Source organism: Bombina bombina, chromosome 5 (genome assembly GCF_027579735.1).
Source record: "Bombina bombina isolate aBomBom1 chromosome 5, aBomBom1.pri, whole genome shotgun sequence".
In the NCBI taxonomy this organism is placed as follows: Eukaryota; Metazoa; Chordata; class Amphibia; order Anura; family Bombinatoridae; genus Bombina; species Bombina bombina.
In genome coordinates, this window is record NC_069503.1 from 542,441,060 (window position 1) to 542,585,238 (window position 144,179).

Sequence of the window (144,179 nt, forward strand, 5' to 3'; positions counted from 1 at the left end):
CACAAATACCAACTCTAAATGAGCATGCGCAAATTCACACACTTAATACACATTGCAATAATATTAATTGCTAATAAAGCACACCTGAACACTATTTACAACGGAAATTGGGACATCATTAAACATTTACACAGGGTATATAAGCACCACACAAGCATGGCTTCTTTGACTGTGTTGCTGTTGGGTCTTTGGAGATTGGAGGTTTAAGAATAGAGAGTTTGAGAATTTTTGAGAGTGAGTTAGTGTTAGCGTGAGAGAGTGAGTGAGTTAGTGGGAGTTAGTGGGAGTGGGAGAGAGTCTGTTAGTGGGAGCGTGAGTGAGTTAGTGGGAGTTATTAGTGAGAGTTGTTAGTGGGAGCGTAAGTTACTGGTAGTTAGTGAGAGTTAGTGGGAGTGTTTGTTAGTGAGAATTAGTAGTAGTGTGAGTTAGCGAGCGAGTGATTTTTCTGTACACGTAACACATTTACACGCAAACACATTCAATACATACATACACTTATCAATAACACTACATACACTCCATACCCCCTACCCCCTCATACTACACTCCATACCCCATTCCTTGTAGTCCCATTCCCTTTCATCCCATTTACTCTTATCCCATACCCCATACCCATCCCATACCCATCCCCTAGTTACATTTAGTTTACATATCCTCCTTTTAGTCTTATTCTTTTCGTTTATTTAAATACTCCTTACCCTCTTTGTTTTTTACATCCCTCTCACACTTTAAGCACCTTTTTTGTCTTTTTAGTTCTTTATTTTGCCCCCCTTTAATTTCATCACACTCACTTTTTGTTTGATTATTTGGGGTTTAGTTTAGGGAAGAGATGGAGGCCAGGCAGGGGACAGGTAGAGGGGGGAGTAGAGGGAGGGGGAGAGGAACAGGGCAGGAAGGGGGGCAGGAAGCAGGGGTGGAAGCGGTGGGTGGACCCAGCCACTTGGTTCAAGATGACCAAGTGGCTGGGCCCAGTGGCGGTCAGAGTAGGGCTTCACAGTCCGGGAAACAGAGGGCATCGTCACAGGGGAAGGCCAAGGCGACTAGGGAGGCGAGGTTTACGATGGAGGAGAAGGAGGCCCTCGTAGAGGCCTATATGGCCAGGCATAGGATGCTGCAGCACCAAAAGACCACCCCGACTGACAAGAGGAGGCTCTGGAATGAGATCAGGAATGCAGTCAATGCAGTGGGTGGCCGGAACCGAGATATGGATTCGATCAAACATCGCTACCGGGACTGTAAACTGGAACTGAAAAAAAAGTTAGGTCTGGAGGCACGACATGCCGCAGGAACCGGTGGCGGACCTGCCATTGAAATCGAGTACTGCCGATGGGAGGAAATGTTGCGGCCCAGCATCTCCGAGGTGGAAGTAGTCGGTATCGGAGGAATCGATACCGGGAACCTGCCACTCTCATCTGACGGTAAGCTCATTGAACAATAATTTCACATACGAATGTATTTCAATGGACACTATACGCAAACATTTACTTTCATGATTGAGGTAGCGAATACAATTTGACAAAATATTCAAATGTACTTAAATTACCTAATTTGAATCATTCTTGAGATATATTTTAATGAAGAAATAGCCATGCACACGGTGAAACAATCACAGGAGGCAGCTATATTCAGCTAACAATCAGCATCTTATAAGCATATTTAGATATGCTTTTCAGCAAAGAATATCCAGAGAATTAAGCGAATTAGATAAGAAAAGTACATTCGAAAGTTGATACAAAATGTATGCTTCTAAATCATGAAAGATAAAACATTGGGTTTCATGTGTTAAGGATCAGATTAATGCTATAACGTTGTTTACACGCATTCAATTACTTTGCGGTTACATCAGTATCTAGGCTATAGGTTAGGTGTGCATTTAAACAGACTGAAAACAAACGCAAAAACATTCACATTGACCACAGATATCACAAACACGGTTTATAAAAAGCGGAAATCGTATTGATTGTTTGTTAGATTTCAAAGTGGATTAATGATTCTGCATTTGTAATTGTATCGTAAGCTAAGTCATTTAAACCTTTATTTGCAAATATGCTAATATATACATTTCTTTTTTTCTTTTTTTTTTAATATACAGAGTCTGGGGACGAGGCAGCACAGCCTCCTGCATCTCCCTGGGATGAGAGTGGTGGTGAGGAATTTCCACTTCGGAGGGAAGAGGCCCCCCGTGACGAACAGCGCACGGGAGATGATGAAGAGGCCCCCGGAAGCACAGGAGGATCCCGCGGAACCCGAGGCCCCTCAAAGACCCGCACTCCGCCGTGCACGGGCACCCCGCCGTGCACGGGTACAACAAGCACAACAAGAGGAAATAGCGGAGGTGCGGGTTCTACTGGACTACATAGACCAGATGCGTACCTCCCGGATAGAAAATATAGAAGGACGCAACAGAATACTTGATGGCCAAAATCAAATTATTCAAGGACAAAATGAAATCATCAACATACTGAATCGAATAGAAGAAGGACAAACCAGAATATTTCAGCTTCACCAAGAAATGTTCACTTTTTTCCGGGAGGCGCATGCTGGTCTACCTCCTGGTCCGCCTCTTGTTGCTGGGCCTCTTGTTGCTGGGCCTCTTGCTGCTGGGCCATCTCCTCCTGCCGGCCCATCTCATCCTCCTCCGCCATCTACTCCTCCTCAGCCATCTACTCCTCCTCAGCCATCTACTCCTCCTCAGCCATCTACTCCTCCTCAGCCATCTACTCCTCCTCGCCCATATAGTCCTCCTCATCCATCTTCTCCTCCTCATCCATCTTCTCCTCACCTTGGTCGTCCCAGTACTCTTCCTTCCACTCTTCCCACAACAGCTCCAAGGAGGACTCTTCGGAGTCGGCAGTTGCCTCTCCCAGAGCCTCAGCCCCGTGGGAAGAGGGGAAGGAAGAGGAAGTAAGTATTTTTTTTCATCTTTACTGGTTTTTTTAATTTAATGTGTAATGGATAGGTATGTGATGATGTGGTTTTCATACACTTGTGGACCACACTCTGTATATAATCGACTTCTATGGGACCGGGTCCATGGAGACAGATTGTTTGCAGAGTGTGGGTTATAAGTGTGTGAAAACCACATCATCACATACCTATCCTTGTTCATGATATTGATTGGTTTCTGTGATGTGATGTCCAAACTGTTTCCCGAATCGCTAACTAAATTACCATAACAATTATCCATGATGGCATATTACTGTTTGAATGCCAATAACACAGCTTAAAGGGACAGTCAGAAAATTATTGATTACAAAGAAAACACTGTATTATGCATTATAAAGTTGGAAACAACAAAACATGGAGAAATACGTGTGACTTATGTGCTTACCCTTGTATCTCTGACTATGAAAAATGACCACTTATTTGTTGTTCATACATAACAACATTTTAGATATCAATGATCAATACATGGTCAATAATATGCTGTATGAGCACAAGGTTTTACATATACAAATGCTATCCAAATGCCCTCTAGTGCTCAAATTGTATAATGATTACAAGCACTCTTCAAAATCGAAGAAATGAGCACACCAACCTCATAGGTTTAGATAGCAAATTTAAATAAACCCAGACAAATGTTCAATTGTTGAGAAACATTTGATATCCTTGATATTACATAATTGACTTTTAGAATAATGAAAAACATTATTTTTTTCTAAACTGTCCCTTTAACAACATTACATATGCTAACACATATTTGAAGCTTGTTGGTACATGTACTTTGTTAAAAAATAAATATTGAAATCACATTTATATTGACGTGTTAAATAAAGTCTATTTTCTTTAAGAGACATTATTGTGTTAATATTTTATTGTAAATACATTTTTTTTTAACAATGAATATGGTTTAAAGTCCTTTTCGGAGTGGGGGGGTGAAAATATGCTAACAATAATATATTTGAAGATTAAACTATGTGGATCTCATACATGATACAAAAAACAACATTTGCATTCAAGGGACAGTATCCTATATTTTTAACAGAACTGTATGTAATAGACACTACTACAAACAACAAGATTAACATATACTGATATCAATATTAAAAAGCTTCAAACACTTGAAAATAAAATAGGGTTAGCTATATTGAAAATATAGATGAACCCCCATTACAACCGTAAAACAACACAATACCCCATCATTAACATATGAAAAGATCCTTTACACAAACTGGAGAAAGCTGGAGATGGTACTCACATGAAACTCAGAGGCTTTGCGAGGAGTCAGAAAATTACTTACATTTTCTTAGAACAGAAGAAAAAATAAACTTATTGGTTAAACAATGGACTATCTAACTAGAGACAAAATCAAAGCTTTTGATTTATAATGTGAGTGTCTAATGAACCTTTAATAAAATATACAACGAAATTACATTTAGAAGAAGTCGGCATCATATATTTAGCATATGATAAAGCTAAATGCATATTGATTACTTTATTCAAACACAATAGCGCATATTTATTAATTAGATATATTCAACATTAAACACAACATTAATTTTTCAGAAAAAGGAACATTGTTGACAAACATATTAAACATGGACTATAGAGATTTGCACTTGCCTAGAAATATCATATGCATGAAAACATTTTGCTTTCGTTCGTTGATTCAACCATTATTAATAAAATTATATGTCCTTGTTCATGTAAAAAGGACAAAAACGCTTTAGAAATGGAAATACATTCATTAACAATTGTGATCAACATCACTTAAAGGGACATTATTTTGTTTTTAAAAAGAGCATACACAGACAATACTATTTCAATAAAATTAACACTTTACAGGGATTATATCATTGTATCAATACTCAGATCATTTGGTAAAGGTGCATCAATTCATGCAGAGTTTCTAAATACACACATGGATCTGAACATTGAAATATACATATATACACAAATATCAATCTATATATACATATATAAAACAATTACTATGCTAATCATAATCAGGCAATGATAAAGCTAAGAGAAAAAAATATAAAGACAAATAATAAGATTACATTGGAGATGTTAATCTTAAAGTCATTTACTATTGTCTTACATATATGATTTTATTATAACAAATATATTTGGTAGGTCCCTTTAAGGATCAACAACATAAACTAGAGCTTTCAAAAAATAACATGAAGAATGAGGACAAAGATTCGTGAAATAAAATGTATTTTATTAGTATGTGAGAAAACATACACAACGTTTATAAATAATCTTGTAAAAATAAGGAATATATGAGCCATATGACAAGGTAACACAGTGCATCACAGTCCATGAAGAGAGTTGCCAAGGGCCAGCATAGCCCCATTGGAGACACATGACAAGGTAACACAGTGCATCACAGTCCATGAAGAGAGTTGCCAAGGGCCAGCATAGCCCCATTGGAGACACATGACAAGGTAACACAGTGCATCACAGTCCATGAAGAGAGTTTCCAAGGGCCAGCATAGCCCCATTGGAGACATATGACAAGGTAACACAGTGCATCACAGTCCATGAAGAGAGTTGCCAAGGGCCAGCATAGCCCCATTGGAGACATATGACAAGGTAACACAGTGCATCACAGTCCATGAAGAGAGTTGCCAAGGGCCAGCATAGCCCCATTGGAGACATATGACAAGGTAACACAGTGCATCACAGTCCATGAAGAGAGTTGCCAAGGGCCAGCATAGCCCCATTGGAGACATATGACAAGGTAACACAGTGCATCACAGTCCATGAAGAGAGTTGCCAAGGGCCAGCATAGCCCCATTGGAGACATATGACAAGGTAAAAGAGTGCAACAGGCACAACAATAAACTTTTAAAAAGGCCAAATGGCAACAATAAAAATACAAATTCAACATGTGGACGGAGGATTCTTATCTGTCACCATGGAGCATATCCAGATCCTCCAATAACTGGTGATCCTCTTCATTGTCCTGTGCATGTCCAGCTCCAGATTCAGGCCTTGAACTTAATTGCATAATTGCACGCAGAGTCAAGTCCTGAACCCGGAGCTGGGCCTGCATGGTGTCGTTCATCCCTCTCAGGACAGCTGCGTTCCTCAACACGGCCTGCTCTACTCTTGCTATACCTTCTAGCATGAGCCATGCTGAGTCACAGCCTAAAATAAAAAAAAATTAAATATTAAGGATAATTACACAACAGACGAAAAATTTTTACTACATACATTGTCATCATAAAGACAAATAATTCTTTACATCAATTAGTTTACATTTATTCTTTACACATGAATTAGGTTATTCAGACAGACAGAAATCATTAAAGGGACATGTTACTCAAACATGTTGTCCCCTTTAATTGGTTTTAGATGATCCACTTATACAGCTTTAGTGTATCAAATCTTGTTAAAGGATTTACATTGTACTTACATTAGCAATTTAAAAATTAAATTTAGACTGTGGTAGGCACACCTATCCTTAAACATTTTGGCATTGAGGACAAGCTGTGTAAACATAGCAACCTGAAGAAATTACATTCCCACTGGGTTAGACAAGAGATAATGTATCAACATTTGTACATAAATTGTTGGATCCAAGTAGTGGTGATTGGTATATGTAGTGATATCCAATTAAAGGGACACTGAACCTAAATATTTAATGGACTGATTCAGATAGAGCATGACATGACAAATCTTTATAAATTACACATATTCATTATATTTTTTAATTCTCAAGCTATATTTTGAATGCAAGAATGTTGCTTTTTATGGAAGCCAATATTTGTTTATCAACTTTGTTTGTGCCTGCTGGTTGATGGATACATTCATCCAACAATAAAGAAATGATGGCCAGATTTATTTTATTGTTTAAACTAATTATAGGAATTACTTTGTTTCCAAAAATATATCAAGAGAATGACGAATAATTCATAAGAGTATTAAATAATAAATTTGATTAACATTGCATGCTGGATTGGAATCACAATTTAAAAAATTTAACTTCACTGAACCTTTAAGTATTTTATAACGTGTATTTTGAATGATACTTACAGCTGTGCCTGGGAAGGACAATCCGACACCCAGGACAATGAAGGTTGAGACAGGGGGGAGGGATGGGAGTGGCTTGGGGAGGGATGTTAATGGCTTGGGGAGTGGTGAGCTGCCGCTCCGGGGTAGGCCGTACAGCTGGGGAGTGGGGAGTTTGGGTCTGGGCAGCTGTACGGGCCAGAATACGGGGAGAGCGGCGAAGGGGGGTGTATGTGCGTTTTTTGGGAGGGACAGGATATGAACTATGGGAAGGGCTGGCAGTGGTCTGGGCATGGTCAGGAGTTTGGTCATGGGAAGGGGTCTGGGTCTGTGCAGGGGTCTGGCCATGGTCAGGGGTGTGTGCATGGGGAGGGGTCTGTGACTGGGCAGGGGCGGAAACCAGATGACCAGAAGTGGTGGATCCATCTGAAAATGTAAAGAAAATATATTAACATCTCATACATCCTGACATCAAATCAACGCATTTCAAATTGATTATGTTTTCAATATACTTCGAAGTGTGTTTGAATTTGTAAACAATTCTGAAATGAGGATATGGTATGTATATAGGCACTCAGATGAATATCAATGACTGTCTGTACAATTTTAACCTTATTATTGTGTTTTGGCCTTGAATATGCATGTGACATAATGATGGCATGAATTATAAAAAAAAATTTAAAAAAATCCAAGCAGATTTTCATGCTGCCTGATATAGAAAGGGGGCAGTAGTGTATTTGAACAGACAAATAATATTCCTTTTTAAAGGGCAAAAGCTGTAGACTTTGAATGTCTTCAATAAAATGATTTCCAAAAAAGAAACATGTTGGAAACATGATAGATATATTTCACATACCATCAGACTCCAAGGCAGCCTCTTCCTCCTCCGTCCCACATGTTACATCAATCTCTGTAAAACATAACATGTTGTGTACACGTTAAGATCAGATATTATAACATATGTTACTGTTGCTCAAATACGCACATCAATGTTGCATTAAAGATATACACACACAAAGTTATGATTTACATCATTTTGATGGAGCATACAAATGACAATAGATTTGTTATTGTCAATGATTCTGATTTTAAATGTATTGTTTGTATTAATGTTAAAATCATAAAAGCATAGTACATAGAACATTTAAGATTTCTCATGTGTGTATCACTTGATGACTGTTGTCAAAAAATAACATGGAAACAAACATATGTTATACATCTTATGAATAACAAATGTGTAGACTAATAAAGTTGAAATTATTAATCGTTCAATATTAAAAGAAAATTAATATATAATCAGAAGAGAAATAATTTTAATTTTTATAATGTTATGCTTCATCAGAATCATGATCATAATATTGATTAGCAATACACCTTCAATTACATATAAATGAGTCAATGGACTTACCAGGAGACCGCAAAGGCGGCTCTATGTCACTGCTGGATTCCTGTGGGCTCACCACACCAACTCTATGAATGATATAGATATATATTATTAAACACATTTGGGATATCACTAAATCACATCTGTCTCGAATTTTAACATTAATCAACTTTAAAATGTGAAGAATAGAGCAGTCATTACACCAGAAAATGCTTGATTGAATCAAGGGGATTCTGTTAAAATTTCTGTATTGAACATATGTTTAATGTCAGACTATATTAGACATCAAATTCATCTCAGATGCTGCTATTGCATATCTAAATATACCCATTGATCAATGTTCTTAACCCTTTAAGGACACAGCTTTCACTTTGCTCAATTGTTTTATGACGGAATAATTCCGTCATATGTCCTTAAGAAGTTAAAAGAATACACACAAACCACATATTGAAGAGCATCTGTTGACAAATCTAAACAAACACATGTGTCACATCGAGCCATTTGTGCAATGTACAGTAATCTTGTTTAGGACACAACACATATTTATCACAATACAAAACAAAATTGATTATTACAAATATGTAATCATGGTGCTGTTAGAGTATGCAGATATCTATAAAGTAACTCCAACAGAGAATGTGAATTATATATCAATAGTTTTTAATAAAAAGAATGTAAAGATGAATGAATCTATTTTGTCTTAAAGGGACACTGACATGATTAATTTAAATAATTGATTTCTATGTTCAAACTGTTCAAAATGATTTAACATTGACTCCTATTATAATTAGAATGTTGCTCGATTTTAATCTTAAAGGCAGATAAGCAATATTGGATTCAATAAATATTGTTTGTTGAAGGTATCCACCAATCATCAATAAAAACCCAGGTTGGTCAACCAAAATTTAGATGCACATAAACGTACTTTCTTGATTTTAAAATACATTTAGCAATAGAATATGTCACATATGATGATAGTATTATATTTTTATGTTTATTAATATTGCATACTGTATCTGAATGACAATATTAATAATTGTAGCTCAGTATCCCTTTAATCTAAAATTAAATTGATTCCACAATGTTGTTGTTAATGAATTATCTACTCCATATGTTGATGTAATGAATGGTATTGAGCATGCAATTCAAATCTAATATGTTATTTAAGGATATCCGAAGAATTATTTAATTTTCATCTATTAAAGAGACATTACATATAAATATTGAACAATGTGTATTTAGTATGTAATGTTCAGTCCATGTTTCTAAGACAAATGTCAATTAAAAAGAGACATACCATACTGTGACAAGCCCTGGCTTGAGGATCCAGCAGCCACATCCATATCTGTAATATATTAAATGAGGATTGCATATCATTAATACTAATCATGCCATGTTTAAAAACTTTACATTATTAACAAATCAATTGAAAAATATTAATCCTTTGGTAGTCCCATGAGTTAATTGTTTCCTCAATTAAATTAATTATAAATATATCCTGGACTCTTATTTTCAATCAGTTGTGTTGTTTACTGTATCTTTAATAATATCTGCTTGTTATTTCATAATCATCAATTGATGGCCATATGTTATAATTTATTTGTATTCTTCGTTTTTTATTAGCTATAATATTGAAAATAAGAATACTGTATTCTTCACTAATCTAAGAATTCCCATTTAATTTTGAACAACATGTATAAAGCAATGCCACTTACAGCAAAGCCATGTTAACGTGGATGAGAAATGCCATTTTCGCGATCATTGCGCAATGATTCCAAGCGGAATTACGCATCCGTCATTTGACCAACATGTATAAAGCAATGCCACTTTCCGCAAACCCATGTTAACGTGGATGAGAAATGCCATTTTCGCGATCATTGCGCAATGATTCCAAGCGGAATTACGCATCCGTCATTTGACCAACATGTATAAAGCAATGCCACTTTCCGCAAACCCATGTTAACGTGGATGAGAAATTACATTTCCGCTCTGTGACGCATATTCTGTAGAGCGCAAGAAACATCATTCCTATTTCATGTGTCAATAATCTAAAATCAGATATCTAAACATCATATGTAGTGTATGTTGTGAGATCTGTATAGGTTTAGTATCTGACTATATACACATTTTTTGATTAAAAAAAATATATATATATATTATATGAAGTTGGATAATTACCTGGTTCAGATTCTCTATCTCCTCCCAGGCCACCGGACGGAGAAGCATCTGCCCTGGCCCCCGCGTCAGGACTTTCAGATCCCGCAGCTGGGAGGGAAGAAGAGGAGGCCGAGGATGGCGAGGATCTAAATCTTTTGGGGACCCGGAGATTGAGGAACTCGCATAAAGTCACCTCATAAGGGAGTAGGTACAGTTTCCGCTGGGCCTTTCTTTGGCCCCCTCTTTTACGGGCTTGTACCCAGTCCCTTATGAGGTTGACTTTTTTCGATAAACGCAACCTCATATCTCCGAATCTCCTCATGATCTGATCCTGGGTCCTCTGGACGTCACACACCAATCTAACCGCATTGGTGATAGACTCCCAGAGGGCCTTCTTAACAGGCGCATCTGTCGAGCTCCTCTTGTTCCCAAACAGCTGGGGATAAAAGTCCTTGACGGCGTGGACCAGTGCAGCGCTCTCCTCCTTGGTGAACCTGGGAACTGACATGCCTGCTGGGTTGTATAATATATGTATGTATATAATATATACTGGCTGCAGGCATTAGAGAACTGACAAAGATGCCAACGTGTAATGGACTTTTATATGGTGAAGTAAACATGAGATGCACCATGGGACAATTTATCTGTACATCTGATTGGATAAAAGTTTGAAATATTGTTAGAATGTCTGTGAGACCATCCTGACTCAAGTTGTGTTTGTGTGATGAACTCTGATTGGCCGTTCCTTAATGTTTCATATCTTAGTAACTTCCTTACACATACCGCTTGGTGGTGCTGTTACTTCATTTTTCATGTAGACTTATTTGTAACTCATGGGCCTGTCATGCGGATATGTGTGACGCAGATTTAATATCCGTGATCCGTTAAATATTAATGATTAAATACTCTTTAAAATCTAATACTGTCACATTATTAAATGTTGTCGACATTTCTCGGTTTAATAACGGTCTGTTTCTTTAATACAAATACACATTTAATATTGTATGTCTTTATTGTTCTTTAAATAAATTTATTGTGAAGTATTGACATTGCTCTATTAAATGTCTTTATAATGCACATTGATTGTGTGCTATTGCGTGACATTAGACTCTAATGTTTAAAGATGCTAATCTGGTGTTTCAAGATGCGTTTCCCACGCAATATTTCTTAATGTTAAAATTCAGGTTAGAATGTCAGTAACTTGGATAATCTGTTTATAAATATTAAACTACAGCTTTGTTATTAGCAAATAAACCTTGAGCTTGTATTTGTCTGAAGTGCTCATATATGTTATTGTGCAATGGCGTCTTTAGTTTTAAAGAGACATTAAAAACAAACAATTGTATCAAATGATCTGTAGAGATAGAAGATTGTTTAGACTTTAAAATGTAAATCATTTTCTCTTAGTATTTATATATCCTCAACAGAAGAAATTTAAATGCACATGGTTGAGACAATCACATAAGGCATCTCTGTGCATCCACCAATCTTCATCTACTGAGCCGATCTCGATATGCTTTTCAAGCAAAGTATGTCAAGATAGGAAGATAAGTAAATACACTCTTTAAATCTCTTAAAGGGACACTGTCCAAACAAATTTAGCATTGGTGATTGAGCATGAAATGTTAATCAACTTTATTATTTAATCCGATTATCAAATGTTAACAGTTATCTTGTTATGTTTCAAATCAATAATGATATTTTATATTACGGACAATTGTTTAATAAAAACCTGGGTTGTCCTTGACGATTGTTGTATCAATTATTCCAAACAATCAAGTTCTGTCCAGAGTACTGAAGCAAATAAATTAGCTATTTACTCCCTTATTTTTAAAGTAATGATAGCAACATCACAATGAGCATTCATAATATGAGACAAGTTTTAAAGTTGATTAAAATAGTATACTCATTCAGAATGTATAAATCATTATTTTTTTAACTGTCTACCTTTAAGTATATTTTGAGTTCATGCCCCTTTAAAGAAACATTTCACAATAATGCTTAAAATATCATAAACCTAGGCACCTTCCTTTTGCTAAATTAGTCTAACATATGAGTAAAGCAAATTTAGATTAACTTCTAGATTGTTTTACACACTGACTGAAATATATTTATTAAAGGAGGTCTTTTTGAGCCTTCAGCTTAGAGGGACATTAAGCTATATGTAATGTATGCATTTTGTATAATATTCTTATATTTGACCAACTTAATATGTTTTGTTATTCAATCATTATATTGTAATTATATATATATATTCTTGGATTAAATACATCTCTACATAGGCTATTTTGATGCTGATTGTTGTTTGCATATAGATGCCTTATGTAATTGACTAAGATATGTGCATTGTTTTTTTTTTTTAACAAGTATATTTAAAGACTGAATGTAATTCTATAGTACTTTCTAAATATGTTGAAATTCTTGTATGATATTTTTAAAAATCTATACACAATATACTTTGTGAATGTCCCTTTAAGGACCCAAACATTTTGTATTTTGATTTAACATTGACAAAATAAACAAAAGGGGAATTTACATTCTATATAGATATTTGATGTCTAACCCAAGAGGTAAGATTGTAATAAATACATAATATTACTAAGTATAGTTAAATGACTCCACTAGAAAATTACATAGATTAACCTGGCATCCAATAACTAGCTTTGGAAAAATATCAAGTTAAATGACCTACCATTTATAAATGTAATAATTTAAAGAATTTTTCAAATAATGTTTTGAGATACCTAAGGAAGATACAAGATCTTATACAATTATTTTTACATTCAACAACACTGTCACTTTCATGTAATTGAACCACTTCACCTTCTTAAAAGTTAAAATAAAAAACATTTGACTACATATCCAAAATAATTTTAATATCTACATTTTCAAAAGAAAAGAATTGAAGAATCTCACTCCCCAATTAATGTTATAAAATATATTTTAATTTAATATTCTCGGAAGCATTTGATTTTCTAATATTAATGCATTATTTGATCTTATGCATGTGCTTGTCAAATAGCCAACTACCAGTCATGGGAGTCCAAGTTTTATTTATTTACAGATTATATTGATATTTAGTAGAATCTGTTCAAAAGAATGTATTTAATAATAAAATGTTTAGTATTAACATGTAAAAATAAATTTAATAGAAAATAATTAAATATTCCTGGAAGTCATCAGATGCCAATCTGAAATGACAAATAATAAAAATGGAACAAAGTTAATACACACGTTGTCAAATATTCATAAAATACATTTAAAATCATATGGTGTCTATGCTCTAACTTTGATCAACATTTTTTAAAGATAATTATTAAATTGATTTAAAAGAAATGAAATACATACACCATTATATTGTTGATTCAAAATTCTATTTAAATATCCAAAATTCAAATTATACATAATAATGTATATCACATTTCAACAATATATGTATGCTGAACATAAATGTAATATTTCATGTCCATTCAAATACCTCTATATCAACTATAATATGTATTCCTTTTTCGGATTGTGATCCCTAAATATCTAATGATGAAATAAGTATGACTAATGTATGTAAGCTAACAATAATCGACATTCTTCATGTGATTCTTAACTAGCATGCACCAACCTGGATAATGCATGGTCTTTGAAAGTCAATTCAGGGGTAAACAGTTGATCTTCAATAGGTGTCTTATTCATCAGTTCATTAAATAGAGGACTGGGAAATACCATCTAAAAAAGTACAATCATCTAAGTGTCTGATTGTGATCCCTAAATATCTAATTAAGAACTAAATATGACTAATGTATGTAAGCTACTAATATTCAACAGTCTTCACTAGCATGCATTGGTACACCAACCTGGACAATGCATGGTCTTTGAAAGTCAATTCAGGGGTAAACAGTTGATCTTCAATAGGTGTCTTATTCATCAGTTCATTAAATAGAGGACTGGGAAATACCATCTAAAAAAAGTACAATCATCTAAGTGTCTGATTGTGATCCCTAAATATCTAATTAAAAACTAAATATGACTAATGTATGTAAGCTACTAATATTCAACAGTCTTCACTAGCATGCATTGGTACACCAACCTGGACAATGCATGGTCTTTGAAAGTCAATTCAGGGGTAAACAGTTGATCTTCAATAGGTGTCTTATTCATCAGTTCATTAAATAGAGGACTGGGAAATACCATCTACAAAATAGAAAATCATCTAAGTGTCTCCAATAGGATGTCTCCACAGCCTTATTCTATCAAATAGTTTGCACTTACCATGTGAACATGTCTTTGTATGGTTTTCAAGGTCAGCAGAATTGAAAGATAATGCCAGACATGATCCCATTGGTATACTTCAATTTCAATCTTGGCTTTTTCCCCACTGTCAGTCTGGGCAATCTTCACTGTCAGGCTTCAAATTGTTCCCTTTCAGTCTTTAGATTAAGTCATCTCCCTAATGTAAGAAATATTTTCAAAAGAATTCATACAAGTGTGTGAATCAGTTCTGTACCCCTCTCCCACCCCCCATTTCATAATAAATTTATGTCACTAGCTTACTAAGCCTGTGTATGAACCTGTGTTATTTTCTATCAAGTGTGAAGATGAGTCATATTGAGCAGAACAAACCTCTGTGTGACATTGAACCATAGTCATTCTAGAGTATCCCTTTCTGATTATGTACATTTTAAGTAATGTGTAAACAAAATTATATTTTTTAAAATGTATGCCATATGATGTATTTGTGTACAATTCATGCCAGCAACAGTCCATACATTTCTACTTACCATCTGATGTCCTCTTTAAAAACCAGGTGGCAAAGACTCGCTATAGGACCCAATGCCCAGAGCATCACCTATATGAATAAATTAAACAATTATTCTAACATTTGATCAATCCTAACATGTTTGCACAATTCTCTACTTGTCATTTCCCTAGAGTTCACATCTATTGAAAATACTCCAGTGTAACTTCTATTCTTTACCGTCTAAAGTGGCGGTTGATGACGTCTGCTCTGACATCAAGTCCCTCGTCCTGGAATTCCCCCTCTAGAACAGGATCATCCTCCTCATCTCTGAGGAGGTCTCTGTCCACCGGGACGGCCTGCAGCATCCCAGCCCGCTGTGCAATATTATGCAGGACGCTACAGGCTACAACGATCTTAGCCACCTTCTTTGGGTTGTACTGGAGTGCTCCTCCAGAACGGTCCAGGCACCTGAATCTCATCTTCAGGAGCCCGAACATCCTTTCAACCACCGCCCTGGTTCTCTTATGAGCCCTATTGTAGCGCTCCTCAGACACATCAGTCGGGCTACGCAAGGGGGTAATGAGCCAAGGCCGGCTCATGTACCCAGAATCACCTATAAATTTTGAACAGAACATAATTCAAACAGAATCCTTAAACTAGTATATTCTTTTATAAATATTTTTTTGTACACGATAATCCATATTAAAAGTTGTCAGAAACATCCAAAAAATAACTTTCTATATTATTCTGTATCTTCCCATTTCAGCTAAGACATGCTACATATGCGTATTTCTCATAAAACAAACCTTGTGTAAAATGCTAACTACATGGTTACATTGCATTCTCTATCTGAGCACTTAAGGTAAGACATGCTACATATCTGCATTTAAATAAAACTAGACATTAGCGGAAAGAGACAATGACAGGGTTAAATTGCATGAGATAATATCTTCCCATTTCAGCTAAGACATGCTACATATGCGTATTTCTCAGAAAACAAACCTTGTGTAAAATGCTAACTACATGGTTACATTGCATTCTCTATCTGAGCACTTAAGGTAAGACATGCTACATATCTGCATTTAAATAAAACTAGACATTAGCGGAAAGAGACAATGACAGGGTTAAATTGCATGAGATAATATCTTCCCATTTCAGCTAAGACATGCTACATATGCGTATTTCTCAGAAAACAAACCTTGTGTAAAATGCTAACTACATGGTTACATTGCATTCTCTATCTGAGCACTTAAGGTAAGACATGCTACATATCTGCATTTAAATAAAACTAGACATTAGCGGAAAGAGACAATGACAGGGTTAAATTGCATGAGATAATATCTTCCCATTTCAGCTAAGACATGCTACATATGCGTATTTCTCAGAAAACAAACCTTGTGTAAAATGCTAACTACATGGTTACATTGCATTCTCTATCTGAGCACTTAAGGTAAGACATGCTACATATCTGCATTTAAATAAAACTAGACATTAGCGGAAAGAGACAATGACAGGGTTAAATTGCATGAGATAATATCTTCCCATTTCAGCTAAGACATGCTGCATATGCGTATTTCTCAGAAAACAAACCTTGTGTAAAATGCTAACTACATGGTTACATTGCATTCTCTATCTGAGCACTTAAGGTAAGACATGCTACATATCTGCATTTAAATAAAACTAGACATTAGCGGAAAGAGACAATGACAGGGTTAAATTGCATGAGATAATATCTTCCCATTTCAGCTAAGACATGCTACATATGCGTATTTCTCAGAAAACAAACCTTGTGTAAAATGCTAACTACATGGTTACATTGCATTCTCTATCTGAGCACTTAAGGTAAGACATGCTACATATCTGCATTTAAATAAAAGTAAACATTAGCGTCGGTAAATAACAAATGGTTAAATTGCATCCTATAGCTGAACATGACGCTAACATTTACAAACTACAGGGGCAATTGTCAAACTAATTAACCATGTTGTGCACAAATACTCACTAACGAGATAACCAGGGGGCATTTGTCTTTCCTCAAACTGTCTCCACAGGGACGACAGAGAGAGGATGCGGGCATCATGACAAGCCCCTCCAAAATTCGCATACACATGCATAATCCTCATCCGTGCGTCACAAACATACTGCACGTTGAGGCTATGAAAATGTTTGCGATTTCTGAAGGGCAAGTCATCAATTGGAGCACGCAGCGCAATGTGGGTACAATCTATGGCTCCCAAGACATTGGGCAATTGAGCAATATCAAAGAATTCCCGCTTCAGGCGCCTCCAATCACCATCATTCTGTGGGAATCCTATGTATTGCTTACTGATACGTACCATGGCGTCCAGAAAGTTATCAAACACCACAGAGAATGTACCTTGAGCCAGGCCATGCATGTACAGTTCTCCGGATTGAAAACTCCCGGAGGCCAGGACGTATAGACAGCTTAGCATCTTACTCATGGGGGGAACAGCAGTCCTTATTTGTATACGTGGCTCCAAATGAGGTTTAAGAAGCTCGTAAAGGCCAATGAGCTGTTCGCGATCGAGCCGATACTTATCAAAAACCTCAAAGTCGCTCATGTTTTCCAAGGTGGGTCTCACGCTGTAGACAGGAGGACCTCGAACCAGACGACCCCTTCGTCTCGGTCTGAGCCGCCGAGGCTGCCTGATTCGACCAACAGCTAGTTCGCCAATAGCAGCACCAGCAGTGTCTACCATGTCATCGTCATCCATCTTTCAAAACAGCGTAACAAGGTAAGCACTTGATCTGATGTGGATCACAAGTGATGCTTTGGCCATGTTGTTTGGGGGATTTATAGTACGATTAGTCCAATGGTAGTGAGTTTGTAATGATTGCTGATTGTATTCACCTGTTTGTATGTGAGCGGCGCGAATGCTTTCACAGTGGGCGTTTTTTTGTTGTTTGCTGAAATGTTGTTTTCCAACAATGAATCTCAATGTGAAAGTGTCAAATATCACACATACAGTACATGTTTGTAATGTTTGTTCATATGCGTAATCAATATTTCTTAAACGCGATCTTATAGTAACAAGCACACGTCCAGGCTAACATGAATGAAAGTGCATAGTTGTGTATAATGTGCATCGAATGTGATCGATCAATGTTGCTGCAATATTGTTTGTAAACGATAAAGTAACATCTGCCATCTGTAGTATTGTATATATAAGTGATTGCCAAGCAGTAAATATTGTACGCGTCCCTTTAAAATCGCAATAATAATTCCGAACTTCCCGTCTGCCATCTGTAGTATTGTATATATAAGTGATTGCCGAGATGTGAATATTGTATGCGTCCCTTTAAAATCGCAATAATAATTCAGAACTTCCCGTATGCCATCTGTAGTATTGTATATATAAGTGATTGCCGAGATGTCAATATTGTATGCGTCCCATTCAAATGGCACTAATACTGAATAACTTCCGGCTGTCATCTGTAGTATTGTATATATAAGTGATTGCCGAGCAGTCAATATTGTATGCGTCCCTTTAAAATCGCAATAATAATTCAGAACTTCCCGTATGCCATCTGTAGTATTGTATATATAAGTGATTGCCGAGCAGTCAATATTGTATGCGTCCCTTTAAAATCGCAATAATAATTCCGAACTTCCCGTCTGCCATCTGTAGTATTGTATATATAAGTGATTGCCGAGATGTGAATATTGTATGCGTCCCTTTAAAATCGCAATAATAATTCAGAACTTCCCGTCTGTCATCTGTAGTATTGTATATATAAGTGATTGCCGAGCTGTCAATATTGTATGCGTCCCATTCAAATGGCACTAATGCTGAATAACTTCCGGCTGTCATCTGTAGTATTGTGTATATATAAGTGATTGCCGAGCAGTCAATATTGTATGCGTCCCTTTCAAATCGCACTAATACTGAATAACTTCCGGCTGTCATCTGTAGTATTGTATATATAAGTGATTGCCGAGATGTCAATATTGTATGCGTCCCTTTCAAATCGCAATAATAATTCCGAACTTCCGGCTGTCATCTGTAGTATTATATATATAAGTGATTGCCGAGCTGTCAATATTGTATGCGTCCCATTCAAATCTCAATAATACTGAATAACTTCCGGCTGTCATCTGTAGTATTGTATATATAAGTGATTTCCGAGCTGTCAATATTGTATGCGTCCCTTTCAAATCGCAATAATAATTCCGAACTTCACGTCTGCCATCTGTAGTATTGTATATATAAGTGATTTTAGATCTGACAATATTGTATGCGTCCCATAAAAATTGCACTAATACTGAAAAACTTCCTGCTGCCATCTGTAGTATTATATATATAATTGATTTGCGATCTGACAATATTTCTTAATTGTCCCATTGAAATCTCCATAATAATGCTGTTCAAAAGTGTGGTTTACATATATGTTGTATTGTAGTATTGAGTGTTAAAGTTCCTAAAGTTCCTAAAGGGGCGGTACAGTGGTGAATCTGTGATGTGTATGGTTGAATCTTCTAATGACGTCATGATATTCTTAACCTGCCTATGTAGTTCTTAAATCCTCATTGTGTTGTTGTATTGTGCTACATTGTTATTGTGTGCTGAATAAAATATAAATGTGTGCTTTTTGGTTGCGTCATGGGTGATACGTGTTATGTACATGTACGTATATATTGTGATTGTGTCCCACATATGCTGACTTCTATATAGCGGTCTGGCATTGTTGTTCCTTCCCATAAAGTGACATCTGTAATCTGGTGTAATGATGTTTTTGTTGTAGGTAATTCCTAATGGTTTATTGTGATGGAATCATGATGTTAAAAGTACAGTCAAATCCATATGTTGTGTTTTGTGATTCCTGTAGAGAATGTAATGTGTTTGTCCCCCATCATTTGAATGCACATGTATGAGTGAATGTTAAAAGTAATATATGTGCATCCATGAGTGATTATGTGTTAAGCCTATGTAAATATGCAGTTGCTGCAAGCATATGAGTTGAATAACTGAAATGCAATAATAAAGGTAAATGAGAGGTGTTTCCCATTGTGTACTGTTTGTGAATCCAGAAATGTTTAGTGAATTTTATTTTAATTTTAAATGTAATTTTATTGAAATAATAATGTGTTACTAGTGATGTGGATTTGTAGTTGATGTAATCTAAAAGTGTGAAACAATTTTATGGTGTTGTGAATATTCAATAATTAAAAACCATAAGTCCACCATAGGGAAATAGTCATTTCTTAATCTATTTATCATAGCTGGGTCTAACGCATGAAATCATGTATTTTCTAGCGCTGGTATTTGGAGTTTTTCAGTCTACGCTATTTGCGTGCGTTAGGGAAATGAGGGTTTCGCGTGCACGAGCACGTCTTCCCAATAGAAGTCAATGGAGGCTCTAAAGATTTCTAATTTTTTTTTCTAAGACTGGTTTTCCTCGTAAAGTGAGTGACGTCATGAGCTTGTGTGAAAAAGTAACTAAATCGTGTTCTTTTTGTAATAAATAAATATTTTGTGTATGTCAAGTGGTGTATATTGTTTGTATGCATCGATGAGTGTATGTTTGTGATAATGTTATTAGTTAGATGTAGGTATATGAGGGTCTTTTCCCGTATGTCCATGTAAGTCAATGGGAAAATGGATTTGTGTGGATTTTTTTCAAACACCCGAGATCTCGCAACTTTAATACTTTGTATTTTGCTGAAAAAATATTAAATATGAAAAATAAATATAGTGTAGTGTTTGTATGAGTGTAAGTGTACTTTGTGTAATATTTTTTTTGGGATTCGTGGATGTTTTTTTTGTCGGTATATGTTTACTACTGGGTCTGAGGTGGCGGTAGAAATGTGAGCGTTAGGTGTATTTTGAGTGGCGGTAAATAAACTCGAAATACCGGAGTGCGTAAGAAACCCGCGTTAGGAGCCTCTAACGCTGGTTTTCACGGCTAACGCCGAACTCCAAATCTAGGCCCTAGCCTTTTATAATATAGGATATATATATATATATATATATATATATATATACACAGTATACTATTAGTTTAATATTAAGATCTCAAAGCTTCTTAGTCTACACCTTTGTGCTTCAGAACATGGCTACTATATGTTGATATTTTGTATAACAATCGTCAAGCGATACACACATGATAACTATTAAATGTTCTGTGTACTATGCTTTTTTCCGGATTTTCAAAATACAGACAATCACATTTAATTATTAATCATCGATAATTATAAATTTTATTTCAATTGCATACTCCATCGAAATTATGAAAAGCCTAACTTTGGTTCAGTATCTCTTTAATGCAACATTGATGTGTGTCCTTGAGCACCAGTAACACGTTATAATATTTGATTTTAACGTGTACACAACATATTATGTTTTACAGAGATTGATGTAACGTGAGATGGAGGAGGATGTGGCTCCCTTGGAATCTGATAGTACGTCAAATATATATAACATGTATATAACGAGTATTGTTTCAAAATCATAATATTGAAGAAAACTAAAGTCTCCAGCTTGGTCCCTTTAAAATATATTAGTCCATTATTTTTCAAATACATTACTAACCCCCTTTCTATATCATGCAGCATGAACATAGGAATTATGGATTTATTTGCTTATTTATGTATAAATTGTCATGAATGACATCATGATGTCACATGCATATTACATCCAAACACCCAATAATCATCTTATGATAGTACAGTCATTGCTATTCATCTGAGTGCCTAGGTGCAGACCATCTCATTATGTCCTCATTGTTTTGAGCTTCTCAGCCACTTCTAAGTATACATAAAACATAATCATGTTTAAATTAATTGATTTAATTTTATGATGTATGATATGTAAAGGGATTTGAAAATGATTTATATGTAGACTGTCCATTTCACTCAAACAAACATTAATATTCCTCTAACCTAAAAAGTTCAATTCTGAATGTGTCTATTAATATTGGGATGACATACATTTAATCCTAATGTAAAAGAGATTTTCACAAAACATACTCTGTAATGTCAGATAGATAACATTCTATTCTTAATTAGTGATGTCCCAAACTGTTCGCCGGAGAACAGTTCCCGGCGAACATTGCTTGTTCGCGTTCGCCGCCGCGGGCTAACATATGCGATGTTCGATCCGCCCCCTATTCATCATCATTGAGTAAACTTTGACCCTGTATCTCACAGTCTGCAGACACATTACAGCCAATCAGCAGCAGACACTCCCTTCCAGACCCTCCCAGGTCCTGGGCAGCAGCCATTTTAGAATCATTGTGATGCAGCTTTTGAAGAGAGAGGAGGTTTAGTGTTGCAGCTCCTGATTTTATAGGGAAATTGATAGCTAGGCTAGTGTATTTAGTCTCCACTACAGTCCTGAAGGACTCATCTGATCTCTGCTGTAAGGACAGCACCCCAAAAAGCCCTTTTTAGGGCTACATCTGGCTTTTTTTTTTTTTTTTTTTTTTTGCATAGGGCTAGAACTCAAGTCGTTTTTTTTTTTTTGCATTTGCCTGCCTGCCACCAGCCTGTGTGTGAGCCTCACAGCATATATTGTGCCAACTTGCTCACTGCCACCACTCATATCTGGTGGTGTAACATTATTTTAAATTAAAAAAAAAAAACTTTTACATTAGTTTGCTAATTGCAAGTTTAATCTAATTTCATTTTCCATCAGGCCTGGGTCTCTCAGGCACACAGCATATACTGTTATTAATTGCTCTGTGCCACCACTCATATCTGGTGGTCTAATATTAGTGTAAATTAAAAAAAAACAAAAAAAAAACTTTTACATTAGTTTGCTAATTGCAAGTTTAATCTAATTTCATTTTCCATCAGGCCTGGGTCTCTCAGGCACACAGCATATACTGTTATTAATTGCTCTGTGCCACCACTCATATCTGGTGGTGTAACATTATTTTAAATTTTAAAAAAAAAAAACTTTTACATTAGTTTGCTAATTGCAAGTTTAATCTAATTTCATTTCCCATCAGGCCTGTGTGCTAGGCCCACAGCAAGCATATACTGTGATTAATTGCTCTGTGCCACCACTCATATCTGGTGGTGTAACGTAACATTATTGTAAATTTAAAAAAAAAACTAATTTACATTAGTTTGTTAGTGTAATCTAATTTAATTTTCCATCAGGCCTAGGTCTCTCAGGCACACAGCATATACTGTTATTAATTGCTCTGTGCCACCACTCATATCTGGTGTAACATTATTTTAAATTTAAAAAACAAAACTTTTACATTAGTTTGCTAATTGCAAGTTTAATCTAATTTCATTTTCCATCAGGCCTGTGTGCCAGTCCCACAGCAAGCATATACTGTGATTAATTCCTCTGTGCCACCAATCATATCTGGTGGTGTAACGTAACATTATTGTAAATTTAAAGAAAAACAAATTTACATTAGTTTGTTAGTGTAATCTAATTTCATTTTCCATCAGGCCTGGGTCTCTCAGGAACACAGCATATACTGTTATTAATTGCTCTGTACCACCACTCATATCTGGTGTAACATTATTTTAAATTTTAAAAATAAAAAACTTTTACATTAGTTTGCTAATTGCAAGTTTAATCTAATTTCATTTTCCATCAGGCCTGTGTGCCAGGCCCACAGCAAGCATATACTGTGAGTAATTCCTCTGTGCCACCACTCATATCTGGTAGTGTAACGTAACATTATTGTAAATTTAAAAAAAAAATAATTTACATTAGTTTGTTAGTGTAATCTAATTTCATTTTCCATCAGGCCTGGTTCTCTCAGGCACACAGCATATACTGTTATTAATTGCTCTGTGCCACCACTCATATCTGGTGTAACATTATTTTAAATTTAAAAACAAAACTTTTACATTAGTTTGCTAATTGCAAGTTTAATCTAATTTCATTTTCCATCAGGCCTGTGTGCCAGGCCCACAGCAAGCATATACTGCGATTAATTCCTCTGTGCCACCACTCATATCTGGTGGTGTAACATTATTGTCAATTTAAAAAAAAAAAATTACATTAGTTTGTTAGTGTAATCTAATTTCATTTTCCATCAGGCCTGGGTCTCTCAGGCACACAGCATATACTGTGATTAATTGCTCTGTGCCACCACTCATATCTGTTGTAACATTAGTGTAAATGTTTTAAAAAAAATTTTTTACATCAGTCTGCTAGTGTTATTTAATTTTAGTTGCCAGGCCAGCCTGCAACTAGTGCTAGCCTGTGTGTCAGGCTCCCAGCATATACTGTGCCTACTTCCATCCCCAGTGCCACCACTTATATCTGTTGTAACATTAGTGTAACTTTTAAAAAAAAAACTTTTACATCAGTCTGCTAGTGTTTTTTTAATTTTAGTTTCCAGGCCAGCCTGCCACTACAGGGAGTGCAGAATTATTAGGCAAATGAGTATTTTGACCACATCATCCTCTTTATGCATGTTGTCTTACTCCAAGCTGTATAGGCTTGAAAGCCTACTACCAATTAAGCATATTAGGTGATGTGCATCTCTGTAATGAGAAGGGGTGTGATCTAATGACAACACCCTATATCAGGTGTGCATAATTATTAGGCAACTTCCTTTCCTTTGGCAAAATGGGTCAAAAGAAGGACTTGACAGGCTCAGAAAAGTCAAAAAAGTGAGATATCTTGCAGAGGGATGCAGCACTCTTAAAATTGCAAAGCTTCTGAAGCGTGATCATTCAAAATAGTCAACAGGGTCGCAAGAAGCGTGTGGAAAAACCAAGGCGCAAAATAACTGCCCATGAACTGAGAAAAGTCAAGCGTGCAGCTGTCAAGATGCCACTTGCCACCAGTTTGGCCATATTTCAGAGCTGCAACATCACTGGAGTGCCCAAAAGCACAAGGTGTGCAATACTCAGAGACATGGCCAAGGTAAGAAAGGCTGAAAGACGACCACCACTGAACAAGACACACAAGCTGAAACGTCAAGACTGGGCCAAGAAATATCTCAAGACTGATTTTTCTAAGGTTTTATGGATTGATGAAATGAGAGTGAGTCTTGATGGGCCAGATGGATGGGCCCGTGGCTGGATTGGTAAAGGGCAGAGAGCTCCAGTCCGACTCAGACGCCAGCAAGGTGGAGGTGGAGTACTGGTTTGGGCTGGTATCATCAAAGATGAGCTTGTTGGGCCTTTTCGGGTTGAGGATGGAGTCAAGCTCAACTCCCAGTCCTACTGCCAGTTTCTGGAAGACACCTTCTTCAAGCAGTGGTACAGGAAGAAGTCTGCATCCTTCAAGAAAAACATGATTTTCATGCAGGACAATGCTCCATCACACGCGTCCAAGTACTCCACAGCGTGGCTGGCAAGAAAGGGTATAAAAGAAGAAAATCTAATGACATGGCCTCCTTGTTCACCTGATATGAACCCCATTGAGAACCTGTGGTCCATCATCAAATGTGAGATTTACAAGGAGGGAAAACAGTACACCTCTCTGAACAGTGTCTGGGAGGCTGTGGTTGCTGCTGCACGCAATGTTGATGGTGAACAGATCAAAACACTGACAGAATCCATGGATGGCAGGCTTTTGAGTGTCCTTGCAAAGTAAGGTGGCTATATTGGTCACTGATTTGTTTTTGTTTTGTTTTTGAATGTCAGAAATGTATATTTGTGAATGTTGAGATGTTATATTGGTTTCACTGGTAAAAATAAATAATTGAAATGGGTATATATTTGTTTTTTGTTAAGTTGCCTAATAATTATGCACAGTAATAGTCACCTGCACACACAGATATCCCCCTAAAATAGCTAAAACTAAAAACAAACTAAAAACTACTTCCAAAAATATTCAGCTTTGATATTAATGAGTTTTTTGGGTTCATTGAGAACATGGTTGTTGTTCAATAATAAAATTAATCCTCAAAAATGCAACTTGCCTAATAATTCTGCACTCCCTGTAGTGTCAGCCTGTGTGTCAGGCTCCCATCATATACTGTGCCTACTTCCATCCTCAGTGCCACCACTCATATCTTCTTCTTTAATAGTAGTGTAAGTTTACATTTAAAAAAAATTAAACTTTTTGGATTGTGAAACATCAGTCTGCTTTTTTGTTTCAGGCTCACAGCGTATACTGTGCCCACTTGCCCAGTGCCAACACACCTATCTTTTTTAATAGTAGTGTAAGTGTAAATTAAAAAAAAATTAACTTTTTGGATTGTGAAACATCAGTCTGCTTTTTTGTGTCAGGCTACCAGTGTATACTGTGCCCACTTGCCCAGTGGCACCACTCATATTTTGTTTAATAGTAGTGTAAGTCTACATAAAAAAAAAATGACAGGCAGAGGCAGGCCACCCCGCAGGGGCCGTCGTGGTCGTGGTGCTGTTATTTCCTTTGGCCATAGAATAATGCCCAGTGTTAGGGCACGTACCATGAACCCGAAAAGTTCTGATGAAATAGTTAACTTTATAACACAGGACACCCAATCTGCTACAGCTTCCGCTCATAACCTTGACGCACCATCCACCTCCAGCATAGCTTCGGGCACCTCTCAACTTGTGACCAGTGCCACTCGCACGCCTGCCGCCACCATCAAAACTAGCACCACAGCCGCTTCACTTGATCTGTCAGAGGAGTTATTGACAAATCAGTTGGAAGAAATGAGTGATGCGCAACCATCATTGACAGAGGATGTAGATAACAGTGATATGTCTCAGTCAGGCAGCATTACAGGCATGGACGTATGGTGTGATGATGATGATGTTGTACCCGCTGCTGCTTCCTTTCTTGATGTGTCAGATACAAGTGAAGCGGTTGATGATGTGTCCGTGGATGTCACGTGGGTGCCCGCTAGAAGAGAAGAAGAAGAGGGGGAAAGTTCAGATAGGGAGACAGAGAGGAGGAGGAGGAGACGAGTTGGAAGCAGGCGGAGGTCGTCGCAAGGAGATAGTGGCACAGTCAGACAGCATGCATTGGCCCCCGGGGTCAGCCAGACAGCACGCCAATCAACGCATGCTGTTGCCACCACCAGAATGCCGTCATCGCAGAGCTCAGCAGTGTGGAATTTTTTTTGTGTGTCTGCCTCTGACAACAGCGATGCCATTTGCAACCTGTGCCAAAAGAAACGGAGTCATGGGAAGTCCAACACCCACCTAGGTACAACTGCTTTGCGAAGGCACATGGTCTCACATCACAAACGCCGATGGGATGAACACATGAGTAGAAGCAGCACCCAAACTCAAAGCAGCCATCCTCCTCCTGCTCCAGCATCTTCATCCACATCAACCACTGCTGTCCTCCTTGCCCCCTCTCAACCTTCCGCCACTCAGTCTCTCTTATGTAGCAGTTCCTGCTCATCTGCCCACAGTCAGGTGTCTGTCAAGGAAATGTTTGAGCGTCAGAAGCCAATGTCCCAAAGCCACCCCCTTGCCCGGCGACTGACAGCTTTTACCATACAAGCTGGTGGAGTCTGAGGCGTTCAAAAAATTTGTATCTATTGGGACACCGCAGTGGAAGGTACCCGGCTGAAAAAAAAATTCTCAAAAGGCAATCCCCAACCTGTACTCGATTGTGCGAAAGGAAGTAATGTCATGTCTGGCACACACCGTTGGGGCAAGGGTCCATATGACCACAGATAGCTGGTCTGCAAAGCATGGTCAGGGCAGGTATATCACCTACACTGCTCATTGGGTAAACCTGCTTACGGCTGGCAAGCATGGAATGCGTGGCTCTGCAGAGGAGTTGGTGACACCGCCAGGACTTGCAGGCAGGTCTGCTGCTACCTCCTCTACTCCTCCTACTCCATCCTCTTCCATAACCTCTTCCTCGGCTGATTGCTCTTCTGCTGCGGCATCTTTCTCCACATCAACGGCACCTCCCTCCCAGCTCCCCAGGTACTATTCAACATCCCGGGTACGGCAGTGTCACGCCGTCTGGGGGTTGACTTGCCTCAAAGCAGAGAGTCACATGGCACCGGCACTCCTGTCCGCCCTGAACGCACAGGTGGATCAGTGGCAGACTCCGCACCAACTGGAGATTTGCAAGGTTGTTTCTGACAATGGAAGTAATTTGGTGGCAGCATTGAAATTGGGCATGCATGGCACTTGTGTGTAATCTGATTGTACAACGCTTTGTGCTTAAGTACCCAGGCTTACAGGATGTCCTGAAGCAGGCCAGGAAGGTGTGTGGCCATTTCAGGCATTCCTACATGGCCATGGCGCACTTGTCCGATATCCAGCGTGGAAACAACCTGCCAGTGAGGCGCTTAATTTGCGACAGCCCGACACGTTGGAATTCAACACTCCTAATGTTCGATCGCCTGCTCCAACAAGAAAGAGCTGTTAACGAGTATTTGTATGACCGGGGTGCTAGGACAGCCTCTGGGGAGCTGGGGATTTTTTTCCACGTTACTGGATGCTCATGCGCAATGCCTGTAGGCTCATGCGTCCTTTTGAGGAGGTGACAAACCTTGTCAGTCGCACCGAAGGCACCATTTGCGACATCATACCATTTGTTTTCTTCCTGGAGCATGCCCTGTGAAGAGTGCTGGATCAGGCCGTAGATGAGCGTGAAGAGGAAGAGGAAGAGTTGTGGTCTCCATCACCACAAGAATCAGCCTTATCAGCATTGCTTAATGGAACAGCGGCAACGCAGGAAGAGGATCGTGAGGAAGAGGAGTCAGAGGAGGAATGTGGCTTTGAGAAGGAAGACCAAGCACAACAGGCATCCCAGGGTGCTCGTTGTTGTCACCTATCTGGTACCCGTGGTGTTGTACATGGCTGGGGGGAAGAAGATACCTTCAGTGAGATCAGTGAGGAAGAGGAACGGGACATGATTAGCTCGGCATCCAACCTTGTGCAAATGGGGTCTTTCATGCTGTCATGCCTGCTGAGGGACCCTCGTATAAAAAAGCTTAAGGAGAACGACCTGTACTGGGTGTCCACGCTACTAGACCCCCAGTATAAGCATAAAGTAACTGAAATGTTACCAGTTTCCCGCAAGTCGGAAAGGATGGAGCAGTTCAAAAATAAATTAAAAACTATGCTTTACACAGCGTATAAGGGTGATGTCACAGCAGCACAAACGGGAATCGAACAGGGGAAGAGATGAAATTAATACTCCTCCCACGACCATGCCGGCAAGGACAGCGCGCTTTCCAGACGTGTTGTTGATGGAGGACACATTTGTTAACTTAGTGGAGAATGAAATTAAGCAATTACAGATTACAACTAAGAACAAGGCTAATGCTAGGATAAAAAAAGCAACAACGGATAATTTTTCTAAAAATTATAAACTAGCATTAAAACCATTAAAATCCAATAAAAATGTAATACTGAAGGGGGCGGATAAAGGTGGAGCCACTGTAGTAATGGACAAGGCTTACTACATACAAGAGATTAGGACACAATTGGGGGACCCAGACACATACAATCAAATATCCACTAATCCAGTGTATAAAATACAAAAAGAGATAAGATACATCTTGGATCAGGCTGTGAAGGCCGAAATCATATATAAAAAATTAGCGGAATATTTGTATGTTCTTCAAACCTAGGACACCGGTATTCTACACGGTACCTAAAGTCCATAAGGACTTAAAAAGACCACCTGGGAGGCCCATAGTGTCCAGTGTGGAGTCTATCATTACGAACATATCAAAATTTCAGGACAGATTACTTCAACCTGAAGTTACCAAAATGGCTAGTTTTGTGAAGGACACAGGTCACTTTCTTGAGAAGGCAAAAATGTTGGAATTACCAACAAGCCGGTATCTGCTGTTCACCATGGATTTCAGGAGTTTATATACATCCATTAATCATGAGACTGGAATATCCATTATTAGAAAGACACTCATGGTGAGCGGCAGATACACGGCTGACCAATGTGAGTTTGTAGAGAGACTGTTATGCCTAGTCTTATATTGGAACTATTTTCTTTTCCAGGATGATTGGTTTATCCAGGTCAAGGGCACGGCAATGGGCTCCAACGTCGCCCCATCAAACGCAAATTTGTTTATGAATGAATTCGAAGAGAGGAGAGTCTATGAAAATCACCTCTATAAGAAATATGGAGCAGTGTGGTGGAGGTACATAGACGACATATTCGGCATGTGGTGGGGCGACGTTGGAACCCTAGAGAGGTTTGTCAGAGAGCTCAATGTAGAGGTAAGAGGATTATATTTCACTATTACACACAGCGAGGAGTCCGTCACCTTCCTGGATACAAAGATAAGCAAAACTGTTGAAGGATTAAAATTTGATCTCTATGTTAAAGAGACTGATAAGAATACTCTGCTAAAATATGATAGCTTTCATCCCAGCAGATTGGTGGATTCCTTGCCCAAGAGCCAGCTGCTCAGGGTACAGAGAATAGTCAGTGATGAGAAGGAAAGAACAACTAGACTAGAACAGATGAAGAACAAGTTTCTAACTAGAGGGTATCCTTCCAAACTAATTGACAACAAGCTAGAAGAGGTAAGACATCCTAGACCCAAGAAAGATAAAAAAGATACAAAGGATAGGATAGTATTCGTGTCCCAACATAACCCGTACAGTAATAAGGTGAGCAAAATTATCAGAAAGAATTGTCACATACTAAAAAATTGCAACCCAGATATACCACAATTACAAGACCCTCCGCTTATGGCCTATAGGCGGGTGAGGAACATAGGGGACCATTTGGTAAGATCAGATGTGGGCCCTAGTAGAGTATGCAGACAAACATATATAGGCAGCAAAAAGAAAGGGAGCTACCCATGTTTGGGGTGCATGTCCTGTAGTTCTATCATTAAGGGTCCTTATTTTTTTCACCCACAAAGTGGCAAAAAATTTACAATTGAAGGTTTTTATACATGTGATAGTACACATGTTATTTACCTCATTAAATGTCCGTGTTCCCTTATCTATTTGGGGGAAACTACCCAAAAGATCAGGGACCGCCTTACACAACATCGTAGCAACATCAGGAAAAAAAAATGTTGAGGCCCCCCTAGCTAAACACTTTATAGAGAAGGGACTTGGGATTAGCCAATTACGGTGGCAAGTGATAGAACAGGTACAGACACCTAGGAATGGATCAGACCGTGAGCAGTTGCTCAAACAAAGAGAAATGTGGTGGATCCATAAAATGGAATCTATGATACCAAAAGGGTTAAATAGAGATTTTGATCTGTCATGTTTTTTGTAAATCCTTAACAACAATTCTGTAATGGATCATTGCAATTACAGTAGCATATATTTTAGTTTATAAAATGTGATTATACATTGATAAGTACCATGGATCCATAACAGAACATATGTAGCTGCAAATGAATCTTCCTATAGTGACACTTGTTTTTAATAATTGTTACATATGCATCCTATTGAAAAGAAAAAATGTGCAGAGGTGTAATATGAAAATACAACAGCAGATGGCGCTAGAATATTGTTTGCAGCAATTTGGCGCGAGAAACTGAATGTCTAAAAAGGAATTTTGTTATTATGTAACAAAGAGCATGATTAAGTGACAGAAGGTCACAAAACGTTGCTTATTTTAACTTGGTCCTTCAATAAAAGATGAAAGTTTTATACCCATAAAGTGCTGGTGGACTATATGAATTGTTGATGGAGGACATGCGGACCTTTTTAACTCCTATGCATCGCCACAGCCCTTCGGGATCCAGCCTCAGAGAAAGACTCAACCGACAGGTATCAGACTACCTAGCATTAACTGCGGATCTCGACACTCTTAGGAGCGATGGACCCCTTGACTACTGGGTGTGCAGGCTTGACCTGTGGCCTGAGCTCTCCCAATTTGCAATCGAACTTCTGGCCTGCCCCGCTTCAAGTGTCCTTTCATAAAGGACCTTCAGTGCAGCAGGAGTTTGTCACTGAGAAGAGAAGTCGCCTAGGTCAAAAAAGTCTTGATTATCTCACCTTTATTAAAATGAATGAGTGATGGATCCCGAAGGGACTGACATTGGGCGATACATTTGAGTAAAAAAGGCCTGATGAGATGAGCTGCCTTGGGCTACAAATGGTACACACGCTGCTGTATTTTATCTTCGAATGGCGGATGACTTGCGTGACTTATCCGCCAACAACTAGTGTTCAAGCCTCAAGGTTTTAGTGCACTTTAGAACTGTTCCACAAACATCAATTTTTCTTTCCGCTGCTAAAGCTTACGGCTGCAACAATACCTTATTTTTCAGGCATTTGAACATGCCTAATTTTTCTGGCCTCTGGTGATGCACTGTGGCTACAAAAACAAAACCAAAGAAAAAGGCACATAACAGTGTTTAAACTGTTAAGAATAGTAGTCATTAACACACCACTCATATCTGGTGGCACATTAGATTGCACGCGCAGTGCCCCAAATTTGAAGTAGGAGGACCGAACAAGCATCTTTTTCCATCTCCAGGTTCCTAAAATTTATCTCCAGGTTCCTAAAAACAATGCCATACCTGTAAAAGCAAGTGATGGCATATGGGGTCTTTCATGCTGTTGTGCCTGTTGAGGGTCCTTGACCCTCGTATAAAAAGGCTGAAGGAAAACGGGGTGTCCAAGCATCTTTTCCATCTCCCGGTTCCTAAAAATTATCTCCGGGTTCCTAAAATCGATGCCATACCTGTACTCGATTGTTCAAAAGGATGGCATATATGTGGTGTTTCCTGCTGTTGTTTCTGTTGAGGGTCCTGGACTCTCGTCTAAAAAGGCTGAAGGAGAACGAGCTGTACTGGGTGTCCAAGCATCTTTTTCCATCTCCCGGTTCCTAAAAATTATCTCCGGGTTCCTAAAATCGATGCCATACCTGTACTGGATTGTTCAAAAGGATGGCATATGTGGTGTTTCCTGCTGTTTCTGTTGAGGGTCCAGGACCCTCTTATAAAAAGGCTGAAGGAGAAAGAAGTGTACAGGTTGTCCAAGCATCTTTTTCCATCTCCCGGTTCCTAAAAATTATCTCCGGGTTCCTAAAATCGATGCCATACCTGTACTCTATTGTGCAAAAGGATGGCATAGGTGGTGTTTCATGCTGTTGTGTCTGCTGAGGGTCCTGGACCCTCGTATAAAAAGGTGGAAGAACGACCTGTACTGGATGTCAAAGCATCTTTTTCCATCTCCCGGTTCCTAAAAATTATCCCCGGGTTCCAATAATCAATGTCATACCTGTACTCTATTGTGCTAAAGGATGGCATATGTGGTGTTTCATTCTGTTGTTTCTGTTGAGGGTCCGGGACACTCATATAAAAAGGCTGAAGGAGAACGACCTGTACTGGATGTCAAAGCATCTTTTTCCATCTCCCGGTTCCTAAAAATTATCTTCGGGTTCCTAAAATCGATGCTCCTTTCAGGCAGGCCAGCTCTTTGCATACCAGCCCACAGATTCTGTAACAGATCTCTCTTGCAGGTAGAGTTGCAGAAAGGTCAGAACCACTGCAACTTGTATACCTGAAAGAATCAGACGGTCCCAGACCACATGTATGTCCTATTGTTGTATTTTGTTAGTATAATTATAGATCATGATGGCCATATAGACCTCCCCCGATAGGTGGGAGTAACAGGGATGAAAGTGCTAAGCATAGCACTACTTAACACAACCTTACCATGGGTCCCAGAACGCATGTTTTATTATTATATTTTGTAAGGGTAATCATGCAGGCCATATAGACCTCCCCGATAGGGGGAGTAAGAGGGATTAAACTGCTAAGAATAGTACTACTTAACACAACCTTGTTATCGTAGGTCCCAGACCACATGTCAGATTGTTGTACTTTGTTAGGCTAATTATATATCATGCCGGCCATATACACCTCCCCCGATAGGGGGAGTAACTGGTATTAAACTGCTAAGAATAGTACTACTTAACACAACATTACCATGGGTCCCAGACCACGTCTTATTGTTATACTTTGTAAGGGTAATTATATATCATGCTGGCCATATAGACCTCCACCAATAGGGGGAGTAACAGGGATGGAAGTGCTAAGAATAGTACTACTTAACACAACCTAGTTACCATGGGTCCCAGACCACGTGTTTTATTTTTATACTTTGTCAGGGTAATTATATATCTATCAAATCTATCTATTTATCTTCTATCGATTCTATCTAACTATCACTCTATGTATATCTATCTATCTATCTATCAAATCTATCTATCTCGTGTCCGGACTGTTTTGAGACAGCCACTTGTGTTTAGGCCAAATTTGAAGTAGTAGGACAGACCAATCACAGGGATGAAAGTGCTAAGAATAGTACTACTTAACACAACCTAGTTACCCATGGGTCCCAGTCCCAGACCGCATGTCTTGTTGTTTTATTTGGTTAGGGTAATCATGCAGGCCATATAGACCTCCCCCGATAGGGGTAGTAACAGGTATTAAACTAATAAGAACAGTACTACTGAAATAAACCTAGTTACCATGGGTCCCAGACCGCATGTTTTATTGTTGTACTTTGTTAGGCTAATCATGATGGCCATATAGACTTCCCCCGATAGGTGGGAGTAACAGGGATGAAAGTGCTAAAAAATAGTATTACTTAACACAACCTAGTTACCCATGGGTCCCAGTCCCAGACCGCATGTCTTGTTGTTTTATTTGGTCAAGGTAATCATGCAGGCCATATAGACCTCCCCCGATAGGGGTAGTAACAGGTATTAAACTAATAAGAACAGTACTACTAAAATAAACCTAGTTACCATGGGTCCCAGACTGCATGTTTTATTGTTGTACTTTGTTAGGCTAATCATGCAGGCCATATAGACCTCTCCCGATAGGTGGGAGTAACAGGGATGAAAGTGCTAAGAATAGTACTACTTAACACAACCTAGTTACCCATGGGTCCCAGTCCCAGACCGCATGTCTTGTTGTTTTATTTGGTCAAGGTAATCATGCAGGCCATATAGACCTCCCCCGATAGGGGTAGTAACAGGTATTAAACTAATAAGAACAGTACTACTGAAATAAACCTAGTTACCATGGGTCCCAGACCACATGTTTTATTGTTGTACTTTGTTAGGCTAATCATGATGCCCATATAGACCTCCCCCGATAGGGTGAGTAACAGGTATTAAAATGCTAAGAACATACTACTTAACACAACCTTACCATGGGTCCCAGAGCGCATGTTTTAATATTATATTTTGTAAGGGTAATCATGCAGGCCATATAGACCTCCCCCGATAGGGTGAGTAACAAGTATTAAAATGCTAAGAACAGTACTACTTAACACAACCTTACCATGGGTCCCAGAGCGCATGTTTTATTATTATATTTTGTAAGGGTAATCATGCAGGCCATATAGACCTCCCCCGATAGGGGGAATAACAGGGATTAAAATGCTAAGAACAGTACTACTTAATACAACCTTACAATGGGTCTCAGAACGCATGTTTTATTATTATATTTTGTCAGGGCAATCATGCAGGCCATATAGACCTCCCCCGATAGGGGGAGTAACAGGGATGAAAGTGCTAAGAATAGTACTACTTAACACAACTTAGTTACCATGGGTCCCAGCCCGCATGTCTTGTTATTATACTTTGTAAGGGTAATCATGCAGGCCATATAGACCTCCCCCGATAGGGGGAGCAACAGGGATTAAAGTGCTAAGAATAGTACTACTTAACACAACCTAGTTACCATGGGTCCCAGACTGCATGTTTAATTATTATACTTTGTCAGGGTAATTATATATCTAACAAATCTATCTATTTATCTTCTATCGATTCTATTTAACTATCAATCTATGTATATCTATCTATCAAATCTATCTATCTCGTGTCCGGACTGTTTTGAGACAGCCACTTGTGTTTTTGCCAAATTTGAAGTAGGAGGACAGACCAATCACAGGGATTAAACTGCTAAGAAGACACAAGCACCGCCATGGACACCCGGAGCACAAGGAGCAGGAGAGGCAGAGGAAACATGAGGAATCAACGGAGCCAAAGGAACAGACGGTTCTAAACATTTCCTCCATTGAGCTCACGGACAATGAGTACAAACTGCTCAACAAAGGACTGTCCTTTTGCCCTATTGGTAATGTAAATGTATTTGAAATTGAAAAAAATTTTGCAATTATTTTACAGATCTTTAAGGTTGCAAATAATGTTTAATAAAGGAGATGTAGTAACACCTAGTGCACAAAATGCTTTAGATACCAGCAAATGTTTTAGGGCTAAGGAGATGGGTCTTAGAAACAAATCTACATTTGTGCCCAATTTTAGTAACAACAGTGTGGAAACATTTATCAAAATGGTAAACAATGATTGGTGTAACTTAAAAGAAAAAATCTCCAAACAAGGTGGTAAAAATAAGAGAAATGACAATCTGACTTTAGAGGAAAAACAGGCTTTTAAATCTTTAAAAGAAAAACAGAAAGATATTTTAGTGAGGGCAGCAGATAAGGGTGGTGCCACCATTGTTCTTGATAAACAATATTATGTAGAGGAAATACTGTCACAATTACAAGATAATACTACATATCATCCACTTGCAGGGGATCCAGTATTTAAAATACAAAAGGAAATTAAACACATACTTGCCAAGGCAGTTAAGAATGATATTATTGATACTAAATTATCTGATTATTTGTACAAAGAACATCCTAGGACACCCATATTCTATACTGTGCCAAAAGTGCATAAAAATGCTAAATGCCCCCCAGGGAGGCCCATAGTCTCCAGTGTAGATTCTATCTTCACTAACATAGCCATTTTCCTTGATAAAATTTTACAACATGAAGTAATTAAAATGTCGGCCTACATCAAAGATACTAGTGATTTCCTTGATAAATTATACAGTTTACATCTACCCAGTAAGAAATATATACTCTTCACACTTGATGTAAAAAGTCTTTATACTGCCATTAAGCATGAGACAGGTATAGGAGTTATTAGGAAACTTTTAAGTGGTACTGGTACATATAATTCTCCTCAAATAGAATTTATTTGTGATTTATTAACTCTTATCCTGTACTGGAACTATTTTTTATTTCGAGACAACTGGTATGTACAGGTCAGGGGGACTGCAATGGGATCCAACGTTGCCCCAGCATACGCCAACCTGTTCATGAACAGCTTTGAAGAGAATTTTGTATATACTAATAAGATGTTCTTGGAATATGGTGCAGCCTGGTGGCGTTTTATAGATGACGTGTTTGGCGTGTGGTGGGGTGACGTTGGATCCCTAGAATCCTTTGTATGTGACTTAAACTCCGCTATCCCAGGGATAGAATTTACCCTTATACATAGTGAGGTTTCAGTGGAATTCTTAGACACTAGGGTTTATAAAGATAATGGGACCCTTAAAACAGATCTTTTTAGAAAATCCACTGATAGGAATACTATGCTTGCCTATGATAGTTTCCATCCAACTAGGTTAAAAGACTCACTCCCTAGGAGTCAACTCCTTAGGGTCTGTAGAATAGTGAAGGATGAAGAAATATTATCTACCAGAATGATGGAAATGGGCAACAGATTTGTTAGCAGAGGTTATCCTGAAAACCTCATTAAGGAAGAGATCTCAAGGCTTCAGAGAGAGAAGAAAATGTACAGGGATAATAATGCCCCTAAAGATAATAATAAAAATGGTAAAAATAAAAGTAGGAGGATGGTATTTACTTCACAATATAATTCATACAGTACTGAAGTTACTAAAATCATAAGAAAGCATTGGAATATTATTAAAAATTGTAATAGAGATATGGAGATATTCCAAAATAATCCCATTATGGCCTTTAAGAGGGTTAGAAATTTGAGAGACACACTGATTAAAAATGATTTGGGACCCTCCAAAAGTCTTAAACAAAGCCATATGGGTCAGAAATCTTATGGTTCTTATCCCTGTCTAGGGTGCTCTAATTGCCATGCAATGATAAAAGGGAAAGAATTTTCCCATCCAAGAACAGGGCATAAATATAAAATTAATGGTTATTATACATGTGAGACATCCTACGTAATCTATCTTATTAAATGCCCATGTTCTCTTATTTACATTGGAGAATCGACTAGAAAAGGCAGGGAAAGAATTAATCAGCATAAGTCCAACTTGAGATGTGGTAATAAAGAAGCTCCTGTTTCTAATCATTTTATCCAGGCAGGCCACAACATAAGTCAAATTAGGTGGCAGATTATTGACCATGTAGGCACATTAAGAGGAGGGGGTGACAGGGAGAGGACCCTTAAACAAAAAGAAACTTACTGGATCCATAAATTAGATTGTATGTACCCTAAAGGGTTAAATAGAGAAATAGATTTCTCTGTCTTTCTCTAAATGTAACAAAGTAAAAATTCAAAACAAAAAACATTTTCTTCAAAAAATTTTTTTTAGTTAGTTTTGGTTTAGTTAAACACATAGGTAAAGTCACTTGTTCACTTAAACACATAGGTAAAGTTTATCAGTAAGATTGGTAAAATGTGTCAGTAATATACTTTAGTAGTGTTACTATAGAAATATAAGATTGCAGTAAGACTTGTTCCTATATATTTTCTTGTTTTTAATGACACTTGTACATTCAGTGGAAACTCCTCTAGTAATTGTATTTTTGGTAACTTGAGAGTTAAATTTTATAGGATGTAGTAAAATATGACTAACACTAGAGGGAGTAATTGCTCTGTGTGAAACATTTTGTCAAATCTGTTTGTAATTAATGTTTTAATTGATCAGCCTATATACTGTGGACAGAGGCTGAAGTTTTTTGTATGCATGATTAAGGCTGTGAAGGCCGAAACGTCGCATGTAATGTGAAAATAAAGGTATTTTCTTTTACCTAATTGGTGCTGTGGATTCCATTTGTCTAAACTGCTAAGAATAGTACTACTTAAGACAACCTAGTTATACCAGTACCACCATGGGTCCCAGACCACATGTTTTGTTGTTATACTTTGTCAAGGTAATCATGCAGGCCATATAGACCTCCCCCGATAGGGGGAGTAACAGGTATTAATAAACTAATAAGAACAGTACTACTTAACACAACCTAGTTACCATGGGTCCCAGACTGCATGTTTTGTTGTTATACTTTGTCAGGGTAATCATGCAGGCCATATAGACCTCCCCCGATAGGGGGAGTAACAGGGATTAAACTGCTAAGAACAGTACTACTTAACACAACCTAGTTACCATGGGTCCCAGACCGCATGTCTTATTATTATATTTTGTCAGGGTAATCATGCAGGCCATATACACCTCCCCCGATAGGGGGAGTAACAGGGATTAAAGTGCTAAGAATAGTACTACTTAACATAACCTAGTTACCATGGGTCCCAGACTGCATGTTTTGTTGTTATACTTTGTCAGGGTAATCATGCAGGCCATATAGACCTCCCCCGATAGGGGGAGTAAGAGGGATTAAACTGCTAAGAACAGTACTACTTAACACAACCTAGTTACCATGGGTCCCAGACCGCGTGTCTTGTTGTTATACTTTGTCAGGGTAATCATGCATGCCATATAGACCTCCCCCGATAGGGGGAGTAACAGGGATTAAAGTGCTAAGAATAGTACTACTTAACACAACCTAGTTACCATGGGTCCCAGACCGCATGTTTTATTATTATACTTTGTCTGGGTAATTATATATCTATCAAATCTATCTATTTATCTTCTATCGATTCTATCTAACTTTCAATCTATGTATATCTATCTATCAAATCTATCTCGTGGCCGGACTGTTTTGAGACAGCCACTTGTGTTTAGGACAAATTTGAAGTAGGAGGACAGACCAATCATCTTCTTCCATCTCCCTGTTCCAAAAATGCAGGCCATATAGACCTCCCCCGATAGGGGGAGTAACAGGTAGTAGTAAACTGCTAAGAATAGTACTACTTAACAAACCACGGGTCCCAGACCGCATGTCTTATTGTTATACTCTGTCAGGGAAATTATATATATTTCAAATCTATCTATTTATCTATCGAATCTATTTAACTACCAATCGTATCTATCAAATGTATATTGCATCTTTTGATCTATGTAATTCGTATCTATCAAATGTATATTGCATCTATTGATCTATGTAATTCGTATCTATCAAATGTATATTGCATCTATTGAGCTATGTAATTTGTATCTATCATATGTATATTGCATCTATTGAGCTATGTAATCTATGTATCTATCTATCAAATCTATCTATCTCGTGGTTGTGCAAATGGACTGTTTGCAGTTGTTTGCGGTGCGTTACACGGGGAGTTTGGTCTGTCACTGTGAAGCGGGCATAACCCTTACACTACCTGATCGATACATCATACCTGATGTTTTAAAGCACGTTATTCCAAACAATTTAGGAATGTTAGGTGATTTAGGCCCTTTATGGGTTAAAACCAGACTCTGCATCAACTATGTAATTTTCCATGGGAGTTTTGCCATGGATCCCCCTCCAGCATGCCACAGTCCAGGTGTTAGTACCCTTGAAACAACTTTTCCATCACTATTGTGGCCAGAAAGAGTCTTTGTGGGTTTTAAAGTTCGCCTGCCTATTGAAGTCAATGGCGGTTCGCCGGTTCACGAACAATAGCGGAAGTTCGAGTCCGCAGTTCGCGAACCGAAAGATTTAAGTTCACAACATCACTATTCTTAATATTTAATATAAATGGTAGTATCTATCGTGTATATATTCTGTATAGTAATTGATTGAACCATCAAGCTTAAAATAATTATATTTAAGATTACAAAGGCAATCATCTTCATCTATATGGTAATCAGTTTTTACCTTATTTCAAAGACTATATGGAGTGGCCATTTAGATTTGATCATATTACACTCTCCCATATTATCCAATTGGTGGAGTCTCCAAAGTCAATCCACGGCATATGTCTAAAAGAACTCTATGGTGTTTCAATATCAACTGCAAAATCATAAAGATTAGCACATAATGTTGACTTTGAAAAATGCTTTTTAATGTATTGATCAAATGTTCCATAAAAAATACCAGTGAACAATCAGAGTTTCAAGGATCAATTAAATATTATTAGAAATTAGACTTGCTTCAAATCAATTAATACCTTTAAACAGTCATTATTGTGACTTTGTCTAAATATTTTATGAGAAAATGAATACAGATTTAAGATGATGGTGAATATTGATTTATTTTCATATAATATATGTATTTTTAAAATTCTATTATATATTTCAGAGGGACCTTCCACTTCTGGGCATCACCCTCCCGCCCTGCCCCCTCTCCCGCCCCTTCACGTCATGCCCCCTTCTCCTGCCCCTTCCTGTCCTGCCCCCCAATTAAAATGCATATACGAAACAATTAAAATCAATATTTATTCCTAAATTCTTTACGATAAGTTAAAGTTATAAACACATTGAATTATATTTATAGAAACCAGATTATGAATCAAATGATACACCCTTACTGCTATTACAATATTCTATACAAAGATCATAAAAATATACCTTTACAATTTACCTTTTTCACAATGAGCACATTAAAATACCACAATAAAATACCAGAATATTCTGTTATTACCAATAACTCTAGTTCAATGTTCAATATGGATTACCAAATTACTATGCTTAATTAATAACTACCAGGGATTTAATCACAATAACCAGTTTATGTACAGTTCTGAAAGAGTTCACTATAATGAATGACTTATAAATCTGGAGTATAAAACCCTGTCTAGTAAATAACTTATTTAGCAATAATGAATAGTTAAGACTACACAGGACTATGGATATAACTTAAAATAAAAATTGTGCCCTTTTAAAATTACTAACTGCAATCTAGTTATAGTTATCAAATACCTTTGATTTAAATATTATATATATATATATATATATATATATATATATATATATATATATACATATATCAATCGCGTATACTTTACCCCAAGTAACCAAAGCGATATTTCAGTAATCATTGGTGAAAATGGGATGATAGGCCCTTCGATGTTTTTCTCTGATTCGCCCTCAGGTCTGAACATCTCATAGGTTATTTTGGGAAATGCCTCCCTAAGTAACCAAATGCCTTTTGGTTGTAATACCATTTTTGAACTATAGGTGGCAGCAGATAACCAGAAATGCCGTTTTACCATCAATGCTGCTAGAGTTTAATATGGATTCATATATAATTTTACAACGTATAATATTTTTTAGTATTAACCCCTTGAGTGCTAACGACGGCTCTGAGCCGTCGCAGAGTTTCCCACTCTGGTGCTAACGATGGCACTTGAGGGAGATTTGGGGCTCCTACCCCGGCGATCCGGCCTGCATAGTGACAGGCATCGCTGGGGCTTTACAATTTGTGCGGTGACGTCACGTGCAATGACCTGATGATGTCACCGTGCAACTTTATTAAAAAATTACAATATAAAGTATAGGGAAAGGGGGCATGCTGCTTAGACGCCTGTATCTCAGGCATCTAAGCAGCTACAGACACCCAAGACCCACCGTTGGAAAGGTAATTGCCTAACCTTTCGAACGGTGTAAGTATTGGGAATCTGGAAAAAAAATACAAAATTTAATAAAATAAAAATGTAATAAACTTAAATCACCTTGGCACCCAGGTGGGAAAGTGCTTAGCACTCAAAGGGTTAATAAGTCACATGTTCCATGTGTATTGGACCACGTCATACCACTCATCCTGAGCATTTCAAAACTAGATCTTATATTTCTCATAATACAAAGTAATTCTTATACATTTAAAATATATGGGTATTTAAAAAGTATTTTAATACTTTTAGCATGGATCTAATTAATATCTCAGTTATCATCTTAATATCACATACATACCTTGAGATCAGCAATCAGATGTGGTTTCATATTTATTACTATTCCATATAAATATTTCATAACTGCTTGCTGAGTGTATAACACATATGATATTATTTAAAACACCAATTATATATGTACTTATTAGATGCCAGAAAAATAAGAATATGTTATCCATTACATTTATTACAAACCTGAAATGCATTTCTCAGATCCATGGAATTATACATTTTTTATACAAGATTGAAAATTATACAAGTTTTTATTTTAAAATGAATTTCAGTTACAATACAATATGTGTTTCTGCTTGGTTCAGTGCAGATGTGTATCTGAGTTTTAGGGACAATTAACAGGTCTGTGCTAATTACTATATTCTCAGAATTTCTGTTTGTTTATCTTGTCTCCAAACCCAATGATGTATGCTGGCTTGGTTGATGATCATGCAATGACCTCATGTGGAGTGATGAGCTTCAAAGCTAAATCTTTTGTTCCTAGCTGAAGTATTGTAATCAGGAAAAAGGGGGGTTGGGGCTGGTCTGTTATGAGACCAATTCACATCAAATTAGGTTTTAGCTAAAAATGAAATATCAGATTTTATGATACATCTGTAGTTTATTTAATGCTACTCACAGATACCCTGACACTAGCTTTCTAAATAAGGGTGGAAGTATCCTGGGAATGGAGTAATTAGTATTTTATATATAAGTGCTAGCGTATGACGAATCAGGGGGTTCCCTGACACATAGTTGTTCGTATTTAGTTAGGGGTCTGATCATATATTTCTAGCTTGCGGGTAAGTCGTAATAAAAGCATGAACTTGTCTGTATGTGAACCAGTTAGCCCTTGTTGAGTCAGTTCTTCTTGTATCTTTATGTGTTCATTATTTATGAGCCAGAATATCGGGAAGTCTTTTAAATAAGTGGTGTATTGATGAGATTCTATTTGGGGGCCTAAGTCTAATTCTCCACTCATTACTAAAGATGTGAGTGGAGAGGGTCTCGATGAGAGGTTTGAGGAATGAATAATTATTTTATCCCACATTTTAAGAGTTTCTGATATAATAGGGTTATGTAGAGGGATTTTGTGTTTTTGTTTTTTGATAGTCCAGCAGAACCTACTGATATTTGTTGTTTGGGTAATTCTATTCTATAATGTCTACCCATGGCTTGTATTGTGTATGTATATGCACCAATCAATTATTCTTTGTAAAAATATTGCGTATCTGTAGTAGGTCAGATTGGGGAGACCCAACCCTCCCTGTGTCTTGGGCAAAGACATAAGTTTTTATGCCATGTAAAGTCGCTGAGTGCCTGATGTAGTGTATCTATGTAATTTTCTGGGAGCGGGATTGGTAATGTCTGAATATACAATATCCTGGGGAATATGTTCATTTTTTTAGATTTATATGGCCTAACCAAGATAGCTTTTTAGATCTCCAGCTCGACAAAATCTCTTATTTCTTTTGTTATCTTCTCGTAATTAAGTTGGATTAGTGTGTTTATAGAAGTGATGAGGTAAACTCCTAGATGTTTGAGGGATTGTGGATTCCATTTAAAAGGTGTCAGTTTTTCTGCTATTTTCTTTTTGTCTGGGTCAAGTGTGATAAGTATTTCTGATTTAGGAATATTAACTAGGAAGTTTGAGTGGGTGTGAAAATTATTAAATTCCTTAACCAATAGGGGCAAGGATACTTCAGGGTTTGTTAGTGTGAATAAGATGTCATCTGCAAATAAAGATATAGTATATTTCTGGTCACCTATTGTGACTCCTTCAATGAGATCTAATTTTTATGGCTAGTGATTCAATTACACATTGCGAATAATAATGGGGACAATGGACACCCTTGTCCCATTAGATATCGTGAATGAATTAGGGTTCCATTTATTAACATTTTTGCGCTTGGATGGGTATATAAAGAAAATATTTTTTGAATCACTCCTTGACCAAATCCCATGGTTTCTAATGTGATTTTAAGTCCCATGCAACACTGTCAAAGGCCTTTTCAGCGTCAATAGATAACGTGATTAATGCTATTTTATGTTCTTGTGCATAGAATAATGTATTTAAGGCCCTGACCATGTTGTCTTTTGCTTCTTTCCCTAGCACGAATCCCACTTGGTCAGGGTGAATAAGATCAGGTAGTAGAGTGTTAATTCTATTTGCTAATAATTGGAATATATCTTTATGTCAGAGTTTAGGAGTGACATTGGCCGATAGTTTGCGGGGGATTCTGGGGATTTATTTGGTTTCAGCAGGACAGTAATGTGGGCCTCTAGTGCTGAGCTTGGAAAGGGATGTGAGAAATCTATTGTATTAAAGTATATTAAAAGATGTAATGAGAGTTGTTCGGCAAATAATGAGTAATATTTATAAGTGAATCCATCGACTAGGCGATTTATTTGTAGAAAGATTTTTAATCACTATTTGCAATTCTTCTAGGGAAAAAGGTTCATCTAATGCCTCTTTTTGAGATTGGGTCAACTTGGGAAGTCATAGGCTTGGCAGATACTCTGAGATGGGTTGTTGACTTGTATAAGTGAGAGTATTTTTGTTAGGGTAGACTGTGGTATATTGTATAGTTTGTAATAGTATTCCCTAAATGTTTCTGCTATTGCTTGTGTTGATTGGTGTGATTTTACGTTGTTATCTTTGATGTGCAATATGTAGGTGGATTTTTATTTTTTCTTTATGTATCTAGCTAATGAGCGTCCTGGTTTGTTTAGATCTATATATGAGTGTTGATTGAAAAGAAAGGATCTTCTGTTCTGTTCTTATCTAGAATTAATGCTAAGTTAAAAAATTTGGTTTGCAGAAGGTGGAGGGTGTTCTCATCTTTCGGATCTTGTTTATGTACTGTTTCAAGCTGTGATATTTCATTTACAAGGTTAGTGGTTGTTTCTCTTTTTAGTTTATTAAGGTGTGCTTTGTAAGCTATACAGTCCCCTCTTATTGTGCATTTATGATCTTCCCAATTGGTTTGGGGAGATGTATCTGTGTGTTTATTATGTTGAAAAAACTCTATTTTGGTTTGTAATTTTAATTTATTAGGGTAAGTTAGTAAACTGTTGTCGAGTTTCCATATGTAGTCTCTTAGATGCTTAGAAGGCCATATAAGGGAACAATGTACCCCCGCATGGTCTGACCAAGTTATAGGGGATATATTTGCAGAGCAAATCAAGCCCATGCTGTCAATATCTACAAAAATATAGTCAATTCACTTATATACTTTGTGTGGAAATGAGTAAACGGTAAAGTCTATAGATTCTGGGTGTAAGGTTCTCCAAACATCTATACATTTAAGTAGTTTTATTATGTTATTCGATTTGTTGATGCTTGTTTTAGTATTAGAGAACTTCTGTGAGGAACTATCTAGTGTTGGGTTTAAAGTTAAATTTAGATCTTCTATCAGTAGGGTACCTTTTTGATTCTCTATAATAATAGTTGATACCTTCTATAAGAATGTATGTTGTTTTGTGTGAGGTGCATATAACAACACTATCATGATTGGAAGACCATAGAGGAGGCCTGTTAGCAGGATATATCTAGTAGAATCAAAAAAGTGGAAAACAGCACACCAATTACCTCTTCCAGTGGGGCACGGAGTAACAGACTTGCCAAGTCTCACCAATGTCCATAAAATTCAAGAATATTTAAGGATAGCAATAACTGGTCAAATATGGTCAAATAGGATCTGAGATCTTTTTTTGAGAAAACAGGTGCTTTTGGAAAGATATATCTCTTTAAATTTTTCTGTATGATAATTTTTTGTTTGAAATTTATGATAATGAGAATGTATTATGTACATTGATTCACATTACTGTGGCTCTATAGATATTGGGATTTTATGCTCCTCTTTTAAAATTGTATATAGGTTTTATGTGGTTTTAAGAATATGTGATGGTGTTCATCCATCCCATGAAGGAACACTAAAAAATTCAGAATAAAAACAAGTGGTGTACTATATTTTTCATCCACAAGATGTCACTGTTGCAACAGCAATGGTTGTGTTCCTTATGGAATGGGTTAATTAACATCAGGTGAGTGATTAACAGGTGCAGGTATAAGTAACAGAAACCTGTATAGCTAAAGTGTACATGACTAAGAGCCTAATGCTGGCTTGAAACGTTGTATATCAATGGGACCCATGACTAAAGAATAAAGGTCTTTTAAAAGAAATTGGTGGCTGGAGTTTCTTGAATTTTATAGCAGGATATATCTGCCTTCTTGATCTCTAAGTACTGTTATTTCCTGAAAAGGAATACTAGCTTTGATTAGAATTCCTACTCCCTGCATTTTTTTTAAGGGTGGGATGCATAATCGCTTTTACCATATTTATAATGGAAAGTTTTTGGTTCTTTGCCTTTTAAGAAAGTGGGTTTCCTGAAGCAGGATTATGTCGCCTTTTTTGCGTTTGAAATCAGATAAGGCTGTGGTTCTTTTCCTAGGGGAGTTAAGACCTTTAGAGTTAATAGTAATGATGTTCATATACCTATCATTGTTATTTTTAGGAAATTGTGAAGACATGTGAGAAATGGAGAGCATTTTTAGATTTTAATCTGAGGTTATTAGTGTCATTCCTCTTGAGAAAGCGCCCAGCAGGGGGCGATAAACGCGTTGAGGCTGCAAGCTTTGGGAGTCTGTGTGTGCGGAAAAAGTGAAACCTGAATCAGCTGTTGTCGGGTGTTGACGTCACATGTCGACCGGGTAAACTGCTGCTGTTTCTCTAGCGTCTACAGACCACACAAGAACTCTGCGATATTGCCCCATTTGATAAAGAAACCTTTTTGTGCATGTTCATATGCCAGATATTGTGAGTATTTTGGCATATATTTTTTATGTTAATAAAGTGCTTGTTTATACAATATTGCACTATTGGAGTCCACCTTCTTGTCTTCACCGACTGCGTTGTTCTTTTGGGATTGGAGTGTGTTGTGCATCAGCTGCAGGACAAGCAGCATCTGAGTTTTCAAAAGGGAGCTTCCTAATACCATCTTTTACCAACAGTAAGACTGTTCTTATTTGGAGATATTGTCTCTTTGGGAATAACACCATTTTATAAGACTCTATTGCTAGTTTGGACAATAATTGACCAGTGAAGTTATAATTTATTTTCTAACATTTTCCATACATTTGGTAATACTTTTTAACATATATCTTTTTGTTTTTACTGAAAAAAAAATGTATTGAGTGATTGTTGCGCTGATTATTTTGGTGGGTTGTTATTAGTGAGGTATTGTTGAAGTTCTCTAAATGAGGGATATAATGTGTGGTGTGAGGTAGTCCAGGCCGATAACATAATAACCAGTGAAACAAACAAAAACAATAAATACAGTGTAAAACAAACAAATTCTTAAAAAAAGAAAAACCATCACCTTCTCTGAGGAAATGGAAGTGAGGAGAATTGGCCTCCCCTACCCCAGCATCTGGGACTAGATTAAATTTATGTGTGAGGCCCCTTTTAGAACAGGATCTCCAAACTGTTCTATATGTCTAAATTAACAGCAAAGCACCCTTGGATCGTTTCTATACTATATACTACAAATAGTGTTATTAACTACATAACCATTTGCAAGGAGCCAATCAATTCAATCGTAAAGTTCCTATAACATACTTTTTTATTTTTAATATGTTATTAAATACCAACTAGCAATCATTAGATATTGTTATTTATAACAGAGCTACTCATAGGACTATCTACCCCTGTAAGCAGACATTTCTATGCTTGAATTTCAATTTTCATAGAATTGTAGTGGACCTGAAAATAAAACTTAAACAGTAAAATATATTATATACTGTAACCAAATATCATGTCAATTAAAGTGAGTATCTTAACTAGTGATAAATTCAGTAACTGCGCTTAAGTCCATATTGGTTCTATTTTACTACGGGGAACAGAGAATTTGTAAATGAGTTCTTAGAATGTGTCACACTCTTCAAGGCAGCAGGTTCAGGTGTTGGGAGCTGTTGTGCAGAGGTGTCAGGTTCTGGGTTTAAAGTTGTGTTTTGTCTGCGTGAGTCTTTCCTTTTCGGCATAATTAAACTGGTACAAGGGTTTTAAAAAATAAAAGGTAAAGGTTTTATTGATAGGTTAATTAGCAATGCAGAGAGATGCAAACTAAATAAAAGTCAAGGTCTCTGCATAGACAAGAATACAAAGTAACTTGGTTTCCTTAGGAAATATCAGAGATTTAGCCAAGGTCAATTGCCAGGAAATCAGTCCAGAAACAAACACAGTGCCAAGAAAATATTCAGAAGAGTAGTCTCAAAATGAAGCAGTAATTAGGTACCAGGAAATCCAACAAATCTGTATTTAAACAGGAATCTGGTCCAGTGGCTCAGTCAGAGTGTAACACTCAATGTCAAGGCCCAGAACTGAAAGCAAACCTTCCTAATATAGCAGGCTGCTGATTATATGATTTGTTACAGCTGGTAGGCAGGTGAAGCCAGAGAGCCAAAGCTGCAGCAAACAGAAAACCAATATTCTCAACCTTTGATCAAGCCATCTGGTGGCAAAGAGGTAAGACAGCAGACTGGAAAGGAATAGAAACAGGTTCCAGGTTCAATTCTAGGCTGGATCATGACAGAATGTTATTTATCTGTCTTCATAAGATTATTACTCCTATGGCTTGTGGAGGGTTTCAAGGTGGAAGATGTTGTTGGGTTGAGGTGGATTGTTTCTGGGTTTTCTTGGATACAGTAATCCAATTAGAGTGCCGGTTCATAGATGAGCTGTTTTTGTTCCGAGTTGTGGAAGGTACATCATCTGTAGGAAGGGGTGGTATATTAAGTAAGGCCTAATGTTTTTGAGAGAGTGTCCAAGTCCGAGGACTCCCTATATACCAGCATTTTTCCAGCGTGTGGTATGAGTAGGCTAAAAGGAAAACACCAGCGATATCTTATTTTTTGTTCCTGTAGGACTGTGGTTAGGAATTTCAGTGATTTCCTTTTTTTTCAACAGTAGCTGGGCAGAGATCTTGGTATATTTGTAGATCCTTGTCCTGGAATGAAAGAAGGTGGATGTTCCTTGCTGATGTCCAGATGGATTCTCTATCCTTGAAGTGGAGCAGCCTAACGATTACATCTCATGGTGGAGCAGAAGGGATAGGGTGTGGTCTCAGCACTTGATGGGCTCTCTCTGTAGCATTCTCTGTGAATGAAGTGGTTTGAGTGATAAAATTGAAGAACTGTGTTAAATAGGAGTGGAGTTCTTTGGTTGGTATTTCTTCTGGGATTCCACGAATCCTCACGTTGTTTTTCCTACTCCTATTTTCGAGATCCTCGACTTTGTCCTGCAATGAATGAATCATGGTTGCGTGTTGTGATAAACTTGATTCTGCTTTAGTTATCATAGTGTTAATAACTTCTTGACTTTCTTCCAAGTCTTCTAGTCTGGATCCCAGTGTTGAATTCTTTCTTGACAGTGGAGATCTCCGATTGTATGAATGACTTGAGATCTGCTATATCAGATTTAGACGGTAATTTTTCAATAGTGGCTTGTAATGTAGTAAGTTGTTGTTGTTGTGTAAACAAGTGATCTGGTGTTTTAGGCGGCTCAGCTTGCAAGTGGTCTTTTGTCAGAACAGATGCTTCTGATTTGTTATGGTCAGAGGGAGAGAAAAAAGTAGACAAAGATGCAGGTTGGGTAGTAGTTTTCCCATTCTTGTCAGGTTTTGTAGACTTTCTGGATGACATGATGCTGCAATATTATGAATACAGTAGAATAATTCACAATAATCTGTATTGTTAGCTACGAACTGTGTTATATTCATCCTGGTTACCCCTTTTCCACTCTTTTGAGAGGTTATTATTGCTGGTTAGTGTTAGTGGGCCTTTTATCTTTCATCCTTTGCAGCTAGTATTTAAATGGTACGTTAGAGTTCTTATCAAGAAATAGGGTCTGCTGCAAATATGCTCTGTGTTTAAATCTTTTATAGATTGTTGTCTTCTGTTTGAAGATCCACCTATGATTAACCTCTAATTTCTCTAACTATTGAAGAAAGTTAGCATATTTTACATTACTGCTGTTTCCAGTTATCCTCCATATATATGTGTATTTTTATGCAGATTGATTGAGGTATTAAAATCCTATTAAGTCTTGGTTGTCTGTGGAGGTTACGGAAAATAATATTAGCATGAAGGTATGGTGTAACGGGTCTCATCGATATTTACTTTACTTATCTTAGGGAAGCTTCATCTTCCTCCTGTTTCATGCAGTGTCTACTAAGAGAGCTTTCAGCATAGTGCGCTGTTGAAATATTAACAGTCGGTTTGTGACCGCGTGGTAGGTCGCCTGTCACTGCTCTATTTGTGGGCTCTCATGATGTCGCAGTGTGAAACCTGTTTGCGAGCCCTAACTTCCTTCCCAGAATCTTGAGATCGCTATCATTCCGCGTGGGATATCCAGTTCAGAAGCTCTGGTTAAGCCTTTGGTCTGGGTCTGCCTATTAGATAGCATTAGATAGATTGTTTATTTTTTCCCTCTCACCGGTCTCCTGACCGTTAATTTGAATACTGGGGAAGAGCTTCTCCGGAGCTCCTGCTCTATGTGGCCATGTTCTAGCACGGCCAAGCTCCGCCCCCACTTTTCATTTTTTACATATGTAAGTTATTTTTTCATATGTTTTTTATATATATCTTTTTATAGCAGTTTAAGTTCCACTTACTGTTCATAGTATCTATTTCTGAAAATGATAATCCTGCTATTACAAGCAGATATATAACACAAGAGGAGATGTTGCATTATGTGACAGATGTAACATACTATAATTATAGTAAACTCACAGTATGCCGTCAGTAGAGTGATAGCTCGTCAGCCTATCACAGATGACCATATAGATTTGCATGGTATTTTGGAGCTGGACTGTACTGTTAAGTCAGGATCAGACTGATATGCTTCAGGAAAGTTTTTCTCTGTGAAAGGCACATGTTGAGCAAAGAGAGGCTACTTTTTGGGGTGTAACTAGCCATAGAACAAGCTATTATGCTATTGTTCATTCCCAGGTTCAGCGCTTCTCTCTTTATTTATGCAAATTATGACACTTAGGCTTCAAAGACTCCCTAAGTGTGATGCGGGAATCCAGATGTGGACCCGTTACTCAGTGTGCCTAGAGGGATATGGCTGCACCTCACTAACAAGGCCCACACTAGGCCCGAAACGTATGTCTAAGGTTTTGCTGTTTCTCTCATTCAGAGAGGGATTGCCTGGTATTTCAGGGCTGGACTGTACTGTTAAGTCAGGATCAGACTGATATGCTTCAGAAAAGTTCTTCTCTGTGAAAGGCACATGTTGAGCAAAAAGAGGCTGCTTCTTGGGTGGTAACTAGTCATAGAACAAGCTATTATGCTATTGTTCGTTCCCAGGTTGAGCGCTTCTCTCTTTTTATTTATGGCCATATAGATTAGTCTTCAGACTATCAGCCGATAAATACAGGACATGATGGCGGCGGCGGCTCCGCCTTTGAATAAAGCCTCCGGGAGAAACATGTCAGGGGGAGTGGGAATCATGGGGTTTCTTTTTTTTTTTAAATACATTTTTATTGAGGTTTTGAGCAAATTACAATGAAATGCATATTTATTCACAAAAGTATACTAGAACAGACAAGTGGCACTTACTAGAACATTGTCAATAACAATATACCTTTAAGTATGAAACCTAATTTTTTCGTTATTACCTCTCACGTGTTAAAGGGCCACTCTTGGACCCAACCAATCTTATGAACTTAGAGAGAAGGGATCTAGAAACTGCAATGGTCACTTTTGGACCATAAAAATTATATTATAAGATTTAAATATGTATACGAGAACAATATTGAATCAGTAACTGAAGCTCACTCTGGAAAATAAGGGAATATGTAAAGTTACAACAAATGTGCTCAAAGGGAGAACGTCTAACAAATACTTGCTAACTGGGACTTGATTGAAGAGGTGGGAGTAAATATCAGAGGTCTTATGGAAGTGCATATATTACATGCTATACAAAATACAAGTATTCCCTAATAAAAATGGGGTGTTAGCTACTTTAAGTAGAAGAGAATAAAAGGGTAAAATCATACTACTGTATTCAGTATCTATATACTCTAGCTGAAATAGAGATATCCAAACAGGGGCAAAACTACAGGGGGTGCAGAGGTCGCAGGTGCGACTTACCCCTGAGGGTGGGAGCCCAGCTTAAAAAAAAAAAAAAAAAAAAAAAAAAATTATAATTTTTTTTTATAATTTTTTTTTTAATAAAAAACTTTAACCTACCACTGCCTGCAATGATATCATGTGAGTGTGACATGACTACAGGGATTAGTGTTTCTGTTTTACCCATTAGTGTGTATGTATGTGTGTATGTATGTATGTGACTGTGTGTGTATGTTTGTGGAACCAGCAAATTACAGACCTTGTTACTACAGCATGGGGGGGCAGGGGGTAAACAGTGTCACTATACAGTACCACTATATACAGTATGGGGGATGGACCATGTCACTGACTACTGTGGTAACTTTATAAAGTACTGGGTGGGTAGGGTCAGGCCAGCCATCTCACTGGCAGATTACAGACTGTCAATAACTTACTATATACAGTACTGGGGGGTTAAATAGTAATAGGGGGTCAGACCATCTCAGACTGTGGGCACAGGGTACCTCCTTTTGCAGACATGTAATCTGATTCACATTTTTTTTCTGTGTTAAATGTAAAACATTTTATTTTATTAAATTCACCTTTTTTGGAGGGGGGAGGGGCGGTGGGGGGCCCCTTCTTAGATTCTTGCACCTGGGCCCTGTGGTTTCTAGTTACGCCTCTGTATCCAAACGATATTACTTTTAAAGTAACTATTCTCCATAGTCCATTCCCTAAAGACTCTTCAGGGATGCATACAACCTACACTAACCTTTCCTAATACCAGTTCCTCTCCTTCATTGCTAACCGCCATGAACCCCTTAGAATGTAAGCCTAAGAGCCTAACTTCTTGCAGATCACTTTCACAAGAGCCGACTACAATAGTGTGACTCTAGGCAGGGCCCTCTACCCATTTAATCCCTATAATTGCTACCTTGTATACCGCCTATGTTTATAGAGCTGCGGAATCTGTTGGCACTCTAGAAATAACCGATAATAATAGTCCCGACCGCTGATATACTTTAAATATGATCTGTATATAATAAGTGAGGGAACTCAAGCCCTAATCTGGGGTTTCTATTAGGTAACTATAAAGAATAATATGTAGTCGCAAACTTGTGTAACATGATTGGATTATCAAATATAAAACACAATAGCTTGGATACCCATGTCATATAGGGTCTGCAATGATTTTCTAAATCTTAGCTTTATAACATTATACACCACCAGAGCTCAAGTATATAGCAAACTAAATTAGCATAACAATGTATAAGCCCCCCACAAAAATAGACTCAACACCAATATATAGTTCCAAGATAGTCCTATATATCAAATAGTTAAAGGGACAGTCTAGTATAAATTAAACTTTCATTATTCAGATAGGACTTTTGATTTTAATCAACTTTCCAATTTACTTTTATCATCAAATTTGCTTTTCTCCAACATTGGTGTGTCCGGTCCACGGCGTCATCCATTACTTGTGGGAATATTCTCTTCCCCAACAGGAAATGGCAAAGAGCACAGCAAAAGCTGTCCATATAGTCCCTCCTAGGCTCCGCCCACCCCAGTCATTCTCTTTGCCGCTGAACAAGCAGCATCTCCACGGAGATGGTGAAGAGTATGTGGTGTTTAGTTGTAGTTTTTTATTCTACTATCAAGAGTTTGTTATTTTAAAATAGTGCTGGTATGTACTATTTACTCTGAAACAGAAAAGGATGAAGAGTTCTGTTTGTGAGAGGAGTATGATTTTAGCAGCAGTAACTAAAATCGTTTGCTGTTCCCACATAGGACTGTTGAGATGAGATAACTTCAGTTGGGGGGAACAGTTGGCAGACTTTTCTGCTTAAGGTATGACTAGCCATATTTCTAACAAGACTGTGTAATGCTGGAAGGCTGTCATTTTCCCCTCATGGGGACCGGTAAGCCATTTTCTTAGTCTCAAACAGAATAAAGGGCTTAATATGGGCTAAAAAACTGGTAGACACTTTTATGGGCTAGATCGATTGCTTTATTTGGGCATTTTATACAGTTTGATGTTGAAATTCACACTTTATAACTTTGGGGAACGTTTTTTTTTACGTCAGGCACTGGTTTAGACACCAGGAAGGGCCTTCTCTGCAGTAGGCAGAGCCTAATTTTCGCGCCATTACTGCGCAGTTACTTTTGAGAGCAGTACACGCAGCTGCATGTGTGTGGGTCTGGAAGTAGTTGAAAAGGTTCCTAGAAGGCTTCATTTGGTATCGTACTCCCCCTTGGGTTTGGTAAAGTCGCAGCAAAGGCTGGAGCTGGGACTGTAGAGGGGTTAAAACTGTAAATGGCTCCGGTTTCCTCATTTTAAGGGTTAAAGGTCTGAAATTTGGGGTGCAATGCTTTGAATGCTTTAAGACACTGTGGTGAAAATTTGGTTAAAATTGGTTAAAATTGAACAATTCCTTCATAGTTTTTCACATATTCAGTAAAAAGTGTGCCCTGTTTAAAATTTAAAGAGCCAGTAACGGTTTTGTTTTAAAACGGTTTTTGTACTTTATTGACAAGTTTAAGCCTGTTTAACATATCTGTGCCTTCAGATAGACTATGTTCTGTATGTATGGAAGCCAATGTGTCTCCCCCTTCAAATATGTGTGATAATTGTGCCATAGCGTCCAAACAAAGTAAGGACAGTTCTGCCACAGATAGTAAAGTTGCCCAAGATGATTCATCAGATGAAGGGAGTAGACATAGTTCTACATCATCTCCTTCTGTGTCTACACCAGTTTTGCCCACGCAGGAGACCCCTAGTACTTCTAGCGCGCCAATGCTTGTTACTATGCAACAATTGACGGCAGTAATGGATAACTCCATAGCAAATATTTTATCCAAAATGCCTGCATTTCAGAGAAAGCGCGATTGCTCTGTTTTAAACACTGTAGAGCAGGAGGGCGCTGATGATAATTGCTCTGTCATACCCTCACACCAATCTGAAGTGGCCATGAGGGAGGTTTTGTCAGATGGGGAAATTTCTGATTCAGGTAGAATTTCTCAACAGGCAGAACCTGATGTTGTGACATTTAAATTTAAATTAGAGCATCTCCGTGCACTGCTTAAGGAGGTGCTATCTACTCTGGATGATTGTGACAACCTGGTCATTCCAGAAAAATTGTGCAAGATGGACAAGTTCCTAGAGGTTCCGGTGCACCCCGACGCTTTTCCAATACCCAAGCGGGTGGCGGACATAGTGAATAAGGAGTGGGAGAAGCCCGGCATACCTTTTGTACCCCCTCCTATATTTAAGAAATTATTTCCTATGGTCGACCCCAGAAAGGACTTATGGCAGACAGTCCCTAAGGTCGAGGGGGTAGTTTCTACACTAGCCAAGCGCACTACTATTCCTATTGAGGATAATTGTGCTTTCAAAGATCCTATGGATAAAAAATTGGAGGGTTTGCTTAAAAAATATTTTTGTACAGCAAGGTTACCTCCTGCAACCTATTTCGTGCATTATTTCTGTCACTACGGCAGCGTGGTTCTGGTTCGAGGAACTAGAAAAGTCGCTCAGTAGAGAAACTCCGTATGAGGAGGTTATGGACAGAATTCACGCACTTAAGTTAGCTAATTCCTTTATTTTAGATGCCGCTTTGCAGTTAGCTAGATTAGCGGGGTTTGCAATTGTGGCGCGCAGAGCGCTCTGGCTAAAGTCTTGGTCAGCGGATGTATCTTCCAAGACAAAATTGCTTAATATCCCTTTCAAGGGTAAAACCCTTTTTGGGCCAGAATTGAAAGAGATTAACTCAGACATCACTGGGGGTAAGGGCCATGCCCTCCCACAAGATAGGCCTTTCAAGGCCAAGAATAAGTCTAATTTTCGTTCCTTTCGCAATTTCAGGAACGGACCGGCCTCCAACTCTGCAGCCTCTAGACAAGAGGGTAATGCTTCGCAAACCAAACCAGCTTGGAAACCGATGCAAGGCTGGAACAAACAAGGGTAAGCAGGCCAAGAAGCCTGCTGCTGCTACCAAAACAGCATGAAGGAGTAGCCCCCGATTCGGGACCGGATCTAGTAGGGGGCAGACTCTCTCTCTTCACTCAGGCTTGGGCAAGAGATGTTCAGGATCCCTGGGCACTAGAAATAGTTTCTCAGGGTTATCTTCTGGAATTCAAGGAACTACCCCCAAGGGGAAGGTTCCACATGTCTCACTTATCTTCAAACCAAATAAAGAGACAGGCATTCTTACATTGTGTAGAAGACCTGTTAAAAATGGGAGTGATACACCCAGTTCCAACTGTGGAACAAGGACTGGGGTTTTACTCAAATCTGTTTGTAGTTCCCAAAAAAGAGGGAACCTTCAGACCAATTCTGGATTTAAAGATTCTAAACAAATTTCTCAGAGTGCCATCGTTCAAAATGGAAACTATTCGAACGATTTTACCTACAATCCAGGAGGGTCAATCTATGACTACCGTGGATCTAAAGGATGCGTATCTACATATTCCTATCCACAAAGATCATCATCAGTTCCTAAGGTTCGCCTTTCTGGACAGACATTACCAGTTTGTGGATTTTCACAAAGGTACTCGGGTCCCTTCTAGCGGTTCTAAGACCAAGGGGCATTGCAGTGGCACCTTACTTGGACGACATTCTGATACAAGCGTCGTCTCTTTCAAAGGCAAAGGCTCACACAGACATCGTTCTGGCCTTTCTCAGATCTCACGGGTGGAAGGTGAACATAGAAAAAAGTTCCCTGTCTCCGTCGACAAGAGTTCCTTTCTTGGGGACAATAATAGATTCTTTAGAAATGAAGATTTTCCTGACAGATGTCAGAAAGTCAAAACTTCTAAACGCTTGTCAAGTTCTTCACTCTGTTCCACGACCTTCCATAGCTCAGTGCATGGAAGTAGTAGGGTTGATGGTTGCAGCAATGGACATAGTTCCTTTTGCGCGAATTCATCTAAGACCATTACAACTGTGCATGCTGAAACAGTGGAATGGGGACTATACAGACTTGTCTCCAGTGATTCAAGTAGATCAGAAGACCAGAGACTCACTCCGTTGGTGGCTAACCCAGGATCACCTGTCCCAGGGAATGAGCTTCCGCAGACCAGAGTGGGTCATCGTCACGACCGACGCCAGTCTAGTGGGCTGGGGCGCGGGCTGGGACTCCCTGAAAGCTCAGGGTCTATGTTCTCGGGAAGAGTCTCTTCTCCTGATAAACATTCTAGAACTGAGAGCGATATTCAATACTCTCAGGGCTTGGCCTCAACTAGCAAAGGCCAGATTCATAAGATTCCAATCAGACAACATGACGACTGTTGCTTACATCAACCATCAGGGGGGAACAAGGAGTTCCCTGGCGATGAGAGAAGTGACCAAAATCATAAAATGGGTGGAGGATCACTCCTGCCACCTATCTGCGATCCATATCCCAGGAGTGGAAAACTGGGAGGCGGATTATCTGAGTCGTCAGACATTCCATCCGGGGGAGTGGGAACTCCACCCGGAGATATTTGCCCAGTTGACCCAATTATGGGGCATTCCAGACATGGATCTGATGGTGTCTCGTCAGAACTTCAAGGTTCCTTGCTACGGGTCCAGATCCAGGGATCCCAAGGCGACTCTAGTGGATGCATTAGTAGCGCCTTGGGCCTTCAACCTAGCTTATGCGTTTCCACCGTTTCCTCTCATTCCTAGGCTGGTAGCCGGGATCAAACAGGAGAGGGCCTCTGTGATTTTGATAGCTCTTGCGTGGCCACGCAGGACTTGGTATGCAGACCTGGTGAATATGTCATCGGCTCCACCATGGAAGCTACCTTTGAGACAGGATCTTCTAGTACAGGGTCCATTCGAACATCCAAATCTAGTTTCTCTCCAGCTGACGGCTTGGAAATTGAACGCTTAATTTTATCTAAGCGTGGGTTTTCGGATTCTGTGATAGATACTCTGGTACAAGCCAGAAAACCTGTAACTAGAAAGATTTACCATAAAATATGGAAAAGATATATCTGTTGGTGTGAATCCAAGGGATTCTCATGGAGTAAGATTAAAATTCCTAGGATCCGGGGGCGGAGCCAACAGCCAAGGCAGCAAGACGTGTTTTTTGCAGCTCCAGGCTCTTAAATACAATTATATGGATTAACCCACTTTATAAGAGCTCCAAAATCTACTGAGACACAATCAGGAACAAGTTTTATTGGTATTAAATATAAGGAAGCCAAAAGATTTCATGTTTTGAGACTGAAACATCAATATTCTTCTCCTTCTCTAACCACGTGCACTTGTAATATCTCTGCACAGAACGACTCGGCTGATATGGAGTCCCTGGAAGCCTGGGAACTACGCACCCAGCAACTCCTAGAAAGACATTACCGATGCATGCAAGAAGATATTGAATCTCTGCTTTTTGCCTTTTTCTCATCAGCGACTCACACAACCAAGGGATCTGGCTTGCAGGAGAATGCATGGGAGCCAAAGCGATCTCACATCACTAACTCCACACTCCCGCAAGCACTACAGGAAACATTGCCTGTAGAGGACACAGAGCAAGCTTCCTGCCTAAACCAACCGCAAGTATGGAATGGAGGCGAGTCTGGGGACCTAGCGGCAGTAAGCAAATTAGAAAAAGAATATCCCTTACCAGCGAGGAAAGAACAATCAGGTACCTTTGAGCAACGCTGCACCCCACAGCCCTATAATACCCCAGCAGCCCCTGCGCAATATTACATTGCCCAGACCACCTCACCAGCCCAAGAGATAACCGCTAGTGAGAGAGGGCTGGTCCGGCTGAGGGAGATGCTGCTCACACGGCAGCCGATGCTTGTAAATCCTTTAATTTCACAAGGAAGCCGCACAGCAAAGAAACAGCCTAGAGATACCGGGCAATTTTTAATGACTTGGAGACATCTCACCAAGCCGCAAACTCGGCTCAGTATACACAGATCACGCCACGCATACCTGAATTACCTGTACTTTACCATGGTCATAGATTTCAACTTTCTCAAAGCCCCAAGCCACAATTTGGACACATGCGGAGTGGGTTAGCACAAAATACCCAAGACACGCTACTGAGAATGGCTTGCTCCAACTCAGAACAGCTATCTCCAGAGCTCTCCATAACTTTATATTACTATTTCAGTAGACTAGATGATATTTGTTGGGTTAAAGTTTTCTTATGTGTGGCCTACGGACCTCTGAAATGTTAATTTACCCTTGCCGGTTATTGTGTCTACTACCCCAGTGTCTCCTTTTAGCGATCCTCATAAAATATAAGGATAAGATCAATAACGTGAGAAGCATGATGGCCCCACTGTTCTTTTTGCTTTTTCTATTTCTCCCTGTTGTGATCCTTTACTCTCAGCCTCCCTCATACTCAAGATAGATTTGAAACTTATATCTCTCAACTAAGGGTTATGTTAATTTACTGCAACCACAATGTAAATACCTAGCGTGTTATCTAATGAATATCTAGTCCTTATCTAATGTTCACATGTAAATGTCGACCTTGCTATCTAAAAATGTTGGCATACTTATTCCTGTTCCTAGCTAGCATATAAATAGTGGACACTGTATTATGAGCTTCTCCACATCCACTGTATATGTTGAGCCTGACACCCTCAAAACCTCTACTTGAATGGTATACTTAAGGCCCTCCTCTACGTTATATACTTAGCTGTTATATCAGCATGTTACTACTGAACAAATGGCCTTAGAGCTTACTATAATGATCTTTTTGCCTCCCAACGTGCCTCCATATGCAAATATAGTCACATTTATTATTATACTTACTCAGAGCAAAATAACATACCTTTCAATTATTAAGTGGATAAATGCATAATTGTTGATTATATTAAGTGCCGATCTATGTCATGCTATCACTTGGATATTTTCTTATTACCCCGCTATGCATATCATAATTGTTATCATGCATCATTACCTATACAACATTGCTAACCCCACCTTCTCCTTAGCCCCTAGTTTCTGCATGCGCACAGACAATTTGACCCATCTGCATTCCTAAGACCCCCTCTACTATAGTCCACTGCTTGTTGTAATAAAACTCTAGGGAGACTTCCATCCGACTAATAATTTCTCTACATCTTTCCTACACTTCACTACTTCCACACATATTACTGGCCTCACACCTGACTAAACATATACAACAATCTACCCACAGTATACATTAATATATTTTCTGATAAGTAACTTCTGTAGGGTATTACCCCAAAAGCTTAATACCCCGGTACATTTAGAACTTCTCTAGTTATCCCAGACGCGCAGCTTTCTAACCTCCTCCCCCCCACACACACTCTCCCCCCTTTAAAGCGGCTTTAGCCCGCTGAGTACCCCTTCCCCTGATAAAAAAACAAAATACCAACTCTATATTACTCTAATCCATTAGGACACATATCTTGTCACGTTACCACAGTAATAGAGGGTCCATTTACCACGCCTTTTCATTCACTGCTTATAAAAGAGGTTTTATAATTATACGTCCTAGTCATTTTCCTCCTTCATACACAAACTCATCATATCACTCCCATCCATTACAGTACATATATACAGGCACATACTTGTACATATACTCCTTTCACTATCTCTAGACGCCATATTCCTCATGTTGCTCTTGTCACCATATTTGGCTATAACTCCTGTGTATTCATACATATACAAGCAATGACATTTACCATGACAAGTACCATTATAATGTTACCTCCTTAGGTTCTCGACCAAAAATATGTTCTACAAGGGAGTTGTTAAGATGTAATCTCTATGTTTGACTTTATATTGACGTATTTACTATTTTATTGTATTTGCTTATTACCTCAATAAAAAAATATTTAAAAAAAAAATTCCTAGGATCCTTTCCTTTCTCCAAGAAGGTTTGGATAAGGGATTATCAGCGAGTTCTCTAAAAGGACAGATTTCTGCTTTATATGTCTTGTTACACAAACGACTGGCAGCTGTGCCAGATGTTCAAGCTTTTGTTCAGGCTTTGGTCAGGATCAAGCCTGTTTACAGACCTTTGACTCCTCCCTGGAGTCTGAATTTAGTTCTTTCAGTTCTTCAAGGGGTTCCGTTTGAACCTCTACATTCCATAGATATCAAGATGTTATCTTGGAAAGTTCTGTTTTTGGTTGCTATTTCTTCTGCTAGAAGAGTTTCTGAGTTATCTACTCTGCAGTGTAATCCGCCCTATCTGGTGTTCCATTCAGATAAGGTTGTTTTGCGTACTAAACCTGGTTTCCTTCCAAAGGTTGTTTCCAACAAGAATATTAACCAGGAAATAGTTGTGCCTTCTTTGTGTCCGAATCCAGTTTCAAAGAAGGAACGTTTGTTACATAATTTAGATGTAGTACGTGCTTTAAAGTTCTATTTAGAAGCAACAAAGGATTTCAGACAAACGTCTTCTCTGTTTGTCGTTTATTCTGGCAAGAGGAGAGGTCAAAAAGCTACTGCTACCTCTCTTTCCTTTTGGCTGAAAAGCATCATCCGATTGGCTTACGAGACTGCCGGACGGCAGCCTCCCGAACGAATCACAGCTCACTCTACTAGGGCTGTGGCTTCCACATGGGCCTTCAAGAACGAGGCTTCTGTTGATCAGATATGTAAGGCAGCGACTTGGTCTTCCCTGCACACTTTTGCCAAATTCTACAAATTTGATACTTTTGCTTCTTCTGAGGCTATTTTTGGGAGAAAGGTTTTGCAAGCCGTGGTGCCTTCTGTTTAGGTAACCTGATCGGCTCCCTCCCTTCATCCGTGTCCTAAAGCTTTGGTATTGGTTCCCACAAGTAATGGATGACGCCGTGGACCGGACACACAAATGTTGGAGAAAACAGATTTTATGCTTACCTGATAAATTACTTTCTCCAACGGTGTGTCCGGTCCACGGCCCGCCCTGGTTTTTTAATCAGGTTTGATAAATTTCTTTCTTTAACTACAGTCACCACGGCACCCTATGGTTTCTCCTTTTTTTCTCCTGTCCGTCGGTCGAATGACTGGGGTGGGCGGAGCCTAGGAGGGACTATATGGACAGCTTTTGCTGTGCTCTTTGCCATTTCCTGTTGGGGAAGAGAATATTCCCACAAGTAATGGATGACGCCGTGGACCGGACACACCGTTGGAGAAAGTAATTTATCAGGTAAGCATAAATTCTGTTTTTTCTCTTGGTATTCTTAGTTTAAACTAAACATAGGTAGGCTCATATGCTAAGCCTTTGAGGGCTGCCTCTTATCACATGCTTTTTAAATCTCTTTTCAACAAAGACAGAAAGTACACGTGGGCCATATAGATAACACTGTGTTCAGGCACAGGGGGTTATTTAAGATTTAGCACAAAACAATGCTAAATTTAAGACAATAGATAATAAACAGTCACAGTCATGTGATCAGGGGGCTGGAAGAAGGTTCCTAGATACAAGGTAATCACAGAGGTAAAAAGTATATTAATATAACTGTGTTGGTTATGCAAAACTGGGGAATGGGTAATAAAGGGATTATCTATCTTTTAAAACAATAACAATTCTATGGTAGACTGTCCCTTTAACCATAAAGATATATATATATATATAATGGACAGCAGACTACAAGAAATCTTGCATCCAATAAAAAATCATGTTTATAATGTTAGCCTATGCCAGCCCTCGGTAACTGAACTGCAGGCATTACAGTTCAGATTGGAAATAGCAGTGTCCTTTAGCCTACTGAAAAGGATGATGGCAGATCTCATCAATTCTGGACGTAGGAGCAGGCTCAGGGGCTTTGACTCTGACACGTGTGCCACTTGAAACAAAAATTTGCCGATTCTAGAGTGGCTTGAAAAGCGTCTCTTGTAGGGGTAGTACTCATAGTCCAGAGACTTGTCAGCCATATCTGCCACATCATCTGAGACCTTGCTACCAGTATCCATGTTCCCTGGCTCCATTACAGTATCTGCCTCGGCCAGAGGTGTCTCATTTCAAACCTGCTCCGTGGAGCCCACCGGATTTGAATCAAAGGGTACCTCATGGAGCACCGACTGTGAAAGATGGCCAGCAAAGGTGTCATGGAGTAGTTTTGCTAGGTCCCGAAAGTGATCGTCCAATAGTTAAAATAAATGTGACTCCCATCTGTCCATCGGGAACATAACTGATGTGAGTAGCAGACGGTTCTCCCTTCTAGTATCTAATACCTATTTTGGTATTGTTGCAAAAAGTCATGGGCCTGTTAGGAAAAGAGTTATAATAGTCACAGCAAGACTACATTACCCCGGATGACCGGGGGGGGGGGGGGGGGAGATGCCAAGAGTATCGCAGCACAGACCTCAATGGTGTAAGTCGGAGCTTCGGGTTATTAACCCATCAATCTAAGTGTTTTTAGAATGTGTAAAGCATAGTGAAATCATGACTATATCTTCTCCTGCTGGATGTTGTAAAACTTCTGGGATAAAGAATGGATTTATTGTATATCCTCAGGAGTTCCAGAATAAGCTACCATTCATGTCCGCACCTAGCCATGCCCCCCATTGGGGTTCAGTTCCTTAATACAGGGTGATTGTGTAATTAAGTGCCATGACGATTTGCTAGCGCTTCTGCCATTAACATTCACTCCTTCTGTAACAGTCATTACATGAATACTCACGGGGGGATTTACTTGCATCTCTGCCTCACTCCACAAGACTCTCCCCTAGTTTTGAAAGCTTCAAGTGCTTCCTAAAGACTAATATTCAGGGATGCATACAACCTACACTAACCTTCCTTTCTCCACTGCTATCCCCTTGAACCTAGCATGTAAGTCTATGAGCCCAGCTGCTTGTAGTTCACCTTCATAAGAGCCGACTACAACAGTGCAACTCTAGGTAGGGCCCTCTACCCATTTGATCACTTTAAATGTTATCTTGTAGACCGCCTATGTTAATAGCGCTGCACAATCTTTGGGTGCTCTACAAATACCTGAAAATAATAATAATAATGTTATGAGTAATATATAGAAGCATTATACTTTTCGTGAAACATGCATCATTACTATGTACACCACTACTCCTTATTAATCAATATACTCCTCTCACCCGTGGTGTTATATCCCATCACTGTTAATGCTATATATATATATATATATATATATATATATATATATATATATATATTGTAGGGATAAGAGATATTACTCTCCACCCTGTCTCCAGTTACGTTTCCATAACAATAATAATTCTGGTGGGATTGTATACATTGTGATACAATTTGTACACATTTTTTCAGTTACATACTGGTGTGGCCGCATTTTATGACTATGCCATATTGACATTATAAGCAATAATAAATACTTTTAAGACATCAATCTTCCTATACCTATAACTGACTGAATCTCACTATTTTGTGTTTTTAATAGTGTAAATAAAGTTTATGTTTTAACTTACATTGTTCCACCATTTTGGGAAAATGTACTCATTTATCTCAATGCTGCAGAGATACCAATGTGGTGATTATCAGTTGTGGAGTGCTACCCAAGTATACACTCTGAGCATGATTCACACTATATTCTTTTACCATTTGTATGCTTATGATATCCAAATCTACATCTCTGCACCAGACCTATCTCCTTCGTTACTAACTAGTGTCACTAACTGTCTTTCTAATATTTCATCTTGGATGTCCTCTCACTACCTTAAGCTAAATCTCTCAAAAACTGAGCTCCTTACTTTTCCCCCTTCTTCCAAAATCCCTACCCCCTAACTTTCTCTAACTCTTGATAATAACATCATTACCCTAACCATCATGCCCAATGTTTTGTGGTCACAATTGACTCAGATCTTTTTTTTTTTTTTTACACCCCACATCCAGTCTTTGGCCAATTCTTGTCTCCTCCACCTTAAAAACATCTGAAAAATGTGCTACTTTCTCACACAAGACACAAATAAGACTATTTCACTCTATAATCATTTCCCGCGTTGATTACTCCATCCCCTCAGGCCTCCCTAGCTGCCGTCTATCTCCCTTACAATCCATAATAAATGCCTCTGCCAGGCCGATCTTCCTTACATGTCGTTCCTCATCTGCTGCACCTCTCTGCCAGTCCCTTCACTGGCTTCTTCTAACCTCCAGAATAAAACATAAAATCATGAACTTTTAAAGCACTCAATAACACTGCTCCACCCTATATAGCCGACCTTGTCTCCAGATACTCGCCCTCCCGTTCCCTTTGCTCTGCTCATGACCTCCTTCTATCCTCCTCTCTTGTTACCTATTCACATTCCTGTCTACAAGACTTCTCCAGACTGGCCCCTATTTTGTGGAACTCTCTGCCTTTGCTCGTCACGACTCTCCCCTAGTTTTCAAACTTTCAAGCACTTCTTAAATACTCTACTGTTTAGGGATGCATATAATATACACTAACATTTTCCTATATTAGTCCCTCTCCTCCTTTAGATATCCTCTTGAACCCCCTCAGCATGTAAGCCTACGAGCCTAGCTGCATTGTAGATCACTTTCAGGAGAGATGATTTACAACAGTGAAACTCTTGGCAGGGCCCTCTATCCCTTTTTTTTCCTATAACAGTCACCTTGCTTATTAAACCCACGTCTTTAGCGCTGCAGAACCTGTTGGCGCTCTACAAATAACTGATAATAATAATAATAATGTGCATGATTGTAGCATATAAGTTCTGAAAACTTAGATCCCCATGCTTATACTTCCCAGGTTATTCTACCCTGTTAATGCTGGGGGTTTCTTGTGTAGTTGGGGTGTAGATGGTCAAGAGCTTTCAGCTATCTACCTTATTTGTACCAGTACTGATTTTTTATTATAATTTACAATGCAGTTTCCTACATTCCTAAGGTGACCGGTCTTTTTTATTGTAATGTTTTATTATTTTTTTGTTTATCATTAACATTTTTGTGTAATTATATTTTTTCTCTTTTGTTTCTTCTTTTCTTTCATGGAGGCATTAATTTGCTAGTATCCTTACAGTGTGAGACTTATGGACATGCATTATGTAATAAAAACAATTTTGCATAATTTAATCTTCTAAACATATTTATTTTCGAGTGCTTGGATTCCTTGTCTTTTGTAGTGAGTTTATAATGACTTACCATGTATCTATTTTTCTCTTTTTTTACAATGCATAAATATATATGTGTATGTGTACATGTACATGAATATGCAAGTGAATACACAATCAATTTTATGCCTATATAATAAAGCACAGACACTTGTGCATTAATATGCAATATCAAAAAAGTGAATTTTCACTAACAATTGTCCTGACACAGGAATATGGTTTCTATAACCGCCAACAACTAGACTTATTTCACTTCATTCAGTTCTATTGGGATCAAAATAAAGCCCTACACTAATGTCTCTCCGTTTAACCTTGGAGATGTTGCGTTTTCCCCCCTAATTACTCCTTTTCTGTCTGCATTTCTTTCCCTCTCTAATTTCCTCAGAGACCAATATTTTTTCTCCTTAGGTTCCTATCCATCCTCCATTTAGATTTATTTACTAGAAAGTATTAAAGACATTAAACTCATACATATTAAGAGGAGAGAAGTTACATATTGGTAAAAAAATCTTTATTGCACAAGATACAAGGTCACTGAATTTTTCACAATTTAAAAATGCTATAATTTCAGTATAATGTACATTTCCACAACAAATGTTGGATATGTTTTGTTTTTCTTTAATATTGTCTCAATTTTAAAAAAATGTAAATAATGTTTATAGAACTTTATTTTATATGTTTTCAATGTGTTTTGTGAACATTTTTTTTAACTCTTTACAGTTGACTTCAGGTCTCAAGTGACACTAAATCTTCCAGTGCATTTTCGGCTTTTGCTCAAGAGCAAATTATAAATTTCAACTTGTAATATGAGCTCAAGTTGGTGCATTCATGATATACAATGAATGTATAGGTTACATGCTGTTTGCGATGTGCAGCAATATCTCATATTGTGAATCATGCTATCATTAGAGCTACAATTGTAATATGGCCCCTCACTAATTTATGGTAACTATCACAATCATTTAGTTGTCTGTTTCCCTGAAGTATTATGACCTAAAACAAATAACTAGTATTTATATAGCGCCTTTCTCTCACTCTCGGAATTAACCAAATCGGCAACTGAAAAGTAATAGTTGTTATTATAACCCAATTTAATGGTACTTATTTTATTGACCTCTGAAGGATAAAGGGCTGAGTCAGCCCTGCCAGGATTTGAACCTGTGACCTTGCAAACAGGCTTTTTTGTAGCAAGGGCATTTACCAGCAGAGCTATCTCACCGGTCCTTATCTGCCAGGCTAGACAACCCACATATGGTGGGAATAATTCACTAGATGGGGATTTACTTAAAGGGACAGTCTAGTATAAATTAAACTTTCATTATTCAGATAGGACTTGTAATTTTAATCAACTTTCCAATTTACTTTTATCATCAAATTTGCTTTTTTCTCTTGGTATTCTTAGCTTAAACTAAACATAGGTAAACTCATATGCTAATTTCTAAGCCTTGGAGGGTTGCCTCTTATCACATGCTTTTTAAATCTCTTTTCAACACAAAGAGACAGAAAGTACACGTGGGCCATATAGATAACACTGTGTTCAGGCACAGGGGATTATTTAAGATTTAGCACAAAACAATGCTAAATTTAAGACAATAGATAATCAACAGTCACAGTCATGTGATCAGGGGGCTGGAAGAAGGTTCCTAGATACAAGGTAATCACAGAGGTAAAAAGCATATTAATATAACTGTGTTGGTTATGCAAAACTGGGGAATGTGTAATAAAGGGATTATCTATCTTTAAAACAATAACAATTCTATGGTACTGTCCCTTTAATCAAATAGACTCTCAGACAATTGCAACACAATTCACAAACCTAACAGGGAAAATGTATAAAATACAACTAGGCTTGAAAACAGTTATGCAAGAGTTAAAACAGATATTTTAAGAGTTTTGAGAGTAGTGAAGGAAAATAAAATGCTTACAATAAAAGTTGAGGAATTAGAAAACATCTCTCGTCTTTAAGGATTGTAGGACTGCCAGAAACTATTAAATCAACTAAATTAATTAAATTTGCTGAAAAATTGCCTCCACAACTATTAGGCATACAAAAAGTACACCCGGTTGGGCTAGAAGAAGATTCTAAAAATTATTATAAAATATTTAAATTTTCAATCTAAAATGGATATTTGAAGAGCATACAGAGGCTTGACCATGATTCAATATCAAAAAAAGAGAAAAATCTGATTTTTCAAGATTATTCGACAATCAATTTGCTCTTATATCTGGCTAAACTTAAGATATACTCTGGAAATGCAGTGAAGTTCTTTTTCAACCCAGAAGATGCACAACATTTCCTGCCAATGGAAAATTTGTTAAATACATCATAATATGAATCTGTTTCTTTTTTATGCTCTTTTCTTTTTTATTTGACTTTAATCACTTGTATTATCACATTGATCATTTCTTCACTTTAAGAGAACACTTATCACTGATCACTTGTACACTGAGAAAGTGCTTTTTTCTCACTCTGATTGGAGAACTATAATATGAGTAAGACTTTATTTGAGACATGTATGTATGTATTAGTAATTTGATTTTAAAAAAATCACAACTTGAAGAAGATACATTTTTTGTTGTTGCAAGAATATAGAATTAGAACATTTTCTCTTGTGTTTAGCGATGATGGAATTAAAATGGGTTAAATATTACTAAATTGTACTTCTAAGCTGTTTTAATGGTGAAAGCAGTGTCAGGGAATGTTGGGAAAATAAACTCCTTAATTATAAAAAAAAAACTATTTTATCTTATTTAACCCCTTAATGACCGCAGCACTTTTCCATTTTCTGTCCGTTTGGGACCAAGGATATTTTTCCTCTTACTCGTTTACTGTACCCACACATATTATATACCATTTTTCTCGCCATTAAAGTGATGGTAAACTCCATTTTATGTAAATAGTTAATTAACATCAATTAATTTAATCAATGTGACACACCAAATATCATCTAATCAAGTATATTTGTAATTACTTACAATCCTTTTATTAGTATGATATTCTTATGCGATCCATCTCCAGCCCCCTGTGATGTCATATTCTTTGCTTGTTTTTTTGTCCAATCACTAAGCCTGTCGTTAGACAGGCTTACTTCTAAGGAACCCGCTATACGCCTGCGCAATATAGCATTCTTCTTACAATATGCTCCTCCAATCAGGAACGTTTAAATTCCGTGACGATTTGCGCGTTCATGTTTTTGCACTGCATGCATTGATTGACACTTCAACACGGCACGCCAAAGTAATCATATTTTTTAAATATAATTTATAACTATGCATATTTGATTTATAAATATATGAAATAGTAATAGACTTACTGATTTATAACTATTTTAATAGAAATTGCTCGTTTTCTAAGGGACCGATCACTCGCTCACTCGTTCTCATCACTGTTTTGCTTCATATGGCACTAAGTAACCATTGAATCTCATGACTCAGTGTTTACCTGGTACACATCATTTAAACCACTGCGCATGCGGTAATAATATCCATGTCGGGAGCGTGCAATTGCTCTGACGTGCAGAGCGGGTGGGACCGCAATAGACTCACATAGATTTTGTGTAAGGAATCAGAGGGGCGGAGCTAAGCAGCGCTAAAACGGATTGGGAATATGTGTTAATTATACTAAAAGCAAGTATAAACAATTTTTAATTTTAATGCGGTTTGATTACTGTTATATTAAAGATTAGAAATCTGGTATTTACCCACAAGGGAGTTTACCATCACTTTAAGTGGACTTTCTAAAGATACCATTATTTTCATTATATCTTATAATTTATTATTAAAAATATTATAAAATATGAGAAAAAAACACACTTTTTCTAACTTTGACCCCCAAAATCTGTTACACATCTACAACCACCAAAAAACACCCATGCTAAATAGTTTCTAAATTTTTTCATGATTTTAGAAATACCCAATATTTACAGGTTCTTTGCTTTTTTTGCAAGTTATAGGGCCATAAATACAACTAGCACTTTGCTATTTCCAAACCCCTTTTTTTCAAAATTAGCGCTAGTTGCATTGGAACACTAATATCTTTCAGGAATCCCTGAATATCCCTTGACATGTATATTTATATTTTTTTTTTAGAAGACACCCCAAAGTATTGATCTAGGCCCATTTTGGTATATTTCATACCACTGCGCACCACACGTGTATTATGCCCAGCAGTGAAGGGGTTAATTAGGGAGCATGTAGGGAGCTTCTAGGGTTAATTTTAGCTTTAGTGTAGTAGACAACCCAAAGTATTGATCTAGGCCCATTTTGGTATATTTCATGCCACCATTTCACCGCCAGATGCGATCAAATTAAAAAAACGTAAAATTTTTCACAATTTTAGGTTTCTCACTGAAATCATTTACAAGCAGCTTGAGCAATTATGTCACAAATGGTTGTAAATGCTTCTCTGGGATCCCCTTTGTTCAGAAATAGCAGACATATATGTCTTTGGCGTTGCTTTTTGGTAATTAGAAGGCCGCTAAATGCCGCTGCGCATCACACGTGTATTATGTCTAGCAGTGAAGGGGTTAATTAGGTAGCTTGTAGGGAGCTTGCAGGGTTAATTTTAGCTTTAGTGTAGAGATCAGCCTCCCACCTGACACATCACACCCCCTGATCCCTCCCAAACAGCTCCCTTCCCTCCCCCACCCCACAATTGTCCCCGCCATCTTAAGTACTGGCAGAATGTCTGCCAGTACAAAAATAAAGGGAATCTTTTTTCTTCTTTTTTTTTAAATTGTATAGCATATTTACATATGCTGCTGTTTAGGATCCCCCTTAGCCCCCAACCTCCCTGATCCTCCCCCAAACATCTCTCTAACCATCCCCCTTTGCCTTTTTGGGGGCCATCTTGGGTACTGGCAGCTATCTGCCAGTATCCAGTTTGCAGAAAAAAAAAAAAAAAAAATTCCCAGTTTTTTTTTCTGTAGTGTAGCTTCCCTCCCACATACCAGCCCAACACCCCCTGATTTAGCTTTTTATTTTTATTAGGTTTTATAAACCCTGATTACCAAATCCTATGGTGCATATTTTCTGTAGTGTAGCGGTTCCCACCCGCTCCCTCCCGTGCCCGCGCCCGCCCCCTCCCTATCGTGCACGCGCACGATCCCGCCCCCCTCCACATCACTTGGCCCATCGATGGCCGCCACCCGCCTCGGCTCCCACCCACCAACGATACTGGCCATCGATGTCCGGTGCAGAGAGGGCCACAGAGTGGCTCTCTCTGCATTGGATGGCCATACATGGTTATTGCAGGATGCCTCCATATCGAGGCATCACTGCAATAACCGGAAAGCAGCTGGAAGCGAGCAGGATCACTTCCAGCTGCTTTCCACACCGAGGACGTGCAGGGTACGTCCTCAGGCGTTAACTGCCTTTTTTTTGAGGACGTACCCTGCACGTCCTCGGTCATTAAGGGGTTAAAGAAAATAAATGTAGACATATCATCTTTACAAGAAACTCACCGTGCTGATTTAGAGAACTATAAGAAAACAGAATTGAGTGACATAAGTTTTTTTTTTATCTTTTATACAAAATCATCAAGGGGAGTTGCCATTTTGATTAATACAAAAATAAAATATAAAATTAAAAAAGTCAAATCGATTACATAATAGCTGGTGAGAAAGGATTATATGTTATAGCTGTGAGAAAGATTTGGTATTATGTAATATATACGGCCCAAATAAGCAGGATCCAGGCTTTTGGGTAAGATTACAAAAACTACTGATTAGATATGTTGAATTTGATATATTAAATGGAGATTTTAACTACAGACAGGACAATGCCAGGTTTGCACCTTGAGGTTATAGAGTCCTATCACCATTATAACAGTTACTTACACAATAACAAGGGGTGACATTTATAAAGAAAACTCTAAGGGGCACATTTATTAAGCAAGGGCTGATTTAGTTCTAGTGGGAGCCTGTACCAACGTAATCATTTATAATGATTTAAAAATTGATTCTCAAAAATAAGACAGGTACCTTTCTTGAAAATTTTTTTTTTTTTTTTTATTGAGGTTTTCAAAGCACATATCATACATTGAAGATTCACTTGTCTCAAGAATCATATTACAATAAAATATAGGATCGGCATCAACAAACAGAAATGCATAGCAAACAATAATCTATATAATAACTATGGAAAGCTAAATACAGTATAGCCATGTGCGCATAGGTAACTAAACATATCATCTGCTCGTTTGGAATCTTCCTCAAAACTTATAAAGATAGCACCTCAATTTAAAGGGTAAGGGGGGTATATCAATAGAAAACTAATCCAAAACACTTTTAAATAGGGTTAGGGGATTCGAGTGGGGTCTGTGCCCCTAAGCTTAACCAGTAAGCTGTATTAGCTGGGGGGGGGAGCCATCTGAGAGAAGCCATATGGAAAATGACCACTATATAGAAATCCAAGATAGGTCCTGACAAATGAAGCTAAGTGTATTAATTTAGCTAGGTACAATGTAAAAGCACATCTTGATAAGATAAAAACTATAAATTCTAGTACAATCAACGTGAATTGTAACGTTGAGTTGGGATGCGCATATCTCGGCCGCAGACAGCGCCTCCCACTCTCAGAACATATTAGGTGACAGAACTATATTAGGTGGGGACTCACCTATAAATAAGTGCATCATGGACCTATGATATTATAAAAAAATCACATTGGGCAAGCAGTTCTGCGTTAGCAAAATTAAGTTGTTAATTTGGGCAACTGAGTAAGGTGTTAGGTGAAGCATCAAAATAGAAACTAACTAGGGGACATAAGTTATGAATACCTTCGGTATATTATATTTTTAACATGTTATGTCCACCTATTAGAATAGTCTTTAATAACTGTAGGGCCTAGGTAGAGTATCAGAAGTCCATGAAGGACCAGCACCTATATGGTCTATCAGATAGGAAAATTTTCCACAAAGTAGCTAGCAATTATAGAATGTTAGTGGTAAACTGAATTAGATTGAGTCACTTATTCACAGTGATAAAATACAAACAAGCAAAATTCACTAGTTAGAGAGTACTATTCATGTATACACAGAATATTGAATCACAGAGGCTCAAAACATCAAGAACTCCTAAAGTTACTCCAGACACTATAAAGTGGCAAACAGTTGTACAATGCTAGTGAATATCCAATATATTGATTAAAATATGCTATCCTTTTCTGAGAATTCTCCAGGAGTTCAACATAAGCTATTTCATAGTTCAAGTTATTTATACGTTGTAACTACAAACAGAAAAATAAGGACCCACTTCACCAGTAAACTCAGAATTGTGGTTGTACACCCACCCAGTGGACATGTCCGGTATAGACCAAAAAGGATAAAAATAAAAATTAAAGTAATTAGCCGGTGCCTGAATATATATATATAACACCAACCGCAAGTATGGGGAATAAAAATATATAAAATATAATATAAGGGCTTCCAATTGCTTCATCCCCAAATTGCACCATAATAGTTAATCCCACTCATAACATATAAAAATGAGCCATTACTACTGTACCTTGCGATTAAAACTAACAAAAAAGAGATAAAACATTCTATGCGAAATTGTGAACATATGAACCTAAAAATACAGAATTCACAATCACATGAATAAACACCATTAAGCTATTAATAGAAATACACTTTAAGCCAGGCACTGGGCCATATATATATATATATCTTACGGGCTAGGCCACAGGACAGAGCAGGAATAGCATGTCCCACCGTATTCACGGTAATTGTCCTACATGTTTGTCAGAGTCCAGGGTTTCATGCATTACAGTCGCCTGCAGTAGTGGGCATCTCCTATCCCACTCCTGTGCTTGAGAGTACGTGCCCCAGGTAGGTCATGCAGGGTGGTGTCAGTTCGCAAGGGTCAAATTGATCGGCTGTTCGCGGGAACCTGTCCGGTATGAGGGCTACAGAATCGGTACTCACTACAGCAGGTAAGGGCTTGACACTCTCCTCTAGTGGAACAATCCAGGCAGGGCATCGCCAATATGAGGTCAGGCAGCTAGGGCCCATCGCTACCAGCCTCACCCAGAAAATTTCACCTATTCTTAGGCTGCCTTTTAAAGCGCTCTGTGAGATCTCCCGTTCCTCCATCTCATGCATTGGGCGTTCGCAAAACTGTCTCTGAGGGTCAGCTGCATCCTGCAGAACGTAAACTGCCGGTGTAGACTTTAGATTCACATCAGGTAACCTCTGTGATTCCGATAGATACAGTCCCTCAGATGTGGCTGCCAATAAGTCAGGCTGACTACCATCTCCTGTCGCTTGTGGCTGTATTTCGCCCAAAACCTGGAGCATATTTCTTTCAAAGTTCGCCAGCAGGGCGTGTAATAGCTGTGAAATGTTTTCCATGTTGCCTCCGTAGTCTAGATAATTGAGGATGACACACGCCACACCAAACTCCAACAGGCTCCAAACTCCGGTCAAGTCTCATAGGCCTCACTGCAGAGAATGTCTCTCTGTGACTAATCCAGCATGCCGAAGAGCATAGGTCAGGAAAGTGTTCAATGGGCAAGCTCCCACATATCTTCAGACTTATGAATGTGCAGCAACTTCCATCAAATTGGTGAATTAGCTAGTAAAATATCAATTATAGTGAGGAGCTCTTCCAAAGCACGTCCTGCCGCTTCGGCATCAAGCTCCGCCCCCCACCTTTCTTGAAATTTAAACAGCGTCATGTCAATGCGTGCTGAGTCTCTGACCTGTTCCCCCAGTTTGTTCATTTGATGGTGGATAGTGTCACATGACACACTGAGTGACACCCACCCATGGCCAGCAAGCAGCAGCGAAAAAAAGGTCACCAAGAGGACAGCTGTTAAGAAAAACACTCAGCATACTCTGACTAGGAGGATGACTTATAAGGTCCATCCACAGCAGACTGACTCCAAACAATTACTCACCTTCTGCTGGTGCGCTGCAGGAAGGAACTACAGCTGCATAGGGACTACCTTAAGGGAGGGAGTGGAGGTAGGCAGACAAAGTACTTGTAGGGCTTAGGGATGGTCCAGCCTATGGCTAGTTGATAGCTACTTGGCCTTGCTCAATTCAAAGGCAGTCTCCTGCTGCTCCCCACAGACTCATAGCCTGCAGAATGTGCCGCCCCCTCAATCTGCCGTTCTAGACAAATGCCTTGTTTGTCTAGGGCTTAATATGCCCCTGAGTTACCCTAAAAACAAAAAAAGATTAAGATAAACTAAAAGATGAGGTGGCAAGATCTTTAAGAGTGATAGATGCTCATTATTTTCTTTACTTTAACAAACTTGACCACCTACTAGCAAGAAAACTCAAATATATTACTAGATCTGTGGCTATCCTGCAAATACAAAAACAAGATGGTAAGCCATCTAACAATCTTAAAGAAATAGACACATTTGCTACATACTATAAAAAAATATTATTTACCCCATATTATAGTGAGAAAACGCACGTTTAAAAAATTAAGCCTTTTCTTGCCAAGCGCAAACTTCCACAACTGATGTAGAATCTTTAAAAATATCATATGCCCTCATTCCGATTTGTGAGGTACTTAATGCAATTAAAAGGTTGAAACCATCAAAGCCACCAGGACCAGGTGGACTTTCTGGCCTATTTTACAAAACATTAGCGGCTGATTTAGCACCTCATTCAGAATTTTCTTTAATAATATTATGGAAGGGGGTGGAATTTCCAAAGATATTTCCAAAGATATATTATCTGCAAGAATAACAGTAATCCCTAAATCAGGTAAAGTTGCAATGTCAAAATTATAGACCTATTTCCTTGATCAAACAAGATCTTAAATTGTTTACTAAAATACTTGCTACTAGACTAAATAATTATTTACCAGGACTGATCTCTTCAGACAAAGTTGTTTTTTAAAAAAAATAGAGTCACCCCAGATAACATTAGGAAAGTAATACATTTGGTGGACTACACCAATGAAAAGGAAACGCCTTTTCTGTTTCTTTCATTGGATGCAGAGGTGGTGTTCAATAGGGTCTCTTGGATATATTTGTTTCAAGTATTAGAGGCTTACAGTATTAAGCAACTTTTCAATAAGCTATCAGGTCTATCTATTCATATCTAATATCATTTGTTAGAGTGGCAGGGTATCAATCGAGCACTAACAACATCAAAATGGGACATGACAAGGTTGCCACTTGTCTCCGTTGTTATTTGCACTTAGCATAGAGCCATTGGCCTCAAGATTGAGATTAGACTCTAATATTTCAAGTATCAGAGTTGGCAAGAAAATTTCAAAATTGCATTGTTTGCAGATGATGTGATCCTTACACTCACAAAACCCTTATTATCATTGCCAATACTTTACCAGCTTATTAACAGATTTATATTCGGCTCTAAATTAAATAATGATAAATGTGAAGCTATTGGGACAAATTTACCTGAGCATACCAAAAAACTATTATCCTTAAATTTTTATTTTCAATGGGCTAGTAAAGCTATTAAATATATTAGGATAGTGATTTCTGACAACCTTAGCAAATTGATCAATTTTAATTTTATTACAAGGACAGAGACTCCTATTTTGCATAACCCTTTTCCTTTACTGCTCAACAGCCATTCAAAGTAACAATAAACACTTTAAATATTTAACATAGAAAACAAAAAAAAAAATATGGTAACCAATGAAAAACAACCATGGATGGTGTGATCTAATTCAGACCAATCAGAAAAGTTCATTTTGTTATAAACTGTCCAAGTAGTATCCCAACTGCCTCTTTACTTTGCTGCTCTCAAAGATAAGTATTTTAGCAGAGCTTCAATATATATTTAATTTGGTTTTGTTCTGAATAAAATTTATATTCCCTTGGTTTTTAATTTATATTACATCAATTGTAAGTTTTATTTTCTTATTTTTTCTCTTTTGAAGTTTTTTATTTTACTTTTATTTCTTTTAGAGTAATTTCTTATTATTTGTATTAACCTTTATTTTTACTATTCCTTATTTTGTTTATTATTTTTATTTTGTACTTTCGTTTGTTTCTGTTTTCCGTTTTTATAATAAGTTTTATTTAGTTTTTTATGTTATGTCACAAATGTTATATGTTATTTTATTTTATTGTTCCGGTTATTGTCCTTTTCATTCTTACCTTTAAATTGGAGCCTCTATTTGCTCCTCCATTTCTATATTTCGGATCCGGACAGCTCCACTGTTGCGTTCTGTTCCGGTATCCATTTTGTTTGTTGCTGCATCTTGACCACACCCCCTGTTGTGATGCATCCATCTTCTTTCTAAACCGACGTCTGGTTTCCCGCCTCAGATTTCCCCCGACGGTCTGCCCTCACCTCAGAAATTGTTGCTATATCTAGAGACTGTTAATCGTTCTCAGATATCTAGCAACTTTGTTTCTGTTCAGTTCTCTTTTATTGCTACTGACAGTGTTAATTTGACAACTTTCATTTTTAATGTTTACATTTTGTGTTATATCACATTTATATTACTTTACCTTAATTTGATTAATATTTTATTTGGGTATCCGTTAAATTATATACTTTGCGTATTTAATATATTCTCATTAATTTTATATTTGTATTTTATATTATTTTATTTAAAATGACAGCAGATGAGTCTAAATCTCTGAAGAATCTGTTACAGACATGTTTGACAATTCTATTTTAAGAAAGCATCAAAATCTGTCAATGAGAATGTTAATTCTCCTAGAAAAGTAAAACCAAAAAGAAAAGATTTATCCAAAAAATATAAAAATTTAATTGAGGAGCTTTTAGTCTGATAAATCCAAACAACAGAGTTAATTATCCTATTGCAAAAAATAAAATTATTTCTTCAGAATCAGATTCTGAAGATGCAGCTCCTATTAAAAAAGCAGCCAAGAGGAAAGTAGACATAGTTTCTACATCTGAGTTTTCGGACTCCAGTATAAATAATTATAATTTTTCTAGACAATCTTTATTTACATAAGAACTTTCTGATAGTTCTTTTTAGATCCTGAAGATTTACAGCACCCTCACTCCTCTAATTGGAGAGGGTTGCTAAATTTTTAGACCATTATTTAAGAAAATCACTTTCTGTAAAAGAAGTGGATGCAAATATTGTTAAATTTGTAAGTTCAAAAAATTTCATATTAGAAAAGGACCTGATAAATTTTTAAAAGCATGTCAGGATAAATATTTGGACACCTTAGGCCCTATTACTAAAATGTTTGAGTTGACTGAGGAAGCTATAGTCAATAAATCTATGTTGGATCCTTACGTAATGAGACAATGGATTCAAAGGTCCATTTATTTAATGGGTGACGCCAACACGGCTTTATCTACTCAACGTAGAATAATTATTTTACAGAAAATTGACCCTAAAATGTCTGACGTTGCCCCTACTGAGATGGGTCCTCATGCCTAGGGTCTCTTGTTTGGGATCTAGGTTTTACAAAAATTAAACTCGTATGTTAATACCTTTAATTCATTGAATAAAGTAAAAACCACTTCAAAAAAGATTTTCTACCCTACACCTAACCGTGTTTTTGACTGGGCAGGGAAAGGAAGAGGTTGTTTTCCCGGTCATCCATACTTCTCCAATAGGCCTCAATATCAATCCTTCTCTCCACCAAGTCAGTCACTCACAAACTTCTTTCCTTCAAGAGTTCGTCCTTGGAATCCAAGATTTTCCAGAGCAACATCCCGTCCAAGACCTTTCCCAGGTGAGTCCATTTTCTTCACTCAACACAAATTTTTTTCCCACACAAAGTTGGAGGAAGATTATCCCATTTTATAAAAAATTGGAGATTTATAACATCAGACATTTGGGTTATTCAGACGGTTTCAGGTCTCCTTCTAGATTTCATATCCCCACCTTTCCAAAATCTTCCTATAAATCCAATTTTTTTTTAAAAGTAGACTTGAATCTTTTAAGATCAGGAAATAAAAAATCTTCTTTTAAAGCAAGCTATAGAAATAGCTCCAAACAATGAAAATTCTTTTCTCAGCAACATTTTTTTTGTGAGAAAGAAAGACTCTCTATACCCTGTGATAAATCTGAGGAATCTGAATGCCCTCATATCTTACAATCATTTCAAGAGGGATGAATTCATATTCTGAGAGATTGTCTTATGGACAAAGGCTGGTTAGTAAGACTGGATTTAACAGACGCTTATTTGACGGTTCCTATTCATCCTTCCCATCGCAATTTTCTCTGTTTTATCTGGAGAAATCAGATTTGGCAGTTTACTTGTCTCCCTTTTGGTCTATTATCAGCCCCTTGGGTTTTCACAAAACATTTAAAACCGGTAGTAGCCTGGTTGAGATTTAGAGGCATTTGTCTAATTATTTATTTGGACAATATTCGTCTTATAAATAAAGATCCTTCTCTTCTTCTTTCTCATTTAGAATTAACTCTGAATATTTTGAAGAACCTAGGTTCTTTTCTAGCTTATTTTTCTAGGTTTTCTAATAGATACATCTTTATCTACATTGAGGCTTCCCTTGGAGAAAGTAAACAAAATAAAATTAGAAATTTCTCATTTACTAAAGAAGAAGTTTTTTCCAATCAGGACTCTCGCAAGAATTGTGGGTCTTCTTTCGGACTCAATTCAAGCAATTTTTCCAGCTCCATTACATTAAGGAGCATTGCAGAGATTAAGCAATTTTTATTTAAGGAAGGGTTTTTCTTATTCGCACAAAATTTCTTTGTCAGAAGAAGCCAGGACAGAATTGATCTGATGCCTTTCCAATATAGAAGCTTGGAATGGCAAAACTATTCGCAAAAGCTCCAGATGTTATAATAGAATCGGATGCAAGCAATTCAGGCTGGGGTGCCAGATATGGTTCTCAAATAACTGGAGGCAAATTGTTAATTTCAGAACGCAAATAGCATATAAATTGATTTCAGGTTCGTTTGCAATAAAGAGTTTTGTCAAACAAAATTCTCCCATTTCTATTCTTTTACGGATGGACAATATCTCTGCAGTTCGTGAATTGTTTGGGTGGAACTCAATCCAAACAATTATCAGATACAACGAACAATTTTGTACATCAATGTCTCCAGAACAACATCTCTATTCGACCAGAATATATTCCGGGTATCTCCAATACAGCTGCAGATTGGGTTTCTTGATATAGATCAGACTCAAGCGACTGGAGATTACATCCAGATATTTTTCAAAGTTTACAATTTTTTAGAGATCCTTTCTCGATAGATTTATTTGCATCTCATCTGAATTACCAGATTCCTCCTTTCTTCAGTTGGCGTCCGGATCCAGTAGCAGTAGATGCATTTTTTCAGACATGGCCCCTTCAGGGAGCATATGCCTTTCCTCCTTTTTCAATGATTCCTCGAATTTTGAATGTAGTCAGGAGGAACAAAATTTTGCTTGTACTGATTTCCCTTTTTTGGCAGACCCAATCCGGATACCTATCTCTTCTGGAAATGTCTATTCACTTCCCAGTTCTTCTACCTCTCGTTCCCTATCTTCTGTTAGATCCAAACGGAGATTTTCATGACCTAGTATTACAAGGTTCTCTTCAACTTATTGCATGGACAATTTAAGGGGGTCCTGGGCTTCCGAAGGACTTTCTTCATCAGCTAAATCCTTATTACAAGAAACTTGGGCCCCAGGAACCAAAACATTTTATCATCATCTTGGTCCAAATGGTCTAGCTTTAAATGAAATTCTAAATTTTTTAACTTGTTTATTTGATGCAGGTTTAGCTTAAAGATCTATTAATGTTTATAGATCAGCTATATCGGCGGGTCATAAACTTATTAATAACATGCATATAGGTCAACATATATCAATTTCTAGACTTATGAAATCTATTAAAATTAAGAAACCTTCTTCGGCTAAGTATTCTTCCTTTTGGGATGTTGATTTATTTTTTTCCCTGTTTCAATCTTGGCCTTCAAATTAATCTCTTTCTCTTAAGCAACTTTCTTGCAAACTTTGTCTTCTATCTTGTAGAAGAGTTTCTGATGTTAAAGCCATTCATTTTTCTTCTAAGATGTTTTCACCTCATGGAGTCATCTTTAATATTTCTAGAAGAACTAAATCTATGTTTAGTTCTTCTGTTGTCTTGTTCTTTGGCTCGAAGAATGAATATGAAAAACGTACTTTGTCTTTTAGAAATTTTCTTTCTTCTAATCGACTTTTGATTTCTTTTTCTCCTCCTCACTTTCCTGTTTCTTCTACTTCCATTAGTAGATGGATTAAATGGATAATAAGTGAAGCAGGTATTGATAATTCCGATTATCCTAGCTTTGTGAAGGAATAATCTAGATTTTATTAAAGAGACAGAGACTGGTATTTTCCCTCCCTTTTCCCTTACCCTATTGGTATTTTTAAGTATTTTTTTTATATTTGATAAATAATTTATACATATTTCAGCTCCTGGTCCTTCTCCTTCAGGATTCTGAATGTCTGTGAAATGCAAAAGAAGATCTTCAAATTTAAGTTCCATATGGAGAATTCCGATTATCCTAGCTTTGTGAAGGAATAATCTAGATTTTATTAAAGAGACAAATATTTTGCATAAGCCTTTTCCTTTACTGCTCAACAGCCATTCAAAGTAACAATAAAGACTTTAAATAATTAAAATAGAAAACAAAAAAATGAATATGGTAACCAATGAAAAACAACCCTGGATGGTGTGATCTAATTCAGACCAATCAGAAAAGTTTATTTTGTTATAAACTGTCCAAAAAGTATCCCAACTACCTCTTTGAACTTTGGTGCTTGAGGAGAAAATATTGTTGAAGTCTTCAAAAATTAGTCCATAAACTAATACAAAAAGTATAAGTAAAAACCAGAAAAAAATTAAAAAAAAATTTGAAACACAATTCATCCGAAAGAATTTGACGAGGATAAAATCCTGTAGAACTTGCTGATAATTATACTCCATTAGCTAAACAAAAACGATATGGAAAAATTCTATGGTAAGATAATGGTTTGTAAAATGACAATTTTACCAAAGTTTCTTTATTTGTTTAGTTCACTCCCCATTCAGGTTCCTAAAAATGTTTTATAAAAATTACAAACTTATCTTCTGTTATTCATTTGGAAAAAAAAGATACCAAGGATTAATAAAAAAAAAACAATGATTACCCATAGACCTGGGGTGGAGTTCCGGATATCCATTCTTATTACCTATCAGCAAGACTAATTTAGACAACTCTCTGGCATAATAAAGATAAGGAAATAGACGGAGTAACATTGGAAAGTGACATGATTGGAGTCTCTCCAATATATCAACTACTATAGTCAGCAGATATACATAGTTCTTCAAAGTGGCAAGACTATTTCTCAATTTCATATATTATTAAAATATGGAATGATAACAAGAAGGTTTTCTGTTCTAGGAAACGTTTTTAAAGCCACTCCCCTGTCGGTTCTGGTACCCGCAGTTGGTAATGAGGTAGCTAATATATGGTTAAACATGAGGGATGATAAGTTACTCACATATGATCAATAACAAGAAATTCCTCCTCGGTTAACTAAATCTTGGTTTCACTATTTATAACTAATATCAAAAGTAAGGAAAGTAACTGGACAATCTAAAAGTTCTTCTACATATTTAGCACAAATGGTTGCAAAAGCTTCTCTGGGATTCCCTTTGTTCAGAAATAGCAGACATATATGGCTTTGGCGTTGCTTTTTGGTAATTAGAAGGCCACTAAATGCTGCTGCGCATCACACGTGAATTATGGCTAGCAGTGAAGGGGTTAATTAGGGACCTTGCAGGGTTAATTTAAGCTTTAGTGTAGAGATCAGCCTCCCTCCTGACACATCAGACCCCATGATCCCTCCCAAACAGCGCTCTTCCCTCCCCCCACACCACAATTGTCACTGCCATCTTAAGTACTGGCAGAAAGTCTGCCAGTACTAAAATAAAAGGTATCTTCTAAAAACATATATATTTTTTTAGTATATTTACATATGCTGATGTGTAGGATCCCCCTTAGCCCCCAACCTCCCTGATCCCCCCCAAAACAGCTCTCTAACCCTCCCTCTATACCTTACTAGGAGCCATCTTGGGTACTGGCAGCTGTCAGCCAGTACCCAGTTTGCCAAATAAAATGCTTATTTTTTTATGTTTTTTCTGTAGTGTAGCTTCCCCCCTAAAGAACAACCCCCCTCCATCTCCCCGATCACTTATATTTTTTAAAAAAATGTTATGTTTTATCCCTGTTTTTCTTTTTTTCTGTAGTGTAGCCGTTCCCACCCGCTTCCACCCCGTGCGCGCTCCCCGGCGATCCCGCCCACGATTCCACCCACCTCCACTCGGCCCATCGATGGCCGCCCACCCGCCTCCCACGTAAGCTCCCACCCACCAACGATACCGGCCATCGATGTCCGGTGCAGAGGGCCACAGAGTGGCTCTTTGCATCGGATGGCCAAGGGAGGTTATTACAGTATGCCTCCATATCGAGACATCACTGCAATAACCGGAAAGCGGCTGGAAGCGATCAGGATCGCTTCCACCGCTTTCCAAGACCAAGGACGTACGCGCCATACGTCCTCGGTCATTAACTGTATTTTTTTTTTGAGGACGTATGGCGTACGTCCTTGTTCGTTAAACGGTTAAATTCACTTCTATTTTCAAATGTGCTTTTTTCTCTTAGTATACGCACAAATCATACACTAGTGGAAGCTTCTGCTAATTGGTGCCTACACACATTTTTCTCTTTTGATTGGCTAAATAGATATTTTTAGCTTCCTGTCAGTAGTGCAATATGTCTCTTCAGCAATGGATAACAAGAGAATGAAGAAAATGTGATAATAGAATTAAATTGGAAAGTTGTTTAAAATTGTATGTTCTATCTGAATCATAAAAGAAAATTTTGGGGTTTACTATCCCTTTAAGTTCAATATACTCAACATCTCTAATAAACTAAATTTTATAAATAAATGGGGAAATGATGTACAGCTCTCAACACCAATGTTGAAGTGGGCCACTGAGATACGTGAAGGGGGAGCATTTTCTCACAGTGCCAACCTAAAATAAAATTATATGAAAGTAGCTTATTATTGGTAAATGACCAGTCAAACTCCACCAAACTTTACAACCTATATTTTTCAGAGGTTGTTGCGACATAGGTACACATACTTTAATACTACGTGGTGGACATGTCCAAAGGTAGATCAAATTTGAAATTTGGATGAAGACTTCAAAAATGATTAGTGAAGTATTAGAAAGGGATTACTGCCTAACTCCACAACTGGCCCTGTTGCATTTCCCATCTGAGTAAACAGCTAAATAAACAGCTAAATAAACTTATAGCACTAATTTGTACTGCTGTATCTATATGTATTACAAAATACTGGAAGACAGCAAATTCTAATTGTGAAGTCATAATCAAAAAAATTAAATAGTATCATCAAATATCTTAACTAAGTGCAAGATTTTTATACAAAAGGAAAGCAAAATTGGGAATTTTTTTTGGGAAGAGAGACCTAATTGTAGATTTAGGAATACTTAACTTCCATAGCTTTAAAGGTGAGGAAGACTTGGTAAGGTAATATTTGAATTTAGAGAATATTATTAGAATATAAAGGGAATGGAATGAACACTGGAGTTAAGCTAAAGAAATATGTAATTGTAGAATATAGGTTGGATCCTGGTGAGACATTAAAGGGAAATTAAACCCATTTTTTTCTTTTATAGTTTAGAAAGGGCATGCAATTTAAACAATTTTCTAATTTACTTCTATTATCTAATTTGCTTCATTCTCTTGATATTCTTTGCTGAAAAGCATATCTAGATAGGCTCAGAAGCTGCTGATTAGTGGCTGCATATAGATGCCTTGTGTGATTGGCTCGCCCATATGCATTGCTATTTCTTAAACAACGGATATCTAAAGAATGAAGGAAATTAGATAATAGAAGTTAAATTGGAATGTTGTTTAACCCCTTAAGGACCAAGGACGTATGCCACACGTCCTCAAAAAAAATACAGTTAATGACCGAGGACGTGTGGCGTACGTCCTTGGTCTGGAAAGCAGCTGGAAGCGATCCTACTCGCTTCCAGCTACTTTCCGGTTATTGCAGTGATGCCTCGATATCGAGGCATCCTGCAATAACCCCCCTTGGCCATCCGATGCAGAGAGAGCCACTCTGTGGCCCTCTCTGCACCGGACATCGGTGGCCGGTATCGTTGGTGGGTGGGAGCAAGTCTGGGAGGCAGGTGGGCGGCCATCGGTGTGCCGGATGAAGTGGAGGGGGGCGGGATCGGGGGCGGGATAGGCGGGAGCGCGCACGGGAGCGTGCGCGTGCACGGGGGCGGCGGGCGGGCGTGTGCACGGGGCGGGAGCGAATCGCTACACTGCAGAAAAATAAATGGTAATACAAGAAAAAAAACACCAAATTTAAATAAATAAATAAACAATCTAAGGGATCTGGAAGGGGTGGGGGGTTGATCTGGGGGGGGGGAGCTACACTACAGAAAAGGGTAATTAAATAAAACAAACATACACTTTTTCTACTAAACTGGGTAATGGCAAACAGCTGCCAGTACCCAAGATGGCGCCCATTAAGGCAGAGGGGGAGGGTTAGAGATCTGTTTGGTGGGGGATCAGTGAGGTTGGGGGCTAAGGGGGGATCCTACACAGTAGCATATGTAAATATGCTAAGAAAACCCCCCAAAAAAAACAAATATAGCTTTTAGTTTAGTACTGGCAGAGTGTCTGCCAGTACTTAAGATGGCGGGGACAATTGTGGGGTGGGGGAGGGAAGAGAGCTGTTTGGGAGGGATCAGGGTGTCTGATGTTTCAGGTGGGAGGCTAAGCTCTACACTAAAGCTAAAATTAACCCTACAAGCTACATAATTAACCCCATCACTGCTAGCCATAATACATGTGTGATGCGCAGCGGCATTTGGCGGCCTTCTAATTACCAAAAAGCAATGCCAAAGCCATATATGTCTGCTATTTCTGAACAAAGGGGATCCCAGAGAAGCATTTACAACCATTTGTGCCATAATTGCACAAGCTGTTTGTAAATGATTTCAGTGAAAAACCTAAAATTGTGAAAATTGTAACGTTTTTTTAATTTGATCGCATTTGGCGGTGAAATGGTGGCATGAAATATACCAAAATTGGCCTAGATCAATACTTGGGGTTGTGTACTATACTACACTAAAGCTAAAATTACCTCTAAAAGTTCCCTACATGCTCCCTAATTAACTCCTTCACTACTGGACATAATACACGTGTAGTCGCAGTGGCATTTAGCAGCCTTCTAATTGCTAAAAAGCAATGCCAAAGTCATATATGTCTGCAATTTCTGAACAAAGGGGATCCCAGAGAAGAATTTACAACCATTTAAGCCAAAATTGCACAAGCTGTTTGTAAATAATTTCAGTGAGAAACCAAAAGTTTGTGAAAAAATTAGTGAAAAAGTGAACGATTTTTTGTATTTAATCGCATTTGGCGGCGAAATGATGGCATGAAATATACCAAAATGGGCCTAGATCAATACTTTGGGATGTCTACTAAAAAAAAAATATACATGTCAGTGGATATTCAGAGATTCCTGAAAGATATTAGTGTTCTAATGTAACTAGCGCTAATTTTGAAAAATAATGGTTTGGAAATAGCAAAGTGCTACTTGTATTTATGGCCCTATAACTTACAAAAAAAGCAAAGAAGATGTAAACATTGGGTATTTCTAAACTCAGGACAAAATTTAGAAACTATTTAGCATGGTTGTTTTTTGGTGGTTGTACATGTGTAACAGATTTTGGGGGTCAAAGTTAGGAAAAGTGTGTTTTTTTCCATTTTTTCCTCATATTTTATAATTTTTTTATAGTAAATTATAAGATATGATGAAAATAATGGTATCTTTAGAAAGTCCATTTAATGGCGAGAAAAACGGTATATAATATATGTGGGTACAGTAAATGAGTAAGAGGAAAATTACAGCTAAACACAAACACAGCAGAAATGTAAAAATAGCCTTGGTCCCAAACGGACAGAAAATGGAAAAGTGCTGTGGTCATTAAGGGGTTAAAATTGTATTCTCTATCTGAATAATGAAAGAAAAAAATGTGGGTTTAATGGCCCTTTAATAAAAATAAAAAAAAAAAGATACCCATATTTTATGGGAAGAGGGCTCCTTTTTCTTTCCTCTTCAATTGAAAAAGCAATGAAGAGCTTTTATGCGTTGTTTTTTTGTTAAACTGTAGTGATGTAACTTGTTTTAAATTACATTTTATATGACAAGGACTGATACTATATAAAAGACTTCTTTATCAAGCTGCAAAGATGGGAAACCTCAACAAAACGCTTCACTTTGGAACTATGAAGAATTTCTGGAGAGGATTGTTCTTCGTATTTACTAAATATTGCTCTCTTCTATTTGATGGTATAGTTCTTATAAAAATGTATTCAAAATCTACTAAGGGGTAAATTTATCAAGCCTAACAGGCACAAATTACTTTGGATATTTATGAAAATGTTTTCCACCAAAAAAAAAGGGCTGAAATTCATATGCTGATGCAGCCTCCAGAAGTGGACAAAAAAGTTGCCCATTACCTACAATTTATCATCATCAGGACACAGTTAATATAGAGTCCCCAGAATTTTACCAAGAGATATTTACTATTTTATTAAAATAAAAAAAGAACATGTATAGAAGGAATACACAACATGGTTTTGAAGAGAAACTATTACAAATAAGTTTTTTTTATTTTTTTATTCCTTTTGCAGTATAGCACACTACTAGACAAGACCTAATAGACATTATACTTTAAAATTGTTTTTCCCTTAATGTATTTCCAATGACTTGTTATATCAGGTGCAGAGTATAAAATGTATGAGAAACTGCACTTTGAGGTTTATTTGTGTATATGAAATAGTTGGTTTTGTGCTTTGAAACCACAGCCTATTACAATGAGTTGAGCTTTCAAGTAAAATCAGATCTCATTATGTTATCACTTTGTGTACACAAATTTGCTTCCTTATTTTATATTTGACTGTAAACCAAAGCTCAATACTTAGAGAGAACAATGAAAAATTATAATTGTATTACATATCTCTTCAACACCCCACCAAGAGAGTAATTTATTCTGCTGGCTGTGTTTACATTGCCTGTCAATAGCCTAGATTTACTCCAGAATTGTTATTGTTTAAAAATATAGATAATCCCTTTATTGCCCAGTCTCCAGTTTTGCATAACCAACACTGTTATATTAATATACTGTACTTTTTACCTCTGTGATTATTTTGTATCTAAGCCTCTGCAGACTGCACCTTATCCCAGTTCTTTTGACAGACATGCATTTTAGCCAGTCAGTGCTGACTCATAAATAACTCAATGGGAGTGAGCACAATCATATCTATATGGAACAGAACAAGCTATTATGTTATTGTTCGTTCCCAGGTTGATTGCTTCTGTCTTTGTGGATAAGCAAGTTGTAACCCTGAGGGAAGTCTTCCTAAGGGTGATGTGGGAAGCCAAACATGGACCCGTTGCTCAGTGTGCCTAGAGGGATAATGTTGCATCTCACTGATGAGGCCCAAACTAGGCTGAAACTTACTTTTGGGATTTTGCCATTTCTCGTGTTTAGAGAGGGATTGCCTGGTATACTGACTGATATATTACAGGAATGTACTTCTCTGTGAAAGGTGCATGTTGAGCAAAAAGAAGCTGCTCTTAGGGTGGTAAACTTGCCATAGAACAAGTTATTATACTATTGTTCATTCCCAGGTTGAGTGCTTCTCTCTTTGTGTATACGTATTTTATCTAATCGGTGATGACTCAAATAAGTCCAAGGCAGTAAGCGAAATGTGATCTTTATTAAACATGTGTACTAGCACTGTCCAGCTGTGAAAAACTGTCAAAATATACTGAGATAAGAGGCAGCCTTCAACGGTTCAGAAATTAGCATATGAGCCTACCTAGGTTTAGCTTTCAACAAAGAATACCAAAGGAACAAAAGCACATTTGATAAACGTAAATTGGAAAGTTGTTTAAAATTGCATGCCCTATCGGAATCATGAAAGTTTAATTTTGACTAGACTGTCCCTTTAAATATATTAACTTTCAGTATAGGTGGGGATACCACAGGTAAATCAGGAATTTAAAATGCTGAAAGGGAAAACTAGCTTCTTGTAGACCTCTTCCTTCTGTACTGATTTGTTTAGTTTTGTATTTATTACAAATCATTGTCATTCTATACTCCTATAATTGTACCCAGCGCTGCGGAATTTGACAGCGCTATACAAATAAATGATAATAATTCTGGCAAACAATTGAATTACACTCCAGCACAAAATAGATAACTGGGGACAAATTAAAGGGGAGAACATTTTTGGGTAAACTTTCCCTTTAACATTTATCAGGCTAAAGACGTAAAACTATATTAAATGGACAGACAACACCTAAATGGGTATTGTTTAAAAAGATAGATAACGCCTTTACTACTCATTCCCCAAGCTTTGCACAACCAACATTGTTATATTAATATACTTTATATAACAATTAAACTTCTAAATTTCTGCCTGTTTCTAAGCCACTATAGACAGCCTCTTAATCAAGTGCTTTTTTATTTGCTTTTCACAACAGGAGACTGCTAATTCATGTGTACCATATAGATAACATTGTGCTCCCGTCTGTGAAGTTGTGCAGGACACAGCACTGATTGGCTAAAATGCAAGTCAATAGATAATAAAAGTCATGTGATCAGCAGGCAGTCTGCAGAGGCTTAGATACAAAGTAATCACAACGTTAAAAAGTATATTAATATAACACTGTTGGTTATGCAAAACTGGGGAATGAGTAACAAAGGGATTATTTATCTTTTTGAACGATAACAAAATTGGGTTGACTGTCCCTTTAACCTTAGCCCAGACACCTACCATATAAAAAGGACATGAACGTATTTGCAATGTTCATGTTGCAAGATTTATTTTCCATTCTAATTGAGCAGTTATCGTGACTTTCTTGGTGCAGCAAAAAAAAAATAGTGTATTTGTGCACTTTCATATTAATGAGTGGCATTAGCTGCTTTTTTTGGGTGCACTAATATATTTACCACCATTGATAAATTTACCATAAAGCTCACTGAAAAGGATGCACTCTATTAGCACTAAAAGTTCCTATTAGGACACATGAAGGTTTGAGGTAACAGAAAATCAATTATAAAACCTAACCTTTAAAATATTTAAATTAAAAAATGGATGTGTCTTTAAAAACACAAGGGAAATTCACTAGAATTAACTAAATAACGAGCGTCTGTATAATTGTAATGAATTATTCTATATCACAGGTTTGAATCTGTGAGCTCAGTAGTTGTGGGACATAAGGTTGGCGCTCCAAAGTTAAATAAAAAAAAAATATTAAGTAACAATAAAGTAGAAACCTTTGTAACCGAGTGACTGCCGAGGCTATTAAACAGTTTCCAATTGCGCTTACTACTAACTAGCCTTAGCTGCCTACAAAGCAAATATTGGTGCATATGCCATCCACTCAAGTAAACTACGCAACATGTTAAATTCAATAGTACTAGTTTGCTTTAAAAATTGTCTTCACTAGTATATTTAATATGCTAGAAATAATTGCGGTCGATTATGGTATTAACTAGAGGAACAATACACCTTTCAAAGTTAAAAAGCTATTTGAAGGAATCCGTTAGCGACCCAACCCTCCCTCACATACATCCCCGTAGTACCACAGTTTTATTATGGTGCGGCGCGGGCGCATCTGAGGGCTTTTATAATATCGGGGATTTCTCCGCCCATAGCTGTGACGAAAACAATCAGATTCCAGAACCAATCACGGCCATCCTTGTTTCTGACGTGCGGCCGAGAATCTTCAATCGTTTAATCCTGGTACAAACAGAAGGAAATAATGCAGGGGAATATTTGTTGATTTCATTAATAATAAATATGATCAATAAATTGTGATTTTGCTATATATGTTTAATAAATGGATTTAATCCCGAGATTAATTATTTATTTTATTATATGTTTATATTGTTTAATGTTTTATATATATATATATATATATATATATATATATATATATATATATATATATATATATATATATATATATATATATATATATATATATAATATACTTTTTGTTTACAGATTGGTAAATATATGCGAAGAAAATGAATAAATAGTGATGTGAAAGTGTGTTGCTGATGTGATAGGAGTGCAGAATAAGCAGACAAAAAATAAATATCAAGATAAAAACTAAATTAAAGGAACATGAAACCCACATTTTTTTCTTTCGTGATTTAGATAGAGAATACCATTTTAAACAACTTTCCAAATGACTTCTATTATCTTATTTGCTTCATTCTCTTGATATCCTTTGTTGAAAAGCAATTCTAAATAGGCTCAGTAACCAGTGGCGTCACTAGGGTTGGTGTCACCCGGTGCGGTAAGTTATGGTGTCACCCCCCCCCCCCCCAGAAAGCAGACACACACAAAAACACAGGCAAACACACATACAAACACTCAGACACACTTAAAACATACTCAGATGCACACACAAACACTCGGAAACACACTCAGACACACACACAAAAACACACACACAAAAACACTGAGACACACACACATAAAAACTCAGACACACACTTACAAAATATGTAAACTGCACTGCATTAATTATAAAGCGCATGCCTAGAGCGGCTCCCTGGCTCAGCAGAGCATCAAATGAAAGATAAACAGAGCACTAAAGAAAAGTTTTAGGCGCAAACTATGAAAATTCTGCTCTCTGACTCTGTTCCAAGCCTGTCAGTGCACAGCCTACCGCTTCTTATGGCCAATCACCTCTGCACTCTGCCCACCCCCAGACCCCCGCCCGCCCTCCTACCTGTTCAGTGTGCACTTAGTGTACCGTAACCGTAATGGTCTGGTGGGCATCATACGTGGCTCCTTCACTTTAAAGACAGTGTCAAACAGTCATGCAGTCAGGTGCCAGGCATCCCCTCATGATTTGCCAGTTCCCGTTTAGAGAGACAGCACAGCAGTGAGTGACTCCACTGCTTCACATGTCACTGAGCAGTGAGCACAGATAGGCAGGCAGGTTTAGGCTAGCAGTGCAACTTTGCAAGCCCCAGGGCATGCCCACAACATTCATAGGGAAATTGGGCAGGGGAAAAGCAAAGTACAGACAAAACTATTTGTTGAAATTGCAGCACTGGCTCAAGGGGCAAAAAAATTGTGTGTCTACATCTTCCCCAGTCCCACCAATGTTCACAAATGCCAGCCCCTCTAATAAAAAAAAAATCTATGCATCTCAACATTGTATTTCTTTGAATTTCAATAAAATTAAAAAAAAAAAAAAAAAAAAAAAAAATTTTTTTTTTTTTTTTTTGGTGTCACCCCCTGGAGGGTGTCACCCGGGTGCGGCCCGCCCCCCCCCGCCCCCCCCTAGTGACGCCACTGTCAGTAACTGCTGATTGGTGGCTGCACATAGATGTCTTGTGTGATTGCCTCACCCATGTGCATCGCTATTTCTTCAACAAAGATATCTAAAGAATGAAGCAAATAAGATAATACAAGTAAATTGGAAAGTTGTTTAAAATTGTATTCTCTATTTGAATCACGAAAGAAAAAATGTGGGTTTCATGGCAAATTACTCTGAATTAGATAAAAGTAATAAAGTGTGAAATGAAACTGCCACCATAATACTGTATATTGAATATTAGTCAGATAATAATTGTGCAAAGAAGAAAACACTGCAATAGAGTTAATAACACTATTACTGTGAGAATAGATGTGAATAAAGTGACCAAAAATTTTAAATTGTTACGCTTAGCATCAATTTTCTTTAACAATAAATGTAATCAAAGTGAAAAGAAATGTAATGAAAGTTAAACAAAGGTGAGTGTGAGGCACTGTATGTGTTGCATGAAATCTCTTTCTAATAATAGCTACATTCAAAGTGGTGTTTATCATCAAATTTGCTTTGTTCTTCTGCTTTTCTTTGTTGAAAGCTAAACCTAGGTAGGCTCATAAACTGATTTCTAAGCCGTTGAACAACTTGTTACCTCAGTACAGTTTTTCACAGTTAGACAGTGCTAGTTCGCGTGTGTAATATGGATTACATTTTGCTCACTGCCATTGAGTTTTTTATGAGTCAGCACTGATTGGCTAAAATATGTATACACAAAGAGAGAGAAGCGCTCAACCTGGGTATAAACAATAGCATAATAGCTAGTTTTATGGCTAGTTACCACCCTAAGAGCAGCTTCTTTTTACTCAACATGTGCCATTCACAGAGAAGAAGTGTCCTGTAGTATATCAGTCTGCTACAGACTGAACAGTACAGCCCATTCCCGAAAAAAACAGGCAATCCCTCTTTGAACAAGAGAAATGGCAAAATACCAGACATACTTTTCAGCCTAGTGTGGGCCTCATCAGTGAGATGCAACAATATCGATCTAGGCACACTGAGCAACGGGTCCACGTCTGGCTTCCCGCATATCTCTTAGGGAGACTTCCCTCAGGGTCATAACTTGCGTATACACAAAGACAGAGAAGCAATCAACCTGGGAATGAACAATGGCATCATAGCTTGTTCTATGACTAGTTACCACCCTATGAGCAGCCTCTTTTTGCTCAACATGTGCCTTTCACAAAGTACTTTCTTGTAGTATATCAGTCCATTTCCGAAATACCAGGCAATCCTCTCTGAACGAAACGGCAAAACCACAGACGTATGTTTCAGCCTAGTGTGCACTTCATCAGTGAGATGCATCAATATCAATTGAGGCACATTGAGCAATAAATCCATGTCTGGTATCCCACATCACCCTTAGAGAGACTTCTCTTAGGGTCATAATTTCCATATACACAAAGAGAGAGAAGCACTCAACCTGGGAATGAACATTAGCATATTGGCTTGTTCTATGGCTTGTTACAACCCTAGGAGCAGACTATTTTTGTTCAACATGCTCCTTCCACAGATAATAACTTTCCTGTAATACATCAGTCTGGTCCTAACTAAATAGTACAGTCCAGAAATAACAGGCAATCCCTCTACAAGTGAGCGAAACCGCAGAACACCAGGCATATGTTTTTCGCCTAGTGTGGGCCTTATCAGTTAGATGCAGTCATATTGCTCTAAGCACATTGAGCAAAGGGTCCACATCTGATTTCCTGCATCACCCTTATTGAGACTTCCATCAGAGTTGTAATTTGCATATACACAAAGAGAGAAAAGCACTCAACCTGGGAACGAACAATAATAGCTTGTTCTATGGCTAGTTACCACCCTAATAGCAGCCTCTTTGTGCTCAACATGTGCCTTTCACAAAACTTGCCTGTAGTATACCAGTCTGGTTCTGACTAAACAGTACAGTCCAGTCCCAAAGTACCAGGCAATCCCTCTCTGAACGAGAGAAATGGCAAAACCCCAGACGTACGTTTCAGCTAAAAGAAGCTACTCTAAGGCAGTAACTGGACCATTTAACAAGCCACTGAGCTGTTGTTCATTCCTGACAGGCTGCTTCTCTTTCAGGTTATATTTGCATTATGACCCTGGGGAAAGTCTTCCTAAGGATGATGGGGGAAACCAGAAGTGGACTTCTTGCCTAATGTGCTTAGAGATATATACAGTGGGGCAAAAACATAATTTATGTAAGAACTTACCTGATAAATTCATTTCTTTCATATTAACAAGAGTCCATGAGCTAGTGACGTATGGGATATACATTCCTACCAGGAGGGGCAAAGTTTCCCAAACCTTAAAATGCCTATAAATACACCCCTCACCACACCCACAAATCAGTTTAACGAATAGCCAAGAAGTGGGGTGATAAGAAAAAAAGTGCGAAGCATATAAAATAAGGAATTGGAATAATTGTGCTTTATACAAAAAAATCATAACCACCACAAAAAAGGGTGGGCCTCATGGACTCTTGTTAATATGAAAGAAATGAATTTATCAGGTAAGTTCTTACATAAATTATGTTTTCTTTCATGTAATTAACAAGAGTCCATGAGCTAGTGACGTATGGGATAATGACTACCCAAGATGTGGATCTTTCCACACAAGAGTCACTAGAGAGGGAGGGATAAAATAAAGACAGCCAATTCCTGCTGAAAATAATCCACACCCAAAATAAAGTTTAACAAAAAACATAAGCAGAAGATTCAAACTGAAACCGCTGCCTGAAGAACTTTTCTACCAAAAACTGCTTCAGAAGAAGAAAATACATCAAAATGGTAGAATTTAGTAAAAGTATGCAAAGAGGACCAAGTTGCTGCTTTGCAGATCTGGTCAACCGAAGCTTCATTCCTAAACGCCCAGGAAGTAGATACTGACCTAGTAGAATGAGCTGTAATTCTCTGAGGCGGAATTTTACCCGACTCAACATAGGCAAGATGAATTAAAGATTTCAACCAAGATGCAAAAGAAATGGCAGAAGCTTTCTGGCCTTTCCTAGAACCGGAAAAGATAACAAATAGACTAGAAGTCTTACAGAAAGATTTCGTAGCTTCAACATAATATTTCAAAGCTCTAACAACATCCAAAGAATGCAACGATTTCTCCTTAGAATTCTTAGGATTAGGACATAATGAAGGAACCACAATTTCTCTACCAATGTTGTTGGAATTCACAATTTTAGGTAAAAATTCAAAAGAAGTTCGCAACACCACCTTATCCTGATGAAGAATCAGAAAAGGAGACTCACAAGAAAGAGCAGATAATTCAGAAACTCTTCTGGCAGAAGAGATGGCCAAAAGGAACAAAACTTTCCAAGAAAGTAATTTAATATCCAATGAATGCATAGGTTCAAATGGAGGAGCTTGAAGAGCCCCCAGAACCAAATTCAAACTCCAAGGAGGAGAAATTGACTTAATGACAGGCTTTATACGAACCAAAGCTTGTACAAAACAATGAATATCAGGAAGAATAGCAATCTTTCTGTGAAAAAGAACAGAAAGAGCAGAGATTTGACCTTTCAAGGAACTTGCGGACAAACCCTTATCTAAACCATCCTGAAGAAATTGTAATATTCTCGGTATTCTAAAAGAATGCCAAGAAAAATGATGAGAAAGACACCAAGAAATATAAGTCTTCCAGACTCTATAATATATCTCTCTGGATACAGATTCACGAGCCTGTAACATAGTATTAATCACAGAGTCAGAGAAACCTCTTTGACCAAGAATCAAGCGTTCAATCTCCATACCTTTAAATTTAAGGATTTCAGATCCTGATGGAAAAAAGGACCTTGAGACAAAAGGTCTGGTCTTAACGGAAGAGTCCACGGTTGGCAAGAGGCCATCCGGACAGGATCCGCATACCAAAACCTGTGAGGCCATGCCGGAGCTACCAGCAGAACAAACGAGCATTCCTTCAGAATCTTGGAGATTACTCTTGGAAGAAGAACTAGAGGCGGAAAGATATAGGCAGGATGATACTTCCAAGGAAGTGAAAATGCATCCACTGCCTCCGCCTGAGGATCCCGGGATCTGGACAGATACCTGGGAAGTTTCTTGTTTAGATGAGAAGCCATCAGATTTATTTCTGGAAGTTCCCACATTTGAACAATCTGAAGAAATACCTCTGGGTGAAGAGACCATTCGCCCGGATGCAACGTTTGGCGACTGAGATAATCCGCTTTCCAATTGTCCATACCTGGGATAAAAACCGCAGAGATTAGACAGGAGCTGGATTCCGCCCAAACCAAAATTCGAGATACTTCTTTCATAGCCAGAGGACTGTGAGTCCCTCCTTGATGATTGATGTATGCCACAGTTGTGACATTGTCTTATCTGAAAACAATGAACAACTCTCTCTTCGGAAGAGGCCAAGACTGAAGAGCTCTGAAAATTGCACGGAGTTCCAAAATATTGATCGGAAATCTCACCTCCTGAGATTCCCAAACCCCTTGTGCCGTCAGATACCCCCACACAGCTCCCCAACCTGTAAGACTTGTATCTGTTGAGATTATAGTCCAGGTCGGAAGAACAAAGAAGCCCCCTGAACTAAACGATGGTGATCTGTCCACCATGTCAGAGAGTGTCGTAAAATCGGTTTAAAGATATTAATTGAGATATCTTTGAGTAATCCCTGCACCATTGGTTCAGCATACAGAGCTGAAGAGGTCGCATGTGAAAACGAGCAAAGGAGATCGCATCTGATGCGGCAGTCCTAAGACCCAACATTTCCATGCATAAGGCTACCAAAGGGAATGATTGTGACTGAAGGTTTTGACAAGCTAATATCAATGTTAAACTTCTCTTGTCTGACAAGGACAGAGTCATAGACACTGAATTTATCTAGAAACCTAAAAAGGTTACCCTTGTCTGAGGAATCAATGAACTGATTGGTAAATTGATCCTCCAACCATGAACTTGAAGAAACAACACAAGTCGATTCGTATGAGATTCTTCGAAAATGAGAAGACTGAGCAAGTACCAAGATATCGTCCAAATAAGGAAATACCAAAACCCTATTCTCTGATTACAGAAAGAAGGGCACCGAGAACCTTTGAAAAAAATTCTTGGAACTGAGGCTAGGCCAAACAGTAGAGCCACAAAACTGGTAATGCTTGTCTAAAAAGAGAATCTCAGACACTAAAAGTGATCTGGATGAATCGGAATATGCAGATACACATCCTGTAAATCTATTGTAGACATATAATGCCCTTGCTAAACAAAAGGCAGGATAGTCCTACAGTAACCATCTTGAATGTTGGTATCCTAACATAACGATTCAATAATGATAGATCCAGAACTGGTCTGAAGGAATTGACCTTCTTTGGTACAATGAAGAGATAAAATAAAACCCCAGCCCCTGTTCCAGAACTTGAACTGGCATAAATACTCCAGCCAACTCTAGATCTGAAACACATTTCAGAAATGCTGAGCCTTGCTGTGTCAACTGGGACACGGGAAAGAAAAGAATCTCTTAGCAGGAGGCCTTAACTTGAAGCCAATTCTGTACCTTTCTGAAACAATGTTTCTGAAACCAGAGATTAAGAACGGAATTGATCCAAATTTCTTTGAAGAAAACGTAATCTGCCCCATACCAGCTGAGCTGGAATAAGGGCCGCACCTTCATAGATACTTAGGAGCTGGCTATAGGTTTCTATAAGGCTTGGATATATTCCAAACTGGAAATAGTTTCCAAACTGATACCGCTCCTGAGGATGAAGGATCAGGCTTTTGTTCCTTGTTGTGAGGAAAGGAACGAAATGATTATTTACCCTGGAAAGAAAGGGAAAGCAAAGTTGACTTAGAAGACATGTCAGCATTCCAAGTTTAATCCATAAAGCTTTTCTAGCTAAAATAGCTAGAGACATATACCTGACATCAACTCTAATGATATCAAAAGATGGTATCACCAATAAAATTATTAGCATGTTATAGAATAATAATAATGCTATAAAATTATGATCTGTTACTTGTTGCGCTAAAGCTTCTAACCAAAAAGTTGAAGCTGCAGCAACATCCGCTAAAAATATAGCAGGTCTAAGAAGATTACCTGAACATAAGTAAGCTTTTCTTAGAAAAGATTCAATTTTCCTATCTAAAGGATCCTTAAATGAAGTACTATCTGCCATAGGAATAGTAGTACATTAGCAGGAGTAGAGACAGCCCCATAACCTTAGGGATTTTTGTCCCAAAAAACTCTAATCTGTCAGATGGCACAGGATATAATTTGCTTAAACGTCTAGAAGGAGTAAATAAATTACCCAAATTATTCCATTCCCTGGAAATTACTTCAGAAATAGCATCAGGGAGATAAAACACTTCTGGAATAACTACAGGAGATTTAAAAACCTTATTTAAACGTTTACATTTAGTATCAAGAGGACCAGAATCCTCTATTTCTAATGCAAATAACACTTCTTTAAGTAAAGAACGAATAAATTCCATCTTGAACAAATACAAAGATTTATCAGCATCAACCTCTGAGACAGAAACCTCTGAACCAGAAGAACCATTATCAGTATCAGAATGATGATGTTCATTTAAAAATTCATCTGAAAAAAAGAGAAGTTTTAAAAGACTTTTATGTATACTAGAAGGAGAAATAACAGACATAGCCTTCTTAATGGATTTAAAAAATAAAATCTCTTATGTTATCAGGAACACTCTGAAAATTAGATGTTGACGGACAGCAACAGGTAATGTAACAGTACTAAAGGAAATTTTATCTGCATTAATAAGTTTGACATGACATGCAATACAAATAACAGCTGGAGAAAACAGATACCAAAAGTTTATAGCAGACTTAGCTTGGTAGCTCCAGCACTGTGCAGTGATTTTCCTGTAGTATCTTCTGACTCAGTTGCAACGTGGAACATCTTGCAATATGTAAAAGAAAAAAACAACATATAAAGCAAAATTGATCAAATTCCTTAAATGACAGTTTCAGGAATGGGAAAAAAATGCCAGTGAACAAGCTTCTAGCAACCAGAAGCAATAAATAATGAGACTTAAATAATGTGGAGACAAAAATGACGCCCATATTTTTTAGCGCCAAAAAAGACGCCCACATTATTTGGCGCCTAAATGCTTTTGGCGCCAAAAATGACGCCACATCCGGAACGCCGACATCTTTGACGCAAAATAACGTCAAAAAATGACGCAACTTCCGGCGACACGTATGACGCCGGAAACGGAAAAGAATTTGTGCGCCAAAAAAGTCCGCGCCAAGAATGACGCAATAAAATGAAGCATTTTCAGCCCCCGCGAGCCTAACAGCCCACAGGGAAAAAAGTCAAATTTTTGAGGTAAGAAAAAATATGATAATTCAATGCATAATCCCAAATATGAAACTGACTGTCTGGAAATAAGGAAAGTTGAACATTCTGAGTCAAGGCAAATAAATGTTTGAATACATATATTTAGAACTTTATAAATAAAGTGCCCAACCATAGCTTAGAGTGTCACAGAAAATAAGACTTACTTACCCCAGGACACTCATCTACATGTTTGTAGAAAGCCAAACCAGTACTGAAACGAGAATCAGCAGAGGTAATGGTAAATATAAGAGTATATCGTCGATCTGAAAAGGGAGGTAAGAGATGAATCTCTACGACCGATAACAGAGAACCTTATGAAATAGACCCCGTAGAAGGAGATCACTGCATTCAATAGGCAATACTCTCTTCACATCCCTCTGACATTCACTGCACGCTGAGAGGAAAACCGGGCTCCAACTTGCTGCGGAGCGCATATCAACGTAGAATCTAGCACAAACTTACTTCACCACCTCCCTTGGAGGCAAAGTTTGTAAAAACTGATTTGTGGGTGTGGTGAGGGGTGTATTTATAGGCATTTTAAGGTTTGGGAAACTTTGCCCCTCCTGGTAGGAATGTATATCCCATACGTCACTAGCTCATGGACTCTTGTTAATTACATGAAAGAAAAAGTATTTAGTCAGCCGCCAATTGTGCAAGTTCTCCCACTTAAGAAGATGAGAGAGGCCTGTAATTTTCATCATAGGTATACCTCAACTATGAGAGACAAAATGTGGAAACAAATCCAGACAATCACATTGTCTGATTTGGAAATAATTTATTTGCAAATTATGGTGGAAAATAAGTATTTGGTCAATATCAAAAGTTCATCTCAATACTTTGTTATATATCCTTTGTTGGCAATAACAGAGGTCAAACGTTGTCTCTAAGTCTTCACAAGGTTGTCACACACTGTTGCTGGTATGTTGGCCCATTCCTGCATGCAGATCTCCTCTAGAGCAGTGATGTTTTGGGGCTGTCGCTGGGCAACACAGACTTTCAACTCCCTCCAAAGGTTTTCTATGGGGTTGAGATCTGGAGACTGGCTAGGCCACTCCAGGACCTTGAAATGCTTCTTACAAAGCCACTCCTTCGTTGCCCGGGCGGTGTGTTTGGGATCATTGTCATGCTGAAAGACCCAGCCACGTTTCATCTTCAATGCCCTTGCTGGTGGAAGGAGGTTTGCACTCAAAATCTCACGATACATTGCTCCATTCATTCTTTCATGTACACAGATCAGTCGTCCTGTTCCCTTTGCAGAGAAACAGCCCCAAAGCATGATGTTGCCACCCCCATGCTTCACAGTAGGTATGGTGTTCTTTGGTTGCAACTCAGCATTCTCTCTCCTCCAAACACTACGAGTTGTGTTTATACCAAACAGTTCTACTTTGGTTTCATCTGACCATATGACATTCTCCCAATCTGCTTCTAGATCATCCAAATGCTCTCTAGCATACTTCAGACGGGCCCGGACATGTACTGACTTAAGCAGGGGGACACGTCTGGCACTGCCGGATCTGAGTCCCTAGCAGCGTAGTGTGTTACTGATGGTAGCCTTTGTTACATTGGTCCCAGCTCTCTGCAGGTCATTCACTAGGTCCCCCCGTGTGGTTCTGGGATGTTTGCTCACCGTTCTTGTGATCATTTTGACCCCACGGGGTGAGATCTTGCGTGGAGCCCCAGATCGAGGGAGATTATCAGTGGTCTTGTATGTCTTCCATTTTCTAATTATTGCTCCCACAGTTGATTTCTTCACACCAAGCTGCTTGCCTTTTGCAGATTCAGTCTTCCCAGCCTGGTGCAGGTCTACAATTTTGTTTATGGTTTCCTTCGACAGCTCAGCTCTTTGGTCTTCACCATAGTGGAGTTTGGAGTGTGATTGTTTGAGGTTGTGGACAGGTATCTTTTATACTGATAACAAGTTCAAACAGGTGCCATTAATACAGGTAATGAGTGGAGGACAGAGGAGCCTCTTAAAGAAGAAGATTACAGGTCTGTGAGAGCCAGAAATCTTGCTTGTTTGTAGGTGACCAAATACTTATTTTCCACCATAATATGCAAATAAATTCTTTCCAAATCAGACAATGTGATTGTCTGGATTTGTTTCCACATTTTGTCTCTCATAGTTGAGGTATACCTATGATGAAAATTACAGGCCTCTCTCATCTTCTTAAGTGGGAGAACTTGCACAATTGGTGGCTGACTAAATACTTTTTTTGGCCCCACTGTAACTGCACCTTACTAATGTAGCTGATAAGGTTTTCTGGGGTTGTCATTTTCCTTGATCAGAGGAGAATTGCCTGGTATTTTGGGGCTGGACTGAACTTGTTAGGTGGGATCAGACTGAAATACTTCAGAAAAGTTTTTCCATGTAAAAAGCACAATTGGGCTAAAAGAAGCTACTAACAGGTGGTAACAGGGCCATAGAACAAGTCACTGAGCTGTTTCTTCCTGTCAGACTGATTCTCTTTCTGTTTATATTTGTATTATGACCCTGGGGAAACCATACTTCGACTCCTTGCCCAATGTGCTTAGAGGGATATGGCTGCGCCTCACTGACGAGGCCCAACGGAGGCTGAAACGATCATCTGGGGTTGCAATTTCCCTTATTCAGAAGAGAATTGCCTGGTATTTCGGGGCTGGACTGACATTGTTAGGCGGGATCAGACTAATAAACCTTAGGAAGGTTTTTTCTTTGTGTAAAGCACAATTGGGCTAAAAGAAGCTACTCTCAGGTGGTAATTGAGACATAGAACAAGCCACTGAGCTGTTGTTTGTTCCTGGCAGACTGCTTCTCTTTCTGTTAATATTTGCTAAAATACAAGTCTGTCAAAAGAACTGAGATTGGGGACAGCTTGCAGAGGCTTAGATACAAGGTAATAACAGAGGTAAAAAGTATATTAATATAAAATTGTTAGTTATGCAAAATTGGGGAATGTGTAACAAAGGGATTATCTATCTTTTTGAACAATTAACTTTTTTAAGTAGACTATCCCTTTAAATATCTTTCTAGTTTACTTCTATTATCTAATTTGCTTCATTCTATCTATGTTCTTTGTTGAAAGCATACCTAGGTAGGCGTAGGAGTGGCTATGCAATACTGGGAGCTAGCTGCTGATTGGTGGCTGCACATATATGCCTCCTGTCATTGGCTCACCCAGTGTGTTCAGCTAGCTCCCAGTAGTGTATTGCTGCTCCTTCAACAAAGGATACCAAGACAATTAATCATATTTGATAATTTAAGCAAATTGGAAAGTTGGTTACAATTATGTGCTCTATCTGAATCATGAAAGAAATATTTTGTCTTTCAGGCCCCTTTAAATCTCAATTATATATAAGAAAAACATAATTTATGTAAGAATTTACCTGATAAATTCATTTCTTTCATATTGGCAAGAGTCCATGAGCTAGTGATGTATGGGATATACAGGGAGTGCAGAATTATTAGGCAAATGAGTATTTTGACCACATCATCCTCTTTATGCATGTTGTCTTACTCCAAGCTGTATAGGCTCGAAAGCCTACTACCAATTAAGCATATTAGGTGATGTGCATCTCTGTAATGAGAAGGGGTGTGGTCTAATGACATCAACACCCTATATCAGGTGTGCATAATTATTAGGCAACTTCCTTTCCTTTGGCAAAATGGGTCAAAAGAAGGACTTGACAGACTCAGAAAAGTAAAAAATAGTGAGATATCTTGCAGAGGGATGCAGCACTCTTAAAATTGCAAAGCTTCTGAAGCGTGATCATCGAACAATCAAGCGTTTCATTCAAAATAGTCAACAGGGTCGCAAGAAGCGTGTGGAAAAACCAAGGCGCAAAATAACTGCCCATGAACTGAGAAAAGTCAAGCGTGCAGCTGCCAAGATGCCACTTGCCACTAGTTTGGCCATATTTCAGAGCTGCAACATCACTGGAGTGCCCAAAAGCACAAGGTGTGCAATACTCAGAGACATGGCCAAGGTAAGAAAGGCTGAAAGACGACCACCACTGAACAAGACACACAAGCTGAAACGTCAAGACTGGGCCAAGAAATATCTCAAGACTGATTTTTCTAAGGTTTTATGGACTGATGAAATGAGAGTGAGTCTTGATGGGCCAGATGGATGGGCCCGTGGCTGGATTGGTAAAGGGCAGAGAGCTCCAGTCCGACTCAGACGCCAGCAAGGTGGAGGTGGAGTACTGGTTTGGGCTGGTATCATCAAAGATGAGCTTGTGGGGCCTTTTCGGGTTGAGGATGGAGTCAAGCTCAACTCCCAGTCCTACTGCCAGTTTCTGGAAGACACCTTCTTCAAGCAGTGGTACAGGAAGAAGTCTGCATCCTTCAAGAAAAACATGATTTTCATGCAGGACAATGCTCCATCACACGCGTCCAAGTACTCCACAGCGTGGCTGGCAAGAAAGGGTATAAAAGAAGAAAATCTAATGACATGGCCTCCTTGTTCACCTGATCTGAACCCCATTGAGAACCTGTGGTCCATCATGAAATGTGAGATTTACAAGGAGGGAAAACAGTACACCTCTCTGAACAGTGTCTGGGAGGCTGTGGTTGCTGCTGCACGCAATGTTGATGGTGAACAGATCAAAACACTGACAGAATCCATGGATGGCAGGCTTTTGAGTGTCCTTGCAAAGAAAGGTGGCTATATTGGTCACTGATTTGTTTTTGTTTTGTTTTTGAATGTCAGAAATGTATATTTGTGAATGTTGAGATGTTATATTGGTTTCACTGGTAAAAATAAATAATTGAAATGGGTATATATTTGTTTTTTGTTAAGTTGCCTAATAATTATGCACAGTAATAGTCACCTGCACACACAGATATCCCCCTAAAATAGCTATAACTAAAAACAAACTAAAAACTACTTCCAAAACTATTCAGCTTTGATATTAATGAGTTTTTTGGGTTCATTGAGAACATGGTTGTTGTTCAATAATAAAATTAATCCTCAAAAATACAACTTGCCTAATAATTCTGCACTCCCTGTACATTCCTACCAGGAGGGGCAAAGTTTCCCAAACCTCAAAATGCCTATAAATACACCCCTCACCACACCCACAATTCAGTTTAACGAATAGCCAAGTAGTGGGGTGATAAAGAAAAGAGTAAAAAGCATCAACAAAGGAATTTGGAAATAATTGTGCTTTATACAAAAAATCATAACCACCATAAAAAGGGTGGGCCTCATGGGGGCCCATTTATCAAGCTCCGAATGGAGCTTGTGGGCCCCTGTTTCTGGTGAGTCTTCAGAAACACAAATTATGAGACCGCTGCTCCATAGCCCTGTCCGTCTGCTCTGAGCAGGCGGACAGGAATCGCCGGAAATCAACCCGATCAAGTACCTTTGATAAATAGGGGCCATGGACTCTTGCCAATATGAAAGAAATTAATTTATTAGGTAAATTCTTACATAAATTATGTTTTATTTCATGTAATTGGCAAGAGTCCATGAGCTAGTGATGTATGGGATATCAATACCCAAGATGTGGAACTCCACGCAAGAGTCACTAGAGAGGGAGGGATAAAATAAAAAACAGCCATTTTCTGCTGAAAAAATAATCCACAACCCAAATTATAAGTTTATTCTTTTAATGACAAGAAAAACTTAAAACATCAGCAGAAGAATCAAACTGAAACACAGTGACGTGCAGTAATAGGAGGCAGGGGAGGCAGTGCCTCCCCTGTCCAATCACAGAAGAAAGATTTAAAATAATGTTTATTTAAAAAATAAAAATATGTTTTTGTATTATTATTTTTTTTGAGCTATGACTATGATAGATTATTGTCAACTGTCAGAGGTGAGTGAGCTGAGTGTCTCTTATATATATATATATATATTTCATTTATTGTTTAATAATTAGGACTTTTGTATTGGTAATTATTTTAGCCCCTCCACTTGTGACACTGACCTGTCAGCTGAAAGAGGGGATTTTGATAAGTACTTCTTAATAGCTTTTTTTATCGCAACGATTACATTCTAAAACTGTGCACAAGGCTGACACCTAGTGGACATCTGTGGTACTATCCCTCTTGCTGTAAGTAACAGTAAAAAAAGTCCATTTGCACCAACCTTCTTGACATTTTACACTCTCCCACACTATTACACACTCACTCACACACACATAATCTCTCACACACACTCTTACACAAACACAAAGACACACACAAATACACTAATGCTCTCACACTCTCTCTTACACACTAACACACACTCCCACACATTCTCTCTCACACACAAATACACTCACTCTCACACACAGACTCACACACTATCACACACACACACACACACTCTTTCTCTTCAGTCTCACACACAAAAAGACACACACAAAGACACTAATGCTCTCACAAACACTCTCTCTTACACATTAACACGCACTCCCACACATTCTCTTTCTCACACACAAATACACTCACTTATGAATTAAGTTTATGAATGAAGCATTCTTAGGCCTAGATTTGGAGTTTGGCGTTAGCCGTGAAAATCAGCGTTAGAGGCTCCTAACGCTGGTTTTGGCCGCCCGCTGGTATTTGGAGTCAGTGATTAAAGGGTCTAACGCTCACTTTTCAGCCGCGACTTTTCCATACCGCAGATCCCCTTACGTCAATTGCGTATCCTATCTTTTCAATGGGATCTTCCTAACGCCGGTATTTAGAGTCGTTTCTGAAGTGAGCGTTAGAGCTCTTAACGACAAAACTCCAGCCGCAGGAAAATAGCAGTAGTTAAGAGCTTTCTGGGCTAACGCCGGTTCATAAAGCTCTTAACTACTGTACCCTAAAGTACACTAACACCCATAAACTACCTATGTACCCCTAAACCAAGCTCCCCCCACATCGCCGCCACTCGATTAAAAATGTTTAACCCCTAATCTGCCGACCGCCACCTACGTTATACTTATGTACCCCTAATCTGCTGCCCCTAACCCCGCCGACCCCTGTATTACATTTATTAACCCCTAACCTGCCCCCCACAACGTCGCCGCCAGCTACTTCAAATAATTAACCCCTAATCTTCCGACCGCAAAGCGCCGCCACCTACGTTATCCCTATGTACCCCTAATCTGCTGCCCCTAACACTGCCGACCCCTATATTATATTTATTAACCCCTAATCTGCCCCCCTCAACGTCGCCGACACCTGCCTACACTTATTAACCCCTAATCTGCCGAGCGGACCTGAGCGCTACTATAATAAATGTATTAACCCCTAATCTGCCTCACTAACCCTATAATAAATAGTATTAACCCCTAATCTGCCCTCCCTAACATCGTCGACACCTAACTTCAATTATTAACCCCTAATCTGATGACCGGAGCTCACCGCTACTATAATAAATGGATTAACCCCTAAAGCTAAGTCTAACCCTAACACTAACACCCCCCTAAGTTAAATATAATTTAAATCTAACGAAATAAATTAACTCTTATTAAATAAATTATTCCTATTTAAAGCTAAATACTTACCTGTAAAATACATCCTAATATAGCTACAATATAAATTATAATTATATTATAGCTATTTTAGGATTTATATTTATTTTACAGGCAACTTGGTAATTATTTTAACCAGGTACAATAGCTATTTAATAGTTACCTAGTTAAAATAATAACACATTTACCTGTAAAATAAATCCTAACCTAAGATATAATTAAACCTAACACTACCCTATCAATAAATTAATTAAATAAACTACCTACAATTACCTACAATTAACCTAACACTACACTATCAATAAATTAATTAAACACAATTCCTACAAAAAAATACAATTACATAAACTAGCTAAAGTACAAAAAATAAAAAAGAACTAAGTTACAAAAAATAAAAAAATATTTACAAACATAAGAAAAATATTACAACAATTTTAAACTAATTACACTTACTCTAAGCCCCCTAATAAAATAACAAAGCCCCCCAAAATAAAAAATTCCCTACCCTATTCTAAATTAAAAAAGGTAAAAGCTCTTTTACCTTACCAGCCCTGAACAGGGCCCTTTGCGGGGCATGCCCCAAGAATTTCAGCTCTTTTGCCTGTAAAAAAAAACATACAATACCCCCCCCAACATTACAACCCACCACCCACATACCCCTAATCTAACCCAAACCCCCCTTAAATAAACCTAACACTAAGCCCCTGAAGATCTTCCTACCTTGTCTTCACCATCCAGGTTCACCGATCCGTCCTGAAGAGCTCCTCCGATATCCTGATCCAAGCCCAAGCGGGGGGCTGAAGAGGTCCATGATCCGGTCAAAGTCTTCATCCAAGCGGGGCAGAAGAGGATCTTCCATCCGATTGAAGTTTTCATCCAAGCAGCATCCATCCGGAGCGAAGCAGCAGGATCCTGAAGACCTCCAGCGCGGAACATCCATCCGGCCCGACGACTGAACGACAAATAACTGTTCCTTTAAGGGACGTCATCCAAGATGGCTTCCCTCGAATTCCGATTGGCTGATAGGATTCTATCAGCCAATCGGAATTAAGGTAGGAATTTTCTGATTGGCTGATGGAATCAGCCAATCAGAATCAAGTTCAATCCGATTGGCTGATCCGATCAGCCAATCAGATTGAGCTCGCATTCGGAAATGATATGAGTAACTCAGCCACCATTATATGTATATCAAGGTTCATACTGTGTGAGATATTTTAACATCACAGGACAAGATTTATGAGACCCTTGATAAATTTCCCTCCTGTTGACAACAGTTTGTCTGAGCCCTGAGGGATATGTGTATGCTGTACACTGTACACTTATTCCAGTAATGCTACTTTTTGTTTAGTTTTATGATGTGTAAAGAGCTTCCATAGGAAAAAATATTAATTAACCCTTTGGTAGCTAGAGAGAATACTGAGATAGGCATTTATTTGTTTATGTGACTTTATGTGTGTTCTGTATGTCAGTAACCTGCAGCAGCAGCTGTGTTATTTGTGAGTCAACTTGATCCTTTGCAGAGATAGATATTGGTAGTGTGCACTCACCATTGTTTTTAAGCCTCACTTTTTTGATGGTTATTTGCTTTAATTAGGTACAATTTTTTTTTATGTCTGTTCAGTTAGGATGCAGTATCTCTTTTTATTTTTATCTGTCTCCATTTATTTAAAGGCTGCTTTTAACTTGTAATTCACAAATCAATTGAAAGATTTTGCATTGTGTTTTTAATATGTCCTGCTTTTATACACGTTTATATTAATTAAAGGAGATGATGAATTCTCATCTGAGTAATTTAAAAAAAAAATCTAATTATTGTAGTTAAATGTTTTGAGAAATAATGTCACTGTACAGTAACTGGTTAAACACATAGTTAAAGGGACAGGACATTCAAAATTAAACTTTCCTGATTGAGGTAGAGCATGCTATTTTAATAGACTTTATTTATATTTTGAAAATTAGCTTTGTCTTAACTGTTACTGGCCCCATGTCAGCAAATCAAATTTGTTTTTAAAAGCAACATGAACGTCATAATTAAACTTCCATCATTCAGATAGAAATTGCACACAAAAAAAACCCAAACTTTCTATTTTACTTTTATTATTATACGTTGGTATATTATACCAAAGGATACTTCATTCTTTTTGTATCCTTTGTTGAAGAGCATACTTAAGTGGGATGTACACGTGCATTTCTTGAACACCATATTGCAGCAGCTGTGTTGACAGTATTGCTAACTTGTTCTTTGCGTAAAGAGTGTATGGTAAATTATTTCTATTTTTACAACACTGTAGTGAGTAGAGATTGTGTATCATTCTAATTGCTTAGTAACTGGCACTGTGCCACAGAATTTTGTGAGTGAGAATGTGAGCAGAGTGTGTGTGTCAGTGAGTATGTGTGATGTATTCTCCAGGTAATCAACACATTTTTAGATGAGCTGGTGCTTTAGTGCAGTGTTTCTCAACCATGGTCTTTAAGTACCCCCAACAGGCCAGGTTTTCATTATAGCTGATTCAATGCATAGCTGAAGTAATCAGCTGATCAGTAACATCATGGCTACTAACTTGCTCTCACCCATCAGCTGATTATTTCACCCGTGCACTGGTTCAACTATAATTAAAACCTGCCCTGTTGGGGGTACTTGCAGCCTGCTGTATATGTGTTTCTCCGTCGTATCATATCTAGTGCCTCACCAGTCTCTGACCTCACCGCACGTCACTGCTGAAACAGCTGCCTGAAGAACTTTTCTACCAAAAACTGCTTCTAAAGAAGCAAATACATCAAAACGGTAGAATTTAGTAAATGTATGCAAAGAGGATCAAGTTGCTGCTTTGCAAATCTGATTAACTGAAGCTTCATTCTTAAAAGCCCACGAAGTGGAGACTGATCTAGTAGAATGAGCTGTAATTCTCTGAGGCGGGGTCTTACCCGACTCCAAATAAGCTTGAAGAATCAAAAGCTTTAACCAAGAAGCCAAGGAAATAGCAGAAGCCTTCTGACCTTTCCTAGGACCAGAAAATATAACAAACAGACTAGAAGTCTTCCTGAAATCTTTAGTAGCTTCAACATAATATTTCAAAGCTCTTACCACATCCAAAGAATGTGAGGATCTTTCCAAAGAATTCTTAGGATTAGGACACAAGGAAGGGACAACCATTTCTCTACTAATGTTGTTAGAATTCACAACCTTAGGTAAAAATTGAAATGAAGTCCGCAAAACCGCCTTATCCTGATGAAAAATAAGAAAAGGAGATTCACAAGAAAGAGCAGATAGCTCAGAAAATCTTCTAGCAGAAGAGATAGCCAAAAGGAACACTTTCCAAGAAAGTAGTTTAATGTCCAAAGAATGCATAAGCTCAAATGGAGGAGCCCGTAACGCCTTCAAAACCAAATTAAGACTCCAAGGAGGAGAAATTGATTTAACGACAGGCTTAATACGAACTAAAGCCTGTACAAAACAGTGACTATCAGGAAGTTTAGCAATCTTTCTGTGAAATAAAACAGAAAGAGCATAGATTTGTCCCTTCAAGGATTTTGCAGACAAACCTTTATCCAAACCATCCTGAAGAAACTGTAAAATTCTAGAAATTCTAAAAGAATGCCAAGAGAATTTATGAGAACACCATGAAATCTAAGTCTTCCAAACTCGATAATAAATCTTTCTAGAGACAGATTTACGAGCTTGTAACATAATATTAATCACTGAGTCAGAGAAAACTCTATGACTTAGCACTAAGCAATCAATTTCCATACCTTCAAATTTAATGATTTGAGAACCTGATGGAAAAACGGACCTTGAAACAGTAGGTCCGGCCTTAACGGAAGTGGCTAAAGTTGGCAACTGGACATCCGAACAAGACCCGCATACCAAAACCTGTAAGGCCATACTGGAGCCACCAGCAACACAAACAATTGTTCCATGATGATTTTGGAGATCACTCTTGGAAGAAGAACTAGAGGCAGGAAAATATAAGCAGGTTGATAACACCAAGGAAGTGTCAGCGCACCCACTGCTTCTGCCTGAAAATCCCTGGACCTGGACAGGCATCTGGGAAGTCTCTTGTTTAGATGAGAGGCCATCAGATCTATCTCTAGAAGATCCCATATCTGAACAATCTGAGAAAACACATCTGGATGGAGAGACCACTCCCCCGGATATAAAATCTGACGGCTGAGATAATTCGCCTCCCAATGTCTATACCTGGGATATGCACCGCAGAAATTAGACAGGAGCTGGATTCCGCCCAAGAAAGTATCTGAGATACTTCTTCATAGCTTGTGGACTGTGAGTCCTACCCTGCTGATTGACAAATGCCACTGTTTGTGATATTGTCTGTCTGAAAACAAATGAACGGTTCTCTCTTCAACAGAGGCCAAAACTGAAGAGCTCTGAGAATTGCACGGAGTTCTAAAATATTGATTGGTAATCTCGCCTCTTGAGATTTCCAAACCCCTTGTGCTGTCAGAGATCCCCAAACAGCTACCTAACCTGAAAGACTTGCATCTGTAGTGATCATAGTCCAGGTTAGCCGAACAAAAGAAGCCCCTTGAACTAAACGCTGCTGATTTAACCACCACGTCAGAGAGTGTCAAACATTGGGATTTAAGGATATTAATTGTTATATCTTTGTATAATCCCTGCACCATGGATTCAGCAAACAAAGCTGGAGAGGTCTCTTTTGAAAACGAGCAAAGGGAATCGCGTCCGATGCTGCAGTCATGAGACCTAAAATTTCCATGCACATAACCACTGAAGGGAACGACTGAGACTGAAGGCGCTGACAGGCTGCAAACAATTTCAAACGTCTCTTGCCTGTTAGAGACACTGAATCTGGAAACCTAAAAAAAGGTAACCCTTGTCTGAGGAATCAAGAAACTTTTTGGTAAATTGATCCTCCAACCATGTTTCCGAAGAAACAACACTAGTTGATTTGTGTGAGATTCTGCAGTAAAGACAGAGCTAGTACCAAGATATCATCCAAATAAGGAAACACCGCAATACCCTGCTCTCTGGTTTCCATAAAGCAGGGCACCTAGAACCTTTAAAAAGATTCTTTGAGCGGTTGCTAGTCCAAATGAAAGAGCAATGAATTGGTAATGCTTGTCTAGAAAAGAGAATCTCAGGAACTGAAAATGATCTGAATGAATCGGAATATGAAGGTGTACATCCTGCAAGTCCATTGTGGACATAAAATGTTCTTGCTGAACAAAAGGCAGAATAATTCTGAAAGTCACCATTTGAAAGTTGGTACTCTTAAATAACGATTCAAAATTTTCAGATCCAGAATTGGTCTGAATGAAATTTCCTTCTTTGGGACAATGAATAGATTTGAATAAAACTTCAGACCCTGTTCCTGAAAAGGAACTGGCATGACTACCCCTGAAACTCCAGGTCTGAAACACACTTCAGGAAAGCCTGAGCTTTAACTGGATTTGCTGGGATTCGTGAGAGAAAAAAATCTTCTCACAGGAGAACTTACTCAGAATCATATTCGATACCACTGATAAACAATACTCTGAAACCATTGATTTTGGACAGAATTTATCCAAACATCCTTGAAAAAAAACCTTAATCTCCCCTTTACCAGCTGAGCTGGAATAAGAGCCGCCCCTTCATGCGGACTTAGGGGCTGGCTTTTGGTTTCCTAAATGGCTTGGATTTATTCCCTTTAATGAAGGTTTCCAATTGGAAACATATTCCATAGGGAAGGAATAGTTTTTTGTTCCTTATTTGACAAAAAGAATAAAAACGATTAGAAGCTTTATATTTACCCTTAGGTCTCTTATTACCTTGGAAGGAAAGAGATAGCAATCTAGACTGAAAAAGTCATATCAGCATTCCAAGATTAAAGCCACAAAACTCTTCTAGCTAAAAATAGCTAAAGAGATAGATCTAACATCAATCTTGATGATATAAAAAAAATGGCATCAGAACTGATTAGTATGTTGTAGTAAGCGAACAATGCTAGATAAATCAGAATCCAATTCTTGTTGCGCTAATTCTCCAACAAAAATGTTGATGCAGCTGCAACATCAGCCAAAGAAATTGCAGGCCTGAGACGACCTGAATATAAATAAGCTTTCCTTAGATAAGATTCAAGTACTAACTTCCATAGGAATAGAGGTACGTTCAGCAAGAGTAGAAATAGCCCCATCAACTTGAGGATCTTTTCCCAAAACTCTATAGAAATTGCTGGTAAAGGATACAATTTTTAAACCTTGAAAAAGGAAAAAAAAAGTACCCGGCTTATTCCATTCCTTAGAAATCATATCAGAAATAGCATCAGGAACAGGAAAAAACCTCTGGAGTAACCACAGGAGGTTTAAAAACAGAATTGACTAGTTCTAATATCAAAAGGACTAGTTTCCACGATATCCAAAAATAATTAACACTTCTTAACAAAGAACTAAAATACTTCATTTAAAATAAATAAGTAGGTTTGTTAGTGTCAATATCTGAGGAAGGATCTTCTGAATCAGATAGATCCTCATCAGAGGAGGATAATTCATTATGTTGTCGGTCATTTGAAATTTCATCAACCTTATGAGAAGTTTTAAAAGACCTTTATATTAATTAAAAAACAGAATAGCAAACAAAGGCCTCTATTTATCAAGCTGTCAACCGCAAATACGCTGGAATTCCACAGCGTATTTGCGGCGAGCCTGATTCGCCTTATTTATCAAAGGCTAGAGAACGGCAAAAGTAGAATATAGTGACGTAACATACGATCCGCCGGACTCAGTCAGACACAGATCGATGTTTACGTCACTCCAGATGTGCCGAACGCAAGTTCGGCACAATCTGACTACTTTTGGAAGTTATCAAAGAACAACCAGGTACGCTCGCCACTATTCCGGCCCAGCGTACCTGATTTTCAATCCGCCGCCCTGGAGGTAGGGGATGCCCTAGGAATCAATGGGAGTCTGACAGCAGTGAAAGCTTATGTTCGCTGCTGCCCAATATCCCATTGATTCCTATGGGAAATGTCTGCACCTAACACCCTAACATGTACCCCAAGTCTAAACACCCCTAATCTGCCCTCCCCACACTGCCGCCAACTACATTATACTTATTAACCCCTAAACCGCCGCTCCCGGAGCCCACCGCATTAAATAAAGTTATTAACCCCTAAACAGCCGCTCCTGGACCCCGCCGCAACTAAATAAATTGTTTAACCCCTAAACCGCCGCTCCCGGAGCCCACCGCCCCCTACATTATACATATTAACCCCTATCCTGCCCCCCCTACACCGCCGCCACCTACATTAAACTTATTAACTCCTATCCTGTCCCCCCTACACCGCCGCCACCTACATTAAACTTATTAACTCCTATCCTGCCCCCCCTACACCGCCGCCACCTACATTAAACTTATTAACCCCTATCCTGCACCCCCCTACACCGCCGCCACCTACATTAAACTTATTAACCCCTATCCTGCCCCCCCTACACAGCCGCCACTATATTAAAGTTATTAACCCCTAAACCTAAGTCTAACCCTAACCCTTACACCCCCTAAATTAAATATAATTTAAATACATCTAAATAAAATTACTATTATTAACTAAATTATTCCTATTTAAAACTAAATACTTACCTGTAAAATAAACCCCAAGATAGCTACAATATAACTAATAATTACATTGTAGCTAGTTTAGGGTTTATTTTTATTTTACAGGCAACTTTGTATTTATTTTAACTAGGTACAATAGTTACTAAATAGTTATTAACTATTTAATAACTACCTAGCTAAAATAAATACAAAAGTACCTGTAAAATAAATCCTAACCTAAGTTACACAAACACCTAACACTACACTATAATTAAATAAATTAAATTAATTAAATACAGTTACCTACAATTAAATAAAATTAACTAAAGTACAAAAAAACACTAAATTACAGAAAATAAAAAATAAATTACAAGAATTTTAAACTAATTACAGCTAATCTAAGCCCTCTAATAAAATAAAAAATCCCCCCAAAATAATAAAATTCTCTACCCAATACTAAATTACAAATAGCCCTTAAAAGGGCTTTTTGCGGGGCATTGCCCCAAAGTAATCAGCTCTTTTACCTGTAAAAAAAGAAATACAACCCCCCCCCCAAAATTACAACCCACCACCCACACACCCAACCCTACTCTAAAACCCACCCAAACCCCCCTTAAAAAAATCGGAATTTAAGGGACGCCATCTTGAATGACTTCACTTAAAGGTACCGTCATTTAGTCGTCGGATCAAGAAAGAAGAGGATGCTCCGCATCGGCTGGATTGAAGATGGACCCGCTCCGTGCCGGAAGGACGAAGATAGAAGATGCCGCCTGTATGAAGACTTCTGCCGGTCTGGAGGACCTCTTCTGGCCGGATTGGATGAAGACTTCTGCCCATCTGGAGGACCACTTCGCCCGGATTCGTTGAGGACTTCGGCCCGGCTGGGTGAAGACGGCTCAAGGTAGGGTGAACTTCAGGGGGTTAGTGTTTTTAAGGGGGGTTTGGGTGGGTTTTAGAGTAGGGTTGGGTGTGTGGGTGGTGGGTTGTGATGTTGGGGGGGGGGTTGTATTTCTTTTTTTACAGGTAAAAGAGCCGATTACTTTGGGGCAATGCGGAAATGACGAACTTGCGTCAACGGACGTACTTTAGCGCCAAAAAAATCTTGCGCCAAGAATGACGCAATAAAGTCTAACATTTGGCGTACCCGCAGGCTTAATCCTTTTGCAAGAAAAATGTAGTCAATTTGAAAAAAAGACTAAACCCCAGGTAAGAAAAAATATTTCTTAATATGTTAATCTTCCCCAAATATGAAACTGACAGTCTGCAAAAGGAAATACATGAACCTGACTCATGGCAAATATAAGTACAATACATATATTTAGAACTTTATATTAATGCATAAAGTGCCAAACCATAGCTGAGGTGTCTTAAGTAATAAAAACATACTTACTGAAAGACACCCATCCACATATAGCAGATAGCCAAACCAGTACTGAAACAGTTATCAGTAGAGGTAATGGAATATGAGAGTATATCGTCGATGTGAAAAGGATGTGAAAAGGGAGGTAGGAGATGAATCTCTACGACCGATAACAGAGAACCTATGAAATAGATCTCACGTGAGGAAAACCATTGCATTCAATAAGTGATATTCCCTTCACATCCCTCCATAGGAGGCAAAGTTTGTAAAACTGAATTGTGGGTGTGGTGAGGGGTGTATTTATAGGCATTTTGAGGTTTGGGAAACTTTGCCCCTCCTAGTAGGATTGTATATCCCATACGTAACTAGCTCATGGACTCTTGCCAGTTACATGAAAGAAAAAGGATATTTGTTTCATTCAAACCCTGCAGTTGTACTGAATGCAGTAAATCTATCCATCTATATTCAGCTTGTAGTAAGGTTTTTTTTCTAAATCTCTGCCTCTGGATCCCAGGGACACTTTTTGGATTTCAAAACATTTAAGCTCTGATGTTTTTGCTTGATAATATTTAAGAAAACGATAGGCTGTGGTAGTTATGGATTTGCATTATTCTAAACCTTTAGACACATTCCTTATGTTTCTTAAGAGTTCTAGCAGTTTTATTTATGGTTTACATGACGTCATGACTTCAGAGAATTTTGGACAGTTACATTGAAATACATACGATTCTCCAAGGGTATTGCAGCTGATGGATTTCTTGATTTTATGATCTTTTCCAAACTTGTATTGACTGTACCCTCAACATATGTGTACAACGTCTACAGGAACCAGAAGATGATTTATTGATTTTTCTCTTTTTGGAACAGTGGCTAGGGCTCAACAGATCTTTTTAATGTCCTGTATCTACTATACCTCACTTAAACTTTGTCACCTATTATATTCTTCAATATTGGATCTTCTTGTAAAATATGCCAATTTTTATTGACGATCCTAATTATTTCTTGTACATGAAAGTTGTATATCAAGAATAATCTGGTTTTGTCATCTGGTTTCCTCACTTTGGTTTTGAGTAAATCTTCTCTACTAGCCTGGAATGCCCCTCTTCTGGCTTTTTTTTATTGATTGTTTGCAGTACCTTCTTTGTAGTAAACTCAATTCCAATACATGTGCTCTTTTTTTAAGCTATTCTCATATGAGCAGTTTATTTTGATCTTTAAAAAATGCACCCATTTGTAGGATTTTAGTGGTGTTAGAGAACATGAGCACTAGAGAAGTGTCATCAAAGTAGGGTTGACAACTTTTTTTTAACAATATAAGGGAGATTAAATTATACAGTAGTTACTAAAAAACACTTAAAGGACCAGCAAACACAGTAGATTTGCATAATCAACAAATGCAAGAAAACAAGACAATGCAATAGCACTTAGTCTGAACTTCAAATGAGAAGTAGATTTTTTTCTGACAATTTTACAATGTATGTCTATTTCCACTCCCCCTGTACCATGTGACAGCCAACAGCCAATCGCAAATGCATACAAGAACCATGTGACAGCCATCAGATAATCACAAATGCATACACATTTATTCTGTGAATTCTTGCACATGCTCAGTAGGAGCTGGTGACTCAAAAAGTTTAAATATAAAAAGACTGTGCACAATTTATTAATAGAAGCAAATTGGATTTTGATTTGAGTGTCCCGTTAATTTTACAATTTGATACAGTTAGGTACAATACATTTCTTCACACAGTCTAGCTTAATACATTCAACAACTTTCTGCAAATTCATATTTCTATTTCTTATTTAAGGTAAAGTGGAAGTAGAGACATTAAAGTGTCAGATACTTCAAAATCATGAACTAAATAAGAGTTCAAGAGTACAATATTAAATTTCTGAAATGAAGATTTTACATGTTGGGAAAAAAGGGAGAAAATTGTTCTAGGAGCAGGTAAATTAGGGAGCATGGACGACTGTAAAAACATTTGGGGAAAGAAGGGAGATCCCTGGAAATAAGGGAGGGATGGCTACTTTACATAAAAAAATGGCCACTATCTGTGAGGGAAAGGTAAAAACAGAGCACAGAAACTTCAGAAAATGAGTTCCGAAGGTTCAGAACAAAATCCCGATCATCTGGGAGACTGCTGAAGAGTAGGAACAGAGCACTGGTATGTACTAAATAGCAGAAATAAACTTAAAGAGAAAGTATCAAAATTTTACTGTAAATGTGTAAAATGTCCCCAGGCTATGTGAATCATGTATAAATGTTCATGCTAATAGCTTGCGGGCTATGTGAGTGCAAATACCTAGTTACCTGTCAGCACTCGTTCAACCATGTTTATAAAGCTGCAGGAGACCTGCTTCCAGTAGAAGAGTCCATCTTGTGTAGTATACACTGATACAGGATCTAAGAAAAGAGAACTCCAACGAGTCCAACAGGAGGAAGCTGCAGGACCAATTTCAGCGACGCCTGTGGCAGGCAAGTGACAAACTCACTGCCAATGTATTCCTTTACATCACTTTGACCTATTCTCGGCTCTCTGATGGGGACATTGCGTCTCACATCGGTCTTAGATCCCCTTCTAATTAATGTGTAGATCAGCACTTCAATTTTTCACCATCTTCCTTGGTGGAGTCAAAAAACATTACTAAGAGATCATGGAAAAGTGGGAGGGATTAAAGCTTTGTTGTGTGGGCTGTTTTGCCTCCTCCTGTAGGACTGGACTTTAATCCCACATAAGATGGCTTGTGGACTCTCACTATCTTTTGAAAGAAAACACTCTTTTTAGTAGAAACACCTGAAGCATTGAGTAAGTGCTTATACAGTAATGATAACTGGACAGATCGAGTTTCACAATTGAATGTGTGCGAAAAGCCTATAGTTTACATTGAACCACGTTGGTACATTAGTATCAATATGAATTAAACATGGAAAGCCCTGCTTTCTTCAAATAACTCTTTAAATTGCTATTCTGGTTGTTACCTGGTAACATGGATTTCTAGGTAATGTGAATCTTCCTTGTGTATTACTTTAGACATCTGGTGTTGCTAAAAGATTTAAAGTACTGCTACTTCAATTTTGGCATTATCACTCTCATTAGTTTACAGTATGCTCTTCACTCATTGAGCAGATTGTTTGCTAAACTATAACTTCTTAAACTGTATTTTGCCTGATGACAAAACATGCAAACCTAAATTTATAGGAATCAGTGCAAAATCCTTTCCGGTAATATTTTTGCCTTATATTCCTGTATATATTCATGTTATCTGAAAAAACATAATTTATGTAAGAACTTACCTGATAAATTAATTTCTTTCATATTAGCAAGAGTCCATGAGCTAGTGACGTATGGGATATACATTCCTACCAGGAGGGGCAAAGTTTCCCAAACCTCAAAATGCCTATAAATACACCCCTCACCACACCCACAAATCAGTTTAACCTATAGCCAAGAAGTGGGGTGATAAGAAAAAAGTGCGAAAGCATATAAAATAAGGAATTGGAATAATTGTGCTTCATACAAAAAAATCATAACCACCACAAAAAAAGGGTGGGCCTCATGGACTCTTGCTAATATGAAAGAAATGAATTTATCAGGTAAGTTCTTACATAAATTATGTTTTCTTTCATGTAATTAGCAAGAGTCCATGAGCTAGTGACGTATGGGATAATGACTACCCAAGATGTGGATCTTTCCACGCAAGAGTCACTAGAGAGGGAGGGATAAAATAAAGACAGCCAATTCCTGCTGAAAATAATCCACACCCAAAATAAAGTTTAATGAAAACATAAGCAGAAAATTCAAACTGAAACCGCTGCCTGAAGTACTTTTCTACCAAAAACTGCTTCAGAAGAAGAAAACACATCAAAATGGTAGAATTTAGTAAAAGTATGCAAAGAGGACCAAGTTGCTGCTTTGCAAATCTGATCAACCGAAGCTTCATTTCTAAACGCCCAGGAAGTAGAAACTGACCTAGTAGAATGAGCTGTAATCCTTTGAAGCGGAGTTTTACCCGACTCGACATAGGCATGATGAATTAAAGATTTCAACTAAGATGCCAAGGAAATGGCAGAAGCTTTCTGGCCTTTCTAGAACCAGAAAAGATGAAAAATAGACTAGAAGTCTTTCAGAAAGACTTAGAAGCTTCAACATAATATTACAAAGCTCTAACAACATCCAAAGAATGCAATGATTTCTCCTTAGAATTCTTAGGATTAGGACATAATGAAGGAACCACAATTTCTCTACTAATGTTGTTAGAATACACAACCTTAGGAAAAAATTCAAAAGAAGTTCGCAACACCGCCTTATCCTGATGAAAAATCAGAAAAGGAGACTCACAAGAAAGAGCAGATAATTCAGAGACTCTTCTGGCAGAAGAGATGGCCAAAAGAAACAAAACTTTCCAAGAAAAAAGTTTAATGTCCAAATGAATGCATGGGTTCAAAAGGAGGAGCTAGAAGAGCCCCCAGAACCAAATTCAAACTCCAAGGAGGAGAAATTGACTGAATGACAGGTTTTATACGAACCAAGTCTTGTACAAAACAATGAATATCAGGAAGATTAGCAATCTTTCTGTGAAAAAGAACAGAAAGGGCAGAGATTTGTCCTGTCAAGGAACTTGCGGACAAACCTTTATCTAAACCATCCTGAAGAAACTGTAAAAAATTCTCGGAATTCTAAAAGAATGCCAGGAAAAATGATGAGAAGACACTAAGAAATATAAGTCTTCCAGACTCTATAATATATCTCTCTAGATACAGATTTACGAGCCTGTAACATAGTATTAATCACAGAGTCAGAGAAACCTCTTTGACCAAGAATCAAGCGTTCAATCTCCATACCCTTAAATTTAAAGATTTGAGATCCTGATGGAAAAAAGGACCTTGTGACAGAAGGTCTGGTCTTAACGGAAGAGCCCACGGTTGGCAAGAGGCCATCCGAAAAAGAATCCGTCCATGCTGGAGCTACCAGCAGAACAAACGAGCATTCCTTCAGAATCTTGGAGATTACTCTTGGAAGAAGAACTAGAGGCGGAGAGATATAGGCAGGATGATACTTCCAAGGAAGTGATAATGCATTCACTGCCTCCGCCTGAGTATCCCGGGATCTGAACAGATACCTTGGAAATTTCTTGTTTAGATGAGAAACCATCAGATCTATTTCTGGAAGTTCCCATATTTGAACAATCTGAAGAAATACCTCTGGGTGAAGAGACCATTCGCCCGGATACAACGTTTGATGACTGAGATAATCCGCTTCCCAATTGTCTATACCTGGGAAATGAACCACAGAGATTAGACAGGAGCTGGATTCCGCCCAAACCAGAATTCGAGATACTTCTTTCATAGCCAGAGGACTGTGAGTCCCTCCTTGATGATTGATGTATGCCACAGTTGTGACATTGTCTGTCTGAAAACAAATGAACGACTCTCTCTTCAGAAGAGGCCAAGACTGAAGAGCTCTGAAAATTTCACGGAGTTCCAAAATATTGATCGGTAATCTCACCTCCTGAGATTCCCAAACCCCTTGTGCCGTCAGAGACCCCCACACAGCTCCCCAACCTGTAAGACTTGCATCTGTTGAAATTACAGTCCAGGTCGGAAGAACAAAAGAAGCCCCCTGAACTAAACGATGGTGATCTGTCCACCACGTCAGAGAGTGTCGTACAATCGGTTTTAAAGATATTAATTGAGATATCTTTGTGTACTCCCTGCACCATTGGTTCAGCATACAGAGCTGAAGAGGTCGCATGTGAAAATGAGCAAAGGAGATTGCGTCCGATGAAGCAGTCATAAGACCTAATATTTTCCATGCATAAGGCTACCAAAGGGAATGATTGTGACTGAAGGTTTTGACAAGCTGATATCAATGTTAGACTTCTCTTGTCTGACAAAAACAGAGTCATAGACACTGAATCTATCTGGAAACCTAAAAAGGTTACCCTTGTCTGAGGAATCAATGAACTTTTTGGTAAATTGATCCTCCAACCATGATCTTGAAGAAACAACACAAGTCGATTCGTATGAGATTCTGTTAAATGTGAAGACTGAGCAAGTACCAAGATATCGTCCAAAAAAGGAAATACCAATACCCTGTTCTCTGAATACAGACAGAAGGGCACCGAGAACCTTTGTAAAAATTCTTGGAGCTGATGCTAGGCCAAACGGTAGAGCCACAAAACTGGTAATGCTTGTCTAAAAAAGAGAATCTCAGAAACTAAAAGTGATCTGGATGAATCGGAATATGCAGATATGCATCCTGTAAATCTATTATAGACATATAATGCCCTTGCTGAACAAAAGGCAGGATAGTCCTTACAGTTACCATCTTGAATGTTGGTATCCTTACATAACGATTCAATATTGATAGATCCGGAGCTGGTCTGAAGGAATTAACCTTCTTTGGTACAATGAAGAGATAGAATAAAACCCCAGCCCCTGTTCCAGAACTGGAACTGGCATAATTACTCCAGCCAAACACATTTCAGAAATGCTTGAGCCTTTGCTGGGTTTACTGAGACACGGGAAAGAAAAAAATCTCTTTGCAGGAGGCCTTAACTTGAAGCCAATTCTGTACCCTTCTGAAACAATGTTCTGAAACCAGAGATTGTGAACGGAATTGATCCAAATTTCTTTGAAAAGAACGTAAACTGCCCCATACCAGCTGAGCTGGAATGAGGGCCGCACCTTCATGGGGACTTAGGAGCTGGCTTTGGGTTTCTATAAGGCTTGGATATATTCCAAAGTGAAGATGGTTTCCAAACTGATACCACTCCTGAGGATGAAGGATCAGGCTTTTGTTCCTTGTTGTGATGAAAGGAACGAAAACGATTATTAGACCTAAATTTACCTCAGATTTTTTATCCTGTGGTAAAAAAGTTCCCTTCCTTCCAGTAACAGTTGAGATAAAAGAATCCAACTGAGAACCGAATAAATTATTACCCTGGAAAGAAAGGGATAGCAAAGTTGACTTAGAAGACATATCAGCATTCCAAGTTTTAAGCCATAAAGCTCTTCTAGCTAAAATAGTTAGAGACATATACCTGACATCAATTCTAATGATATCAAAGATGGCATCACAAATAAAATAATCAGCATGTTATAGAATAATAAATGCTATGAGAATTATGATCTGTTACTTGTTGCGCTAAAGCTTCTAACCAAAAAGTTGAAGCTGCAGCAACATCCGCTAAAAATATAGCAGGAGTAGAGACAGCCCCATTAACCTTAGGGATTTTGTCCCAAACTCTAATCTGTCAGATGGCACAGGATATAATTGCTTAAAACGTTTTAAAAGGAGTAAATGAATTACCCAAATTATCCCATTCCCTGGAAATTACTTCAGAAATAGCATCAGGGACAGGAAACACTTCTGGAATAACTACAGGAGATTTAAAAACCTTATTTAAACGTTTAGTTTTAGTATCAAGAGGACCAGAATCCTCTATTTCTAATGCAATTAATACTTCTTTAAATAAAGAACGAATAAATTCCATCTTGAACAAATACAAAGATTTATCAGCATCAACCTCTGAGACAGAATCCTCTGAACCAGAAGAACCATTATCAGTATCAGAATGATGATGTTCATTTAAAAATTCATCTGAAAAAAGAGAAGTTTTAAAAGACTTTTATGTATACTAGAAGGAGAAATAACAGACATAGCCTTCTTAATGGATTTAGAAACAAAATCTCTTATGTTATGAGGAACACTCTGAGTATTAGATGTTGACGGAACAGCAACAGGTAATGTAACAGTACTAAAGGAAATTTTATCTGCTTTAACAAGTTTGTCATAACATTTAATACAAACAGCTGAAGGAACAGATACCAAAAGTGATACACTTAGCTTTGGTAGCTCCAGCACCGGGCAGCGATTTTCCTGAAGTATCTTCTGACTCAGTTGCAACGTGGAACATCTTGCGATATGTAATAGAAAAAACAACATATAAAGCAAAATTGATCAAATTCCTTAAATGACAGTTTCAGGAATGGGAAAAAAAATGCCAGTGAACAAGCTTCTAGCAACCAGAAGCAATAAATAATGACACTTAAATAATGTGGAGACAAAAGTGACGCCCATATTTTTTTAGCGCCAAATAAGACGCCCACATTATTTGGCGCCTAAATGCTTTTGGCGCCAAAAATGACGCCACATCCGGAACGCCGACACTTTTGACGCAAAAGAACGTCAAAAATGACGCAACTTCCGGCGACACGTATGAAACAGAAAAAAAAAATTGCGCCAAAAAAGTCCGCGCCAAGAATGACGCAATAAAATGAAGCATTTTCAGCCCCCGCAAGCCTAACAGCCCACAGGGAAAAAGTCAAATTTTTTAAGGTAAGAAAAAATGATTGATTCAAATGCATTATCCCAAATATGAAACTGACTGTCTGAAAATAAGGAATGTTGAACATCCTGAGTCAAGGCAAATAAATGTTTGAATACATATATTTAGAACTTTATAAAAAAGTGCCCAACCATAGCTTAGAGTGTCACAGAAAATAAGACTTACTTACCCCAGGACACTCATCTACATGTTTGTAGAAAGCCAAACCAGTACTGAAACGAAAATCAGCAGAGGTAATGGTATATATATAAGAGTATATCGTCGATCTGAAAAGGGAGGTAAGAGATGAATCTCTACGACCGATAACAGAGAACCTATGAAATAGACCCCGTAGAAGGAGATCATTGCATTCAAATAGGCAATACTCTCCTCACATCCCTCTGACATTCACTGCACGCTGAAAGGAAAACCGGGCTCCAACCTGCTGCGGAGCGCATATCAACGTAGAATCTAGCACAAACTTACTTCACCACCTCCATAGGAGGCAAAGTTTGTAAAACTGATTTGTGGGTGTGGTGAGGGGTGTATTTATAGGCATTTTGAGGTTTGGGAAACTTTGCCCCTCCTGGTAGGAATGTATATCCCATACGTCACTAGCTCATGGACTCTTGCTAATTACATGAAAGAAATTGCATTTACGCAGATAATGGCTGGTTACTGCAGACCAGTGGTTCCCAAAATGAGCGGTAGGTAGAATTACTGAGGGAGGTGGTGGGATTACTGAGGGAGGTGGTGGGATTACTGAGGGAGGCACTAATGGGCATAAGAGGTGGAAGGGGGCACAACTGAAGTTACCATAGGGAATGCTAGTATGAAAGGAGTGGAAGAGGATGCAAGTGGGCCCCTCTCAGTCTAAGTATAATTATAATTTATTGTGCTTTATCCTAGATGTGCAAAGCAAAACAATTGTCTCTCTTTGCATTAGAAGCTTTACTGCTCTTTGCCTTCAAGGCTATTTCTTCTATGGTAGTTAAAATATATCAGCAAACTTACACTTTCTCTCATTATGATAATTTACATTCACTTATACTGTAGCATTGCATTCCTTGTTTTGCCAGCGCTGTACATTAGCACAGATTATTAAAATTAACTGCACTGGTTTTGAATCATCAAAGCAAAGAACTCAACTCCATGGAGTCAATTTATTAATGTGCAAGCGGGCATGATACAATGTAGCGTATCATGTCCGCTGCACATCGATACATGCCGACAGAATATGCTGTCGGCATTTATCATTGCACCAGCAGTTCTTGTGAACTGCTGGTGCAATGCCGCCCCCAGCAGATTTGCGGCCAATCAGTCGTTAGCAGGGGGTGTCTATCAACCAGATCGTACTCAATCTGGTTGATTTCTGTCCGCCGCCTCAGAGCAGGCAGACAGGTTATGGAGCAGCGGTCTTTAGACCGCTGCTTCATAACTTCTGTTTTCGCTCGCCGGAAACACGGGGCATCAAGCTCCATATGGAGCTTGATAAATTGACCCCCAGATCTTCGACTATGGTGATTTAAGACTCCTGATAAGTGACATGAAACCAGAGGTTGGGAAACTGGTTTCACTTCATCAAGCCCATCCATTGGATTAACAGGTTGTTGTTTTTTACAGTGAATTACTAAATGTGGTTTATAAAGCATTGAAAGACTGACTAGAAATGGTCTTTCTGGTCTCATCGGCCTCACAGTCCGTCCGCCTGTCGATATATTATAAAAAGGGGCGGAGCTGCAAAGTGCCGGCGAGAGGCAATGTGTCTCTCATAGGATTTAATGGGGAGAGCTACATCATCAAAACATCACCAACATTGCCACTTGTTGGTACTTTCATCGGGCGGGGGTGGGTGTATTTAAACGGTCACTAAATCTACATTACCTACCTCACACTAAAAAGGTGGCGAGACAAACATGGCTGACATCCTACTCGTAACCTGTACTTCAGAGATTGGAATATATTGCACTACTGGCGATGCTTCTTAATCAAAAGTGCAGGTTACTCCCCTGGAATACTTGGCTACCTCCCACAGAACGCCTACACCTACATCATATTTTACCTATACCTCCCCTGGAGGGTCCAGCTAACTCCCTAATACTGCCTACACCTACGTCATGTCTTCCCTATACTCCCCTGGAATGCCCACATTACTCATTTGCCTAATAATTCTGCACTCCCTGTATTGTACCTAGTTAAAATATATACAAAGTTGCCTGTAAAATAAAAATAAATCCTAAAATAGTTACAATGTAATTATTAGTTATATTGTAGCTATATTAGGGTTTATTTTATAGGTAAGTATTTAGTTTTAAATAGGATTAATTTAGTTAATAAGAGTAATATTATTTAGATTTATTTAATTAATATTTAAGTTAGGGGGGGTGTTAGTGTTAGACTTAGGTTTAGGGGTTAATCATTTTATTATAGTGGTGGCGGTGTAAGGGGGGCAGGATAGGGGTTAATAAATTTATTATAGGTGGCGGCGGAATAGGGGGGCCAGGATAGGGGTTAATACATTTATTGTAGGTGGCGGTGGTAGGGGGGGGGCAGGATAGGGGTTAATAGGTATTATGTAGGTGGCGGCAGGACCGGGAGCAGCGGTTTAGGGGTTAACATATTTATTATAGTTGCGGCAGGGTCCAGGAGCTGCGGTTTAGGGGTTAACATATTTATTATAGTTGCGGCAGGGTCTGGGAGCGACGGTTTAGGGGTTAATATATTTATTATAGTTGCGGCGGGGTCTAGGAGTGGCGGTTTAGGGGTTAACATATTTATTATAGTTGCGGCGGGGTCCGGGAGCAGCGGTTTAGGGGTTAATATATTTATTATAGTTGCGGCGGGGTCCGGGAGCAGCGGTTTAGGGGTTAACATATTTATTATAGTTGCGGCGGGGTCCGGGAGCAGCGGTTTAGGGGTTAACATATTTATTATAGTTGCGGCGGGGTCCAGGAGCTGCGGTTTAGGGGTTAACATATTTATTATAGTTGCGGCAGGGTCCAGGAGATGCGGTTTAGGGGTTAACATATTTATTATAGTTGCGGCGGGGTCCGGGAGCAGCGGTTTAGGGGTTAATATATTTATTATAGTTGCGGCGGGGTCTAGGAGTGGCGGTTTAGGGGTTAATAACTTTATTTAGTTGCGGGGGGCTCCAGGGGCGCCGGTATAGGGGGTAGAACAGTATAGTATAGTGCGAGTGCTTAGTGACAGGGGTATCAATAAAGCTGTAAAAAAGCCGAAGAGTAGCGAGATTGATGATTGATAACTATCACAGTCTGCTGCTCATCGCCCCGTACTTGGTGCGCAGCGTTTTGACAGATTTATTGATAACTTTGGCGAGAGTATTCAGGTCCATGACGGCGATGTGAGGCAAGCTTAGGCGAGCGTATTGGGGCGGGCGAAGACAGGTACGTACGAAGCTTCATAACTAGAGGCCATAGGCTCAAATGGAGGAGCCTGTAAAGCCCTCAAAACCAAATTAAGACTCCAAGGAGGAGAGATTGATTTAATGACAGGCTTGATACGAACCAAAGCCTGTACAAAACAGTGAATATCAGGAAGTTTAGCAATCTTTCTGTGAAATAAAACAGAAAGGGCAGAGATTTGTCCCTTCAAGGAACTTGCAGACAAACCCTTATCCAAACCATCCTGAAGAAACTGTAAAATTCTAGGAATTCTAAAAGAATGCCAAGAGAATTTATGAGAAAAACACCATGAAATGTAAGTCTTCCAAACTTGATAATAAATCTTCCTAGAGACAGATGTACGAGCTTGTAACATAGTATTAATCACAGAGTCAGAGAAACCTCTATGACTTAGCACTAGGCGTTCAATTTTCACACCTTCAAATTTAATGATTTGAGATCCGGATGGAAAAACGGACCTTGAGACAATAGGTCCGGCCTTAACGGAAGTGGCCAAGGTTAGCAACTGGACATCCGAACAAGATCTGCATACCAAAACCTGTGAGGCCATGCTGGAGCCACCAGCAGAACAAACGATTGTTCCATGATGATCTTGGAGATCACTCTTGGAAGAAGAACTAGAGGCGGGAAAATATAAGCAGGCTGATAACACCAAGGAAGTGTCAACGCATCAACTGCTTCCGTCTGACAATCCCTGGACCTGGACAGGTATCTGGGAAGTTTCTTATTTAGATGAGAGGCCATCAGATCTATCTCTTGAAGACCCCACATCTGAACAATCTGAGAAAACACATCTAGATGGAGAGACCACTCCCCCGGATGTAAAGTCTGACGGCTGAGATAATCCGCCTCCCAATTATCTACACCTGGGATATGAACCGCAGAAATTAGACAGGAGCTGGATTCCGCCAAAGCAAGTATCTGACATACTTCTTTCATAGCTTGGGGACTGTGAGTCCCACCCTGCTGATTGACATATGCCACTGTTTGTGATATTGTCTGTCTGAAAACAAATGAACGGTTCTCTCTTCAACAGAGGCCAAAACTGAAGAGCTCTGAGAATTGAGTTCTAAAATATTGATTGGTAATCTCGCCTTTTGAGATTGCTGACAGATAACAAGAGTGAGCTTCCGCCCACTGAATTATCTTGGATACCTCTGTCATCGCTAAGGAACTCCTTGTTCCTCTCTGATGATTGCTGTAAGCCAGTCGTGATGTTGTCTGACTGGAATCTGATGAATTTGGTCGAAGCCAACTGAGGCCAAGCCTGAAGCGCATGGAATATTGCCCTCAGCTCCAGAATATTGATGGGAAGTAGAGACTCTGACCGAGTCCACACACCCTGAGCCTTCTGGGAGTTCCAGACTTTACCCCATCCTATCAGGCTGGCGTCTGTTGTCACTATCACCCATGAGGGCCTGTGGAAGCACGTCCCTTGGGACAGATTATTCGGCGACAACCACCAAAGAAGAGAATCCCTTGTCTCCTGATCCAGATCTATTTGAGGAAACAAATTTGCATAATCTCCATTCCATTGTCTGAGCATGCTTAGTTGTAGAGGTCTGAGATGAAAACGAGCGAACGGAATGATGTCCATTGCTGCCACCATCAATTCAATTGCTTCCATGCACTGAGCCACTGACGGCCGAGGATTGGACTGAAGGGAACGGCATGTTTTCAGAATCTTTAACTTTCTGACTTCCGTCAAAAAGATTCTCATGGATAGAGAGTCGATTACAGTTCCCATAAAAGTAACCCCTGTCTGTGGAATTAGTGAACTCTTTTCTAGATTCACCTTCCACTCGTGAGTCTGCAGAAAGGACAGGACAATGTTGGTATGAGACTTTGTTAGTTGATAAGACGCCTGGATCAGAATGTCGTCCAGATAAGGCGCCACTGCAATGCCCCGCGGCCTGAGAACAGCTAGCAGAGACCCCAGAACCTTTGTGATAATTCTGGGTGCTGTGGCCAGACCAAAAGGAAGGGCCACGAATTGAAAATGTTTGTCCAGGAAGACAAACCTTAGGAACTTGTGATGATCCCTGTGTATAGGGATATGAAGATATGCATCCTTTAGATCCACGGTAGTCATATATTGTCCCTCCTGGATCAACGGAAGAATGGTCTGAATAGTTTCCATCTTGAAGGATGGAACTCTGAGAAACTTGTTTAAACTTTTGAGATCTAAAATGGGTCGAAACGTTCCCTCTTTTTTGGGAACTACAAATAGATTTTAATAAAACCCCTGCCCCTGTTACTGAATTGGAATGGGGCATATAACTCCCATGAGGGATAGATCTCCTACACAGCGTAAGAACGCCTCTCTTTTTATCTGGTTGACAGATAATCATGAATGAAGGAACCTTCCTCTGGGGAAGGAATTTTTGAACTCCAACTGATACCCCTGAGACACGATTTCTAGTGTCCAGGGATCCTGGACGTCTCTGATCCAAGCCTGGACAAAGAAAGAAAGTCTGCCCCTACTAGATCCAGTCCCGGATCGGGGGCCGCGCCTTCATGCCGTCTTGGTAGCGGCAGCAGGCTTCTTGGGTTGTTTACCCTTGTTCCAAGTCTGATTGGGTCTCCAGGTGGACTTGGCTTGAGAAAAATTCCCTTCCTGTTAAGTGGAAGAGGAAGAGGGGATTCCCTTGAAGTTTCGAAAGGAACGAAAATTACTCTGTCGTCCCTGTTGCTTAGATGTTTTATCTTGAGGGAGAAGGTGACCTTTACCTCCCGTAATATCAGAAATGATCTCCTTCAAGTCCTGCCCGAACAGGGTCTTTCCCTTGAAAGGAATAGCCAAAAGCTTAGATTTAGAGGATACATCCGCAGACCAAGATTTTAACCATAAGGCTCTTCGTGCTAAGATGGCGAATCCTGCATTCTTAGCCGATAATTTGGCGATCTGAAAAGAAGCATCCGTAATAAAAGAATTAGCCAGCTTAAGGGCCTTAATTCTATCCAGTATTTCCTCTAAAGAAGTCTCAGTCCTAAGGGACTCTTCTAGAGTGTCAAAAAAGCAGCCGCAGTTGTGACTGTTACAATGCAGGCCGTCGGTTGCAAAAGAATACCTTCATGAACATAAAGTCTTTTGAGAAGACCCTCCAACTTCTTATCCATGGGGTCTTTGAAAGCACAACTGTCCTCTATAGGAATAGTCGAATGCTTAGCCAGGGTAGAGATAGCTCCCTCCACCTTAGGGATCGTCTGCCAAGAATCCCGCACAGTGTCAGCTATAGGGTACATTTTCTTAAACATAGGGGAAGGGGAGAACGGGATACCCCGTCTTTCCCATTCCCGAGCAATAATTTCCGAAATTCTCTTAGGAACCGGAAAAACATCAGAATAAGAAGTGACCTCCAAGTATCTGTCCATCTTACACAATTTCTCTGGAGGGACTACAATAGAGTCACAGTCGTCTAGAGTCATCAAAACCTCCCATAGCAACAGACGGAGGTGTTCAAGCTTAAACCTGAAAGACATCACTTCCGAATCTGTCTGGGGTAAAGCACTTCCTGAGTCAGAAAGTTCCCCCTCAGACAGGGCCTCCCTACCCCCCAATTCAGAGCCCTGGGAGGGTACATCGGAGATATACTATCAAAGCATCAGACGTCGCAGGGACCACATGGGCCTCTGTCCTGCTGCGTTTTCCTTGTAACACAGGCAACTTAGATAACACTTCTGTAAGAGTGGATGACATAACTGCAGTCATATCCTGCAGAGTGAATGAAGTGGACGCGGTTGAAGAACACGGCATCGCTTGGGCGGGCGTTAAAGGTTGTGACGCTTGGGGAGAAAGTTGCGGCATACCCAGAGCCTCCCCTGCCATATGGGCCCAAAGTTTATTTAAATGTATAATATAAATAAAATTAAAAAATTGTGTTAAAAAAAAAAAAATGTACTTTTTAATTTCTCCCCCATGTTACGCTATGGAGATGCAGAGCAGACATACTCCATAGCGCAACATGGGTGCATATTATGAACATTAGCGACACGTGCTGGCATAACACAACCTATTCACTTTTTTTCCCCAAGTTACGCTATGGAGAGGCACTGTACTTTTGTACCTCTCCATTGCGTAACATCATGGCATTTTTCAAATAACCGGCGAAGGATCAAAACACCACCCACTGGCTGTCACAGGCTGACTGATTGTCAGCCAGGAAAATATAGGCCAATCGGAGGCATGACTCGTAATGCCTCTTAGAGAGGGAGCCAATCAGACGGTCATGTTCTCCTGTGATTGACAACACCAGGAGAACGTGACCGTTATTGATTGGCTCCCTACGCATGCGCAAGAAAGAATCCAGAGCGCAGCGCAGAAGTACTGGAGACTTGTAGGCTGGCGGCAAAGTCTGTGAAGGAAGGGCTGTGTGTTGCCACCTGATCAGCTCATCCCTTCTGGTTCACTTGGACGCGGACGGAGCGACGGAGCACCGGAGCACCGGAGCCTGGCCATATACTTAATTTGTTAGAAAATATTCAGCTTGCTGACGGGTAAGTCACAACAGAAAGGGTCTATGCTAATGCTTTCATTTTTAAAGCGGGAGAGCGCATCTAGGCAGAAGCAGGGGAGTTAGTACTATTTGTCCACATTATTTTTATTATAATATACCTTGATCATGAATCAAGGTATATTATAATAAAAAATAATGTGCACAAATAGTAGTTATGTAATGATGCAGCAGCAGGGGAGTTAATGAAATACATAGTTATACTACTATTTGTCCACATTATTTTTTATTATAATATACCTTGATCATGAATCAAGGTATATTATAATAAAAAATAATGTGCACAAATAGTAGTTATGTAATGATGCAGCAGCAGGGGAGTTAATGAAATACATAGTTATACTACTATTTGTCCACATTATTTTTATTATAATATACCTTGATCATGAATCAAGGTATATTATAATAAAAAATAATGTGCACAAATAGTAGTTATGTAATGATGCAGCAGCAGGGGAGTTAATGAAATACATAGTTTTACTACTATTTGTCCACATTATTTTTATTATAATATACCTTGATCATGAATCAAGGTATCTTATAATAAAAAATAATGTGCACAAATAGTAGTTATGTAATGATGCTTTTGGTCCGTTTTGCTTTTCTTTTTTTAATATACCATGTTGTCCAGAGAGAGACTAGTCCTGACTGATATGATGATCAAGGGATAGAATAATAAAATTAATGTGCACTGCAGAAATAATATATCACTGTATTTAACTGCCTTTAATAGATTATATAATCTTTCTATATACATGTATGTGAATTATGTAATATAAATGTGACCAGTTATGGCTCATGCATCTACAATGTAAAGGACATTGCCATTTTAAAGACATCTTCCTTTTAGATGCAACTTCCTTTATGTGTTTATTTTCTGTTTAATGTTAACCCCCTGAACTCAGACTCTAACAGCATAAAAGAGACCCATATCACTGAAATAGGGGACTGAAAATGAGGAATAGCATTTTGAATGTACAATCCAATTTAGAGATGTTGTATTCATTGCATATTAATGAAATTCATTGGTACATTTTGGGTTAACAGTAGCACTGTTTACATAACTTAGCATGCCACGTGCTTGCTAACTGTCTTGGCTAAAGTATTAAACTTCCATGATTCTGATAAAAATAGCAAACTTTCTAATGTAATTGTATTATTATTTAATTAACTCTTTTTTAATCTTTTGTTGAAAAGCATACCTAGTGGGATAGAGCACGTGCGTTTCTTGAGTGGCAGCAGTAGTGTTTGCAGTATTGATCACTTGTTATTTTTTGTTTAAATAAAAATATCTAGATATGCTCAGCAGCATTTGTGTCTTTAAAATTTTCAAGGGATATGAAACCAATATTTTTTTATTTCATAATTCAGATACAGCATACAATTTTAAGCAAATTTCTAATGTACTACCCAAAAAAATTATAATAGGAGTACATTAGAAAGCTGCTTAAAACCTCTGCTTTATCTGAATCATGACAGGAAAAATATGGGTTTCATATTCCTTTAAAGGAATAGGAAATTCAAAATAAAACTTGCATGAGTCTAATAGAGCATGTCCCTTTAACTATATTTTATTTGCTGTTTAGAGAGGTTAAATGACATATAAATATTTGTGTCACTGGCTGTGTAATTGTATTAATGGTAAAAAGAAATAAAATAATTGCCTGAGAGTGACAGATGACAGACGCCATTTCTGCACTGGGGAGAATCTTTCCACAGTGCAGAAATGGCGTCTGTCATCTGTCACTCTCAGGCAATTATTTGATTTCTTTTTACCATTAATACAATTACACAGCCAGTGACACAAATATTTATATGTCATTTAACCAATGCTAGTTTAAGTGCTCTTCACAATCCTTTTTTTTCCAAAGTGTCTTTTTTGCTAGTGACTGGAGAAATTTGGCAACTGCACATTTTGGGCGATTCTGTTGTATCTATATTTATCCCTTCTGTTTTTGTATTTATAATTGATTAACCCTTACACCTTTTTAAATGTTTGTATCTGCCAGTTTAAATGAGTTGACTCAATATATTATATCAGCAATTTTCTTAGTGTATTATAAATCAGTATTATTTCACTGAGAAGGTTGAGGGATAATAATGAATTAGATTACACTGTAAAGGTTGTGGATTCCTGTAGAATAATACTGATAACTGATTTTTATTGCACGGAGTATATATTTGTTGTGTTTTAGTATTTGACCAGTCACAAAGGAGGGATTGCTGTAGTACAAGGAGTGACTGTCTATTTATTTGTATTTGCTGAGATGCCTAGCAGTTAGAATAAATTCTGTTTATGGATTATGGTTGTTAAAGGGACAGTCTACCATAGAATTGTTATTGTTTTAAAAGATAGATAAACCCTTTATTACCCATTCCCCAGTTTTGCATAACCAACACAGTTATATTAATGTACTTTTTACCTCTGTGATTACCTTGTATCTAGGAACCTTCTTCCAGCCCCCTGATCACATGACTGTGACTGTTTATTATCTATTGTCTTAAATTTAGCATTGTTTTGTGCTAAATCTTAAATAACCCCCTGTGCCTGAACACAGTGTTATCTATATGGCCCACGTGTACTTTCTGTCTCTTTGTGTTGAAAAGAGATTTAAAAAGCCTGTGATAAGAGGCAGCCCTCAAAGGCTTAGAAATTAGCATATGAGCCTACTTATGTTTAGTTTAAACTAAGAATAGCAAGACAAAAAAGCAAATTTGATGATAAAATCAAATTTCAAAGTTGATTAACATTCCTATCTGAGTAATGAAAGTTCAATTTAAGCTAGAGTGTCCCTTTAATAACAACCATGATCCCCAAACAGAATTAATTCAATTTGCTTGGTACTAGTTGGTAGTGTACTGTCTTTTACTTAGATTTTTGTTGTTGTTGTGGGGAGTATTGGTGGTGGGCCAAAACAAATCTTGCACCAGGGCCCCTTGTAAGTTTCCCACTGACCTTTTTTTATTATGCACTTGTTAATTATGTAATTTTACTGCATTGAGTGGCCTTTTAAAAGAATGGATGCTCATAATATGAATACTAAACTCTTGACTATTACAGCATGCAACCTAAAAATAACGTGTGATTTGTCCTACTCCATTCTGTTAAGTTTACCTAATATTATAGCAGCATGCAACATAAAAATAGTCATTGTTTTATCATATTCGATTAAAATCCTTAGTGTCATGAATATGTCTACTAACAAGTTCTGGGTAAAAAATAACACTAAATGCACTTATTTATTATTCAATGGTGCATTTAGGTTTATAATGCGTAACAACGTTATAATCTTATGAATTAGGATTTTTATGCTCCTTTTGTGTATTTTCATATTATTATTACATAGCTATATTACAACTTATTTTCTTGTTAGCTAGCGCAATCTAGTGGAATGTAATTAACTAATACAAAGCTATTCACAGAAAATAGGCTAATGGCTGGAGTAAAATCAAGGTTTCCTTTTCTTAAACTACACCAGTCTGGAAATCTGTACTGCGCACATTTACACATTTGTAGATTCTAAAGTGCCATGACAGGTCAAAGTCAAATTTGTTTTCTGAAATTCTTCAGAAAGCATTCCTTCATAGTTATGAATAATGAAAAAACTTTGCTATATATGTTCATTATTTATTTTCTCCTCTTTCTCATGTAACTTATCCCAGAATGTTTAGCTATTTCTAATTGACAAAACATGGAATTCACCTTGAGGACTTCTCAAGGCTTAACCCCTTAATGACCGAGGACGTGCAGGGTACGTCCTCAGAAAAAAGGCAGTTAACGCCTGAGGACGTACCCTGCACGTCCTCGGTGTGGAAAGCAGCTGGAAGCGATCCTGCTCACTTCCAGCTGCTTTCCGGTTATTGCAGTGATGCCTCGATATGGAGGCATCCTGCAATAACCTTAGATGGCCATCCGATGCAGAGAGAGCCACTCTGTGGCCCTCTCTGCACCGGACATCGATGGCCGGTATCGTTGGTGGGTGGGAGCCGGTGTGGGAGGTGGGTGGCGGCCATCGATGGCCCTGGTCATGTGGAGGGGGGCGGGATCGTGGGAGCGCGCACGTGCACGAGGGGGCGCGCGCGGGCGCGCGCTGGGGCAGGGACCGGGTGGGGACCGCTGCACTACAGAAAAAAATGTGTCCCAAAATAAAAGTGGGACCAGTCATTTTTTAAAAAAAAACCTTAGGCGTTATTTAGGTGGTGGGGGTTGGTCCGTGGGGGGGGGGGGGAAGCTACACTACAGAAAAAATAAAAAAAAAATAAAAAAAATAAACATTTGATTGTGCAAACTGGGTACTGGCAGACAGCTGCCAGTACCCAAGATGGCCCCCAATAAGGCAGAGGGGGAGGCTTAGAGAGCTGTTTTGGGGGGGATCAGGGAGGTTGGGGGCTAAGGGGGGATCCTATGTAAATATGCTTTTTTTTTTTTCTTTAAAAAAAAAAAAAAATCTTTTATTTTAGTACTGGCAGACTTTCTGCCAGTACTTAAGATGGCGGGGACAATAGTGGGGTGGGGGAGGGAAGGGAGCTGTCAGGGGGTGGGATGTGTCAGGTGGGAGGCTGAACTCTACACTAAAGCTAAAATTAACCCTGCAAGCTCCCTACACACTACCTAATTAACCCCTTCACTGCTAGCCGTAATACACGTGTGATGCGCAGCAGCATTTAGCGACTTTCTAATTACCAAAAAGCAACGCCAAAGTCATATATGTCTGCTATTTCTGAACAAAGGGCATCCCAGAGAAGCATTTACAACCATTTGTGCCATAATTGCACAAGCTGTTTGTAAATAATTTCAGTGAGAAACCTAAAATTGTGAAAAAATTAACGTTTTTTTTAATTTGATCGCATTTGGCGGTGAAATGTTGGCATGAAATATATCAAAATGGGCCTAGATCAATACTTGGGGTTGTCTACTACACTACACTAAAGCTAAAATTAACCCTAGAAGCTCCCTACATGCTCACTAATTAACCCCTTCACTGCTGGGCATAATACACGTATTTTGCGCAGGGGCATTTAGCAGCCTTCTAATTACCAAAAAGCAAAGCCAAAGCCATATATGTCTGCTATTTCTGAACAAAGGGGATCCCAGAGAAGCATTTACAACCATTTATGCTATAATTGCATAAGTTGTTTGTAAATAATTGCAGTGAGAAACCTAAAGTTTGTGAAAATATTTGTGAAAAAGTGAACAATTTTTTTTATTTGATCGCATTTGGCGGTGAAATGGTGGCATGAAATATACCAAAATGGGCCTAGATCAATACTTTGGGATGTCTTCTAAAAAAATATATATACATGTCAAGGGATATTCAGGGATTCCTGAAAGATATTAGTGTTCCAATGTAACTAGCGCTAATTTTGAAAAAAAGTGGTTTGGAAATAGCAAAGTGCTACTTGTATTTATGGCCCTATAACTTGCAAAAAAAGCAAAGAACATGTAAACATTGGGTATTTCTAAACTCAGGACAAAATTTAGAAACTATTTAGCATGGGTGTTTTTTGGTGATTGTAGATATGTAACAGATTTTGGGGGTCAAAGTTAGAAAAAATGTGTTTTTTTCCATTTTTTCCTCATATTTTATAATGTTTTTTATAGTAAATTATAAGATATGATGAAAATAATGGTATCTTTAGAAAGTCCATTTAATGGCGAGAAAAACAGTATATAATATGTGTGGGTACAGTAAATGAGGAAGAGGAAAAATACAGCTAAACACAAACACTGCAAAAATGTAAAAATAGCCTTGGTCCCAAACGGACAGAAAATGGAAAAGTGCTGCGGTCATTAAGGGGTTAAAGGGACATGAAACCCACATTTTTTCTTTCGTGGTTTAGAAAAATCAAGCAATTTTAAACAACTTTCTAATTTACTTCTATTATCTAATCTGCTTCATTCTCTTGATATACTTTGTTTAAAATCATATCTAGATAGGCTAAGTAGCTGCTAATTGGTTGCTGCACATAGATGCCTCTTGTGATTGACCCACCCATGTGCATTGCTATTTCTTCAACAAAGGCTATCTAAAGAATGAAGCAAATTAGATAATAGAAGTAATTTGGAATGTTGTTTAAAATTGTATTCTCTACCTGAATCATGAAAGAAACATTTTGGGTTTAATGTCCCTTTAACCTGACACATATCTTCATCATCGCTCATATCACACTAAGAACATGGCTAAGATGTCATCGCTCATATCACACTAAGGACATGGCTAAGATGTCATCGCTCATATCACACTAAGGACATGGCTACAATGTCATCGCTCATATCACACTAAGGACATGGCTAAGATGTCATCGCTCATATCACACTAAGGACATGGCTAAGATGTCATCGCTCATATCACACTAAGGACATGGCTAAGATGTCATCGCTCATATCACACTAAGGACATGGCTAAGATGTCATCGCTCATATCACACTAAGGACATGGCTAAGATTTAATCGCTCATATCACACTAAGGACATGGCTAAGATGTCATCGCTCATATCACACTAAGGACATGGCTACACTGAGCATTTCTAAGTGCTCATTGTACAAAAAGTAAGTTATTTGCTGTTTGTACACAATTTTTTTTTTTTTAAGTTTTGATTTTTTTTTTTTCCTATTCTCTCCCTCTAATTTTTCTCTTTTTCTCTCTTTCCAGGTTTACAGTTTGAAGCCTTTTGAAATATGGAGGATTTCAGGAATTTTTCCAGACTTAACTTTCAAGCTAAAATGCAAGTGATAAGCAATGGAAGACCAATGCCTGAGCTGAGGGGCCTACTTCAGCAACAAAAGAATACAACAAGATCTTTTCAAACAGAGTGGTACGAGAGAAAAGAATGGCTGTGTGGCTGTGCAACAAATAATCGCCTTTACTGCTTTCCCTGCCTTCTGTTCTCCACTACCGACAACGTTTGGACCAAAACAGGATTTTCAGATTTAAAAAATTTATCCAGGGGCCTCAATAAACATGAGCAATCACTCACTCACACCCAGAACCTAATTGCTTTTAAAATGTTTGGAACTGCAAGGATAGATGCAGCTTTAAGCAAACAGCGGCGATTAGACATTAGCAACCACAATGCTAAAGTTAAAGACAACCGTGAAATTTTAAAACACCTTATTGATACCGCCATATACCTAGCAAAACTGGAGTTAGCATTTCGTGGCAATGATGAAGGTGCTAACTCTTACAATCGTGGCAACTATGTGGAGACTGTATATTTTCGAGCAGAGGCTAATGAAAAGTTAGCAAATCATTTGAAGACATCCACAGTTTTTTCTGGTTTATCAAACAGAATCCAAAACGATTTGATTGAAGCAGTCGCTGATGTCATTAGAGATGACATAAAAAACATAATTTATGTAAGAACTTACCTGATAAATTCATTTCTTTCATATTAGCAAGAGTCCATGAGCTAGTGACGTATGGGATATACATTCCTACCAGGAGGGGCAAAGTTTCCCAAACCTCAAAATGCCTATAAATACACCCCTCACCACACCCACAATTCAGTTTAACGAATAGCCAAGAAGTGGGGTGATAAAAAAGTGCGAAAGCATATAAAATAAGGAATTGGAATAATTGTGCTTTATACAAAAATCATAACCACCACAAAAAAAGGGCGGGCCTCATGGACTCTTGCTAATATGAAAGAAATTAATTTATCAGGTAAGTTCTTACATAAATTATGTTTTCTTTCATGTAATTAGCAAGAGTCCATGAGCTAGTGACGTATGGGATAATGATTACCCAAGATGTGGATCTTTCCACGCAAGAGTCACTAGAGAGGGAGGGATAAAATAAAGACAGCCAATTCCTGCTGAAAATAATCCACACCCAAAATAAAGTTTAATGAAAAACATAAGCAGAAGATTCAAACTGAAACCGCTGCCTGAAGTACTTTTCTACCAAAAACTGCTTCAGAAGAAGAAAATACATCAAAATGGTAGAATTTAGTAAAAGTATGCAAAGAGGACCAAGTTGCTGCTTTGCAAATCTGATCAATCGAAGCTTCATTCCTAAACGCCCAGGAAGTAGAAACTGACCTAGTAGAATGAGCTGTAATCCTTTGAGGCGGAGTTTTACCCGACTCAACATAGGCAAGATGAATTAAAGATTTCAACCAAGATGCCAAAGAAATGGCAGAAGCTTTCTGGCCTTTTCTAGAACCGGAAAAGATAACAAATAAACTAGAAGTCTTTCGGAAAGACTTAGTAGCTTCAACATAATATTTCAAAGCTCTAACAACATCCAAAGAATGTAACGATTTCTCCTTAGAATTCTTAGGATTAGGACATAATGAAGGAACCACAATTTCTCTACTAATGTTCTTGGAATTCACAACTTTAGGTAAAAATTCAAAAGAAGTTCGCAACACTGCCTTATCCTGATGAAAAATCAGAAAAGGAGACTCACAAGAAAGAGCAGATAATTCAGAAACTCTTCTGGCAGAAGAGATTGCCAAAAGGAACAAAACTTTCCAAGAAAGTAATTTAATGTCCAATGAATGCATAGGTTCAAATGGAGGAGCTTGAAGAGCCCCCAGAACCAAATTCAAACTCCAAGGAGGAGAAATTGACTTAATGACAGGTTTTATACGAACCAAAGCTTGTACAAAACAATGAATATCAGGAAGATTAGCAATCTTTCTGTGAAAAAGAACAGAAAGAGCAGAGATTTGTCCTTTCAAAGAACTTGCGGATAAACCTTTATCTAAACCATCCTGAAGAAACTGTAAAATTCTCGGAATTCTAAAAGAATGCCAAGAAAAACGATGAGAAAAACACCAAGAAATATAAGTCTTCCAGACTCTATAATATATCTCTCTGGATACAGATTTACGAGCCTGTAACATAGTATTAATCACAGAGTCAGAGAAACCTCTTTGACCAAGAGTCAAGCGTTCAATCTCCATACCTTTAAATTTAAGGATTTGAGATCCTGAAGGAAAAAAGGACCTTGCGACAGAAGGTCTGGTCGTAGCGGAAGAGTCCACGGATGGCAAGAGGCCATCCGGACAAGATCCGCATACCAAAACCTGTGAGGCCATGCCGGAGCTACCAGCAGAACAAACGAGCATTCCTTCAGAATCTTGGAGATTACTCTTGGAAGAAGAACTAGAGGCAGAAAGATATAAGCAGGATGATACTTCCAAGGAAGTGATAATGCATCTACTGCTTCCGCCTGAGGATCCCGGGATCTGGACAGATACCTGGGAAGTTTCTTGTTTAGATGAGACGCCATCAGATCTATTTCTGGAAGCTCCCACATTTGAACAATCTGAAGAAATACCTCTGGGTGAAGAGACCATTCGCCCGGATGCAACGTTTGGCGACTGAGATAATCCGCTTCCCAATTGTCTATACCTGGGATATGAACCGCAGAGATTAGACAGGAGCTGGATTCCGCCCAAACCAGAATTCGAGATACTTCTTTCATAGCCAGAGGACTGTGAGTCCCTCCTTGATGATTGATGTATGCCACAGTTGTGACATTGTCTGTCTGAAAACAAATGAACGATTCTCTCTTCAGAAGAGGCCAAGACTGAAGAGCTCTGAAAATTGCACGGAGTTCCAAAATATTGATCGGTAATCTCACCTCCTGAGATTCCCAAACTCCTTGTGCCGTCAGAGATCCCCACACAGCTCCCCAACCTGTGAGACTTGCATCTGTTGAAATTACAGTCCAGGTCGGAAGCACAAAAGAAGCCCCCTGAACTAAACGATGGTGATCTGTCCACCACGTTAGAGAGTGTCGTACAATCGGTTTTAAAGATATTAATTGAGATATCTTTGTGTAATCCTTGCACCATTGATTCAGCATACAGAGCTGAAGAGGTCGCATGTGAAAACGAGCAAAGGGGATCGCGTCCGATGCAGCAGTCATAAGACCTAGAATTTCCATGCATAAGACTACCGAAGGGAATGATTGTGACCGAAGGTTTCGACAAGCTGAAATCAATTTTAGACGTCTCTTGTCTGTTAAAGACAGAGTCATGGACACTGAATCTATCTGGAAACCCAGAAAGGTTACCCTTGTCTGAGGAATCAATTAACTTTTTGGTGAATTGATCCTCCAACCATGATCTTGAAGAAACAACACAAGTCGATTCGTATGAGATTCTGCTAAATGTAAAGACTGAGCAAGTACCAAGATATCGTCCAAATAAGGAAATACCACAATACCCTGTTCTCTGATTACAGACAGAAGGGCACCGAGAACCTTTGTAAAAATTCTTGGAGCTGTAGCTAGGCCAAACGGCAGAGCCACAAACTGGTAATGCTTGTCCAGAAAAGAGAATCTCAGGAACTGATAATGATCTGGATGAATCGGAATATGCAGATAAGCATCCTGTAAATCTATTGTGGACATATAATGCCCTTGCTGAACAAAAGGCAAGATAGTCCGTACAGTTACCATTTTGAACGTTGGTATCCTTACATAACGATTCAATATTTTTAGATCCAGAACTGGTCTGAAGGAATTCTCCTTCTTTGGTACAATGAAGAGATTTGAATAAAACCCCATCCCCTGTTCCAGAACTGGAACTGGCATAATTACTCCAGCCAACTCTAGATCTGAAACACAATTCAGAAATGCTTGAGCTTTCACTGGATTTACTGGGACACGGGAAAGAAAAAATCTCTTTGCAGGAGGTCTCATCTTGAAACCAATTCTGTACCCTTCTGAAACAATGTTCTGAATCCAAAGATTGTGAACAGAATTGATCCAAATTTCTTTGAAAAAACGTAACCTGCCCCCTACCAGCTGAGCTGGAATGAGGGCCGCACCTTCATGTGGACTTAGAAGCAGGCTTTGCCTTTCTAGAAGGCTTGGATTTATTCCAGACTGGAGATGGTTTCCAAACTGAAACTGCTCCTGAGGATGAAGGATCAGGCTTTTGTTCTTTGTTGAAACGAAAGGAACGAAAACG